Source organism: Apus apus, chromosome 2, assembly GCF_020740795.1.
Source record: "Apus apus isolate bApuApu2 chromosome 2, bApuApu2.pri.cur, whole genome shotgun sequence".
Lineage (NCBI taxonomy): Eukaryota > Metazoa > Chordata > Aves > Apodiformes > Apodidae > Apus > Apus apus.
This window is the reverse complement of record NC_067283.1, coordinates 107280229-107418449: the sequence shown is the minus strand read 5'-3', so window position 1 is coordinate 107418449 and position 138221 is coordinate 107280229. Positions and strand designations below refer to the sequence as shown.

The following is a 138221-nucleotide window of genomic DNA, read 5'->3' as shown; positions in this document are numbered from 1 at the left end:
CCCCCCCCCCTCCCCCCCCACCCCGGGGCTTTGCGCACGCGCGGGGGCGGCCGTTGGGGCGGCCGTTGGGGCGCTGCGGGAGGCGGGAAGGAGGAGCCGCCGCCTTTGCCGCCCCCATCCCGTGTGTCCCCAGCGGGGCTGCCGGAGCGGCCGTGGCTTTAAAGGGTTACGGCGCGGGAGGAGCGGCGGGGGTGTTTGCTGCTTCTCGCGTCCGCCGCCGCCGCCGAGGGAGAGAGGTCTGCTCGCGTCTGCGAAGTGTCGCCGAGGGAGGAGCCGTGAGGGATTTTTGTAGCGTCGGTAAAATCGCCTCGGCTCTAGCAGCTCGCAAGCTGAGCAGCATCACCCTGCGGGTGCCTCCTCGCAGTCACTTTTAATGGGGTTTTAATAGCTGTTTCACTGCTAAATGTCTGAAATAGCCCTGCGGAAAGAAGCAGATGTTTATTGGGAAATGCGTCTTTTTTGCGCAGCCCAGCTGCTGTTCAGGCCGCGGACTCAGCTTGCCCAGATAGCGGCAGTTCCCAGGCTTCTGTTCACAGCCATTGCCAAGCTAGGGATGGCTTGTCTTCCGTTTCCATGTCCAAGCTTCCAGCTGCCAGCTGGGAAACCTTGCTGCGTGGTGTCCAACCACAACACCCTCCCAAATACATTTCTTACTCCAACCACAACACCCTCCGAAATACATTTCTTACTCGTTTTCTTCTAAGGCCCCCAAGGGCAGGCACCTCAAAAGAGATTGGAGGTAGTGTTTTCTCCCAGCACCTCCCGATCCTGTTTTCTCTCTTGTTGTCAAAGACCTTTAACTTGCCTTCCTTTCCTGCTGTGAAAAAAAACAAAACAAAACAAAAAACCAACAAACACAAAGCAAGCAAAAATACTACCCCGCCTTTTCTCTTAGCAGCGCTGAAGAGTCCTTAAGCAAACTCCTTGGCTGCGCCTGCCAGCTTACCCTGATGATATATGGCTCTCAAGATGTGTGACTAGCACTAAATAAACTAGTTTAAATCTGGCTAGACTGTCACCATGTTCCTGGGTGTGTGGCTGCCCTTAAGTTAAATTCTGCAACACAGTGAATCTGTGTTGCCACATCCAGTGAGTTTATTTGACCCCTGGAAGACAAAAAGCAATGTTCTAAGATGAAGGTAGGCATCTTCCCCTTGTATGTAGAGACGTGCTGGTCTCAACGTGCTGGGTGGGGAGCACCCATCTGCCAGAAACCCTGGGGGTTCTGCGAGGAGATGATCACTCAACGCACGTGGTATTTTTTTTCAGAACCCTTGGCCTGCCCGTTTCTAGTGACTTCAGGTTGTGATTCCCCAAGCAGCTGACCCCACTGGTTTCTTGCCACCAAAAGGAAAAGTGCCCTTATACTGCAGTCCACTGGAGATGACTCTTAAGGACAGAGAATCCAATCCTGTGGGAATTGTTGTGGGGCCCCACTGTGATCCGATAATATTTCTACCTGAAGATGTTACTGTAGCTCTTGCCAAAAATACGTAATTGCTGTAAGAAAAATGGAACAATATGAAAAGTGCAGTTTTGCTGGAAATACTTCTGTATTGCTTTTTTTTTTAAATTTAGAAAATCAAGTACAATTTTATGACGGATTTAAATCTGAAAAGTTCTGTTATCATTCTGGGTTTGGCTTTGTATTTTTGGTGGGTTTTTTGGTGGTTTTGTTTGGGTTTAGTTTTTGTGCTTCTGTTTGGGTTCTTTGGTTGGTTGGTTTTTGTTGGCTTTGTGGTGGTTTTTTTTTTTAACCTTTCTGCTTCTTGCCCTTCTATTCCACTCCTTTTTTCCCCACAAAACTTCAATAATTTTAAATAAGGAAAGCATTGTATCATTTATTTGGAATTTATTTGGAAACTCCCCTCTACTCCCTCCTTCCAGTATACAATTGAGCAAAAGTTTGCCACAAATTATCCAATTTTCTTCTTGAAAATAGCTTTTAAAACCCTAGCCACTGCTACAGTTAGAAATACAGGGAGCAATTCAGGTACCTAAAGAAATGTGGCACATTAAACATCTCAGGGTACTGGAGGCATCTACACAGAGCTTACAGGTGAGAGAAGGACCTGCATCCTTCTGAAGCAGCAGCTGGAAACCAGGCAGGATGTCCTTCCACACCTGAATTAGAGACCTGAATTACATCCATGGAAAGTAAGGGTGGGATTCATTCACCTCTCTGCTCAGCCTGAACCTATCCTTTGCACTTCATGGGGAGAGTGAGGCTTAGATTCATCTCTCGGGCATGAGTTTTCTCATCTTAAAGTGTCTGGGGTAAGGCACAGGAGGAATATGACCCCGCCAAAGCATTCACCACAATGTCTGATTTAGGCAGCCAAGGTTAAGTGAGATGAATCCTACCCCAGCTTGACATCTTTTTCCCTTTTTAGATGATACCAGTGCATAAAGACAGCACAAGGTTGACACTATGCAAAACACGTAGGAAATATGCACAGAAAATTGTTGTGCCTGGATAGCATGGGGCATACTTTCATTTTCCTGTGTTCCCTCCTACTTTTGCTGCCAGGAGAGGCTGAGCCTGCCCTAATTCAAATACAAATAAGCTCATCCCATTACTTTTTCTTAGCTAAACCTCACGGTAAGCACAGTGGTCATCTGTCTTGGTCACACAGAGTCACAGAATTGTCGAATCACAGAACAGTTAAGGTTGGAAGGGACCTCAAAAGTCATCTAGTTCTAACAACACTGCATGTGTAGTAGGGACACCTCCCACTACCATTTCCTCTTGTCCTATCACTACACACCCTGGTAAAAAGTCCCTCCCCAGCTTTCCTGACTGTGATGGTCTCCTGGGAAGGCCGGAGGAGATGTTTCTTAGTTTCATGGACCTTGCCACCCTCACTAGTGCATGAACAACGTGCAGAGGCCAGAGTACCATAACCAACATATTCTCCCACCCGAGTATGGTATCATGCAGAAAAGAGTAACAACATGTTAGCCTAACAATGGTGAGGAAACTACCAGTGGAGTGGGAACATTGCTTCTGAGTTTCTGAGTTACAAATGGCCGCTTTCTGTGCAGAAACATTGTTTTCAGATAAGCTACAAACGGTGGTGTTGTTTGTATGTTTTGGTTTTGGTTTTTTTGTGGCTTTTTTGTTTTGTTTTTTAGCAAGAACATTGCTTTCAGTTAACTTACAAGTGGTCATTTTTTTGTCTCGGGAAAGAGAAATATTGGCCATTTTCAGAACTCTTTTATGTTGTTGAATTGGTCTACCCTGTGGATACCTAACCAGCCAGTTGTTATTTTCTCCTTTTAACTCTCCCTCTTTAGTAGCCATTTATCTTTTAAATCACGAGGAGAGTGCGAGGAATTCAGCTCAGCACTGGAGCCCTCTGTATTGTGGATCTTGCTCTTTTCCAGGACTGTGAGCTCAGGCTTTTGGCCAGTTATGCTGTCTTGAAGCATGGCATGTGCCTCCTGCCCATGTCTGGCTCTTTGCATGATTATTTCAGCCGTTGTCTTCTGCTGTTGTCTCTGAATCCCTGAAATCCTGAGTTAGGGCTTGCAGTGCACCCATATATGCTTTGATGTCTATTCACAGGCTGAGAGCAAAAGTTCTTTTCTGGACCTGAAATCCTTTCCTGCATCCAGCTTTGTGGACTGGAGGCTCCAGCATTTCTCCACTGTGCACCAGCAGGCTGGGACAAGCCATTTCCACCTTGCTGGCAGTGGGGATCAGACATGTGCTGTGGATTGAAGTGTCTGGGTCAGGGGGTTAGCGGGCCTACGCCTGCCCAGGGGCTGTGCAAGCTCAGCATGTCTGCAGTGCGCCCAGGATCCTTTCCAGCAGCAGAACATCCTGGGCCAAGGCAGCCAGGGGTTAAATATGCATTTTGGAGGGTAGGCGTAGGAGGAAGCCGAAAGCCCTTTAATTAACAAAGTTGCTTGCAAGTGGAGGGTCTGACGAGAACTATTGGGAGCATTAGAAAATGTCTGCCATTGCAAAGTTTTCCTTTTTTTTTCGGTTTGTTTGTGTGAGGTAAAGGACTGCCATGGCTCCAGCCTGTATTTTAATTCAGAGAACTGAGGAAAAGCCAAGCCCCAACATGGTTTCCCAGGTCTCCTAAGCATGCGGTTTGGGGCCCAGCCAAAAAGCTCAGGGACTGCCCAGCTCCTGTTGCTTCGGTATTCACCTGATTCATGTTAAAATGGAACAATGTTAGAGTCACAGGGTGAAGAATAATTCTTTGTGTATAGTATTGCAAACTTTTGTACACAGTAAAATTTTTATCTTTGCTTGCACTGCCTGTTTTTGTATTGTGTAACAAAATGTATATCTTTTGCTTGCATTGCATGTTGCTCTTGTATTGTGTATCTTTTGCTTGCATTGCACGTGGATATTGGGCAAGTTATTTTTTTTTAGCATAAACCGATTTTGTTGTTAACCACGAGGATGTTATAAAGCAGAAGTTAAAATGCCATGTAATACTCTTGGGGTCATCAAGGAGCCATATCGAGGAAGACTACTGACTTCATCCCTCGACCACCAGAGGGGAACTGGAAAGACCCCAGAAAGCGAAGAGACCATGCGCCAGAAAGAAAAACGCCTATTCTTGGAAATAATTAACATAAGCCAGCCCTTATCTCGAAATAGTAATGAATGTGTATCAGTTGAGAAGATACAAGTCAAATACTGAACGAGTTTGGCGCACGTCTTGGTGGAGCGGACCCTGCTGGCGTGCCCAGCGCTGTTTGCTTGCTTCCGTTCCCTTAATGAATTACTAGTTTGAATTAAGATCCCATTTGGGACCGAGTCATTTATCACAGGTGGGAAAAAGCTCAAAAATCCTATATCCTGTGTTGTTACCGGAAGAGGCAAATAATGATTACACTTACATTCGTTTTTATTCTTTAAAACGAATATTTAAAATAGCACAGGGAAGGACAGAGGGGAGCGTGTTTCGGTGTGGCCTGGCTGTAGTGAAGTTTCTGAACCGGGAGAGGGAAGCGTTTGCCCAGGAAAAGAAGGCGCAGGGCGGGATGCGGGACAGGGCTGGGCCTGGCTTGGGCGGCTGCTTCGCTCATGGGGAGCTTGGGGACACGCTGCCAGCCCGGAGACTGTCACTTCAGCTGCAGCGGAAACCATTGTTTGACAGTGCCTAAAAAATGCGGGGTATGTCAGAGCCAATCCATTTCAAATTCCGGGCAAAGGGGCTTCATCACATGCAAAACAGGCTCCACGTGATGGATTGTTTGGAATGAGTCACCTGCATGCATTGTGAGACGGGCTGAAGGTTACTCATTCACGCTCGGAAGAAAGTTTGCTCGTTTTTTTACAAGGCTTCTTCACTATTTCTTGTATCTTCGATAAATTAAACCATATTATAATCTGAATAAAGAGCCACTCGAAAGAAGTAATTTGACATAATTCCACCCCCCCTACCCCCCCCCCCCCCTTTCACTGTATGAAAGAAAACCAGAGAAGATCTCTCTAAATAGGGTGAAAAGAAAACTTTTAAACTTCTACAAAGATAGTATGAAGCCTATTACAAGTGTCCTAAGGAGCTACTGCCAAAGTAAATTGAGTCTTTTTACAAATGCAAATATTCCTTAAGCCAAGCCTGACATGGTAAGTGAGCAGAGAGGGCTGCCACTGCTGAAAAGCAGGATGATACAATTGTTAGTAAATGCAGCATAAAAAAAGACTTTCCTTTTCTTGGGGTGTCAGGAGATGAACAGGAAGAACAGTGTTACCGCTGTGATTTAATAGGGTTTTATAGCCATCTCTTGCTTGATACTGAATTTTTCCTCTAGTTAGAACAGTGTTTGTTACTTTTTCATAGATCTTATGCAGAGGGGTGATCAACACCGAGCTATTAGTGCTCTGGGATATCGACAAACGATTCTAGCAAGCTGGCTGCAGTGGCTGAAGATGTTAGCACCCCAGCAGTTGCTGTGCACCCCTGGAAGAGATTACTATTCCCACAGTAGTGTCAGCAGCATGTCACTTCATGTCACTTCTGCTTGCCACTTGGTGTTGCCACAGTGCAAAATATGACAGTGTTGCTTAAAGCCATCTTCAACTATCTAACAGAGATGCTGGAGTGGCAGACAAAAAAACTGCACTTTGTTCTGCAGACCAGAAACTCAGAGGACTAGTGCTGCGTATCTATAAGCCACAGATGTTCTAGATGTGAAGAGGGGTCAGTGTCCTGAATTAGCTAGCAGTATGTTAGACATGTACAGCATCAATTAGACTATGTGCTAGCTGGGAAGCTAAGGGAGGAACAAATGAGTTAGTATTACTTTCTCTAAAGCTACTGTGAGCAAAATCAGTTTTCAGCCTAAATTCAAATGCTATCACCAGGTGAAAACCCAGATAGATGAAAGCAGTTGTGTCCAGTTCTGAAGCCCCCAGCACAAGAAGAACATGGAGCTCTTGGAGTGAGTCCAGAGGAGGGCCACAAAGATGACCAGGGTGCTTTAGCACCTCTGCTATGATGACAGGCTGAGAGAGTTGGGGCTGTTCAGCCTGGAAAACAGAAGGCTCCAAGGAGGCCTCCCAGTACCTGAAGGATGCCCTACAGGAAAGCTGGGAAGGGACTTTTTACAAGGACTTGTGGTGATAGGATAAGGGGTAATGGCTTTAAACTGGAAGAGTGTTGATTCAGGTTAGTCATTAGGAAGAAATTCCTTAGTGTGAGGGTAGTGCGGCACAGCAACAGGTTGCCCAGGGAAGTTGTGGCTGCCCCCTCCCTGGAAGTGTTCAAGGCCTGGTTGGATGGGGCTTGGAGCAACCGGATGTAGTGGGAGGTGTCTCTGCCCACGCAGGGTGGTTGGATGTCCTGGTTTGAGCCCATGACATTGGAACTAGATGATCTTTGAGGTCCTTTCCAACCCAAACCATTCCCTAATTCTATGAATTAACAACAGTATCTCTCTACTCAGTGGTCGGTTGATAGAAAAGAGATTGTATTACTTTATTATAAGAGGTTGTGTTGTTTGAATAACAGAAAACTTCACCTAAAGCAGATGCTATCTTTTGGAATAAAATTCTGTTTTAAGACTAAATTAAGTTTTCATTTTAAATTCTGCTATCATTCCTACAAGGAAGGTATACTTGAAGGCTCCCATCTCTGATGGCACTAGTGTTTGGTGCTTCGTTCTCCCTCCTTCCTTGCCCTCCCTTGTGCTCAAGAGCTCTCCTATTCAACCTTGTTCCTTGCTGGACAAGGTTGCACAATGTTCAGCATAGAAGGACTGGCATGAAAGGTGGATAAATTACCTTATTAGCTTAGTTTAAGTAGCTTACCTCTTATTTCCAATCCAGTCATGGGAAGTTGCACAAGACACTTTAATCTTTTGAACAATTATGAATACAAGCTGTACTACCTTTGGCACTTAATTTTTAGGTGGCATCCAGCCAGTCACTTTAGTTTGTTACTAACTGTGAGATAAAATTAATAATGTGTGGACTGATGAAGAAGAAGCTAGATTAACACAAAAAATAACCCCTCAGGAAAATCTAAACTACAATTAAAAAAGTTTGTAACAGAGAATCTTACTACCTCATATTAGTATGTTACACTTTTCACCAGAGCATACATATAACTTTTGTTTGTTAAATCTCAGGATGATGTTCTGCTGCATTTAATACTGTCTGGGTTTCTTCTAGATTTCCTGAATAAATATGATCCCATTCTGTCATGCCAGTTACAGCAGAAATATTTCATCAATGTATTTTAGGTGGTATTTTTCAAATAGAGTCATAGAATCATTAAGGTTGGAAGAGACCTTAAAGATCATCAGGTTCCAACTCCCCTGCCAGGAGCAGGGAACCCTACCACTAGATCAGGCTGCACAACACCTCAACCACCCTGGCCTTAAAAACCTCCAGGGACGGGGCATCAGCAACCTCCCTGGGCAACTCATTCCAGTTCCTCACCACCCTTATAGTGAAGAATTTCTTCCTAATATCTAACCTAAATCTCTCCTCTCTCAGTTTAAAGCCATTACCCCTTGTCCTACCACTACACACCCTGATGAAAAGCCCCTGCCCACCTTTCCTTAGGCCCCTTTCAAGTACTGGAAGGCCACTATAAAGTCTCCCCGGAACCTTCTCTTCTCTAGGCTGAACAGCCCCAACTCTCTCAGCCTGTCTTCATAGAAGAGATGCTCCAGCCCTTTGATCATCTTGGTGGCCCTTCTCTGGACCCTCTCCAACAGGTCTTTATCTTTCTTGTGCTGAGGGCACCAGAACTGTACACAGCACTCCAGGTGGGGCCTGACCAGAGCAGAGCAGAGGGGCAGAATCACCTCCCTGGCCTTGCTGGCCACACTTCTTTTGACGTAGCCCAGGACGTGGTTGGCCTTTTGGGCTGTGAGCGCTCACTGGTGGCTCATGTTGAGCTTCTCATCTACTACCACCCCCAAATCCTTCTCCTCGGGACTGCTCTCTAGCCATTTTTCCCCCAGCCTGTATTTGTGCCTGGGGTTGTGCTGACCCAGGTGCAGGACCTTGCACTTGGCCTTGTTGAACTTCATGAGGTTGGCACTAGCCCACCTCTCCAGCCTGTCAAGATCCCTCTGGATGGTGTCCCTTCCCTCTTGGGTGCCAACTACACCACACAGCTTGGTATCATCAGCAAACTTGCTGAGGATACACTCAATCCCACTGTCCATATCTCCAACAAAGATGTTAAACAGCACTGGTCCCAATACTGACTGCTGAGGGACACCACTCGTCACCTGCCTCCGTTTGGACATTGAGTCCAAATACCAATACCTTACCAATAATTTGGTAAGGGTACCGAGAAATGGTTTATTTACCTCCGTTCACCTAGAAGACTGTTTCACATGCGTATGAGAGAATGACTGACTTTTCTACTCCTCATTTTTCATGTGGGATGTGGAACTTGCTGGCACAGTTGTCCTAGAATACCGATAGTCTGCATATAGATGGAAGTATGGTCACAAATGGCAATCGGTCTCTTCTACTAATGACTTTAATGGTCAAGACCAGGGTTTTGACCTTAGAATAGAATAACAATGGGAGTCAGTGGAAGCTGAGAGCATGAAATATGCTCTTGCAGCATGCTAAAGACACTTACGGGCTGATTCTGCCCAAACTCCATCTGCACTGAGCCAGACAAACTGTACTCTTGTAAACAAAAGAGATGATAATCAGACAACACACTGCAAAACAACAACACCTGCATTGGCCCAAAACCCAGGAGCTGAATGACTTCCTTCTTCATCAGTCGTTCTATGTGCTGATGCAGGAAAAATTACTATTTTTTTGTCCAGTACCTTAAACTTGGCACTATTTCTGTATGTTTTATTGTTGTCATCATAATTATCAACATACACAATTTTTTTTTTGTATACAAATGTTAATACTCCACAGAAATAAAAGTCCATTAAATGTTTTAAAATAGTATTATTTCCTACCTTTGAATGACTCTCTTGTATTTGGTTAATAAATCATCAAGATCTGGGTATCCTGAGTATCAGTTTGCGAAAATGGTTACCATATATATTGTTTGTTTTATCCCAGTGCAGAGAACATGTGTCATTTTTGTTGCCAAAATAATTTACTAAAATTCATATCTCTGTGCCACTACTACTACAGAAATCTGACTTTTTTCAAAAGCAAGGTGTCACACATCTGGGTGCTATTCACAATAATCATGCTATCAACAGCTCCTTCCCTCAGTCAGTAATATTTTTTGGATTATAAGCTAAAACCACTACTGTGAGTTCAGCAGAGAATGTGGATTAGTTGGACATTTTTTAGCTAGAATTTCCTTGCAACATGTCTCCCATTTTGGACATACTCTCCTATGGAACCCCTTTAATTTTATAATGAGTGCTTTATAATGCCAGGCTTAGTTCTTAAAGAATGCAGGAACACATTTTTTTGACACATACCTATGTTTCTATATCACAAGTGCCTGGCGTTTTGTCTTTAGTTTCACATCTGCCATTGACATAAATTCAAAAGTAGAGTGTTTTGTGATTATGTTGCTAAAAATGATGCAATTTTTTGCAGATTCACTTCCTGTAGATTGCACTACTGAAGCTCATTCCTTCCTCCTTGTCATCCTCTTTTTGACCATCCTTGTCAATATTCAGGTAAAAAATAGCTCTGCTCCAAAGAACTTGAAGCCTGGTTAAACATTCATGTAAAGAAAAAAATTACAGAAGCCAGTGGCAGAGGTAAGTAAATAATGCTGAGCGTAAGCTTTTGCAAATGAGCTTTTCTCTGAGGATGATTTAAAAGTGAAGAACAAAGCTTCTCAGCCCTCTAGGCTTGGGGTGGGATGCAAAGGGACAGGGAAGTGAGAATTCCAGAAACACACTGGTAAAAAGAGTGGGAGTCAGTAAGATGTAACAAGGAGGCAAATGCAGAGTCATGAAGATCTAGAGGACGAGCCTGGCCTTAGTGGAGAGGAAGAGAAAGAACCCTTGGAGAAGTAAGAAGCTACAAGCAGGGAGAACCCATCTTAGCTCAAACATTCAGCCTGCTTTGCCCTGAAATGGCATAAATCCACCATGCTGCAAATGTTTATCCTTTGGCTGCCCAATAGCTCTGGGAGGGGGGCTTGGTTAATGAGGAAATGATCCCTAACTGGTGTTCAAGCCAGTCACATGCATGGATAGGAAAGAGCAAAAGAAGGAATCAACTCTTGTAGTTCAAGCTACAGAAACAGAGTGTGGGGCTGTGTAGCAGGAATTAATAAAAAATTTTCCCAAACCAAGTCAAAGGGCAAAGTCTTTAGATCAGAAGTTGTTGCTCTGTCAGCTGCTGCTTCTCTCTTGTGATTCAGCACAGGAAATGGCATATTTTTGCTGAGGTGCTGCATCATCATTATGTGCTGTTCTCATGTGTTCGTTTCCCCCTGCAAAGAATGAAAAAAGAAAGGATGGAAAAACATTCTTTTAAAAACAGTAGTGGAATTCAGCTAGATCTGTCAAAATAGGTAAGGCCTACAGCTAACAATTTTACTAACATACACAGAAAAAATCACCATGGGGAGAAGCAGAAGGGGACTTAGCAAATTGTGTGTGTCACATCTCCTGGCTCACTTCACTAACATGCCCCTTTCTACTTTATTCATTTGTTTTGTGTTTTTTACATTGTAAAAAAAGTAAAGTCTCCATGCCCAAATGGAGCTTTGTAAGGTACCTCACACTTTGTGGACATGTGTTTCACCTCAACCTTCTGCTCTCCAAAAGTCATTCTAGATTGTCTGTATGTGGGGTTCCTGTGTCACTCTTTCATATGGATTGTGACTGGAAACTGCCAGCTAACAGCAACTGATGACATTCTTTAAGAGCCAGCTGAAGACAAAGTGGAAAATCCAGCCGTGTCCCTGTGTAAATTCTAACTAAGGCATGTGTCATTGATAAACTTTGCTATTGGGGCTCTCTGTTATACTTTATTTATATCAACTTAAAGCCTGAAAGAATGTTGCTTTGGCCGCCTTTCAAAATACGAAAGCTGAGCATCTGTGTAATCATTGAAAGGGAAATTCTTATTGCTTTAGAAAATCCAATCGCTTTAAAATCCCTGCAACATCAATATGCCTCCTCATGAAATAGATGCTCCAGAGGATTTCTTGTTTTGAACAGTCTTAATGCAACTGTCTTAATATATAAGCACAGTTCACCTACTGAAGTATGGAAAAGCATCTGGAAGTATAGCTTGTTCAATCAAAATGTCTGGACAGACTTGGAATCAGCACAGTGTTTACATTTTTGTCAGTGATCTCCAAGTGCCTGCTGCTAGTAGAAGCCGTCTTTTTCTAGGCAGCCTCACACATCACACAGTACTGAAAAAAGCTTGTGGAGAGATCCACTGTCCTTTAACACTGCAAGTAGTAGCAAACCTAAAGCTGTTTACTCTTGCTCTCACATGTACATGCATCCATACATTATGTCCTTAGCTTCACCACCGTGAGCTGTTTCTCTAGGTCAGCTGGGAGACAGCACAGGCTCAGAGGATCAAGCGTTATTGCCACAGCGCGATCCACTATGGTGAAGCAACCCCGCTCTTTTCCAAGGGCTCCTCATATTCTGTAAGATCATGACATGTGGCGATCGGGTTGCTGGGACTCTGTCAGGGGAAGTCTTCCCCAGTCTCCCAGCAGGTAAATCAGGCTAAGTGACAACTAAAGACCAAGAGAACACGAACACCCACAAATGGCAAAATGGATTTTGTCAATAGCAGAGCTCTCTCTGGCTCTGAGACTGCTCAGAAGGTCTCCCTAGTCATCACTGGGGAGAGTGGCAAGCAGGCTGTTTTCTGCTGGGGTTCGTCCTGGATAAAGAGCCTTGAAGCTAAGCTCTTGAGCATCACTCCTGCAAAAAATGTGGCAATGGCAGGTTCAGATGCATTGAAAGGAAAGAAGGAGAAAGGTGAAAGACCTACCGATTTGTATTCAGTTGTATATCTCACAGCTAGTTCTGTTGCTTCAGTAAGGCCCAGATTCCAATTGTCTGTGCAGCCTAGGTGAGGAACACTGTTCCTGAGCACCTCTTCTGATAAAACCAAGGATGATTCAGGTTTTAGGTAGGATGAGTGGTGCTGTGGTGGTGTGTTGTCCTTACAGAGAGCCCAAGGCAAGTAGGCTTCTCTCTTACACACTCAGTTAAGTACCATAAATTAGGTGGGATGGACCTGAATGGCAAAAATAACTTACTGGTCTCCCCTGTTTCTCTTGAGCTGGGTCCCTAATTGGCAAGGGGAGCAGACCAGCATACTGGCAGGACAATTTTCATTCATTGCAAACCCTCGCCACCCCCAGTTCCTTCAGGCTGTATTCTAGGAGTAATGGCTGAAGTGACTTACTCAAGATAATCTCAAATCTGCTGCTTTTCCCAATGGCTGCTTGCTTTAGATGCTTCTTACAAAACTAAAGAAAAATCTGATCAATCTACTCACTTTTTCTGAGCCTTGGTCTTCAGACATGGAGTTTCTCATGAAAACTGATAGCAAATTCCTATCCTTGATTAGCTGGTTCCCCAGACTATCAAAAGTCTGTATTCTTTGTGTATTTGCAACCATACTATTCACAGTTTCGCTTTTTCTTTAAAATCCAGGGCTGGAATATTAATTTCTGTTTCAACAGCAGCCAGAAAGGCCACCCTCATGTGGCAGCTCTGGATCAAAACAAGTTTTAAAACCTCCATGTCTCCCTCACACGAGAAAAGTGTATTTCAGGGAGAAAGGTGTTACAAGAAAGGCCATCTGAAGCAGAGAAAAGAGTATGCACAGACCTTATCCCAGCTTTTTAAGCAGGGAGTATTTAATGCAGGGAAATGCAAGAGGTGCTGGTGAGGAGATCATCCTTTCTGGAGTAGTGGTTACACTGGTTGCAGCTAGACAATCTTACCACATCTCAGTACTGCTGTGCCCCCATTTTCACATGTAGGGGCTAGTAGACCCTGCCTTATTTCAACTTTATGCAAGGCAATAACGAAAGTTCTTGGGTTTCTGCATAGATAGCATAACATTTTTGCTGCTTTTCCAAAAGGAGGGGTAAGGTCTATCTCAAAGAGTCCAATCCCATAACTTCTGTCTTCCTACTGAGGACAGGCCTTTCCTTCATTGCCTTATTTAAAAAGAAGCTGTAATTGATTTAGTCAGCTGCTGCCTGTTTGCTAAATGAGGCAAGGGGTAGTTTGAGTTACTTGATTACAAATATCTGGTGAACTAGTGGAATTTTCTGGGTGTTTATATTTTTAGTCCACCTCCCAGCCAACATTCTCAAAGTATTTTGCAGATGTTCCTGTGGGAATGCTCACAAAACCTTCTTTGGTTGGCAAATTTCATCAGCATCTGTAGTGAATAGTGAGAGAAACTGGAGTGAAGAGTCATTTAGACATTGACGATTGGAACCAGTGGTCTGCTTAAAGGCAAGCACAAATTTAATTGATTTACCACACTGGGCTTTCAAATTTTTGCCAAATGTCATCCAGAAAATTGATGGTATTACCCATAGGTCCTACAGCTCTGCCAAGCTGAAGCTTTAATTATTATAGCAAACTACTGTTTAATTTAGTAAAAAAAGAAGAGAAAAAAAATAAGAACCTGGGAAGAAAAATGAACTGGTTTTGTTATGGACTGCTGCACATGGAAATGTTGTGTGACAGTGATACAGGATGGGACTCAATCTGATTGACTCCCCCATGGAAAGGACTCTAGGGAATTGAGTGTTTGCAGAGAATCAGTGAAGCAGAGGGATGGACGTCTTCTGGGTAAATCCTCCGTTGTCAGGCTATAGAGTTGTTAAAATAAGAGGCAAATTTCATCTCATTTCCTGGAAGGTGAAAAATATTGATAGCTTCTGTTGCCTAAACAGCAATGGCATTCAGTAACTCCCTATTAGGTGTGGTACAGTCTAATTTAAAATCAATACTTTGCTTCATTAAAGTACATTATTAATGCAGGGCTTTTCTACACTAGTTTGGAAGAAAGAAAAAGATAAATGTCAATAAGCAGAACAAAAGCAGCCAATATTCTTGGCAGGTTTGGTTTCCTGTGGCAGCCAGAGCTGTCTGCCCTACAAAGTGACCATGCTGCCTTCAAGTAGCTCAATCTGAATTACCCCTAATTATGCTCTTAAATATCAAAGTGCCTTTAGCTTTTTTAATGTGATATTTGCCTGTTCAGGAAGCCCAAATCTCACTCTTAGGGTGGTTCATCAAGAAACCATGGCCTAGGAATTGGTTGGTTGGGTGTAGGTCTGGGTACCTTTCCTTCCATGTACATCCCTGTAGTTACAAAGATAACCTGGTCTCTCAATTTTTAGTGAAATTAATATAATTCTAAATCCCCTCTCTTTTCTTCTTCCCCAAAGGAATAAAGGAGCTTCTCCTGCTCACCCCGTAGGACCTTTTAAGAGTTTGGAGCATATTCTACCAGTCATTTTTCCTGTCCCACTGCATGGTGACACTCAGAGTCAGTCACAACCACAGTATGGCCACTACTAAAATCAGCTGCTCCTCCATTAAATTCAAGAGCTGAAGTTGTGTTACACTTACCACAATGCTCCTCTCTATTTAATTTTTTTTCTTCCCTTTCCTTTTGGCATGTATATGGCATAATTTGACCTTCTATATTAATTGCAGGATTAGAAACCAACCTGAAAATCCTTTAGCAGATGTTTTAATTAATATTCTTTCAGTTACACACTCTTCATGGTCTAGAATTTAATTTATGCCATTACACTCTAACTATTATACGAATCAAACTAAACCAGGCCAAGGTTGTCTCTGGTGCTGTGTGTTTGCTGAGCACTCTCTGATGTCACCTAGCCACAGGGACTGGATGCTACTGTGGGGTAGCTGAGATGTTCACACAAGGGTGGCATATATGACACAGCCTGAGACCATACCCATGGCAGTGGGAGGAGATGCCCCTGAGCACTAAGCAGCTATGAGTAAGAGCCTGGATAAATTGCTTGGTCTTTGGGTTTGTTTTCTCAGGCAGCAATCTCTTTTGAACAGAAGCAACAGGTCTGATTCTGCCCTCCCACAAGTATTACAATTTGTGATCCCTTGGATGTGTCATCTCACTTGAAGAAGAAGAGTATGATGTGTGGTCCTTTCCAGTGCCTGTACAGCCCTCATCACACAGACAATAAATAAAATAAATCATGTATTTTCCTTAAGTTCCACTTGTCACATATTTTGGTTAATGAACAGAGAATTAGCCTGTTCTAGGATTTGGGGTTTGTTTGTTTGGTTTTGGTTAGTTGTTTTTTTTTTTCAGCAGAACTTCAGATCCTTCACCTGGTTTCTTAATCTTCCTTATAATATGTTTTAAAATTAGGGCTGAACCTTGCAAGCTGCTGCATATGCATTGGGAAATAGCTGGCTCTTTCTGGGGTCCCTGGGCACCAAAACACCTCTGGCTGCAGCATCAGCCGTGGTAGGTGAGCTCCCCAAAACAGCTGAGGTGCAAGAGCCTTCTCAGCTGGCAATTAAACTGTCAACACAAGATTTGCTTGGGCTCTGGGAAGCTTGTTCTTGGCTCTCCATGTGAGTGACTCTCATCCCTTACCCATGGTGTGAGGAGCACAGAGCCCAGAATGTGGCCAGAGTGATGTGGGATTCAGCCCCAGATGGGTCTGTGCAGCCTCTTACATGGTGTTCACTCTTTTTCACTCTCTCTCTGTGCTTGGAAAGAGAGCAGTATTCCTGGCTTTTTTGCTTTGTTTCACAGCCAGATTATATTCGTACAGGGTTTTTACCCTGGCTAGTGTGATTACAAAGGAAATAGTGCAGTAGCCCCTCAAATTGAGGGAAAAGAGCAAATCAAAACACACATCAGTCTCCTTAGCCAGGGTGCCACAGGGTTGGGGAGAATGCTGTGCACATGATTTTTCTGCATGTGAAAATGAAGGCAGGGAAATGAAAACATATACCATCATGTCATTTAAAAATGTGTACCTACAGAGTTGAAGGAACCACGAGTGATGCTGTGCAGATGTTTTTTTCTCTTGCCGGGGAGAAGTGTAGTGGGGCCAGAGTCTTTTAATCTGTCATATATTTAACCTAAGATTTACAGTTGGAATCAGACTTGAAAATGTAAATGGATTTTCAATTGCAGAGTCTGGGCCATCATAATGGCTTCCATTCAGAGCTTTGTCTGGACAGAACAACAGCTGTTCTGCCTGTGTTTTTTTCTTGGTTTATTTTATTTTTAGACTTTTCTCATATGCAAAATGCAGGAGATGGACACAGACTGGGAGACCTTGTGTTGATGTCTGCTAAATAAAGAAAGTGCTTTCATTGATCCTTGAGTGAAACTTATGTTTAAAATGTTTTCTTCCTTATCTAACATTGCAAAATACACAGAAGGAGAGAGTTTATTTCAGCTAGTGAAGTACTCTGACCCAGACTTTTGACCACCTTCACATTCCTATCATGGCTAGTCTGGATAAAATGGGATGCAGAGATCTGATCTGACTTTGAAATTAGCTTTTGCTTGAAATCACTAGCTGGTTACTGTTGAGACTCACCATAAAGTTAAAAACTGGGGAAAGCCAGTGGCCACTCATTTACAAGTGACATCTTTAAAACTAACGCAAGGACTTAGGTATTTGAAATTGAACTTGTATCTGGTGTTCAAATTCAACAACTGTCTATCGTTTTTTTAAAAACTGAACTACCTCCTTTATTTCAATAATTGCTCTCTTTCAACATCTGTACATTTCTGCTGCTGTTTATTTATGATTATTAAGGATGCATGTTTGACTGTTCATAAAGTGCACCTGTTCAAACTCAGGTAACAGGAGTTTAGTATGGAAGTAGGAATTACAAGTTCAAATACCATTGTGTACCCATTTCCCACTGCAGACTTTTTTTTTTTTTGCTTGGAGACCTGCTGTATGTTCTTGCTTTAATCTTTCTTCCAAAGTTGAACTCTGTACTTCTAATAAAACTGGAAAACTGGAAAAATATTATGTGTTTCAAAACTTGTGTAGGAGGAAAAGGACATGTAGGAAAAAACAATCAGCCACCAAAACAAAGGCCTTAACCCAGCTCCCTGGAGACCTGGAGCCATTAGGAATTTTTGTTTGTGCTGGGAAAGTCATGCATTACTTCAGGCACCAACTGAATGACATGCTTCTCTTGCAAGGCAAGGATGTGTTCTTTTCACAACTGAGAATGGGAATTACAAGAACCACGATGGAGCCTTGTTATATTGTTTCTGAGAAGAGAGCTCCTCTGTGGTTGATCTTACTAGAAACCACAATGAGAACGTCAGGGTTCATTTTCCTCTTTAATCATTCTCCATCTACTTCACTTCTCCTCCCCATCCGTCCCTTTCTCTTTTTATCTGTTCCCTTTCTGTTCTCAACTCTTCTCTCTTTAGCATTTTTCTTCTCTTATCTCCCACAGTTTCTTTGGAACACGGCAGGCATGCAGGGTTGCCCTGTCCATCAGAAGATGAACCAGCAACAAGGCTGTACCTGCAGTTTAGTTTTGCTTCCACAAGCAGATAGCACTGAGCTGTCTGCTGTTCAAATATCACTTCATGCTGTTCTCACAGGCACTAATCCAGGAACGTTATTTTCCTGTTACAGTGGGATACTGCAATGCCAAGGGATATTTCGACCTCCAGGCTTTTATTTTGACATCTAAAAAAGCGGACAAAAATACATTGTTACCATTCAGAAAAATAATTCATCATCTGTTTTATATGAGTGTGGATAATAGAGCTGGAATCAAGGAAATGTCATTTTTGCAGTATGTCCAGATTTCTGAATGAGAGGGATTCCTGAAAAAACTTGTTCCAAAGTCACATTTCAGACTTGCAGCTTCCACTAGCAGGACCTCTGGCAAGATTGGCAGGAGCATGACTGGAAATGCGGGGAGTTTGGAAGCAGTTCTCAGAGCCTGGGAACACACTGATGCTGGAGCAGCAGATTTTGCCTTGGCAAGACAGATAAGACAAAGCATGACTCGTGTTAATCTCTGAATTGGAGATTGTAGATTTTATTCTCCTGAAGATTAAGGGCCTGCATCTGATCTGCACTTAAATTCTGCTCTGGTGTAAAACCAGAATAAGTGTGCTTAAGCTCAGACCTACAGACTAATTTCTCCAATGCCTTATAAAACATGGTGCTGTCTCGTAAAAAGCCAAGCACTTCTAACCTACTCCAAGTTAGCAGGAAGCTATCCTCTATACCTGTTTATTTGCCCCCTGTCCTCTAGCAGTACTAAAAGAGGAGTACAGAGACTTCCACCATTCAGCCAGAAGCCTGGCGTGTCCTCAGATAATCCCTTGTGGGGCTGGGTGGTGGGACCAGAGCCAGACTCTGTCGTCAGGGCTTCCCGGCTCATCAGAGGGATGTGTTTGTTTCCAATCATCCCTTACTTCCTCTCAAGATGAATGGCTCCACACTGACCACTACAATGACTTGATGGTCCCAGGAGAGATGCTATTTAAGCTAAAGGATGGCACTGGAATGAGCACAAATGTGTCTAAACTGGACAGAATTGCATTCATGCTGGTTATTAAAAGAAGATTCCTAATTAAGTTTTGGAAGAGCAGCCGAAATTATTAAAGGGACAAATAAACCTCTAATGATTTTTAAAGTGGAACTTGGTACATTTGTTGGAAGATTTATTGAAGTTGGGCTGCTGAGGAGTCAGTAGCCTCAACAGTCCTTTAACCTTCTTTCCTCTGATCGAGGGGTCTCTTGGTAATTTAGTGTCATTTCTTAACTCTTACCCACACAAGACATTGCTCTCTACTGGGCTGATGTTGCTCTGCTGTGATCACACTGAGCTCTACTCTCTAAAACAGCAGGAGAAATGGCCACCTCTCCTAAGCGTGCAGATGTGGGAGGGACACCCTTCTGTCCAATGTAGTGTTGAAAAGTTCATTCCCTCCACTGAGGTGTATGAAAAACAATTTGCTCTACGCCAGTGTTGGTTTAATCAGGAAAAATCACCTCTAAAATCACCTCTCCAACATACCATAACAAAATCCCCAAAACTGAGAGATAAAAATGAATCATATTCTTGAAAACCTGCTTTTTCCTCCAGTCACAAAATGGGGCTGGCAATACTGGCATGTCTCTGGAAAGCCCTTTGGATATGAAAATCCTCATGGCATGCAAGACCTTCTCTAAAAAGAGCATTATTTGCCTAATGATTTGCTTTTATTGTTCTGGTATAAAAAAAAATTAATAAATTAATTTTGGAGCGTTACAACAAGTTTATTTTGAAAAAGAAACCAAAGCATGTTTTTTTCATCTCGGAGCCAGATGGAAAGAAAAAACAAACGTATTCCACCCTAAGAAAGAAAACACATGAGAACTTCCAAAAAATTTTTAGCCAAGTTTGTGTTTTGTTTTGTTTGTGTTTTTTTTTTTTTTTTTTTTTACTTTTCACTAAACAGCATGGAAAAAATGAAGTGGAGATGGTGAATGAATAGGCTCTGGTTTTAGGAAGGCTTTGTTTCTAGGGAACAAGGGTTTTGTGTGTAAGGCACTGTGCTTTTCCACCCGTAGATACCCAGACTACCTCTGGGTGAGCTTGGGTCAGCACTGGAGCCCTAGACCTGCCTTCACCCCCAGCTCCTGCCCGGGCCCTGGGATGACCAGGGGTCCCAGCTGGGGTGTGTGCCAGGCAGGGGTGACTGTCCTGCTGCCAGTCCCTCCCCAGAGTGAACCTTGACACTGGGCAGGGCAGCGCAGGGCCTGCTCCGAAGGCAGCTGGGCATTCACGGAGGAGAAAACATCTCTGGGGTGCGCAGAGACACCTGCAAAAGTGAGGAGGGGAGCTTGAGCTGCTGTGCTTTGAACCAAAGCAGCTGCACGGGGGAAAAGCGGGTTTGTTTGCTCACACAGGAATCGACTCGGCTGCCTTTCCCCTGCTCGCAGCGGAGCAGTTTCCCCCGACAGCCAGCGGCCGCCCTCCCGCCGGCTCCTCGCCTTGCCAGTCATCAGAGCCCAGTTCCTGCTACTTGCTAGAAACAGAGGAGCTGCTTGCCAGGAACAGAAAATTGAAAGAGGAGGTCAGCCATCTGAGAGAGAAACAGCAAGATCAGATTAGCCATTATAAACAGCCCATTTAAGCTAGATGGCTAATCTAGGCACTGATCCTGCTCTCCTCTATTTCAGATTTCACTCAGGGGCCCTGTCTGAGGTGCTTTTTGTGCTAGGACACTGAACTGCAAGAGGGAGTTCTTGCTTCTTAAGACCTTCATAAGGGTCTTGTTCCACTCGGACCTTTAAGAAATGTTTCTAGCAACCAGGTACTGCAAGAACAATGCACTAAAATTGCAACTAAGGGGTAAAATAGCCACAGTCTTGCTTAGAAATAGGACAGTGCAAATGAGAAAGAAGGCTTTAATGAAAAATGTCATCTGTTTGATTTTTAATACCTTCGAATGCTTCTGGCTCCACATCTCTCTAATCTCCGCATCTCTCTTGGTTACACAAGCAGGCAGAGTAAACACTTCTATGTCTCCACTTAGTGCTTCCTTTATTGGAACATTTGCAGGTTTTATTTATAGACATCAAAGGGGATGAGAGTCTGAGATTTATATGCTCTAATCAGCTGAAGGTGTTTCCAAATATATGAATGATACGAGTCAGAAATGACATTAAGAAATCCAGCACTGGATGTAAATCACAATGACTTTGCACCCTGTCTGCCTTCCCCTCCCCTTTTTGCAACAGTCCCAGTGCATGCCAGGGTATATGAACTTGCATTTAGGTTGATGTAAACAAGAAGGATGATGGAAATGTGTACTCAGTGTGCCAAGTTACAGTATTTGTGCATAAGAAGGAAAGCCAAAACTCAAGCTGGAACTAAATAATTTCCTATCACTTAAAACTTTCCATCGAACCTGTGTTATCGCTCAAACCATACAGAAAACAGATTTAATGGGGATGTTTTCCAGACCTTGTGTGGCAGCTCTGACTTTCATGACAATTTCTTGGCCATTTCTGGTGTCCTGCTTGCATCTCTGCCAATGTCTCCTTTCTGTGACAGGTTCCTGAGCTGTCTTAACATTCTCCCCATACTCTCAGTAATTTCAATCTTTATTGCCATTTGGCATCTCCATTTCCCTCCTGCAGGAATACTGGGTCAGAAGGATGGTCTGTCTCAGCCTGCCTGACTGCTCAGGCCAGATTTTACCGATGACTGAACATGCCAGGCACAAAACTGCAGCATCCCTCTCCAGCCAGTTTTGCCTAGTGGCTACATGTTTTGCCTCAAACATGTGAACAGAGAGCTTGAGCCCAGGCATATTTCGCTTCTCAGTTAAGGTGGATGACTGGAGCATTATTATAGATAATTACAACTCAGCATTGAAATTAACTCAGAAAATGTATGTAATTCATAAACATGTTGCATCGTTAAACCATCTTCGTTCAACCTCCATACTAAAGCCACCCAACTGCCCGTTTAGCACAGCTGTTGTGGTAGTTTCCAAAGAGCTAAGCAGCTATTGCTAATAAAAAGCCATTTCTGTAACCTTATGCAGGCGTAAGTGCAGCTATAGCTGTTGATCATTGCTGCACAGAAAATCTCTTTAGAGGGAACAGGGGACACGAGATGACTCTTGGATCATGTCATCTTGATATATACCATCCCTGCTATTGCTGACAGGGGAGAAGGGTGAAATCAGGGCAAGATAACAGTACAGCTGGGGCTTACACAGAGGTTTCTCATGAACGTCTTTTGTGGAATGAAGTCTATTGCATCAGTAAAAAGAAAGATCTTCTTATAACGTGGCAGATGCTTGGAATGGGCTTATCTAAATAAGCCAACACTGAAAACATAGTTAGCAGTGCTTCTAACTCAGTGTGGCTTTGCAAAGCTGCACTCACCAGGGTTTGTAAGGCTCTCTGGGTGTGTGAAGTAATCGTTTTGCACCTCATTATACAAAATTAGCACTTCAACATTATCTTCAGAGACACTGTGTGAATGCTACAGTGTATATCTACACAGGACTCCTAGTTACAGCATGACACGGTGTATGGCAGAATCATGCTGTATTCAAAAGCTGATGAAAAAGCCAAAAGTCAAGTCTCAGGAAATTCAGACTGTCCAAAGAAAAGCCCTGTCTCCAAGATGGCAACACGGGGTTTCTGCAGCTGTAATGCACAGATGTTTCACTTTTAATTAGACATATGCAAATTTCATGTTGTTTCTCTCTCATATCTATTACGCACCCTAGGGCAGATTCCCACATACAACATTTTTTGTATTTTCTTTAAGAAAATTACAGCTAAAACTAAAAACCCAGCCTCCTCCCCCCCCGAGTGAACACTGGAGGGAGTATGGGATGTAAGAAAGCAGCAATCTTTAATTGGTTGGTCTTAGGAGCAATATTTGGAAATGTGAAGTACAAAATCTTGTCTTTTTCCAACAGAGCTGGAGTATTTCAGCGAAGTTATCTGCATTCAGCCAAGGTAAACAGCAGGTCAGGAGGCAATGGAAAAACAACTCTCCTTCCCAAAAGCCAAAACAACTTCCGTCATGGTATGGGGCGTGGCTGTGTCAAGAGTATAAGACTGGGAACAGAAACCAGGCTTTCTGCTAATTAATTTTACCTGGTTGCTAATTTTTTTAATTCCTGGTAAGCAGCACTGCTGCCTCGACAATGGCTCATTGGACTGTGGACAAAACTGGCTGGGTGATGATATAATCTCATTAGCCACACTGCTTTCTGTTTTGCAGCACATTTTATTTTCTAGTTTGTTTGGGAGAGAAGTACTGGTTCAAGAAAACAGATCGATTTACAAAGCACTCTGCAGAAGTGCAAGTTGACTAGACTCTTCTGCATATGGCATGTTCTTCTTCCCAAATTTTGAAATCTGTCTTAAAAACGAAGATATTTCAGTGTGTGTAGCTCCATTATTTCTGTTTTCATAAAATCCTTCATCTGGGCTTGACTTGCAACATGGGTCACACCTGGTGGGGTAGAATTCCTCACGAGAAGGGAGAAGGAATGACAGTATTTTAAAAAATATTCTAAAAACTCAGAAATTTAATCTGTGGCATTTTCTCATGAGTAGGAAAACAGGAAGGCAGGATGACAGGCAGGCAGGAAAGCAGCAAAGCAGGCAAGCAGAAAATAAGGAAGGTAGGCAGGAAGGCAGGTGAAGGCAGGCAAGCAGGCGGGAGGGAGGGAGGGAAGGAAGGAAGGAAGGAAGGAAGGAAGGAAGGAAGGAAGGAAGGAAGGAAGGAAGGAAGGAAGGAAGGAAGGAAGGAAGGAAGGAAGGAAGGAAGGAAGGAAGGAAGGAAGGAAGGAAGGAAGGAAGGAAGGAAGGAAGGAAGGAAGGAAGGAAGGAAGGAAGGAAGAAAGGAAAAGCTTTCATTAACGTGGTCTTTGCATAGTACCCCGATGGAACACTGGCTGTGATCAGAGCTGTAATAAGTATCTAGTCCTTTGTCAACTTGTTACACATGCAGACTAGGCTGCATATAATAAGAAAAACACTATCTAAAATCTGGTTTAAAAGTTACTTAACCAGAACAAATCATCTGGGAAAGTACAAATATTTCTAACTGGAAAAATATTTTTCTATAGCTGAGCTAGGCCTGACAGCAAACCTTAATGAATTATTAGTACCTTTATTCTTTTCTTTGGCCCCTGTGCACTATATTTGTAAAAAAAGTCAGTAAAAAAGAGAACAATTGTAAAAAGCAAATATTTTGTACAAAAATACAAAGTTTTAAAAGCTCTTAAAAGTATATTCCATATTATTGATAAGAGTTGGACTATATATATATATTTATATAAAATCTATATATTTGTGTATCTGTATAATTTTCCTACATTTGGGGGTTTAGCAAATGAAGCACACTGTTTACACAGTTGCTTTATATGTTTTTCTATATGAGTGACCAATTGTCTTACTCAGATTGACAGAATGTCTTTTCTCAGAAGACACAAGTTGCTTATGTATGTGGTTACTGGTTGGGAAGAAAATCTTTAACAGGATTAGTCCAACGGTATTTCCTGATGTTGTGGGTTGAAAGGCCTCAAATGACTGCAGGATGCTGGAAAATAGTTGCTGCTGAATTCCTTTATACATTTAGACCAGTTTTCAGTGCTTGCTTTTGTTGTTTTTTATTTCAATTTTGGTAGGCAATGTTTCTCTCTCCCAGGATTTTCTTCTTCTTTAAGTACATTTCCATAACATGTAGGTATCTGTAAAGTCACAGCCTATTACACTCCAAATACTTGCCCTAAAGTACAAGAGAAAAAAGAAAAACAGAGAGAGAAAAAAAAACACCATATAAGAAGTCTGTGAAGATGAAATGCATTTTCAAAAGGAAAACTTACAGAGATCAAGGTATGCTAAAATTTAAGTGGATTCATATTCAGCTCCTGTAAGTGCTGGAGGATAAATATTTCTAAAGCAGGAAGTTTTCCTAAAATAATGAATGTACATAGGAAAACTAGGGCATTGTTACTTACACATAGTCCTTCACCCTGGGCATTCAAACAGAGTTACACACACACAAAGCTTATTCAGCATTTTGGCTTGGTTTGGTTTAGGGGGATGTCTTTTGGGGCTGGAATGTAATTCTGGCTGTAGCTGACATGTCCTTCAGCCTTCACTGAAATTCGGCATAGATGCTTTGCAACTGGAGCAGCCAGGCACCCCTGGCAAAGCAATGTTTCCATAGGTTGTATGGAACAGAGAACACTTTGGGCAGAGCCCCACCATGAACACAAATACCACCTAGCTCTGGGATGATGGGGCTGGGCTCTGAGCAGCCATGTGAACCACCTGCCCTCTGCCATTGCAGAAATGCCTGTATAACCAGAAAGAGATGCCCTGTTGCAATCACCTGGGTGACTGCTGGGCCACATATGCAGTTTATGAGTCCTTGACACCAGCTGAAACAGATGAGTTACTTATGGCCTGTGGACACAGCTTCTCAACCTTATGGGACATCTCCTGGCAGCAGTGGGAATTTTAAGACCTCCTTAGCAGTCACCAAGTGCCTCCTGGTATACAAACTCCCCAAACTGAGTCTTTTTTTGGTTTTTTGAAGGCTGGTCCCTAAGCCATCCTAAAAGCAAGCTTTCCCTTCTGCGTAGCCATTGCATCTATAAAAACAGCTTCAAGGGTGGCCAGGGTCTGGTGCATGTGTCAAATCCTGCTTGAAATTTTAGGCACGTTTAAAGACTACAGGAGATGGTCAAGCTGCAGAGCATGGTATGTAAGCCTCCAACCAGCCTGAAGGCTGCTCTTTTCTTACAGTGAGAGAGCACAAGATTTATTGCAATAAATCCAGCATCTGCATCACACAGAGTATTAGAAAAGCCCATATTAGGCTGGATCTGAGTAGAAGTGCTCCAAGTGTTGCTCCCCCTCTTCCTCAACAAGACATTTCCATCTAGTCTTATGCCTGGATCTTCTCCCCTCTAGCTGTTGAAAATTTACTTGAATTTGGGGTAGGGTGAAATAATGAAACGAAGCACCTTTCTTACCTTTGTCCATGTCTTTTTCACAAATGAAATTGTTAACATCTTCACAGTAAAAGTCATTCCAGAGCCCAGCATAGATTAACCCAGCGCAATCTTCCCCCGGCCCATGCCCGTGGCTCCAGTTATCAGGTTGCCCAGTCTTCCAGTTTCTTGCAACCAAAAAGCAAGAGATATGATTGCACAACACAGCACACATGACAGTTTTTCACCACAAGAAATTAAGGAAAACATCATGAGATCTGTTCTGAACGGGAAACACACATTGAAATAAACAATACATGACTCTTGCTGAAAATGGAAAACAGATGTATTACACAGAAGGGAATCTATTCAGCCTTAGGCTGCCAAAAACTCAGAGACCTAAAATTAGAGTGATGAACTTTATTTTAGTTTCTTAATGTACATGCACATGCAGTGGGAGCACTCCATGCTCCATGTGCATTGCTCCAAGGCTGCAAAGCCTGCGCACAGCCTTGTTGCTGGCAGATGGGACTGAGAAGAGCCGGTTGGCTCTCGAGTGCTGCCCAGGATGCCACTGCTCACAGCCCTCTGACTGCACCCAGGTGGGCCTCTCAGGAGGCACAGCAAAGATTTATCTGTTTTATGGACCTGTGTTTGGATGGGAAGTGATTTTTTTGGACTTACAAGGAATGTACAAATTATATATACATGTATATTTTGAGATTGTTAGTTTTGATGGTGAAACTTAATGGAGCATGTAAAAAGCTTGCAGCAAGCATTTCCTCATCCTGTTTTTGTTTAACAAGTGAGAAATGCTTCCAACCTTGGGACTTCAAAGCTCCATTTTTTTCGGAAGAAACAGGTTGTTGGTGGAAGCTCATGATTGCTGGCTGATATGGTCCATGCTCAGCTAAAAAACACGCCTGTCTGACCCACAACGTCTGACCAGGCACCTAGGAGGACACTAAGCTTTCCAGAAGTAATGAAATACTTTGAAAATCAGTAACTGACAGCTCTGAGGTTAAGACAGGGCACCTAAAACCACGGTGTAGTGAAAAAGCAGTGGCTGAAGTGGGTTTTCATGGCAGTCACAGTGCTGCTATGAAGAAAAAGAAAGGTGAAAACAGGGAGGGAGAAAAGGAAAAATATTATGGCTCATTTGAAGTACATCTGACTTTTTCCATGTTTCTCATCAAAATGAACACCAATGAGATCACAGCTAATAATTTCATAACATCTGACTGTGTGTAGCCTGTTTTTCTGGAGCACAGGATGATCAGCTCCATAAACTCTGTAGTTCACTCAGTATTAAAAATTAGGGTGGTTGCAATCGATTCCATTTAGGACAAATTAGGTGTAGCCCTACGATTCCTGGAGAGCTGCCAATTCAGTTCTCAGCCATCCCAAGCTTAGAGACCCTAGTTTCATGCATTTTCCTTATGTTTAATTTTTTCCACTTGGATTTGGGCTTTATCTAAAGGTTAGTAATTTATTTTTTTTTTATCAGAATGAGCACTCTATTTATAGCCAGTTGTAATGCAAATAAGGAAAATTCAAACCAAGACAGAAAAACTGTCTGTGCTTTCCATCTCAACTTTGTAATATAAGTCAGGAGCAAATGTTTTGGCAAGAAACACTGTGCTATGTAGTTCTGTGATTCTTTCATTCAACGTTCAGTTTTCTCCCTGGCAAGGAAAGAAAGCCTTATGCATGGCGAAGGCAGAAAGAAAAAAAACCCAGTTCAACAGCACCCTCAGTAATGAATTAGTTCATTGGCATCTACAACCCTCTGGATCCATTGGATAATTTCTAGATGCTGCTTTTAGAAGTGTCAGCAAGAGTGGTAGCATCTGCAGAAAATAAAACACCATTGTTTTTTATTTACGTACGTGTAAACTGGTAAGGATCCATCCAGCCATTTCCATTCATTTTCCTTTTCTGAATCTGTTAGTCCAATCCAGAAGCTGCCTTTCCCAATAATCTGCCTTTTTATCCATTGCTGTAGAAAAAAGATCTTAGTCAGTAACATACAAACACAATGGTCTTTGGAGCCAATAAGCTACTCTGGTTTCATAAGCATCTTTGTTACCAGAATAGGAAGGGACAGAGAAATTTTTCTAAGCTAAAGACATGTTTCAGGAGTTGGCCTTGAGACCCCTTGCCCACACTAGAATCCATAGCAGTGTTTGCATGTCAGGTGAAGACAGCTAGTCATGAAAATTAGGTTGACATGAGCCAGTCAACATCTTATTGATACAAATTGAAAAAAACAAACACCTAAGAGTAAGCAGTAGTATCTCAATGTCCCCACTGCTATCTAGCCACCAAATAATTATGTTGAGCAGCAGTAAAAGTATAGCTAGATTTATAGTTAGATTAAAATATTTTTTGAGTCATAGTAGTCTTAGGCTGCATGTATTAAACCAGACAATTTAAAGTTACATTATTTTTACCACTGCAAAAAATACACTTTGGATAATATGCAAGGCATAATGGACTCCAACTTTAAAGGTTAAAAACTCCTGCAATTCTCGCCAACCGTCCTGTCTGCTGTGTGCCCACCACCTTCAGGGTCAGCACCAGCTCTGCTCACTCTGTCCTTCTGCACATGGAGAAGCTGCTGAGCAGACAGAGGGTGGACAAAATGCTAACCAATCACTGTGTCTGCTTCACTATATGAATTCACAATGCTCCCAGCTTCCCAGTTGCCTCGTGGCTTCCACATGTTAAATAACCTTAAGCTCTCTCCTTGAAAAACAGAAGAAAAGGTAATTACCTGCTCCTCTTTGTTGTTTATGATAACCAAGCGCGATGCTTTGTCTTCACAGAATAACTTTGCGTCTTCAAAAATTTCTCTTTCTATTGAAAAGTAGTAGCACTTTTCCGTATAGTTCTTCCAATGAGGAGAACAACCTGCCATGTCAAATTTTTTGTGTTAAACCAGTCACTGACAAATCTACAAGCCATTGGCAACTTTCTGCATTGGGTCAGTAACAAGTGGAAGATTCCTCACCCATCTGCAGCATGCTGCCACCCAAAACACAAGGGTTTACTGACTAGTGTCCTGATTCTGTGAAATCAAGACTGAACTGTGTGGTCAAGGGGTTTACTTATTACTCACAGTACTACTGCCCTTTCTGTAGCTGTAAACATTAACTTAAATCACTTTCAGGTCATCAGAAGGAAGACCAACAGGTATGGCTTCAGTTAATAGGGCTCTTTGTGGTAAATCCCAGAGATTAAGTTTAAGGCAGCAGAGGTTATTTGAACCAGTAACAACATGGTGAGCACCCTTCCCTAGGTATATTTGTGTCGCAGTAAAAGATGCATGAGGCATGTTGATAGCTTACCATTAGCCTCAGGCACTGACGTAGGTTCGCTCTGTAGTGCCATTGGCATCCCTGGACCTGGTGGCCCTGGTGGGCCAGGTGGGCCCTTTGGACCAGGCAGCCCAGGCACTCCAGGTAGCCCAGGTGGTCCTCGAGGTCCTGGTACTCCTGGCTCTCCCACAGTTCCTTGCAGACCTTGAAATCCTGGTGGCCCTTGTGGCCCAGGTGGACCATCTTTGCCTTGTGGACCTGGTGGTCCTGGGTCTCCGCTTGGTCCAGGCAAACCTGTCTTGCCAGGAGAACCTCTCTGACCTTTGGAGCCAGGTGATCCTCTTGAACCTTTCCCTCCTTTTTCTCCTGGTGGTCCAGTTGGTCCAGGTGGACCCTTCTCACCTGCAGGTCCTGGTGGTCCAGGCTCTCCTTTTTCACCTTTTTGTCCTTTTAGACCAGCAGGGCCAACAGGACCTTGAGGGCCTCTGTCACCTTTAGGTCCCCTTGGACCAGGAGGGCCTGAAACAATGTAAGAATTAGAAGTGGAGATATGGTGACAAAACAAAACAAAAAGCCCATGTGGGGTCCTTGGTTAATATATCTTAGACCAGGAAAACTGGATATTCAGCACTGTGGAGAGAGGGCTAACATCTGCTTCAGGTGGTGCTTGTAAAAGTACATCTGCTTCTCAGACCATTGTTCTTTCCTGAGCCTCCATGGAATACAGGGTACAGAAGAAAATAATTTGATGCACCTTAGAAAATAATCTGATGCACCTTATCCTGTGAACTGGACAATGTGACCAGGCACCAGTCCCTGCAAGACACATTCCGTGCTGTTGATGCACGTGGTCCTGTGTGCTGATGCTCCCGTTCTCTCATTCTCTCACTCTGCTACACTCCCTTTTCCTTCTAGCCCCATCTCTCTGCTCTTAGACTACAGGACTTTTTTTCCTGAAATGACCCTGTTTCCTGCTTTGTCAATTCAAGGTTGTCAAAAAGAATGAATAGTGAGCAACTGGCCAACTGTAGGAAAGACCAGAAGTACTATTTGCTAACTGGCTGACTATAACAGGAAAGAGAACAATGTATATGGTAAAAAATGGCAATATTGTGACAGCAATAAACAACAAAATAATTTTGGATTCTGATAATGGATAAGCAAATGGCTCAAATGGGGACAATATCCTCCCCGTCCTGCCAATCTACATCACTTAAACTCCTCCAGAGATAAATTCTTAAACAGAGTAATCTAGGCCTGGTTGAAATGAGAAAGGTTATGGTTTCTGACATGTAATCTTGGCTCTAATTCAGCCTTAGTTTATGGGGATCAATGGTTTTCTATTTGTGAGATTTAGGCCTGACTGGTTCACATCATGTGTGAAATATGAGTGTTCTTTTAATCTGGGATAATACTTGGCTGCAAGAAAACTCCTAAATTTGATGCTATTTATTTCTGGAGAAAATAAAATATCTCAGGATTAAAAACTAAGCAAAGTAGGATGTTTTCTGGCAGACTAATAACTGGCTTAAAGTGAAATAGCAACTTGTTTTTCAGTGAGGGTGGACCTTTCTGGGAACAGTCCAACGTATATTTTTTAGCCATTTCCTCCTTAGCAGGGATTGGTTTTTTGAGGCTCCGCACCTTCACTAGCTTATTTTAGAAACTAAATCAAAAGCAGATCCAGTCAGTCAGAATGAAATTTTGCTAAGTCAGAACCTTTTTTCATAATGCCCCTATTCTAGGTATGTAAAGAAGGCATAGGAAAATTAGCAAAGAAAATGCAAGCTACATTTTCATTTCCAAAGTTCAGGATTAGATAATGGAAAACCCCAGGACTCTGTACCTGCATGCACTACCTTCCACAGAACTAAAGAAGTAATGTAAGCAGGAGTCTGGCATAGAAGAGTAGAAGCATCATTAGGGAAGCTTCATACCTTGTAGGATGGTGAAGTTCTTGATGAGCTGGCCATGTTTGGAATCTACCAACTTCATTTCTTCCATGATTACTGACAAATTGGCAACTTCAACATCTAACCTTGACCTCATCAAATCCTGTTGTGTCTTGAGAGATGCAGAGTCTAAGCGAATATTGGCTAGTGTACTGTTCATAAAAATCAGCTCATCTGAATGTTTACTTAAGGTGTCTGTACAAGTTGTCCTGACGTCATTGAGATTGCTAGTCAGTGTCCGTAGATGATGAGCAGTGTAGCTGATGTTGCTAATGATATTGACTATATCGGTTTCAAAGACCTGGAACCTCTCTTCTAGCTGGTTGAATTTGGCAGAAGTTCTGTTTTCATATTCTTTATGCTGTTCCTGGAGTTCCTTTAGATTTTGTTCATTGGATTGGGCAATTGTGGTGATGTTCTCCATTTGCCCACTGAAGGAGCTGAGCTGATTGTTCATGTCTTCAAGTGTATCATTGTTAGCTTTTGCCAATGCTGAGTTGTTGGCAGCCAAAATTTGTAAATTTTGTACTTTCTCCTTAAGCCAGTCTGTGTCCTTCCGAGCTTGAAGGACAACCTGCTGCAGATTTTGAAAGTCATTCTTGATTCTTAGAATAGCCAAGTTTGTATCTTCCATTGACTTCTGCAGGACACTGATAAGATTTCTTTGCTGTATTTGTGTCAGGTTTAAGTTGTTCAGGTTCATGATGACCACATTATGAGAATGCACTTGGTTTTGCAAGTTTGTTTGGATATCACTTGTGTCTTGTTGAAGATTGTTGATATAGCCAGTATATGCCTGAAGAGTCTTATTGACACTGATGATCATGAAGGAGTTACTATCTAAGGCACTTCTCATTTGGCTCTGTCTATCATCTAACACATTTCCAGACTCCTGCAGCTTCTCCAGTGTATCTTTGTTTCTGGTAGTTTTCTCTGCAATGTCATGAAGCTGCTGACGAAGAGCCAGAATGTCAGATCTGAAGCTAGACAGTTCAGTGTTAGTATTCATGGCTTTTTGTCCAGCTTGGTCATCTGTTGCACACGAAAAAAACATTAAAGCCTTTAGGATGAGTTTTTTTAAAAGCACAGTATAAAAGTTGTATTTTAAGTAGAGTCAGGTTGTCAAAATATTTTGTCAACAGACTTTCTATGCTATCTTTTCCAGAAAAGAGAAACTGCTAAGCAGAGTTCTGCCCCTAGACAGGGAAAAAATCAGAGGAATCAAGGAATCAACCTTGCTGAGTTTCCATTAGAAACTGATGAGTACACGTGGTCAAGGAGTAGTGTATTCTGAGTGAAAACTGAATGGTAAACAGAATTCAAAATATCAGTAAGTGTATATTTGGAAGTTACAACTGGATTTGGCTGAAAACTCAGCAGTAAATTTTAGCTGTTTATATTTTCTTCCTCCTTTTCCTGGCAGGTAGAATATCTTCATTGATATATGCATGAGGAACACAATATAATGTGTTCTATAAACAAGAGGAAAACATAGAATCAGAAATGAGAAGATCCAGGAGTGAAACAAGTGGGACATGACACATATGTATGCATGCACGTACAGTTCAATTTCTTAAAATCTTGAGTTTAGTTTCAAGAAAGTTCTAATACCTATGTTAAAACAATCTGGGTTAGAGAAAAAAGCGTTGCCAGAGGCTACTCCAGATATCACAGCATATGATGTATTTCTGATTTTCTCTCTCACATATTACTATTACTTTGAGTGACATTTATTTTGTTGCTATTGTTTCCTCAAGTTCTGAGTTTTGAGGAAGGCAAAACCTTTAATCTTTGAGGAACATCTCTGCTCTTGCTTACACTGCCTTATAGAATACTTCTGGAACCTTGTCTTACTTAGTATGATCAAGCTTTTGAGGCTGCACAGCCCATCAACCAGACATAGAAAGCAAGGAAATAAGCAGGTCACCACTCACTTTTAGGGAAGATTTCCTTTCTCAGCCTCAATCACTTCCCTCTCCTACATGCTGTCCATATATTTTTGTCCTCATCTAAGTGTAACTATATTTATGAATTACGCAGTATGAAGTCTGTCACGGCAGATGACTCCAAGAGAGAGAAGGATGTTTTTCATAAACTACAGTGAATACAGGTGTGTATGGAGCTTTCCTCTGGTGTGTTTGAGTGAGCCATGATGGCAAACATCGGATGGCAACTTTTGAGACTTCAGTCTAAAGTGTTTATGGAGTCTTTCATGGATGGACATCTTCCCACGCACAGTTCCTCTCCCTGCCACTTGTCTCACTCCAGGATCTTCTCAGCTCTGACTCTATGTTTACCTCTTGGTTATAGCTCAAATTATACGGTGTTCCTCACACAGCTCTGACAACTGCCAGGTCCACGTTCAGCTAATCCCTGAAGGCCTTTCTTTATTCACCACACGTTATTCCACTGGCCCTACAGCAGTTCTCTTACCTTCATACCTCCCACACACATTGCCCCAGAACTTTTTTAACTTCCTTCATGGCAAGTCCACTTAAATGGGAACTGATGGTCCTGAGGATCTCACTGGCCATCCATCCAGCAGCATGTAAAAATGTATGGGTGTGAATGAATCAAAGGTGCTCCAAGTTGTAAAAATTTAATCAACATAATATAATAACCCAAATAACACCCAAAAGGTTGCATGTGCTTTAAAGTCTAACATTTACTTCTGTATACATATCAGCAAAAGTACATGCCCCTGAATTATCTCATGCCTTTGAACAAAATGCGTTGTGCAAATATTCTACAATGCAGCTACTTTTTGAGGGGAAAAACTTGTAAAAAATAATGATCAAGCTGCAAGCAAATAAGTTTTCCTAGAAGTATGTCTTGATATTTGGTTTATGATGCTAAACAGAATTTATTGCATGTATGTGTATATTAATATTTATATAAAAACTAATTATATAGATTGTAAGTCTATGTATATATAAATTGATAATAAATGGCTCTGCTTCCTTTCCAGACAAAGAAGAAGGGTAGAAATATACACAGTGAGTAGAATCCTTATCCATGATCTTTTTCCATCTTCCTGCAAACTGAGAACTGTGATAGCACCTGGGAGGCCCAAACTCATAACAGCCTTGTCCTGTATTGCCTGAGATGATTAAGAAACATTTTATAGAAGTAATCAACTTGCCTCAGACATAAGAGTTTTGAACAGCTGATTATTTTTGCAATCCTTAAAATGGCCTTCAGTTTTCAATCTTGATTGCTAAAACGGCATCAAGATGACTGGGTGACAGATTTTTATTTTATGTAGAATATCTTGCTCTGTGGAACAGCTTCTGCTGTTTTACATCTCTGCCTCAGAGAAGACTCTCTCCTGAGGACAACCTTTAAGTGTCTGTTTACTGTAATATAAATTATTCCAGAGTGACTTCAGTGGGAACTGTAAATATTAAAGTGTGCTTAAAAATGCTGTCCTAAGTAGAGTTGATCTTAACTATTTCAAAGTGCTTTCCCAAGTACTTGAGAAACTGGAATAGAAGTGCTGTGTCCTGCCATAGCCAGAGATTTTTCAGACAAATTTCCTGCCACTATCTGCCAGAAGAACACCCCACACCATAACACAAAGGGCCTTTGCTTGTGTGTAGATTACCTAATTTCTTCAGATCACTCTCCACCTCTGTGAGCTTTTCTGTATATCTTCTGTGGGACGTTTCCAGGCCACCTGTCACATTGTCCATTTTTTCTACAACTAGGGGAAAGAGAACAGCATGTTATGAAAAGAAGAAAAGTAAAATTATGAAAAAAGTCTCATAAACAATAAAGCAAACAAAACCCCCACCATTACCATTAAACAGAAAAGAAACCACCTTAAAATTGCCTTGCTTGCCACTACATTCTGTTGTTGCTCTGACATGCTGAAAGGATGAGCTCCTATCTGCTGGTGGGACCAACCATTCTTCCAGTTCTTCAGTCTGCAACAGTCCCCAGACATTTCTTTGCTCATGAGCATTCTCCTTCCTAAATGAGGAAATCCATCTTTGTGGGTTTTCCTCATGAACCAAGTCCTTTTGCTTTTAACAGTATTCCCATACTCCAAGCACAGCAGAGTGTGGCAAAGGCAGACAGATTGCTAAAGGGTTAGAAGACTTCCTTTTGTTTTGCTATGAGCCATTTCTCATTGAAAAGATAACTTTTTTTTTTCTTTTTTTTTTCTTTTTTTTTCTTCCCCCCCTGTGTCTTTTCATCTTTAAAAATTGCCACCTGGCTCACAAACATTGATCTGAGAGAGCAGTTTGAAGATGCAGTTACTAAATGTTTTGGGGATCAACTTCTCAACATCTCGACAATGGTACAGATCACTCAAAATGGTCTTGAAAGCCTTCTGCCTCGTTAAGATTGAAAGGATAGTCATTCAGCAAGTGCAGATTTATGGATTATGTGCTCTTTATTTTGTAATGTCTTGAGTAATTTCCTTGTCATTCAGACAATCTGATTATTTGATGGAATTGATATGGAAAAAGAAAAAGCAGAACAACAAAAAAAAGAGCCCAGAGTGGCTGTCAATGACAAAAATGTGAAATGCTTGCAAGGCTAGAGGCAGCCTCCAGCTTCCATGACAAACAAACTAATGCACTTTTGCATTCAAACAACAAATGGGGTAGAAATTCCTTCTCATCAGCTGATTATTTAGCCTTACACTGGGAGTGGAATGGATCTGCACCAACCCTGGGTGAGGCTACACAAGTTATTGTGCCAGCCCCCTCATTCAAAGAGAAATAAGGTGTTTCCCATGTTCCGAGATAGTGAGGCCAATTCTATAAACCTGTGTGGGGTAGGGGCTACGTTTAATTCTTTGTGTCCATGAGATTACCTACAGCTATGAAACAGCCTCATAGAAGTTGTTGCTATGTAAAGGTTTGTTTTTTTACTAGAAGTGGAAATTTGGAGGCATCTGCTGCTCCTCATGAGAAACCACAAGAATCTCAGAGCTTCAAAGTGGAGTCCACCAAGGACTCCTTCTTTGTTAACTTTTGCCCTTGTTTTTCTGACTGTGGGTACCACAGTTACATAGCAGGCTTTCCTTGCTTTCATTGCCATTTTTTCCTGGGCAAAGCCAGAGCTGATTCTCTGTTTGTCCTGCCCAGCTGTCTTCCAGGCTGGAGCCCAGATCAGCAAAGGTCTTTCAGTTACTTCTCACACTGATGCGTGTATACACCTATGCATCACATGCAGTGAGAGTGGGGACCATTCTTGGTTTTTCCTTTGGGCTAGCTGTAGGCAGGTCTTTGTTCAGTCTCTGGTGTTCTGCTTTGTTTCTGGACAGTCACAGTGAAGACATGGCTCACTCTGGGCACTCAGACAGGACCTCATGAAAGTATCTGGATTTTAAAAACAGGCCTACTCAAAGTGTTTCTGCTGGACTTGTGCCTTGACTAGCAATGTCACATCACCTATGGGTCTCATTTATTCAGTTTTAGTGTTCACTTGTTTTCTCCAGTTATGCAATACACTTGAGTTAGCAAATGAATATATATTATCAATAATTAAAGGAAATGTAGTTTCTTCCTTTGGCTGTTCAAGGGAATGCCAGTTTGCACTTCAGATCTGAAGTTTGTAAAACAGATTTTAGGTTGTTCCATAGCAACAGGAATGTTTTACTGGTTGAATGAAATCTAACACTGGAAACTTGAGTTAAAATATTCCCCTGAAGAGCCCAAAGCAAATGAAAATTGCAGAAATCCTATCAATATGTAGTAGCCTGTACTGGCTGTTAGATGAGATTGGATGGAATTAAAGATCCAGGAGTGTATAGTGTTTTCATTGCCAGAAGTAAAAAAAGTGAAAAAAAAAAATCCCCACCCCACACTAAAAGCACTGAAGCTGGTCCATAGCTATGGTCATTCTTTGGGGCAATGGTTTGAAGCTTAGAGGGGAAATTCAGGTTGGACATTAGGAAAAAGTTCTTCCCTGTGTAGGTGGTGAGATGCTGGAACAGGTTGCCCAGGGAGGTTGTGGATGTTCTCTCCCTGGAGGTGTTCAAGGCCAGGTTGGATGGGGCCTTGAGTAATCTGATCTAGCAGGAGGTGTCCCTGCCCATGCAGGGGGGGTGGAACTAGATGATCTTGAAGGTCCCTTCCAACCCAAACCATTCTATGATTCTATGATGACAATTTTGCATGGAACACCTCCAAAATTTGTTGAAGCAGGACTTTAATCAGAAGCCTTACTGGTATTATTGACAATTGTCCATGATATGTGGGGAAGAATGTGCCTGGACTGTGTCTGAAAGATTACTAATGAGCGTTTCTAAAAGGTCTTTCAGTCCCAAACAGCTTGTCTAGCATGTAACTGGATGCCAGACAGCCCTGGATCAGGAAGGCTGACATGACACTTATCTGGAGGATGCTGGTTTAGAGAGGCTGGAAGGAGAAGGCTGCCTTCAAATACAGCAGATATTGATTTTTTTTCTGTTTGACACCAAGCTGGCGACGACTTAGCCAGATTAACTGATGTAAAGTGCAGAATTAGCTATATCAGGCAAACAATTTCCTTTATTTTAATTGTTTCCCCTCAGAAGGCAAGTCAGTCCTGTCACGTGAAGAGTAGAGGAGGGAGACCAGAGCCAAGTTCACACCACTCAGCTCCAGCAGCAGAAACACTAGGGGTGAACTGCAGGGTTAGCTCAAGGACTTTTAGTGATGCAGGCTAAGCTGAATTTTGCCTTAGACAAACCAATGCATGTCTTTGTTTGTAAAGGAGCAGGATCTTAGCCTCCATAGTCAAACAAATCAGGGCCCTGGGAGACTTGAGCTCCTGCCCAGACTCCTTCCACAAGCAAGTTGTAGCTTATTTACTTTCTTGTTACTTCCCTGCAAGGGAAAAAGATTAACTCTGGGGAGAACTAATAGAGAGCCATGGCCAAAGCAGGTTTTGTTGATCTTGCTCTCAAAAGGGATCATATGGATCTATGTCCTATTATTGGGAATGCCTTTCCTTCCCTGGCAGTAACTCCCACAACTATCTCTGGATGAAGCCTTCAGTAGTAGGTGAGCAGGCTTTTCCCATGAGCCCCAGATTCATATAACCCCAGAAGTAGTCAAGATAGGTGAGGACATAGTAGATGAGGATTGGGTTAGGGATCAGTTGCATAATCTGGACATCCATAAATCGATGGGTCCGGATGAAATGCATCCAAGGGTGCTGAGGGAGCTGGCGGAGGTCATTGCTAGTCCACTCTCCATCATCTTCGGTAAGTCATGGGTAACTGGAGAGGTGCCTGAGGACTGGAGGATAGCAAACGTCACTCCAGTCTACAAGAAGGGCAAGAAGGAGGACCCGGGTAACTATAGACCGGTCAGCCTCACCTCCATCCCTGGAAAGGTAATGGAACAACTTGTCCTTGGCACTATCTCCAGGCATATCAAGGAGATGGGGGTCATCAAGAGCAGTCAACATGGTTTTACCAAGGGTAAGTCATGTTTGACTAACCTCATAGCCTTCTATGAGGAAATTACTAGGTGGATAGATGATGGTAGAGCGGTAGATGTGGTCTATCTTGATTTCAGTAAAGCATTTGACACCGTCTCCCACAGCATCCTTGTAGATAAGTTGATCAAGTATGGGTTTGATGATCAGGCAGTGAGGTGGATCAAGAACTGGTTGAAAGGAAGAAGTCAGAGAGTTGTAGTCAATGGGGCAGAATCTAGTTGGAGGCCTGTGACTAGTGGAGTCCCTCAGGGGTCGGTACTGGGACCGGTACTGTTCAATATCTTCATCAACGACCTGGATGAGGGCACAGAATGTACCCTCAGCAAGTTTGCTGATGACACCAAGCTGGGAGGAGTGGCTGACACACCAGAAGGCTGTGCTGCCATTCAGAGAGACTTAGACAGGCTGGAGACTTGGGCGGGGAAAAACCTGATGAAGTTTAACAAGAGCAAGTGTAGAGTTTTGCATTTGGGGAAGAAAAACGCCATGCACCAGTACAGGTTGGGGGCTGACCTGCTGGAGAGCAGTGTAGGTGAAAGGGACCTGGGGGTCATGGTAGACAGGAGGATGACCATGAGTCAGCAGTGTGCCCTTGTGGCTAAGAAGGCCAATGGCATCCTGGGGTGTATTAGAAAGGGTGTGGTTAGTAGGTCAAGAGAGGTTCTCCTCCCCCTCTATTCTGCATTGGTGAGGCCACATCTGGAATATTGTGTCCAGTTCTGGGCCCCTCAGTTCAAGAAGGACAGGGAACTGCTTGAAAGAGTCCAGCGCAGAGCCACAAGGATGATTAAGGGAGTGGAACATCTCCCTTATGAGGAAAGGCTGAGGGAGCTGGGTCTCTTTAGTTTGGAGAAAAGGAGACTGAGGGGGGACCTCATCAATGTTTACAAATATGTAAAGGGTGAGTGTCAAGACGATGGAGTTAAGCTTTTTTCAGTGAAGACCAGTGATAGGACAAGGGGTAATGGATACAAGTTGGAGCATAGGAGGTTTAAGATGAATATCAGGAAAAATTTTTTTACTGTAAGAGTGACAGAGCACTGGAACAGGCTGCCCAGAGAGGTTGTGGAGTCTTCTTCGCTGGAGACATTCAAAACCCGCCTGGATGCCTTCCTGTGTGATGTACTCTAGGTGACCCTGCTCTGGCAGGGGGGTTGGACTAGATGATCTTTCGAGGTCCCTTCCAACCCCTAGGATTCTATGATTCTATGATTCTATGATTCTATGTGGAGCTCTCTCAGGAGTGGAAGTCAAACTCTGGGGGAGTGCCCCAGACTTGATCAAGCACTTCTCATCTTCTTCAGAAAAAAGCTAAGGCAAAACAGGCAGACCAGCCATAATATCCATTATGAAGGCCAATCTGCTGCTCCCAACAGTCTGCTGCTCTTAAAAATGCAAAGTCTGTCTATGCCTTCATCTTGCTTTTGGATAGCTTCACCTTCTCCACTTGGTCAGATCTCTCTACATTGTCATCTCACTTTCTCATAATGTCACTGGGGAAATTTGGCAAAGACCCTCCAAAAGAAGCCAAAATTTCAAGTAGTTTCTGACCAGAACAGTGAGGATTGTCTGCATCTGAGCCACTATTTCAAAAGCAGGGACAAAACGTGCCATCTCACCAGGGTGTTTGCCCTAGGTAAAGGCAGGCAAACTCTGTCTGGGAGACAGATAAAAGAAGTAGATGAACATCACAGTGGCAACTAGTCAAGAAACTTAAACACAAGGACTGACCAAAGAATGAGAACTACCAGAAATACCAGCTAGGAGCACGCTAGCTTTCCTCAGTGAAGTGAGTCACAGGAAGATCATTCACCTTCAGTAGGCTAATAGGACACTGGCTGGGGCCAGAAGAATTATAACTTTGTATTTTGCATTTAATTTAAGAAAGTATACATTAAAAATTACATGATTACTTTATTAATGTTTTAAACAATAATTTAATATGTCTTCTCAAAGCAAACTAATAGTAAACTGAGCTTGTTATTCCTTCATGACCTTGATGTTTAATTCATGTTTTGGTTTCAGGTTTCTTCAACCTATTATGTAATTTTTACCACCAGTTTGGAGGTTTGTTTTATGTTGACTTTGCCTCCCATTGAGTTATTTTTCTGCCTGCCATATTTAATCCACTGATTAGTAGTTTTAACGTTTGAAATCACAAAGGATATTTAAATACTGCGTAGGAAATGAAAGTTTTAAAAGTAGTTTTGGGTTTTATAAACAGAAGTGTGGGAGGCAAATTTAATGGAAATTTAGCTAAGGGACTGAAAGAATCCCTGATGCCAGCAGAATTCCTTCTTTCAGTGTAATATTCCAATAAAAAAGACAAGCCAAACTCTGATGCAGGGAGGAGAGTTCAAGAGCTCTATAAAATTTTATTTTGAGTTTTGTTCTTCCTTTAAGCCCTAATTCTTTCCCAGTGGTCAAAAATACTGCAGTAATTCCTTTGATTATGCACCGTCAGCTGAGGTTTTGTCTAACTCAAGTTTTCCCTGCAGATTAGCCCTTAGGCACTGCGGAGACGAAGCTCTTATGCTGCAGGTACAAAGGGCAAAATTAATGCCTGATGTGTGACCATTTGTTGCTTGGTGTTACAGAAGGGATAACTTGGACTAAACAGGACTTTTCTCCAGTGTACGCCTTTTTTCCCTTGGCATTCTGATGGAGCAGTCACCATGTCAGTGAGCAGTAAGGCAGTGGTCACTAAAATGTCTGAAGGTCTGTGATGAAGATGTGCCTTGGTACTGCTATAACAGAAAGTCTAGACCCCAGTCACGGACCCTACACATTACAAGAAGGAGGTTTAGAAATTAATGTAGCAAAGATGGGGCCTCAAGATGAGAGCAAAGCCCAGGGAAGACAATACTAAAGGTCCCCATGGAGAAAGAAGCTTGAAAACTGTGGATGGAAATGAAGAAGAGAAACTCCCTCTCCCAAAGAGATCTTTTGGAGCATTTCCTTATTGCTATTGCTTCCTTCACATACATGAACAAATGTTTGCCAAAGATACAGAGCACTGGTCCCTCCAACTTGACATGTTGTTTCTGATTCCAAGTGAGGTCTGAGTCTTCTGGTGAGCTCCAGAACTGATGGCCTTGTATAAAACTCTCTTGAGGAAAATTCTGCTAAATTCCAGGCATATAGTGGCTGGGTTATAGCCCAGAAAGATTCCATCCTCATCTGCTGTAAACAGAGCTCTGCATATTTATGGCTGCAAAAGGCCTAAGTTTGTCCTCCCCTAGTCCATATAACCAAATGATCTTATCTTTATATATCAATAACAAGGTTTTGAATCCTGCAAAGTTGTTTTTTTCCCCTCAGAATCTGACTTTCAGAGATCAGTGATACATTCTTCAGGAGAATGTCTGACCAATTATATATGTACAGCATTTCTTTACATTTGATTTCAATTTGACACACTGTCTGCTTTATCATGAAAAAGTAATACCCATGCGAGTCTGTATGTCTTTCATATCCCTTCATCACCCTGCCTAAATCTTCCATCTAAACGAAGCAGTTTTAATTTTCTTCCCACTCAAAACTGTACCAAATCCTCTTAAATAAGTATTTATCCTTTTCTATTTCTACAGTTTCCTTTTCTTTCACTGGCAAAGGACCAGAGGTGATGTCAGCTCTGCTACAAGCACAGCTGTTGGTGGCACAGGACGCACTGCATGCTAATCACAGGAATATTTACCCAGCCTCTTGGAGTGGTTTTGAAGCTACTCTTAGAGCCATACTCAAGCAGCTAGCTTGGTTTTCTTCACAACATGCTGCAATGTTTTGTTATAATACTCACAATGATGTTACTCACTTCCATTTTCTTACCAGAACCTCATATCTTATTTATTTAACTTATTATAGCTGTGACTGCACAACAAGCAGCCAGTTACGTCAATCCATTTGTAAGTGGCTACAGGCAATCAGTGCCAAGGATGTATGGGAATTTTAAGCTGTGCTTCCCAGTGTGCTCTACCAATGACTTGCACAAATGAAACTTCCTCCTTTTCTGGGTTGTTCAACAACTAGAATCTTTGAAATTACTATCAAAACATCTAAGTGTCTTTATTAATAAAAATAATTGTAGGTAACTGAATAGATTGGCACCTCCTGGTTCAATCTTTCTTCCAGTAATGTTGATCCTACACTTTGTTACTGTGATGAAGGAATAGATAAGACTATTCCCGGCTCTCCCATTAAGGCCATTTATTCTGGAAAGGTGCAATGTACATAAAAGAGCTCAGTGAAATCAATGTATAGCACATGTTACAGAGCTTTGAGTCTTCCAGTTAGTACTCCTTTGTAGTGGAAGAATGACCATGTGTGCACAACAAGCAACAAGATATTGATATTTAAGGTGAAAATGTGATAAATTGCCCAGCTATCTAAAAAGTGAAAATACACTTGGGTGCTTGGCTGAAAGTGAAATGTTGTGCTTGATTCATACATACCTTTGTATCCCAGAATGGCTACTGTAATTGTTAACAGGGCACATAAAATATATAATAAGATGATGGAAAACTTCAGTGCCCAGTTATTTTTACATTTGGTACATTGTGTCCCCTCTTGAATACCTGCAAAAGAAGATTTTAAGAATTTTAAAACAATGGCAAAGAACACATTGCTGGTTTTATCTCCTCATTTCCTCTCCTCTATTTCTAAGGAACAAATAATTTATGTTAGCAGATGATACATGGGTGCCTATCTGCCTATTCTTCTAACCTTCACGGTGGTTAAAGCATCAGCTTCATGATACAACCACTTTGGGATTTTAGTGTGTGGAAGAGAAGTAGATTCTGATTCTCTGGAAAACCTGTGACTTCCCTGAGAGACAGGACTATTTTCCAACGGTGCTAACAAGACTATGGTGAGCTTTGGAAATCAAATGTTTATTTGTTAATGTTGGGCATCACATAGCAGCAGCTCTTGGCATTCCGTCACCCTACAGGGGCAACAGAAGACAGAAAATGCTCCAGCAGAAGAAAAATACAGACATAAAATAACACTGTGAAAACCTGGTAAGAGTGTTGGTCCTGCCTTGTAACCATTACCACAAATGGTTACTGTCTGAACACTTCCTTTCAACAAGGAGAGAGACTTTTTCTTATTTTTGGGGGGTTTGGAGAGTTCTATTTCCACAGAGAAGAAGGGGAGATATATGGCTAAAGGTAGTGGTACATCTACAGCAACAGAAAAATGCTGATGAATTTTCCCTTGTGGACAAGTTTAAGAAAAAGGGCCTCAAGTTGATGAGAGAAGAAAGGCCTTTACTATTTTATATTTGAGCTTTCTGCATGGTTTGATATCTTTCAGTCTATTAGGGAAGCAGTGTTCCTCTCTTCTTTACATGCTCCTCAGGAACAATTCAAGAGAGTTGGAAGTGTTGATTATGTTACCAAGAAATTAATCACAAACACAAACATGTAAAATCATGAAAACCTGAACACTGCTGAAACCAATGGGCTGGATTTATCCCTCCTTCTGATGGACATTAAGCAGGTCAGGATTAATGTAGCTTTCTGTGTCTGTCAGAAAATGTACTTCTTTGATATTTTACACTATTTGTGCACTATTAGGGGAGTCCCACAGGAAAGCTTTAAGCTCTAATAAATTCTATGTACCAGATTACTCAACTAATCAAAGCTTGCTCCGCAGCTTTTTATGAGTAACTTATATTTCTCCTGAGGCCTAACCCACAGCTGATTTTACTTTTCCCAACTCATGACCTTCTGCAGAGTGTTTTTTTATTTTTCATTTTTTAAGAGAAAAGCACAGGCCACTTCCCCTGGGTTCATGGAGGATGGGTGACTGACATATCAAGTTAAGTCAACTGTACTTGCCCCACAAAGAACATCATTTTCCAGATACTTCCTTAAGCCCAGGGTACTTGAAGGAGGGATTACCATATTGGAGCAACACAGGAAGAGGATTTATACAATGTTTATGTGCATTTTTTTCAATTCCTTCTGCACATATATTACACGTGGCTAAGGCAGAAATGCATCTTTCACAGGTTAGCACAATTTGGAGAGGGAGAATGCTCTTTTCTAAGGGTCTGCAATTGGTATTCAGAGACAGAAACTATTTCACAGCGGGAACTTGTGGTGTCTGGAGCACCATTTTGCTGTCATTAGCTGGTGTGAATGGGCTAATTGAGCTCCGGTGCACTGAATGCAAGGTTCCTCCTCCAAAGGGCTTAAAATTCAGATTCCAATCCTCCAAGTCTGTAAACATGTCACATATCAAAAACCACAAGAAGTGTGGGGCACAAAGCACATCACATTCACCTCCTAAATACAAAGAGAACAAAAAACTTGATCCTCCCTGTTTTAATGTTAATGGAAGCAGGACCACATCCATAACTGGGAAGACTGATAGACTGCAGAGGTACAGAGCACAGAGAGAGGCAGAAATAAAAGCAAAACCTTTGACAGCAACTGCACATAGAAAAGTTACACTTGATTACAGTCTCACATTAAGATTACTCATTTTATGACACGACCTGCTCTCTGTCACCACACTCCAGCTTCCTGCGTAGTGTAATGAGCTGAAACTTCCCTGATGTCCCCGGGTCTATTGCAGTTCAGCATCTAGCATCATGTATGTTCCAGAGCTTCATAAGGATCTTGTTTCACTTGTTTCAGTCCTCTCTATCCCTGGTTCAATAAAACAGCACTTTGGCTTTTTGGAACTTTCAGCATTTTTCAAACTGACATCAGAACAGCACCCCAACAAAAGCCAGACCTTCCCATCCTTTAACAGTCCAGCGCTGTCGGCATCAGTAACATAAACACAGAGTACTAAAGTGATCCTACAGGCAGGAGAGACTCCATTAACTAAGGTGGGTTGGAACTGTGCATTGCATTGCCTGCTGGAGCTTTCTGCCTGTCAGCTTAAAGCCACATGTGACTGCCACCAGACCCCTGATGTTTTCATCTCATGTGCCCCAGGTCCAGAGCCGGAGTAAAGAGCCAAGGAACTTTAACAGGCTCCTTAATTTTTCTCTGCCTAGATCTGGACACAGGCCAGTCTTTCAGAGCTATTACATTTATTCTTTAGTGCAAATACCTAGCTCTTAACTCTGCTGCTAGTAACAGCTGACCTAGTTTACTAAACGTAGAAAAAATTTACTAAAGATAGAGGTACCTTGAAGAAAACTTTTGGAAGACTCAATCTGATGTCTTTCTGTGCAGTTAAATAATCCAGGCTATAACCAAAGGTAAAAGCCAGGAATGCAACCCTCTCTCTATAGGGTTACAGTGTAATCAGGGCTTCACAACCTCCCCAAGCACAGAGCCAGGTTTCAGCTTGTCTTATTGCTCTTCCCCAGTGCCCTGTTTAAGGACCATGCCCAAATAAGCTTCTTCTGATGATACAGGAGAGGCATTTAGTCCATGCCGTGAAGACAATTATTTTTATTGAAAGATTGCTCTGAAGAGATGTGATAGCCAAAACATTAAGCAACAACAGATGGGCAATGATTTTAAATGCTCATTGTGATTGCACAACCCCCTGCAGGCTGGCATAAAATTACACACTTTTGTCACAAAAGGTAAGAGTCAAGGCTTGAAGGAACCCATGCTTAGGCTTTAATTTGACAAACTTTCCTACTTTTACCCACTCATCTGCTTGCTTTTGTGGGTTACATAAAATGCAGTGTTCTTCCAGAAGATATGTAACCTCTCTAGAAGCTATAGAGTAAATGCACGGCGAAAGAATATACACACATTCTGTCAATAGAACATACGTCAAACCTGCAAAAAGGGTTCTTGGCTGAAATCAGCTCTTCGCCATTTGTTATTGTTGCTCCTAGTACAGCACACTCCTCTCTGTGTCCTGTACCTGTACACCTGTTTCAGTGCTGGTCTGCTCCCAGTCATCCGTCACTAACTTCCAAACCCAGGGAGCCAGGGTCACTTCCGCATGATGTGCATTTCTCACTGCTCATTTGATCAACGCTTAATAAATATCAGATGGGACACAATGTGCCTCGTTTTGCTGGACACATGCTTTCTTCCATTCTTTTCCCTGACTTATTTTAATAAGAGCTCTGCTTTTTCTGTCTCACTGTTGGGAAGACATCTGGCCAAACAGACAAGGACCTAGTACAAAGGGATCCTGCTGGCTCACATGCTTTGGGGACCCCCTTCTCTGCAAACCAAGATGGTCACAAAAAAATATGCAAGTGAGACATCCCCCTGTTACCGGGCTTTGTAGTATTTGTTTTTATAGCATTGCATTCCAGTGACTGAAGACTTTGTTCTCATGCAGGGGGTATACATCTGCAGATTCCTTTTGGGCTCCAGATAAGCAGAGGTTTTGATGGGGGAGGAGCTGGGGTTTTTTGGTAGTTTTTTTGTTGTTGTTGTTTCAAGTCTTTTAATGGGAGACTAAATATCTTTGCTCTTTGACATGGAGTAACCACCTTGCAAAATGCCTCGTGCCTCAACTGTATAAGGCTTCAGAAGCACATCTTTGAACACTCAAATATGATATGCACACATACTTTTTTTCTAACTAATTCTTTCAGAAGTATTTGCCTGTTTCCTTTTCTTGGCTACTGCTGCGGGATCTTAGGTGGCCTCATGATATTTCTGGTAGCGGATCAGTTTGGACAAAGATGCAAGATTCCTTTTGTAACCCTGACCAAAAAAAATGTACCGATAAGATAACTGAAGAAATATAGCACAGGAAATGAAAATACATACATTAGTTAGCAGGGGTTTTCCTCAGGGTGATTTATTGAAAAGTGATAACATCCCTTTAATTTCGGAAGGAAGACTGCAAGCCTAATTTGCAGCCTTTGAATGATACATTTCTCAAAATTAATGTTTTCAAAACTCAGTAGATGAAACAGTTCTATTAAAAGGGGTCTGAGCAAAATATGTACATATAGTTCCAAACCCCCTGTCATGGGAAGGTGTTCCTGCCCATGACAGAGGGGTTTGAACTAGTTGATTGTTAAGGTCCCTTCCAACACAAACCATTCTGTGATTCTATGATTCAACATGTAGGTAGGAATCAAATGCTGAGAGCTTCTTAATCATACAGAGTTGCAGCAAATTCCTAGTGGGTGCCTATCTCACTAGCAAAAGTGGACAATCCCATGAGGAATCCATCTTCAGGTTTAAAAAACTAAATGCCTTGAAAAACCTGGCTGTAAGTGACTAAATTCAGGCACCCAAATATGAAATGGTAGTTTTTTACTGATATGCATGACTAGCCTTTAGGAAAACAAGTCTCTTAGGACAGAGAAGATTTTAAAATTCAGGCATGTAAGTGTGTGCATATATACATACATACAGACACGTATTTATGTTCAAATATATAGAAAACCAGATGTGTGTATATGTTTTTTACAGAGAAGCTCTTGTGCTGACACAAAACCAGCACATTACATTAGCATGCTCAAATCGAAAGCAGATGCACCTTTGGCAACAACAAAAAAATCGTATAGATTTGAGATTACTGAATTTATTCAGCCATAAAATTCAAAGTGAGATTTTTGTCTTCTCTTCTGAGTGGTGCTACAGATTACTAACCTACCCTTCACAAAAACAATTCATGTGAATCTCCATGGGTGGGTTTGTTGTAGTCAGCAAAACTGATGATTCTATGGCTCCATATGAGGAAACTACCTTAGAAAGTAATCATTGTTTATAAAGGCTATCAATGGCAAAACCTGAGAGTAGTTAATGATTTTTTAATTATTATTTTGAGGTCAATCTCCTTCCTTCAGTTTAGAGTGTATTTACACACTACAAAGTCTATAACTTCAGCTAGGTGTAAACAGACACCCTACATTTTTCCTAGCTAATACATAAGGGTCCTTGCTCACCCCCTAGATACTGGATGGGCATTTATCATAAGGCTGCTGCCATAGGAAGTGTAGCATATACTGGGGCTTCTCTGAGCAGCTGCCCCTCTACCTGCTGCGTAGTGCCCTGGTCCCTCTCTCTGGCTCTGCAACCTAAATCCTGCTGGACAACCCCTCTAGGCTAAGTGTGGCCAAAAGAGCAAACACTGTGGTTATTGCCCAACTGGTGTGCAGGGGAATGCTGAGCCCTGAGGTTGCAGCTGTGAAGTGTCTGGTTTGGGAGAGCCATGCTGCTGCCTTCACTCATACTGAACCACTTCTCATGCCTCAGCTCCCTCATGCGTCCACATTCATCCTCAGGGATTTGTGGGGAAGAGCTCTTGACCAGGCAAAGCAAGACTCTTTATTTTACATTATAAAGCAGGCATGATGCTACCGAATTGTGTCCACTGCCACGTCCTTCTTCACTCCTCTGTCTCCTGCCATGTTTTCCTTCTGCTCAGCCCTGGGGGGCACGTGGATGCCAGCCTTCCCCTCACATCCACAGTCTTCACAAGCCCTGTCTCCACAAGGGCAACATTCCTGCCTGCCAGGTGGCGCAGTGTTGGCTTGTGGGCAGACGGATTGCAACAGTCTGCTTAACTTCTTTGTCAGATTTTTACAATGCCAGCCAAAAAAAAAATAGTAATAAAAAAAATTAATAAATTAGTACAAAACCACTATCAGATTTTTCAGAATTTACTAGTTTTGCTTCTGTTTTGCAATGAAATAGGGATAAACTCAAGCTGCGCTTATTTTGAAAAGGTTTCTGGTTATTTACGAGGAAGCAGTTAAAGCAGCAGAACTTGAAAACTAAGCAGTGGTTTTGTACTCACCTAAGTTGTGCCAGTTTTCCTATGCCAGGTGGAAAATCATGAAACATGGCAGCAAGACAGTGGCAGTAACAGCCACTCTGTATTTCAAGTAAATGCTGCAAGACACAGTGCCTCTTTCTTCATAAATTAATAAATAAATGGACCAACCCCCAAACCCTCCCTCCTCACAGGTTTCTACAGTGTCCTGCCTAACCCTATCATCCTGTATGAATAATCTCTGGAGAGGAAAAAACACCTCAAAAGCCTGTTCTGAGAATTTATGTCTCAAAAGAGCTGCACAACTCCTGCTGGGGCCAGTGGTGCCAATGCCTGTGATTTTATCCTGAGCTTCACCTCATGGGATTTCTTTTGCAACCTGCTTCTCCTTTCCAGCATCTATATCATTATGAGAGACTTTCAAGTTGCATTACAGAGGAACAGCATATTCTTAGACTGTTAAAAAAACAAAAAAGAGTAGTCGGAAGGAGATGTTCCTTGAGGCTGAAGGTCAGAAGATGATAGACCAATTCACCATTTACAGCATTTTTCATAATCCTCCCCCTAGAGAACCACCCTCACTGCCCTGATGGGCAGTGCTGGGGTTGGGGACAGCAGGGCTCATCGTGTCCCTCATGCCCTGAAGCTGGAGGCAGATGTGAGGTGGGCACTTTGTCCTAAGAGCCTAGGATATTTCAGTGGAACTTGGTGGTTTCCTTCTCTGGGACACCTTGAAAAAACCCCACCTTGATGATCTGCAGGTTGCAGCCTGAAGCTCTGCACATGGGAGGGACCAGGCAAATCTCCTTCCACGAGACTGAGTCTGTTGGAGGCAGCGGCTGCTTCCCATAAATCCAAATCCCACATCTGACATAATAAAGAGCCTCAGAGAGCCAACACTATTATCTCTGGAAAGCTTTCAGGATAAGAAATACTTTATTCTACGTAATGTACACAAACCCTTTCATTAAAGGAAGGGAGCACCCTCATTTTCAGCCTGACCATCATCTCTCACTTATTTATATAACCCAGCCAGCATTTTCTCTCTGACTTTGTTCTTCACAGTAGACCAGAGATGCACAATGAATTGTCAGAAATCCTAATTATACACTTCACCAACCATCACCATTTAATTATATAGTATTACCAAACAATGTCCTACTGTGATTAAACACTAAATATCTTAATTGAAAGGATACAAAAAGCCCAACCACAGCACAGGCAACGCAAAGACTGCTAAGTATCTGAACTGTATGTTAGACATATATTATGAGCAGAACTTAAGGACTAGCATGGTAAATTTTAAGAAAAATCGTGGATTTACAATAGTTTAAGGTCCAGCCATAGTGGTGTGGTAAAAACATCAAATCACCAGAGGGTCCAACAACCCATAGACTAGTAGATTTAAAGACACATTTAGAGTTTAATTCGATGCAGAACAAAAAACAGTCAGTGCTGGTGCTTTTAAGCAACTGTCTGGAAGAAGAGAGATGTGTCTCTCCTCAGTTACTGAAAATCAAGCAAAGGATCACTCACTGTACGTCTCTGGAACTAAATTCAAAGATCTAATTAGGCTGTTCAGAAGATTAGAGAAAAACTAGAACAGTTAAAAGAAGATAAATATCGTGTATGAGTTAAGAGACCTGTTCAACGACAGGCAAGACAGCCATGACACATGACAGGAAAGAGCCTCTCTCAAACTGTATCCCAACAGAGAAGAACTGAGACTGACTGGCAAGAAGATACTTAGCCAGCTCTATAGGGAGATCAAAGCCAGATCTTTGGTTTGTGCAACAGCCTCCTAAGACAACCTGAGGATATTCCATCCAATAAGCTAATTAAAACTGGAGTGAACAAAGCATTAGCAATATCACAGAAAGGATCCATCCTTCAGTTATGGCATTTAGCCAGATGGCAGAGTAATGCCATTTCTGTCTGGGTCCTCTGTTCTTCCACAAACAAGCTTCCTAATGAAACATAGCTCCTAATTAAGATGGTATAACTTGATTAACAATGTACATGATTTTTAGTCTTAGTTTAAACTATATTTGACTGAAAGGAGGGAAAAAAGTTAACACATTAAAGGTGTACATTTCCCCTAGCATTCTTTACTTTCACAACACACATTTATGTGTTAGTGACCCTAATAATGGCATTACATTAACTAGTAGGTAGAAAAAATAGCAATTCTGTGCTTTGTGGATTTCAAGATATATGTCTTTAAGAGGGCAACATGATCTTGTCTGGGGCTGTGAGTGTGGTAAGGTGCCAGTACCACTGGCAGTGACAGCAGTGACACCAGTCATCCAGGGCATAGGTGGAAAAGCCATTCTCTTCATGGGAAGTTTTCACCCTCAGTTCTACTGACTTCTTCTGCAGCTTTTAACATTATGCCAAGGACAGTGCTAAAAACATTGGGCCACTGTTTGACAGACCAAAGAAAAGCTGCTCTTGCCGAATGAAGACTATGGCCACACCCAACAAAGCAACATTTCTGTATTCATCCATGCTGCCACAAATCCTATTCCAGCTATCCACAGAAATCAAACTTTTTTAGGTGCCTGCATAAGTCCAACAGGAATACTCAGAGACCATCTGTTCCATGGACATTTCTGTGCAGTTACATGCGTGCACACGTGCACCTCTATCATGGTTGAGGAAGGTTGTTCATTTAAGGGGATTATCAAGTCCCATGTGTCTCTGCACAGTGTGCTTTTAAACTCTTGTAACCATATGAATCTAAACCAATTTTTACTCGGTAGTCAGAAACACACTGGATGGCTTTCTTATTTTATTTTATTTTATTTTATTTTATTTTATTTTATTTTATTTTATTTTATTTTATTTTATTTTATTTTATTTATTTTATTTTATTTTATTTATTTTAATTTTTTTTTTCTTTCCTCTCCTACCTGCTGCAGTAGCACAAAATCAAGTTTCAACCATGTTTGATTGCATAAAACTTCTATTTCTCCTCTCCCATCAGGGAAAAATACAAAGATGCTTTTAATGAGGCTTTCAGCAGACAAAAATAATTGCCTGCAGCCTGTGAACAAGTACACCCAACAAAATGCAGAAAAGCAGAAGTTTGAAAGAGTTACAAAGACTGTTATTGGTTAGCATTAAAATGCAGATATATCTGTATCTACAAGCTCTGTTACATGTTCCAGCTGGAATGCTGCAATGAAAAGCTGATATTAACTGAACTGAAAAAAGTCAATCAAGATTTGATGCCTAAAATTAATATACAGACCTTTATCCACCCTTTGTTAGACTTAGTGGTAAGGCTTCCGTTGCCTTTATTAAGAAGCATTCTAATAAAAAAATGCCGATTTTTCTACTGAAAAGCCTATCAGAGGAAATTATTTGGAATTTAAAAGATTTATGTGCACAGAAAAGAAGAAGCTGTTTCTATTAGTGCTGGATACTTAAGCCCAGGCACCTTATTTGGAACATGACCATAGGGCTAGACTTACACCCCCAAAATGAAAAGGGCCATGAGGAAGAAGACAGTAGGACCCCACAGAAGAAAGTGAATGCAGAAAACACCGTAAGTCTACAGAAGCCTGCTCATTTATTCAATTACAGCTGTGAGTGCAAATTGTCATTTCTGACTAGTGTTTTTCATGATGATTTTAAGACTGTGCAGCTCAGATACCATCACTGAACAGAGAAGAAAGGCTCCCTTGCAGGCACTGCACCAAATGTAGCTCATGGTCACAAATCCACTGGCTGTAAATTCACTTAGAATCTCCTGAGGCTCCATATTCAACTACAGGAGAGAAATTAAGTCCAGGTATAAACACTGTTCCTCTTCCAGAGTGCTGCCTTATTCCCCTCGGTCAAACTGAGACACAGCATTAAATCACCTCCAAAGGAGAGGGGCTGGCAGGGCTAGGATTTATTTTTCACCTCACTGCCCTTCTAAAACCACTTTATAAAGGTAAGGCTTTTTCTTCAGAAATATTGCAGGCCTGATGGCAGAGACAGTAAATCCTGTTTCTATCCTCCAACCCAGCCAACCTCCCCCAACCCACCTCTGTCTCTGCCTCCTTTTCCTGACTCTTATCTTCTCAAAATAGATGTTTTCCTCTGTGAAGCTGGATATCTAGGCTGACAGGAAGGACTGTGACACAAACACAGCTACCATATTTTGGTTTTCTCATTTTATTCTCCCCTTTTCCCTCTGTCCTGTCTTCTTGGTGTTCTGCAGTATTTGTCTCCAGAGCTCTCCCTACATCCTGGCTCATACACACCTCACTAGCATCCCATTTCCTGGAGAAAAAGCACATTTAGAATGAATTCTTCAGGCAATCTGAACAATTTTCACACAGTTGTGCCAACGTGCAGTGGCAATACAATGTAAGGAGCAAACAGCACTGTTAAACGGATTTTTCCCATTTAATACCATCCAAATTTCTGTGATATTTCCCTACTTAATATTCACCTGTATATATAGAGAAAAATTTTATCCCGTAAATGACTACAGAAAGTTTTCTGTACAGGGTGGAAGTGTGACTGATGAGCACAATTCATGTTCTTCCTCCTAATGAAGCAGTATGCAAATTTACACCCTCTTGACAAACACTGGAAACTGCTGAGTTACAAGTGAGGAAAAGCTGCTGCAGAAGGCAACTCCAGAGCACTGTAGACACAGACAAGATAAGCTACTAGACAGAGGTACAACAAACATGTTACCTACCTACATAGCACCTACCCACTGCCTTCGTAATGTCAGTGCAATCACAGTGTTAAGTAGGTGAAAACTCTTCTGCAATCATGGAAATACAGAAGTTGACAAATCCATTAAAAGCTTTAACCTACTAAATCCATAAGGTGTACATATGCATTGTAACTATTGGCCATGCTTTTTGTATCTGAGGATATTTATTAGACCACCTCCTAACAAAGCAATAAACATATTGCTACAGTAACAATAACAGTAAAAAAAATACCTCAAATAATAAAAATAATCTTCCTGAAACATATACCCCTTGCTGATTTCACTAAAAAGAGTATCTATAACTCTTTGCTTGATAGCTTATGCAATCATGGGAAAATAAATATTTGCAAAATATTTTTTCATGGAGTGAGGAAGTTTTTGGGTATCTGACTGCAGACCAGCAGGTGGGGGAGGGGGCTGCCATGAGGCAGATTTCACATCTGCAGACAGAGGACTCCAGACTTACCAGGCTTTTTGGGCTCATTGCTACAAGTCTTACCAGGGGAACTAATTTTTTTTTTTTTTTTTTTTTTTTTTAACCCAGAAGACTAAATTAAAATTGGAAGTCTTCACTATAAGCTTTATGTGCTTTAATGGAGAGAAAATCCCAGGTACCAAAGGACATTTTATAAAAGGGGCAAAAGGCGTAACATGAATCTGCAGCTACAAGTGGGAATTTGAAAAAAAAAAAAAATTATATTAGAAGTTATAAGACAGACCTCTGGTTTGTTTTTTTTTCCTTAATCGATGAGTAAATATATTATTAAAAGTTCTTGAAAAAGGTTTAATCCTATATAATAAAAAATGCAATAAAGCCCCTCCAAAACAAATCTTTAGCTTGTATTTCAGTGAAAGGCAACTGAAAATTATGTTTACTTCTTTGGAGGGCAACAGTTCAGGAAAAAAGGAAGAAGGAAACAGAATGAGCACAGACAGGCAAGATGTGTAGATTTTTTTTTTTTAATTTTTGAAAAACAATTCTTCCTGAAGCTAATGCCAAAGCCTTTCATTTTGCAAACCTAAGTAGCTGCCTTATAATATTTTCATTGGTTTCCTATGTTCTTCTAGACTTGCAACTTTATCATCTCTTTAACTACTCGAAGAATATTGAAGTCCACAAATAATGGCTGTAACAATAAGGCTTTGATATGATATTTTGATATATCACTGAAAATACAAGGAAAAATGGTGCTTATGGTAAAAAGTGGCAAACCGTTAGAAAGGTAATAGAATTGCACACATTTGTGTCAAGCCCGGTTTTGTTTTTCAGCTCTTGTTTTTTTGCGAAATACCAAGACTGGCCCTTGAAGCAAAAAAATGTCTGAAGCAAATCTTGGGTCAATATTTAACTTCAGGGTCAATACATCTTGCTTTTTCACTCCCAAAGAAGTCAATATCGGCTGTTATTTACGGCACACTCCGCAGCTGCTCTTTTGAACTCCAACAGAGAAATACATCACACCCCTGACCCACAGTCTTTCAACCTAAGTGGGGAGACACTGTAATTTATTTGCTCAATGCAAGTGTCAAATGTTTTTAGCACTAAACTGCACTAAACACTCTTGCTTCTTATCACAGTTTCAGTTACACAAGTGTAACCTCTCTGGCTTCCACAGAGTTACATGCAATTTATAGCAGTGCAGGTGTATCCTTCAGCAAGGGAGCTGGAAAATGTCTTTTCCTCCACGTCAAGCTAAAAGCATAGAATAGAAGAGCTGGTGAGGCAGCCAAACTGGCAGCTCAGAGGAGACTCTGGGTTAAAAAAAATAAATTAACACAGAGCACTACAACTTACTTAATAAAAATCCAATAAACTTCAAAATTACTCTTCTTTGTGTCTTCAGAGTCCACAAGCACTGAGTCCTGGTATTACTTTAAGTATAATAGGCTGACAAATTATTTTTATGTATTAAGAGTAAAAATACTTTCTAAAGATGTCTGTTTCTCAGCAGTATTATTTTACTTAGAACATTTATTTCTTGGCTGTTTCCTTGTATGGCAAATTTCAGCCCAGTATGAATTTTTCCATAGTTGAACTATATACTCCTGGAAAGCAGAGTTGGAAATGCTGAAAACCGTAAACTACAGCTAAAGGCACACCTCACAAAGAGGACCATGAAAAGCAGAGCTTTTAGAGGGAGCAGAACATCTTTAATGAAAGACATATTTTGTTTGCTAAGCATACTTCATGCGTCACCATATGACTGAATCTTAAGCATCCACTAAGAAGAAATGTCTGACACATAAAGTGTAGCTTTTTCACATAAGAGAATAATGGTTTTCACTACTTTGCATGCTCCTTTTGTTCTGCACCTCTGACCTGATCCACAAGAAAAGTGACGTCCTGTTTGCTTGTCTGAATGATGCATTACCCTAAATAGCTTAGGTAAGAATTTCTTAAATGCTGTGAAAACAAAAGCTTTCAAAAATGTTTTTAAGGTGAATGAATGGATTCAGCTCCCTCATATCCTACTACATGAATACTATTTTTTATTGGCAAGATCAATGTCTGTACAATTTTAGAAGATGCTGTTGCGCAGCTGTGCATATGATACCAATGCAACCCTAAAATAGGTTAAACTGCTTCTGAAGTGTCCCAGTAGCTCAATAGCAAAAGATGAGAGAGCATGTGCCCAGTGAAAAGTGTCACACTCCTGTAGAGTGTAAGGGCAGTATAATTTGTTTTGCAGGTTCTTTTCTCTTCCACTCCTTGTTTTAGTGAAAGCTTTGCTAAAGAAAAGTTAAAAGCAGTTATGAAAATTTCCTGTAAGTGTTCTGCCAAGGTGCATGAGCAAATTCAGGTCAAAATTTTGCTGTACATGGACAGAAGCCAGAGGACAGAAGACCACTTCATTTTTAATCATTATTTCATTAGTTACTAAACTGCATAGCTGCTCCATAATATTTTGTACTGTCTGAAAATGGCATCCAGCTTTGTGGGAGAACCTTCCTTGGCCTCTCTCAGCCATGGACACAAATTTTGTAAGGATTCCAAAGGAACACAAAACTTAATGCATAACTAATGATGAGTACAGGGCAGCTATTCAAGCAAGCTGAATCACAGGTTAAGCTGGGACCACTTACAGTAAGTGAATGTCAATGTAGCTAAGAATATGGTGGGAACAAAAAATTTAAACCGTGTGTGCTGTGCTTGGAGAGCAGCAGCTCCAAAAAGGCTAACAGGGGTGAGAGACAAGAAAGCTATCAAAGAGTAGATGTTAGGGCAAAAAGGGCAGCTCCAGCTTCTCATCTTGTTGCAATGAGCTGTCAGTTGGACAGGTCTTCAGCATCGCAGTGTTGATGGACACCCACCCAGCTTGACACAGGGACCCCACCGCTGTGGCTCTCCAGCCTTCTCATGCTGGAGACTGCACCTAAAACCTGGACAAGCTCAGTGGCTCAGGGCCAGACTGGTCATGCAAAGGCCTAGAGAAAAAGTCTTCTGGGACTGGTGACCAAGGGCAGCTCCTGTTGGGCGGGGAGCAGTGTCAGAAGCTTTGAGGACCACTGGCTGCAAGGTAGCACATTTGGAAGGGAGCTGCTATTGAGCTCCTGATGTCCAGACAGGGGAGGCTGCAAGTCTTATCCAGGTGTTGACCCCACTGAGTTTACAGTGAGAGGCTTAATGTGTACTAAACACTTTTCTTCCTCAGAAGAAAACATTAAAAAGACAGAAAAAAAAAAAAAAAAAAAAAGGAGAAGAAGAAAAAAAAGAAATCCAGAAGACTTGGCTGCAGCCCCCAGGTGCTTTAATGGAGCACTGGCACTAAAGGGCACTTTTATTAAGAGGCAGAAGAAGTAACATATGCCCCTGGCTACGAGTTGGAGGTAGAAAGATGCCTCTTGGAAATGAAGCAAAAATCTGAGCAGTGGGGGTAATTACAACTGGAACAAATTACCATCACAGGGGATTCCCTGTGTTTTAATGTCTTTAAATCAAGCCTGACTCCTCATTTAAAAGATATGCTTTAGCCAAAAACAAAGTCGTTGGACTTTGGACAGGAGTAACTGGATAGAATTGTATGGCCTATCATACAAAAGAGGTCAGAGTAGTGAAGCGTTTTGGCTCTAATCCCTACAAATGGAAATAGGTGTGTCTCTGCTCTGGTCTGCTGCACAGAAAATATAGGTCTTTAGGGGAAATTAACAGTGATGACAAGACATCTTACTGCCCTGAGGGGGACATGCCTTTTGGACCTAGCTGAGCTCAGAATTAAAACAGGGGGGGAGCAGATAATCCTCCCAGATGTTTCATGGCACTGGATGGAGACAGCAGATGAAAAGGATCAGCAGAGCTCTTCATGCTGGAACACCAGAGATTTTTTTATTATTTTTTTTCCTTATAAAGCATGTGGTAAGCCTGTTTGTTCAAGAAACAAAACTGAGTGAATCAAAAGGAATAAAGGCTGGAGGGTAATTAAAAGCTTGTTTCTATTACTACAATGGGAGAAACTGCTCAGGGACAAGTCCATTATGTTGAATCATGGCCCTGTAATACTGCCAGAAAAATGCTAAGAGCTTTGGTGACTTATCTCCAGTCCTGTTTGTTAAACACTTCCACTGGGAAATCACTCGGTTGCTTTCCCTGAGAATGGGCACCACCTCCAGTGTGTAACTTGGCTGTCCTCAACCAGAGTCTCCTGTCATTTGGGTATCCACCTGGAGAGACAACAACCAAGGCAAGTATGTGTCTCTTACCTAAGAATGAAAGGACACATTTCTTATCTTGGTCCTTCTTTATTTTCCTTAAATAAAAGTACTGAATCAAAGTCCAAAGAAGGTCTGCAGGACTTTCTTCAGAGCTGCTCAGCAAATTCTGCAGCTAAGCTCTTTTTGTCAAAATGCAACTTTTTCCTTGAAGCATAGACAAAGCGTATGGAAAAGTATGAGGGAAGAACAACATTTCAGTCAATGAAATCAGATTAGGAAGTGACAATAGTACTAAACCTCACATATCACAACTACACAAATCAATGAACCACACTAGTGACTACTATAAAGCACAGTATCAAAAATAGATTTAGGACTAGGTTATGAAACAGGAGCATTCTCTAGGACACTGGAAAGTGCTAGCTTTGACAGGCTTGTAGGAAGCTATTTACCAAAGTCCCTTTTAAGATGCAGCTCACTTGATCTTCACAGAAAACTACTGAGATCCAACCAGTCCCTACAGTTCCTATTCAGAGCATATTTTCTGTTGTATTTGCAACCCTTACTTATGACAATAAAATGAAATCTTGCATTTCAGGATTATTTGGTTATAACCAATAAAGCGTAATGAATGAATGATATGCAGACTGCACAAAGTTCAACAAGGCCAAGTGCAAGGTCTTGCACATGAACTGGGGCAATCCCAAGCCCCATTACAGGTTGGGCAGAGAATGAATCAAAACCAGCCCTGAGGAGAAGGATTTGGGGGTGTTGGTTGATGAAAAGCTCATAATGAGCCAGCCATATTCATTTGTAGCCCAGAAAGTCAACCGTGTCCTGGGCTGCATCAAAAGAAGCATGGCCAGCAGGTCAAAGGAGGTGATTCTCCCACTCTACATCATTCTTGTGAGATCCCATCTGGAGTACTGCATCCAGTTCTGGAGCCCCCAACATAAGAAAGACATGGAGCTTCTGGGGCAAGTCCAGAGAAGGGCCACAAATACTATCAGAGGGCTAAAGCACCTCTGTTATGGAGACAGGCTGAGAGTTGGGGTTTTTCAGCATGGAGGAGGTTCTGGGGAGACCTTATAGTGGCCTACCAGTACCTAAGAGGCCTACAGGAAAGCTGGGGAGGGTTTTTTTACAAGGGTATGTAGTTGTGGGGTAATGGGGAATGGCTTCAAGCTGAAAAAGAGGAGATTCAGGTTATACATTAGGAAGAAAGACTTTAGTGTGAGGGTGGTGAGACACTGGCACAGGTTGCCCAGGGAAGCTGTGGATGTCCCCTCCCTGGAAGAGTTCAAGGCCAGATTAGATGGGACTTCGAGCAACCTGGTCTAGAGGGAGGTGTCCCTGACCATGGCAGGGAGGTTGAGTCTAGATGATCATTAAGGTCCTTTCCTACCTAAACCATTCTGCCATTCTATGATTCTATATAACAAATCCAATATTGGAGGTTTGCTAGAAGTACTGGACAACAGTGTATGAAGGCATTACAGCTTGTTTTCTTGCAAGCTTTCCTTTCTCTGCATCTGTTGAGCTGGCTCCTGCAACTTGCAAGAGAAGAGAGACAATTTTTTTTTTTTTTTTTCCCCAGCTTTTCTCAGCATAACGGGTACAACACATCAGTCTTTTACAGCCAAGAAACATGCTCCCCTGGGAGCTGCAACTTGAATCATTCCCCACGTTAGTCACAGCTGGGGGCGGCTGTGCTTTGCTTCCAGCCATGACTCTGCTGCACCAGGAGAAGGAGTAAAGGCACTTCTGGGAATCTGCAGCATGGCAGAGACTCCATCATCCAAGGGGAAGAGTCACTGCAGAGAGCGTGTGGCCACCTCTGCCTCAGAATGACATGCTCGAGGGATGTTCACATTCATGATGGGGTTTTCTGCAGCCTGTAGGTCCATTACTGTTTTTTCCCCATTTTTTTTCATCTAAAAGACAGCAAGCTGTGGAAGGCTGAGTGCTCAGACATATTATATTAACCAGTCTGACACCGATTAACAATAAAATGCCACTGTAGTACTGAGGGTACCTCTTACATTAACAGTGTTGCATTTCAATGAGGATGCTTAATGTGTTGCAAAAAGAAAGACTGAGGGCCTGTGTCTTCTTAACTCATCTGAATAATACCTGGCAATCTTACAAAGTGGAAAACGTTGCCTTGAATTTTCAGCAAGGCTCAGTTTGGATTCAGTGCCAGTTCCCATTGGCTCATTCCATCTTCAAGATAAGTCACAGATGAATCTATTTTACTTTCTTACAGTAGCAAGGCTAAACTATCTTTGTACCTGCTCCAGTGGAGCGTCGCAGAGTTAATGTCATCACACAGAAAAACTTTGGACCAAAATTCGGTGTGCTGATTGCTGCCCACTCTCTGTTTTTCAGCTCTTTTTCAAATACATGAGGACAGCCCATCCTTCATTTCTGTAGGACAACTACCGAAGGCAAAGCTTCTAAAAGCTGTATTTTTTATTTTGCCTGATTAAGACTGTCTTTGGTGAAAGTATGTTTATTTAAACAGATTGAATTTGCCTATCAGCTACTGCAGACTGAAACTCAGCTCTAAAAGATTATTACCTTGATTTAAGATTATTTTCTGTGGTGTAAATCACCTCATAAATCAAGTTGGGTATTCACACGGCCGTGCAGATGCACCAACTCACTTGCAGCTGTAGTCACTTGGAAATCAGCAGACCTTGTCCCTAAATCTGCAATTGTTTGATGACACAATTAATGTATTGTGACTTTCAAGTGAACAGATTATTTAAAGATGTTTTGTAACATCTGCCCTCACTGCAGTTTTAAAAAATATCTTCTTCTGACACCCTGGTCAGAAGAGCAAGCATTTATTCAGTATTGACACAATGTTTGACTCCACATGGAATATGATGAAGAGATGCTCTTGCCCCACAAGAATGTAAAGCACTTCCAGGTCCAGGGGAGTTACTAAATAAACAGACTACATTTCAACATTACCTGGCAACTCCTATTGATATTGGGACCATTCATCAAAGAAACAGTTTAACATTGAATACATGAGTAGGAGGTTAACTGAAGTTGCTGGTGGTTCAGCTCTTGTGAAATTTTGTCTGTTATTAATATTTAGCAAATGCCTTCGTAGCCAAAGCCTCTGTTTTGAAGACTCCAGACTAATCCCACTTCCTTACTTATTTTTGTCAATCAAAAAGTGACTGGAGTTCCTGATTTTGGTGGAGGAGGCAAAAGCTCTAGGAAAAGAAACCTACTTTGGGGACACACAATGAATTAATGAGAAAAAAAAAAAAAGTGATTCAGTAACCACAGAACAGAAAACAGAAGAATTTTTTTTTTCTATAATGTTGACATTTTTCCAACAGAAAATGCTTTATTTTAGTCACAAAATATTTTGCCTCAAATTTTGATTTTTGGCATAACCCAATTTTCAACCCTAAAATATGCCACATGCACTGGATCTACAGTATTCTGTTACATTTTTTGAGAAATGTTGACTATTCTTTTCTGTATTTACACATTTGTCCTTTAAATACAGACTGCCAGTCATGCTGTCCAACTTAAATAGCACAGGAACAAAAAATGAGTCCCAGCAGGCAGTAGTAATAGCTGGTCCCTCTACTGATGAGATGCACTGAGCGAAGTTGTAATTGTAGGTTTTCCATGGAATTTGCCACCTTCCTGGGAAATTTTTTTCTTCTGAACCAAATTTTCAACTCTTACATCAATGTAAAAACAGGACAACTCCAGGGTCAATCTAAATTGGTATAAGTGAAAACAGCACCTGAAGCATTTAAGATATCACTTGTTGAAATAAACTCTACAAACCATGCCCAAGAGCTCTGGCTTTGCTGTGGGATATCTAAAAGGACTTCAAAAGAGGGGTCATCAATTCAGAACAAAAATTATGCTCAAAATCGACTTTTATCTGCCCAGGACCAAATCTTTATGTAGTCCTCTCTGGTTCCCTGTCCAGGTAGTGCTTCTAGGAACACTCTTGGGGACTCTGAAAACATGAAATATAAAGTCTGGGCTGTAGGGAATAATGTTGTTAAGATAAATTAATGCAAAGTAGAGTCTCCCTGCAAGATCACCATGCACAGCTGTAATGCCTCCTGTAGCTAAACTGTCTTCGTCCTTTATGCACCTTGTATGTGAGAAAAATCTAAAGGCTCACTTAGCAGCCTCAGCAACTGATCTGCACTCAGAATGCCTTGTCATTAACAGTACATCATTTAGCCAAGTGAGTACTTATGAAAGTGAGAGGTTGAAGAAAAATGTAATCCCAGCTTACATGCCTCCATCCTGACCCAGCTTCCCTGCTACTCCAGCCCCAGGCCTCTCTTCTGTTTTAGCTAGACAATTTGGTAGATACCAGAGACATGCTGGAATACATCAGCCCTCAGAAACCAGACTCTGAGTTACCAGGTGAGGTAAATCTGACAGACTTACATGTGTCACAATAACACACTATTCAGTTATCTTCAGTCTTCTTCACACTTTCCTATCTCTCTCCTCATAAACATCCTGAGACCTCTGCAGGTCTGACAGTACCTATCACACAGCTGATTGCCCCTGTATGAACATCTACACAACTAGGTATTACACACCACTTCTGCTGGTATCCCTGCTTGCCTGTGCAAGAAGTTTCTCACCTGCACAGCAATTCCAGCTCTCCCTGTGATAGCTAAAGCTTTGTGCAACATGTGAATAAACCCACCAGAAATCTTTCCTATAGGTTTTTACAACAACATGTTAATCTCCTATGTTGTCTGAAAAGAGAGCATGTCAGTGGTTCACTCCTTGCTGGTTTATAAATCTCAGATTTTTAACTCAGGCTGAAGCTGCCATTAAATCTTACAGGTTCTTTCTTTAGAAATTTCTACAATGAGCTTTCCCCACATTCTTTCTGCTAGAATTCTGGACCCTAGGTTGACCACTTCTCAACTCAATGATTAAAATCCCCTTGTAACCAGAGTCCTTGCATTTCTTTCTGACCTCCTACAGAAAAGCTCTGAGGTGGCTGCTACGTTCCTTTCCCTTATTCATCGTATTTCCTGCATCCCTCTGCTACATCCTACTTCTCCATCCCCGCAACACACACATGGGCCTGCTGGTCCAGAGGTCTGTTCTTCACCTTCCTCCCACTCTTAACGTCTCTATTCTCACACCCTGGACTTTCCCTCCCCCCCTTTCACTTGTAAAACTTCCAACAAACAGCAGGAAGTTGGGTCACCCCATCATCTCCTTGTGAGTAGAGTGTCATCTAGTCCTTGTGCACAGAGCCCCAGCCCTGCTACATCTCCTTCTCTGTCCTCCCCACTCCTCTGCATATGTCCTTGATGCGCTCGAGATCCAGTGGTTGCATTGCACAGGCCTCTGCTGCCTGGCTGCCTTCTGGATTTGCGAATGTAGTGTACCTTCCTGTCCTTAACCTTAAATTGGAACCTATTCTGGACAGGGAATAACTGAATATGTTACAGTTTGAACAGTGCAACCTAAAATTTATTATAAATGCCTTGGTGAATATAGTATTATAGCTACTCCTCCAGGAGTTTTGACAAGAAAGGCTTTTGAAACACTACAGAACACAATTTGTTAAAAATAACTCCCAAATCCCTTAACACCACCCCCCACACCCCCAGGCCCCAAAAGAGCAGAAGACAAAGACTTCCCACTTCCATGGCAATACCACTTCAACAAAGGCTCAGAAGAATATCTCCTTTCCCCCAATCACATCATGTCATCTAAAGAGGCTGCGACAGAAACGGATGTTGATGGTCTATCCAGAGACAGTTGTCACTGTGCTGATAAACCCGTTATCTGAAGGCTGCGCTGGTCAGAAGGGCTTTCTACTGTCCCCAAGCCCACCTGGCTGTTGAAAGAGGACACATCAAAGAGGCGCCGAGTCAGAAGCAGCCTGATGTGAAACCTGTATGTGGCACCACAGCCCTTTAAATGGCAACATAATCCCCAGCAAGATGTGTGAGGATATGGAGAATATGTCTGTACAGCATCAAACATCAGCTGTGGTGGATACTTCGCAGGGTTCCCCACAGTCCGTGGGTCATGGCTGAAAACCTCACTAGAGGATGCAAACTTTGGAAATGCTGATCAGTCAGATCTACAAAGCAACTGGACTGTGGGGCCATTGACTTCACTTGACCAGCAGTATTATTTTGTTTCAAATATTGCCAACTAAATATAGAAACCAAGAGCCCACGTAGCTCGGATAGGTGACTGGGTTTCAGCAAGAGGGTGAAGGTAGCGTGGGTAACCACCAGAGCCTGACAGTAGGAAACCCTGTGAGAGTGAATGCAATGGCTGGGTGTGTAAGCAGGATTAGAGATGGGGTATAATTGTGCCTGCTGACACTGCTGGAATAATGTTTGTCATTTTTGCACCCACTCATTGAAAAACTGAAATGCAGCAAGGACAAACAAAAAGTTGATAAAAACCTGTGTTAAAATGAGGGGCTAAAGAACCTAATTTTACTGAGTTTATCCATGACAAAGCTAAGCTGACTTCTTCATATTTTGTTCATAAATGAACTCTTCTGATAATACAGGGCTTTCTAGTGAACAAAGTAATGATAAGAGCCAATGGAGTTAAGACTGAAGTTAAACATATTTCTAGAAGACATGAGCTGATGATTTTTATCAGAGAAGATGATTAACAATGGGAAGCAGTGAAAAAACCACAACATTTAATGGGTTCTCTCTGTCACATGAAGTTTTAAAATTAAGACTGGATGTCTTTGTAAAAGATATGCTTTAGATCCAGAAAATAAAAAATTATTGGCATAATTTGGTGATTACTCTGTCCTGTATTATGCAAAAGGTCAGGTTGCATGATCATAATGGTCTCCTCTAGCTGTAAAGCTATGAGCCTATGCATTTTTAAGTACTTTAAGCTCTTTAAACAGTAAATTGCACCAAACTATATTATAAAAATGAGTCACTGTCTAGAAGAAGAGGCTAAAGAGGTATCTCGCAACAGCTAGTAACCAGCTGCTATGCTTATAGCACACAGACTAAACTGCAAAAGCAAACATATAGATACCACATGGATGTCTGTGCAAAGGACTCCCTGAGGGCACAGAGGCTGCTTGAGCCACTTTGGGTTCTTCTTTGGGTTGAAGGATATCAGAAAGGAAAATATTAATAATATGTTATGCTTGTTCCCTTTGTGCATCTGAGGAGATTTCAATCTGAATGATTTTTTCCTGTTGCTCCAGCAGTCATCCTGGCTACCTCTCCCTCACATTTAGTAGCTGCCCTGGAGTTGGGACTCATATTTGCAAAGCCAGGTGGGTCAGGCTGGTCACATTCAAACTGGCTGGGCACACAGGTCTCAAGTGTTGCCAGAGCCCTGCTGTGCTGGAGCCTTCCAGCCTGGAGACCTAGCTGACTCCTTCCACCCTCACACCAGGGGGGACCTCCCGCATTGGCAGGGTCTTTCACCAGGGTGCTTAGAGGTTCAGATTTCAAATAGGGAGCTACCATCACTGGTACAGACTGGCAAGCATTGCTCAGGAGGAATCAGTGCATTTCTGGTGGAAAATCTGGGATGGAGCAGAAACTGAAGGGGCACTAGAAACATACGGCAACTGATGAGCCCCAATATGGTTTGGTGAGGTCTTTTAATTTCTCTCCCTCTCTGGCCTCTCAATAAAGGGCAGAGAAAAACTTTTCCTCTTCCTTTGCTGGTTTAGGAGAAGGATTTTTTGAAGTATTATGAGGCATCAAGAGTAACCCATTTAAAAGGAAACTCCTAAACAATATGTAGAAAAATTGTAGATTCTTTTTTTTTAAAAAAACATCCCCACAACTATTCCAGCATGTTTCAGAAGAGTCACTCTGGGTAAGTGATGTGTGCAGTCACATTTCTCACTAAATGGTCCACTCTCTTCTTGAATACCCTTCAGCTCACCTTTCAGTTAGTTGGGAACTCTTGTAATTGAGAAAAATACAGACATATTCTTAAGCATTTAAAATAGTTTATTTTATTCCACTTGTATAGCATTAGCAAAACTCCAAACCTCCCTGAGAATGGGTGGCCTGTTGGTAAGAATCTTTGACTCAGGAGACTAACAGATTTCCTTTGAAACCTCAAAAATGCATTATCCTACAGGACTGCTTTTCTAGCTGTCCTGCTAACACGAAACACAGTGCTGAGAGCCCTGAGCTGACACTGACCCCATTCTTGAGCTCACAACACCTCAGCGTTGCTGCAGCTGTACTACTGAGCAGAACTGCTACAGCAGTACGGACACATGAGCTCAGCACCTTTGTTTTGCACCCTGCTGTCTGGTGTAATGAAACATCCTTCAACACTTGGACATCATTGAAATAAAAAAGGTCTCACCCACATGCAGGCTTTGAGAAACCTTTTGGAAAGATACTGGCATAACGCAAACCGGATTTTGAGATGATACAATATCCCTAACCTTGCAAAAAAATGTTCTACTTCTGTCTTCAGGTTCAAATTCACAGGAAGCTTTGCCTACGGTATCTCCCCAGCCCTCACAAAAACTGGTTTAAAACAGCATTACCTTCATCGGATGCAACTTAGTTTCTCCCCTGCAAAAAAGCCAAAGTTTTAATGATTTTCAAGTATCAGGCTTTCTGAGAGGACCATAAGCCAAAATCTACTTGACTTCCGCCCCCCCCGCCCCTCAGCCTCCCTGTCTTGAAGAGCAAACTTCACATCTGCTTGTTATCAGTAGTTATCTCACAGCACGCCTCTGAATCATTTAGAAAACTCAAAGCACATGTTTATCCCTGCTGAGGAACCAGTCATTATGATGCTATTTACAGGCCCTTGGTGACCCAAGCTCACTACATGGTGTAGAAAACTGCCAAAGATTTTGTCTCAGGGGTTCTTGCTGCTGCTAGGTTTAATTACTTACCACCAGCTTTCCAGCCATAAGGCTGCACTCCCTCCTTTCAAGCTGCACTAAGGCATGCCTGTGTGAGGACATGTGGGAAAGCTAAGATAAATCAATTAGACATATGAGCACGTTGCATGTGAATTAAAGCAACTTAAGTCCTCATGTGGTTACTCTTATTGAGGGGAATAAAGAGGCTTTCACTTTCCTGTGTAGACAGCTTCAAAGCTGCACCATTTTACAATTGCAATGTGTCTTGAAAAGGAATGAGGGGCCAGTAAGAGATGCCAGTTGTCTTGGGCAAATGTCTTCACAGCTAAAAACATAAAATGCTGAATGATTAGTAATGTGGACAGATGATATGTCCTCCTGAGACCAAAGCCTATTTCTATGAAAACACTGAACACAAAGTCCTCTAGGGCCTTTCTGCTTAGATGACCAGAGGAGCCTTGTATTGCTCTTAGTACATGGATAAATAACTCCATCACTACAGGATGCTCAGAGTATGTCTGCTTTTTGTGGAGCATGAAGTTTGGTTCAGGATTAAACTTCCACTGATGTTCAGAGCCTCGGATCCAGCTCAGGCCATGTGATAACCATGCTGAGACAGCAGCTATGCTCAGTAAGACATGGGCTGATGATTTTTATCAGAGAAGATCATTAGCAGTTGAAAACAGTGAAACAAAAAAACATTTAATGGATTCTCTCTGTTACATGAAGTTTTAAAATTATGACTGGATGTCATTGTAAAAGATATGCCTTAGATCCAGAAAATAAAATATTATTGGCATAATTTGGCAATTACTCTGTCTTGTATTATGCAAAAGGTCAGGTTGCATGATCATAATGGTCCCCTCTAGTTGTAAAGCTATGAACCTATGCATTTTTTAAGCACTTTAAACTCTTGAAAACAGTAAATTGCACCAATATGTGATTATAAAAGCTTCCACTGATGTTCAGAGCCTAAAATCCATCTCAAGCCATGTGATAACCATGCTGAGACAGCAGCTATGCTCAGTAATTTCAATGTTCAGGAAAGTGTTCAGGCTGGATACAGCCAGTATCCAGCTTCCAACTGCTCCTTATTATACCAAAGAGAAAATTCCCAGCATCAAATTGAGACTCTTGCAATTCTGGAGCAAAAGGCTAAGGCTATTGGTTTCTCCTTATGCGAAGAAAGTAATCTCTTAATATTATTCTTAACCCTCTTGAAAATCTGTGCAGGGCTAGCCCTACATGTAATTTTTCATTATTTTGAGACAAAACAGAGCCCTACGTTTTATTCTTTCCAGTGAATACTTTCACCAGTGATCCATCTCTAGTTTGTTGTTTTTTTTTTCTTTTTACCTAACAGTGTTTCAACAAGTTAAAAAGCTAAGTTTCTGCGAGACTTCAAGAAACATCGAGAATCCAAAGACTGCTTCTTTGCCTCATTTTACTAAAGAATATTTTGAAAAGGTACCAGCATCCCATAGGGGTGTTGCAGCTCCCACTGCATTCAGAGAATGTCTCTGTGAGGGGACATTCAGAGAAGGGACCTACAATGCCAGACTACAAGTCTTACAGCGTGCATGTGAAAACTCATCTGAAGCTGCTTACTGTAGCATATCTGTGTGATGTACCAATTACAGACAGAAATATCTACTATAAATTCCATAGAGAAGTTATAAGGTGTCTGTCATCTTTTTAATTTACCCATAACCCCAAAAGAATTAAAAAAAACCCAACTCCAACAAACCAGAATACTTCAGCAGATTGAAAACAGCTGAATGTCACTGAGATTTCCATTTCTTCATGTGGTGAAGTATCTGTAGCTGACAGCTTCAACCACACGTTCTGCACGCTGCCTCGTTTCACACTGTGGGGGGGATGTTTATATAGCCACTCACAAGCATTATGTTCTTTAATAACATCATATAGAGAACTGGCAAAGCTTAAAGAGAAAGCCCTTGGGTACAGATAGGTCAAAACTAAAGCTAACTTAACTCTGCCTCAATTCTCATGTTCCTATTACCAAACTAGTATGAAATTTAACTACAGTTAACATTTCTGGCTTTATCTTGAGAAAACTATGGAAATTTGGGGTTGAATTAAAAAATGCTTCAACTGCATTGCAATATGACACTGGAATAAATGTCTAGAGGCAATAAGTATATACAAAATATCTGTTCTGCATGTAAACAGCTATTAAAAGTTTAGTTAACACTTCACAGTGGTTTGACAGAACAGACTTTGAATACATCAAATTAAAAATTAAAAATGTGCATGCAATTTATTTTGCACACCCTGGTGCCACTGGTGCAGTTCAGTAAGTGCTATGGGGCTGCCACATCACTCAGAGGCAAAATGTGTATTTAAATCTGCCTTCATTAAAGCAGTGCAGTACAGTTTCCTTTACTTCTCCAGTTTCTGGCTCACTTGGATTGGACTGATTCTTCTTGCTGAAGCCTGCCCTGCAATAGAACACTGGCATTGTACATCACTGACATACAGAAGGGAAAGATGGATTGGAAGGGGTTCTTTTAACTGCTGTTTAAAGACTGGCCATTCACTTTTTCACACAGGAAGCTCATGACTTAGAGGTGGCATCACCCTCCAGGTTAGGTCCCCACACAGTTTTTGCTTCACTGAAGGCTTTGATTAATTTAACAACCTTTGCTTCAGACTCTGTCATAGTTAACTGAAGCTTTCTACTTCCGTTTAATAGTTTCTTCAAGATGTAATCACTGCAATGCACTCAAGTTTGGAGCTATCCCTGAAGATCACTCAGAGGCCACAGCTGCCACACACTGTGGCTTCCCACTTGCTAGGAATTGCTCACCACAGGCGACATGTCACAACAACTTTCAACACACTGTACAGATTCACGTCTCTCATGTTCAAAGTTGCATTGCTCTAGACTAGCTGAGACACAGAGAAGCTGGCATCCTTGTGCCAGCTTGCTGAGTTTGGAAAACCAAGGGCTTGATATTACCCCATGAAGCTTAGGCAGCATCTCACTTTAGGTACAATGATTTCCCAAGCCTTTTAGAGGTGGACCTCACTGCTTCTGCCCTCTCCTGTGCTGCTGCTTTATTGCAGGATCATCCTGATGCCTCCTTCTGCACAGACCTCATCGTAAGGCTCCTCTGGTGCCCCTCTGCCTTCCCACCATCCCTCCTCGCTGGGGCCCTGCCACACAAGGATGAAATGCAAGCTAATGTCCCTGCAGAGCTGGCTACTGGTGCTGTGCTCTGCTTGCTGCTGTGCCTTGTGTGGATGTTGCTCACCTTGGGAAATCAGGTTACACCTTGGGGGAGACACTTGGCTGAGCAGGGATGCAGAGTTGACTGTATGAAGTTACCACCTTAAAAGGTGGAAGGTCTGTACCAGTCGGTGGTTATCTGGGAGGTGTCACAGAATCATAGAATTGTTTTGGTCGGAAAAGACCTGTCAGATCATCAAGTCCAACCATTAACGTAGAACTACTAAGTCCACCACTAAACCATGTCTCTCAGTACGTGCCAGACATCAGAGAGCAAACTTGAGGCACAGCTTCTCTGCGCTGTACTCTAACCTCTAGATTATCCGACTGCAACTTCTAACAGTAAACACCATCATGAAAAGCCTGGCATGACTAAGCAGGAATAGGGTCTTTCAGGCTGCACCAACCTCTTTTGCATAAGAATGCAACCATAACTGAATTTTGCTAGCCCTTGTTTTGTTCCGGAGGCAGCCTGTTTATACTCTGCTTTATTGTTGTCATTCCTGTGGCTTTGTTTGTTTGTTTACAACAGTACTTGGGAGTTTGGGAAAATGTTGCAAAAGATTCAAATAGCAAGCATGGCAGCCATTCTTTGACCTAATGTTTACAGTTTATAGGAGGGCATTAACATGCATTGCAATATTGCAAAACTCCAGAATGCCTTTGCATAGTTTGTCAGTATAAATCTGGGGACAATTTATGCAGCACTGAGATACAGCTACTCCTGGTACAGCTGAGAGTTCTTGCAGTATCAGGCACACAAGATATCCAAGGATGATGGAAACAACACCAAGAGATTCAAACAAGTAAACTATTAATTAAGTTCTACCATCATGAAAGAAAACAAACAACAAACTGTATAAGAAGTTCTCAGATTGAGAAAAAAAAAAAAAGGAGGTGGCACTGCCCTCCAGTTATGTCCCCACATAGTACTTGCATCACTAAAGGATTTACAGCAGAATGACTTGTTTCCTTTTTTCCCAGACTCAAATGGGTTTTCTGAAGACGTCCTGAGCTGAGTTTGTATGCTACATTTCCCATGCTTTAGTATATCTATTAAAAAAATTGTCCGTTTTTCCAGGATTTGTCAATCTTACCAATAAAAAAAGCTAAAGAGTCTCAATCTTATCATAATCTGGTTGGAGACAGCATGGTTCACCTGAAATAGCAAAGGTCTGGCATCTTATTTAGCAAGAATTAAGGGTCAGTTCAGGAAGGAGGGTTGAAGAGCTCTGTGATAGTTAGGAGCTATAGTCCAGCAGACTTTTAAATAGCATATTTCACTTCTACATTAATTGGATACATACACATGAAATTGTTCTTTGCCTTCTAATGCAGGGCCCTAAACCCCACAGTTCTGGTACCACAAGACTGAACAAGTAATTTAAGTGAGACATAAACAGTCTTCTTTCTTTTAACAACAGTTAAGTGCTCTGGCACATCCAAAACCACAGGACCTTTCTAACTAACCTTGTGAACACTTTCAGGTGAAATGCTCTCTCTACACCCTTTGCTTCTCCTCCAGCCTAGGCCTAAATTATCAGATTGCACAGTGCAGTATAAGTTCCTATTGTGACACTGACAACATTCATTTATTGTGCATGGTGTATTTTCTAGAAGGCATGGATATTTAATTCAAGATGTCTGTTCTCTGTTGCTTGAACCTGAAATTTTTGCTCAGAACCGCCCAAGCTTTTGCTTTGCTTTCTCTTGTCCTTTATTTTGTTGAACCTCAGTGTGTTGAGATTTGCAACCTCATGTTCCCCCTCAGTATTTTGGATTACTTTGGCTTGTGGTGAAATATCCATCTTACACTTTCTTTCCTTTTGTTCACATCTGGAGCTCAGCATGATGTCATCAGTATGGTATGTCATCTGCCTCATCTCCCCTGGTAAAAATGAGGAAATTTGCTTGATGCTCAGCATTCATTCAAGAATCCTAACACAACATGAAGCTGTTTGGAGCAGCTTACCCACTCCGGCCAGTCTGATTTATCTGTTCCATCATGCAGCTCTCTGGGAGGATTTTAACAGCCATTGAATTACTTTCAGAAAAATAACTCATCTCATTCACAAATTCCCATTCCTCTCTGCCCTTCCCCTGGCCTCGAATCCCATTTCTATGCTTTTAAAGGTGAATAATTTTTTTGTTTCCCTTTCATTCCAGCAGAGAGATGGCCCCTTTTCTGTTTCAATGGGATCCGGACCTTCCTGCTGCAGCTGCTCTCTCCTGGCCAGCAGCCGACTCTCATCTGAGCTCACTCTTAATGTAGTTTATTTTTCTCTGTCTTACTTGTTTCATTCTTTGTCTTTTCTTCAGGCTGGACCTCTCTTAATCAATCTCAGTCTTAGCTCTTTTCCCTTTCAATTCAGCCTTTTCTGCTCTGCTTCGTTTTGGGGTAAGGGAAACAAGGCTTCCTTGAAATGATTTGCTTACTCTCTTTTTTTCCTATTTCCTTACTCTTCTCTTCCTCTGCCAGGGAGGTCAGGCGAGCTCTGACCTTGGGTAACAGTGCAGACTGGAACATTTGTGGTTGCAACAGAAACAATTCTTTAATTAATTCAACAATGCAGAAATTGCAGAATGAAGCCAGCAGAGCTTGCCTGCCCACTGAGACCTACTGGACTAAATCCACTCCATCTTACAGTGCCTTCCAGGCTGAAGCTTACTCTCAGGGAATAAAGGCATGACTCTGATACCTTCCCTCCTTGTCAGTCAGGAGAAATACAAGTCAGACATTTATTTATGCATATTTATTTTTACCTTTAATTTATTTTTATTTTTAAATTAGCCCTCAAAATTCAAGTTGTATTATTAACCCTTATTTTTCTTCCTGTGGCTTTTGTTTATATAACTGAAGAGTCACAAAGTTGACAGACTTGAAATACCTGAATGAATCTATAAGAAATGATGTCATGAAACCTTTATTGGAAAGAAGTAGTGCTTATGTTTGCTTCTGTGGGTGCAGGTAGGCACATACCATTGAGTCCCATCAAGACAGAATGCAGCCCTATGTTTTCCATCTGAAATGCTTTAAAATAATATTAGCCTGAATGGGGTCTGAGAATTTGTCCTTTTTTGGAAGAAAAAGAAATACTCTTTAGGAGAGTTCTTCATCTGCTTAACACGTGTTCAGAGAGACTGAGCCCTGCTATCCAAGAGAGTCATGGTTACTCAAATACTCAGTAAATTATTTAGAAAAAAGACAGGGCACCATTTGCTTCCATAGTGGAGGGTTATCTCACCAGCTCATAAGCATCTAAGCTAACTGTTTTAGAAATGCCACCTGGCATAAAATCTAGGACTGACCATTCTGATATAAAACCATGATGACTGGGAATCATGAATAATCCATGTAGAAACTGTCCTTAATTCACAGTCATGTTTCTTTACCCCCCAAGTTTGCCATATAATGTTCAGTGGTCTCCTTTTATGAGTAGGCATGCTTTACCATGCCATCTGCAAAAGAAAATAACTGCATCTAACAGAAGACTTTCTTTATTTAGACCTGCAGGGGGAACTAATTAAAGGTAACTGAAACCACATCTGCTAAAATAATTATATGGCATCTAAACTATTTTGGAAATCTCTCATTGTTTCTCAGTGGGACATAGGCAGAATATGACTGGAAACCTACCATCACCTTAAACAACATAGCTGTGGGAAACGATGGACCTAGAACTCTGTAGGATGCTACTTATCATAGGTATGTGTAACACGCATGTATGTTTTACGTGTATGTACAAACACACAGACATCATATTCATCAACTTTTTTAGTACTCTTACTAGCCGCATTTAGTCTTCAAGACTTATGAGAGAGAAAGATGTATTGGCATTATAAAGTAATGAGGAGATGCCCACTTCTTTGCAAGGCAGAGCATTTTCTAATCACACATGGAACTGATTGTTTGGAATTAAATACATTAAACATGACTCAACCAGTCTTCAGTTAAGAAAAACTTTCTTTCAATCATTTTAATGTAACAAAAAGGCTTGCACTTCATATATATACAAAGAATGGCAGTACTGAAGCTTGGAAAAAGAGTTTCAGATGAGGTTTGAATTATTCCAAACTCAGGGCTCAGTGGGGAGCTCAGATTTTACATTTGCAGAGGGATGCAGCTGTCAAAAAGAGGTAAAATCAATTGACAAAAAGCACCAGAAAACTAATCTGATTTTGTCATTTGGATTTTATTCAAAATAAGTTCTTTAAAATGAAGAAGAGGAAGGATGTGCATTTGAACTCCCTATTGCTTTAACTGTTTCTGCCCAAGTGGTGTTCATCATCATGACATTTCAGTCTCTTTTTAAATTGATTAATACAATCAGGTCTGCAGAAGGCAGGCATTGTCACAGACTGATCCAGAGTTGGATCTGGCTTTAATTTTATAAGCACATTCTTCTCCTCACATCCCATCCAAAGTTGGTTATTAATTGTACTAAATGTTTTGGGGTAACAGAGTTTCCTCAATAAAGCCATGACAAACTTGTGCAGGTCACTCCTGCGAGGCTGCAACTCTCTCTAGCCTTCCCAAGCCCAGCACCACGGGACTATCCAGAGCAATATCCCCATATCCACTTCTATCAGTTGACTTGAACTTTGTGCTTGGGGAAAAATAAATGTGGAGGTCTAGAATAGAGTTATCATAAAGTTTATCAGCAGTAAGCTTGGTTTTGCTGATAATCCTGCTCTTCTAAGTGACATCCCAGCCAACATGCAAATATCTAAGTTGCATTCAGCATCACAAAATCAAAATATTAATAGTTTTTATTAAAAAAAAATCTAATGAGAACCTTGCCATCTCAGTACAAATATTACTTGGAAATAAGAATGAATAGCAGAAATTTAATAATTTTCATACCTTGGGGACAACATACTGTCCTCCTAGAGAAAGAGAAAAGGAGATGAGGCCACAAATTGGCAAGACAATAGCTGCATTTGCCACTTTAAACAATATATGGTCAGCAAAGATTTACTGCTAAAAGACCAAAGTACAAACCTTCAACTCAGATATTTTGACATCATTTGTGGATGTGAAAGATGAAAATCTATCAAAAAGATAGAGAGAGTCTTAATGCTTTTGAAAAGAAACACTTCAGAAAAATACTAGGCACTAAATGGACTTCAGGGATAACATATACCCTATCATAGAACGTAAGATATACCAGAGCAGCCAACAGATCTTTGTGTCTAAAGTGAACCAGAAAAAAACTCTAATGAACAACAAGAGGCAAATGGTGAGGAATATGTAAAGAATGAAGCTGATTTGTTTACCATAACAGGCATTGAATACAGCAGTGCATAAACTGCTGGATAAAACCCTCAAAAGGCTTGACTATAAGAATTCCCTCTTCCAAGCCTGCTGGGAGGAGGAGAGAGATAGCACTTAACACGATGTTCAGCATGAAAGCAGGAGGTCCAGTTAGTCAGGGATTGCAATGCCTCTTAAGTGCCCTAAGAAATGCCAGGTGGCTTAAGGGAGGATTGAGACCCAGATGTGACAATTTTTCCAGAAGCATTAATTTATTATTATTTTAAAAATAGTATAATTTTCTCCATTGTCCTCTTGTACCTCACATATTTTCCTTGATATAGACAAGGACAGCCAGCCAGGGAATCAGGATGTTCACTTGGAATGGACAGTGTCCTTCCACAGGCTTCTGCTGGGGCTCAGAGCAAGTCACTCAGGCACAGCCTTGAAAAAGCATTGTATCACCTAAAAATGCAGATGCAAACCTTCTGTGAAGTGCCTTAACAACTAAATCCTGCTGAAATTGGAGAAGTATTAAAAGACAAGCAAAATCATCACCTTGCAAGACTGCAACTGAGCATGAATTAAAAATGCAAAATTTATTCAGGATTATTTACTCAAATAGTCTGTCAATGCAAAATACATTCTGTACAGTTTGGGTTTGTTTTGTTTTGTGTTGTTTTTTTTTTCCCCCCAAATGCGTGTCTTATTGCTGTTCTGATGGACCCTGGTAGGAAACCAGGAAGCAAACAGGACTAAGAGGAGTATATGGAAGCTACAGATAGACTGTATGAGGCCTGCTCTCAATTACAGCAGAGCTGGATGGAGTGCAAATGAAAACCAGACTGACAGTCTGGGTATTTTATGTCTCAATGAGACCTGCAAAATTAGGTTGCTTCAAGAATATCACATATGAGGGCTGATCAATAAAAGGCTCAGAGACCGAATGGTCTCAACTTGTAGTTGCCTTCATTTTGATTTGATTGAAAACATCATTCCCCCTCTCGGCTGGTATGTGGATCATTATCACTGGAAGATGAAGTTCACCCTATTGATACCCTTTCAGATCAAATGTGTTAAGAATGACCCTGACATACCAGAAGAGCTGACTGACATTCTCTTTCCCTCAGATGCTGGTGAGGTTATGCAAATCACAGTGTTTATGAGCTGCTACACAAGACCCAAGCCAAGTCTGGTGGAAACCATCCCTCTGTTTCACTGGCTCATGAGCCCACCCAGAGGAGCTGGAAACCTCAGACAGTGTTCCTTTCTTATGGAATGAGAAAATGCTAGGCTGAATTTGAGAAACTAAAACATAGATTGAGTTGGACTTCTATGCCAAGGTATTTATGCTTCAATTGCCTTTTTAAAGTAAAAGCAGATAGTAGTTTCCATTTTCCTTGAAGCCATTTTCAAACAGGAGAAAGGGTCTGAAGAGTGAGTTACAGCCTATGCCAGCAGAAAGGATTGAGGTTGTCAAGTTACTGTGATAAATATTACAGTACTTTCACATAAGGTTTTGGGATTGAAAGTATTGAAAGAGGGCCCTTACAGAGAAACTTGGAGGCTGTCCTCATTTTCCCTGCCACACAGTGCTCCTAGCTGCTCCCCCTTAATACTACAGTAATAATTAGAGTAGAGAAGTTGTTGATTTTTGTTTGGAAATCAGCATTAAGGCAAGCAATTATTGATAAAATACCCATATATAGATGAACACATTCTCCAAGTTCCTAAATGTGGAAAATATTCCAAGACAGTGATATCACTGAAATGAATGCATGCCCTCTTCTGCAGAGGTAGGAATGAGCACTGCTCAGAAAATGGCTGGCAGAGGACACATCTGTTGTACCAAACAAAGCCACATCTCATCACTCAGCTCTGCATTCTCTCCATCTCATCATCTCGTCTCATCTTTCATTTCAGCTGCAGCCATACCAGTGCTGATCAGTGTGAAGCCTTACTTCAAGTGACAGCAAACAGCCCTGTTTATATATCCCCATGAGATACTGAGGTGGTGGTTCACTACAACCCTGTGGAAATGTCTGGGCATCCTCCATGCTACATCAGCCATGCACACAGGCAAAGATCAATCTCTCCTTTGGGCTCAGGGCACCATGCTATGAAGAGCAATGTTCTTGTTCTGGAAGCTCTGACCCATGAACATTCATACACCCGCCAACATGTTAAATATTCAAACACATAACCACAAAGAGGAGGTAAGAGGAAGACAAACCACACTTAGGTTACACAAGGTTGCATCTTTACAGCAAAGACAAATGGGTATGAATAAGGCAGGCTGCACTGGCCCTGACATGGGCAGTCTGTGGTTTGCTTGTAGGCTCTAAATGAAGAGTGTGTTGGAGTGTGTTGGCCAGCATCCAGCTGGCTCCACAAACTGCAACATGTTCCATCTTCAACCAAGCTCAAACCCAATGAATTACTGTAGGCAAGGATGATGCTCCAAAACTTTCACCTACATGAAAAAACCAACATCCTAAGTCTTCATAAAATAATCTGCAAACAAAAGAACATTCTTCTTCTTTTCAATGTCAAACTGTGAAGCTGGGATCAGTCATACAGCTGGTTGAGTAACAAATGTCTTTGCAGACAAATGTTTCTGAATAAAGAGTAAAAATATTGCCAATATTTCTAAGTAAAGAATTTCTAACTTGACCTGCAAATTAATTCCATTTAAAAAGTTATTTGGACAAGGTTGGAAGTCAAAGTAAGTGAAAGAAGCATACAAAAGTTTGGCATTTAAATAGACTCATAAATAGAAGACATGTGGCCGTAGATGGACAAAAAATACTTTAACATTCTGATTTTCCAAAGAGAAAATAGCTGCAGATATTCTGAATATTTTCCAGACAGGCTGCTATGGTTAGGGTCTTCATATTTTCAAAGTAAAAGAAAAGCAAGACATTGTCTAAAAACACAGCATTACCCAGATAGAGAAGAATTCAGAAGGGAAATTCCTCTTACTGTTGAAATTACTAGTGACTTGTGCACAAAAGAGAACACAGTCTGGAAAAGAGTAACCTCCCTGCACTGCACAAAGTGTGTAACAGCTGGCAGGATGTGCCAGAGCAGGATGTAAGAGTGAGGACTTGCCCATCCAGAGGAGCAGCAGAGTTAGAAAGGGGCTCTTGAAAACCTGGTCCTTCCCAGCTTCAATAAGGTAATACAGAACGTAACAGATAGGATAATAACTAAAACATATTCAGATGGTGACAAATGGAAAGGGATGTAGAAGGTTAGAGAAGAAGCATAATTGTAGGCAGTAGCTGAGCTTCCGCTTCTTACAAAAACAAGAGAGACACTATGAAGGATGCCATATTGCACTTGGCTCCTGTCCTAAAATAATTCCACATTATAAATATTTGACACAGCACTTAAGACTATTGCCTCCACAGGACTTAATGTAGTATAATGTAATACATCTGTTTGCTACTCACATGGTATGAAGAGACTGAATATGGGTAAGATATGAACATAAAATGCAAAACCATATTGTTTACTGTTACTTTTATGTTGATCATGCTGCACTTATTACCTGTTGAATTAAGATGATGTGAAATATTTCATAATACCTGAACAACTACCTCATTAACTGTTATTTGATCTGCAAGACTATACCAACTCTGTTCATATCTTGATTTTCTGTACTCATGAAAAGTACCATAAGAAGCTGTGACTTGAATGGGCACTGCAGTTAATGTGAGAAGTTGGAGCTCGTGTATGAAAATGCAGCAGCATAAGACAGGTGTGGTCAGGTAACATAAGGAAATATGCCTGCTTTTTATGTCTTCAATTTAAGCGCTAAAAATTTGTTGTCCCAGCTTACACTACCTGAAAACTTGTTTATTGAAGACACATGTGTTAACAAAGTTAATAAACCTTTCCATTAACCACATTTTAGCTATGTGACACTTCCTTACTCTACTTTGAGGAGTTGCAGGGTTGCCTTTCTTGGGCAGTTATCTCCTGTGGGAGTTCCCCTGCTCAGCATCCTTCCTGCTTACACGGGAGTCTTTCTTAAAGGTCTCTTTCTCAGGATACTCTCTCAGTGTGTTTTCTTAAATCAGAAGAGCTATAATCAAAGAGAAATGGTAAAAACCACAAATCTATTAACAAGTAAATAAACTGATGTGCAGACAACACACAGGGGGATGACACACACTTTCATCACTGCAGGTCTATCAGTCTCCTGATAACAAACTCCATGCTAGCTTTTTGTTCTTCTGATGGCAGCTTGGAGTGGTTGAAAAGAAAGCTACACTGAGAAGGTAATTATAGCACAAACTTTTGGTTTCCACATGGTGCCACGATCACAGTGTGCCAATCTGTAGTGCTCCCAGGCTTGACAAAGTTAAAGAAAGGAAAGCTAAAGAAAGGGAAGTTAAGGAAAGTTAAGGAAAATTGGGGAAGGGGAAGGGGAAGGGGAGGGAGGGAGGGAAGGAGGGAGGAAGGGAAGGAAGGAAGGAAGGAAGGAAGGAAGGAAGGAAGGAAGGAAGGAAGGAAGGAAGGAAGGAAGGAAGGAAGGAAGGAAGGAAGGAAGGAAGGAAGGAAGGAAGGAAGGAAGGAAGGAAGGAAGGAAGGAAGGAAGGAAGGAAGGAAGGAAGGAAGGAAGGAAGGAAGGAAGGAAGGAAGGAAGGAAGGAAATAGATCCTTACTGTGGGACAAAGTAAATATTTTCCAGCCCCCGAAGATGGAATCTCTCTTCATTCATGTTTTACTTTCAGCAAAGCATTTTTGTGTGGTGGTACACCCAAGCAGGATTTTCTAAGGTGCAAACCAGTTTAGATATCCTTTGACCCTTTGGAAATGTCAGTGCTGAGCTCCAGAGAGACCACACATGAACTGGGAAGTAGAACAGCTCTATGCACTTCCACTCCAGTGTGGGGGAGCCAGAAACCAGGAGGTGGCCAGGAGACATGGTTCATTCATGAGCTGTAGCTGTGCCAGGCTCCCAGGTCCCACCAACCCTGGCTGACCTGCTACTGAGTAGTTCATTACAATGGATGCACTTTGGCTACTCTGTGTCAATCTTTTCCTGTAATCTTTTCCACAACATTTTGTTTTCTCTGAAAGCTGCCAATGAAGCAAACACTAAGTTTTTTTTGGGAAATTGCTTTGGCATCTCTCAGAATATCAAAATGGGTAAATAATTTTGCAGAGAAAAAGAGATTCAGGCACAGTTTGGCATGCCATTATCTTGACTCCTTTATGATAGAACCTTTCCTAACTGTGTCTCATCTGGGAAGAGACACAAATTAGTCATTTGGGGGAAGCTAAATAATTAGTCACTCTAAATAACAACTTACAAACTAAAGCAAAAAACTAACCAGACTGGTAAACAGGAATTGCAAGACTGTGATTTTTGTTTCTTTATCCAGAGTTTCACACAGATTAAATAAATGCTTAATTCAGCCCTTCTCTAGCAGTGGTTCTCAAACCAGGGGTGGTTCATGAAACCACATCGCTTACTCACAGAGCCATATTAAATCATAACATTTCTCAGTTCTGTTTCCCTGCACTGATCATCCTCCCTCAGATTTGGTATTTACTGTTTCACCACAGCTTAGAGATCTACAGGTTTCAGGCAGGTCAACCTAATGACTAGAAGTGTAGCCAGTTGTTCATAAACAATTTTCCACTCAAATGCAGAAAAGCCTGATTTGTCAGCCCCTTAAGCCAACAGTACTCCTCCTGCAAGAGCCAAGAAACCAAGGGAACAGCATCTTGAATAAAGTATTATTTTTTTTTTTATCCTGGACAACGTTTACATTTTTTCTTAGTAAATAGCCCATCCATACATACTTGGTTATGGCTGAATTTCTGATTTCACACACACACTTTGGGCAAACACTGTGGTCAAAAGTTGCTATGTGTATAGCTGCTAGTCATCATCTTCTCCTGTCTTTGTAGAGGACTTAATTATGAGTATATAATTCACCTCTTTTGTTTGCATTATGGATGGACCTGGCTGAGAGCAGCGGGAATGAACTTGAAACCTGGGTCATGAATGTGTATGACTACAAGAAGGATCTCAGCTAGTCTGTTTGATCTCTTGAGCTTGGAGGACAATTAGAACAAAACTGAACAGCTTAAGCTCCAGTCTGCAGTGTATGGGGGTTCAGAACTTACATAACCTTTTCTTTTTCCACCAATATTACTATTTCCATTGAAAAATATTTAGTTTTTAGAAAGGAGGGAAATGTGATAGTCATTTATTGCCCCCACACTGCTAAGAAATTCCATGCTTTTATGCGCAGGAAGCATTGTGTTGATTTTGGCTTCCCCATGAGTTAAAAATCTTGTTTAAATGTTGCAGAATCTAAACACTCTTTGAGGTTTTTCTGTGTTGTTTTATGGAAAGGCTTCTGCCTGATTATTTACAGATGCTGTCTCTGAGAAAGCCAAAAATAGTCCTTTACTAATTCGAAATTTAAACTCGCATTCTTATTATTTTATTGTGTAACCAAGAAATTCTGCTCTGGGGTCCTCTGTTCAAAGAGGAAAGCAGAGCCCTTCGGCTGGCTGTCGGCACCACAGGCAGCGATATTCCCCTTCAGCTAACAGCAGCACCAAGCCTTGGCAGACCATAGGGTCCTCTCCAGCAGAAGTGCAGCCTCCAAAGCATCTTGCAGCACAAACTCCCCAGGTTACACGACCACAAAGGACTTGCATTGTTTCAAAAGTTACTTCTCCCACAGTAGCACAGGGTGTTTAAGACAATTGTAGGAATTACGACAGCCCTTCAAGCCATGCTGCTTTCCCATGGCCACCTTGGCTGAGTGTCAGTAAGGGATTTTTTTCAACAGCTCATGAAGTGCTAAGAGCTTGAGCTCAACAAGCAAGAAATGTTGCTCAGCCAGCTCAGCAAGCAAGTATTTCATTGGATGAAGAACCCCTCCCACAGTTTCTCTTTGCTTTTCCAAGGTTAAGGAGAGTCACGAACATGGGGACCACCTTTGTCTCATCCTTGCCAGTCTAAAGACACATTTCAGTCTTTGTTCTCTCAGCCACCAGCAGCAGAGGAGTTGCACTTCCCTTGCTGCCTCAATGCTTTTCTATCCTAGGACCTGCATATAAACTGGTCAGGGGCTTGTTCCACTGATCTGGAGACACTCATTAGAATACTCCCATCCTACAGATACGGCAGCTTCAGTGATCTCAGGAAGGGGTGGGGAAGAGCACAAACCAATGATCTGAAAGGTGGGTTACCAGATACTATTTCTGCCTCACCAATAGCTACAGTAGGTGCACGTTTCAAAGCCTTCCTGACAACAGTGAAGACATCAGCCTCCCCAAATCCTGGTATCGAGCAATGGCTAGGAGAGGGAATGATGTCACAAAAACTCAGCATTGCAGTGAACAAGTAGATCAGAATCACAGAATCACAGAATTTTAGGGGTTGGAAGGGACCTTGAAAGATCACCTAGTCCAACCCCCCTGCCAGAGCAGGATCACCCAGAGAACATCACACAGGAACTTGTCCAGGTGGGTTTTGAATGTCTCCAGAGAAGGAGACTCAACAGCCTCTCTGGGCAGCCTGTTCCAGGGCTCTGTCACTCTCACAGAAAAGAAGATACATTACTGTCATCACTACAAAAAGTTCTGCTTACAATATTGTTGATAAAATATTTGTGAATGTAATTTTCTGCCTGTCAGCAGATACCAGCACTAGCTGAAAGCTGTTCCTAACTCAGTCTGCACAACACTTGCCCACTACTTCATGGCTTGGAAACAAAACAGGAGCTTTTCATGGACCACCAGTTGTGTCCACCAACAAGCGAAGTAACACACAGGTACAGGACAAAGTCTGTGGACCTACATGGTAAGGTCTAGACAGTAGAGCAAATTTGGTCTAATTTGGTCTACCTGATAGACTTCTAACCGATTGGCCTATAGTCTGGATGATATTTTTCAAACATAGGACTTGGGAGGTTTATTTCCTACAGCCAACTTCTTATCTGAAAACAGCATTACAGATTTTCTGAAAACAGCAACAAAACCCTGTCAGCTGATTTTGTCACAGACATTTTTAGTTCTTATTTGAATGCAACAAAATATTATCACCCACATTGAATTGCCCTCCACCAGCCTTGCTTTTTCTCCAGGTTTCTCATTTTCTCCTGAGCTCTGGGGTCTTCAGTTCTCAGAGCTGGAGAACCACACAAATGCTGTGAAGTGTGTTTTCTCCTACTTACCTTTTAAGAGGGACATTAAATTAATTTCCCAACATGACACAGGCATTCCCACCAGAGCTAGAAGACTACCAGGATGTCCCAACTCTCTTCCTGCCCCATATCAGAGCTCAATGTAATTTCTAATTGCTCTATGGGTTGCTCAGGAACACTGACCTGCTGTGACTGCAAACAAATTCCTTGCCTCTGCTTCAATTTCTCCTCCTGTACCAAAAAGATGATGACACATACTTCCTTTGTTGAAAAGATCAATGACCACTACAAAACGACCAGTGAATTCTTGCTGCAGTTGAGGAAAAAAAAATAATAAAAACTCTTCATCTCTCCTCACCTTGTTGATGAATATGCAGTTTATCAATGACATGACACATGAGAAACTGAAAGATTTGTCCTGGAGATGGAGTGATTTCTCTTCTTTATAATAAAAAGATGAGTGGCTATCAAAAAATCTACTTTGGCTTCAGATGTCTTTAATAGGTAAAATGGATGTGCAAGATGTAACTGAGCATTTTCCTCCCAAAGTACATGCTGTAAGAATGGCATTTTCTGGAATAAGACTGAGTAAAGAAAATCCCTTAATCAATTTTGAAATCTGGTTCTGAAAGAAAAATTGTAGAATAATGGCCTCTGATGAAACAATAATAACAATAACAATAATAATAATAATGATATTTCCTTAATTCTACCAGTATTATTTTCATCATCACTGTGTGCAGCACTTGGGACTCTTGGCCCTAACTCCTACGTTGTTTCACTGTGTTGGAACACACAAGGTATAAACTAAACTCCACAGCTATTTTGTTTCTTGCTTATTAAAAAAAACAGGAAGCTTCTTTTAACAACCATAACTACAAGGAAAGCTTGCACAAGTGATGGAAAATTGTATCCTTTTAATAATTTTTATGGTGGAATAAAACAGCTACTTTTTGGCCAACAGCATTGCACGGATATCAAGAACATGAAGTACTTTGCTTTTGAGGGATTTTCTCCTCTAACCTTTCAACTTCAACATTTATAGGTCTCCAAGTGTTCAGAGGAAATCTGTCCCAACATGAAGCATTTGAGCCCAGTTACACTGGCAATACTCACATCTAGCCAGAACTTAAAACTAATCCCTTATAAGAGCACCCTAGTGGTCTGAATGAATTAGCAATCTGAACCTGGGTGCAAACTGCACATTGGATGCAAGTCAGTCAGAAAACAGCCTCGGTGCTTGGTAGAGTTTGGGGTTAAGCAGCCTGCCTTGGACACTACTGCAGGAACAGAGCAGCACTAGCCCAAACACTGCTGGCACTAATTAACCTGTGTTTGCATGTCCCTGCATTGCACTGCAGTTACATAAGCAGACTTTTCAGTGTAGTGCAAGTCACCCACATGGTGCACAGCCCCTCTTGGGCTCTGCTGATAGCAGGCTGGCTGGATCTTACTGTTTCTGACACAGGGCCAGAGGATTCCCCAGGACCTTCACCTCCACTCCTGAGGCAAAGGAAAGGCACCTGCCTGAAATATTTTCTGTCTTCTCATATTTTGGGCATGTGCTTAGAACAGACTGTGTAAGTCTGCTCTACTTTGCTAGGCCAGGTTTTGGTTGTCATTAGTCAACACCTCCTGTGTAATCACAGTGTTCCTTTCTCATACCTGGAGAGAATGCTAAGCCAAAACTAATGACCCATGGCTGACACGCATCGTGGCCAGTATGTCATCAGGACTGTACCTCCCCAAGCAGCAGTCTCTGCCAAGCACCAGTCCTTGTCTTCCTGACTGCCATTCTCCTCTGTGTTAGCTTACTAACTCAGATTACATGTAACATCTTTTGTTGTTTAGCACTAATAGGATCCAGTTGAACTATGCATAATTACACCCAGGTCTCCTTCAACAAATGGTTTGTTCCCTCTGTCAATGATCTAATAAGTAAAGAGACATACCATAAAATGGAGAATGAGTAATGCACACTGAGGTGATTATTATGCTGTGGTGCTCATGCTAACAGCTGGAAGAGATCATGGATTACTGAAGCTACATGGGCTTTGGGATGGCCCCTGCAAAGTATTTTCAAGAATCCAAAGTTTCTTTCAGTGCCCAGGTTAACATATCTTTCCAAGCTGCTTTATCCTTCTTCCAAATTGTTATTTCCTCCACTCCGTTTCCCACATCCTGAGGAAGGTTATTTAATCTTATCATGGAGACATCCTTGTGAAAACTGGGGAAAAGTGGAAAAAGCCTGCAGCTCACAGTCATCCTTAAATAACAGTTAATGGAGGATCCAGGAGACCAAATTCTCTCTTATCAACACCTCCTTAGTTCAGTTGGCCACGACAAAATTCATAAATAGACATAAGACCCTGACACCGGACAAATTAGTTTGGTGAGAAGGATGAAGTAAAAATTCCCCAGTTTGACAGGGTTAGGGGTCAAAGGCAGGGGCAGATCCACAAGTGCAGCTCCAGGACCCCTGCTGCCGACCGCTGGCGTGTGGAGGGGATGAGCTGAAGGTGGCTAATCTGCCACCCACCCTGTCTGCACATTGTCTGGAGCTGGGGACAGCAGACTGAAGAAGAGGTCCATGCACTGAACGCTGCCTGGGGTGCAGAACTGCTATGACCACCCCAAGAGTGCTCTGTATAGCAAAAGAAATGGTGCATGCCAAACCGTTACCCCACCCCATGGGGAGGCAACAAGGGTTTAATTTACATGGAATTGGCCCATTGGCTTAATAACTTGGTATTATCCCTCCAAAAAAAGAGGCAGCCATCACAGGAACAGGGTTACCTGAAGGGCCCTCTGCCAGCCACAGAGGCCAGAAACTGAGCTTCCATGAAAAAGTTCTTTGCGGCTTAGGGAGGAGCTGGAAGGGAGTGAGAGGAGCAAGCCTCGAGGCCAGAGTGAGCTGTGAGGGGTCACGCTGGGTACAGAGGTTACTTAGGTGCTGGCACAAGCCCAGAGCATGTTTATTAGCAGAAAGCAGGGTGAAAAGGCTCGAGCAGCCTGGTCCCCCCATAGAAGCTCTTGTTCTCTGAAGAGCCATCCCCGAGTTATCCAAGGGTGAAGCAGCCCCTCCTTTACTACCACATGCTTAGCCAAGGACTTGAAGCTATAAGCTGCACTTCATTAGGCCTTAGCAGTGAGCACATCCTTAACTGACTCTAAAAGTCTTCCTCACAATTTAATCCCTGATCCCCCTGGCCATTCCCTAGCTCCTCTAAGTTGTCCAAAAGCTTTTGGAGAGGAACATAACAGGGGAGCCAGACTTCCAGAAAAAGCAAAAAGCTCATTCTATTCACATTAGCCATTTTGGGAGTTGGGGCACACAACACCTTAGCCATAACGCTGCAGCTCACCAAAGATTTGTAGCCAGTCCCTGGATCAGTCCATAACACACCTTGGGAGCCCTTGATGTTGACACCCCTCTACTGAAACTCTCACAGTAGCCTCTCCAAGAAATCCAATGCAGTCAGCATCCACCTGCAAACATTTAGCAAGATGGGCTGCAAGGCTCAGAAAAACTGTTGAGTATCAGTACAATAAACTAGGCATCATACAGAGGCATGATCTGTCCTACTTGCTTTACTATACCCTGGCTATAACGCGTTAAACCCAATTTAGACGAAAAAGCAGAGCTGATGAACTCAGCTGCCTAAATAATCCAAGGGAAGACTTTCATCAGGTTCAGTGGGCACCTTGCCTGCCTCCACAGTGATAGAACAAAGATCTAATTGAATATCACGAATTTCTGTTAGGAAGAACTGCCTGAGGGTCAGATCTCACTTGTTGCTCTCTTCATTCATCATAAAATTCAGTTTGTTTATTTCTGCAGAAAATGGACTACCCACATGAAACTTACTTTTTAGACGTGAACACATATACAGTAATAAAAAGTGGCCCATGCCATCATTTCAGATGATGAACAGAATAAGTTAAATATCAGAAATGCAGAAATTTAACAGTTGTTTTTTCATCAGAGTAAAAATGTGTTTTCAGCAGGTTCTATCTTCTCTGTTTTTAGAGCCTTACAGGAAAAACACTGTCCTTCTGATCTGGACAGGTCACACTCGTGCTTTGCCACAGCTGTGAGCACTGGTACCACCCCTGGAATTTATACAACCTGAACTGGTTTGTTTTTGTTTGCTCAAAAAGAGCAGAGTTAGCTCCCACAAATGCTGATGTGGAAGCACAGTGATACCACAGAAGCCTCAAACTTGCCTAACCCCTGCCAGAGACACTCTGAACTAGCTGTAATACCTTCCATGATGCTGCTGCAGCAAGGAGTCTGTCAACAAGTTCTCCTGCAGCACAGAACGCTTGGGGCAAATACAGCCCTGAGCTGTGTGGGATGCTGAACAGCTTTGTAGCCACAACCACATCACTTGATGTTAAAATTTTGCAGGACTGATTAGAAGAAATGGGAATGCTACGTCCCTTCCCATCCTCCATCTCTGTGCCTTGCTCCTCAAGTTTCAGAGATTTTTTTTATTCTCCAAGGCATATTTTAGATGTGTCTAGAAACCATAATTTGATCTCTACTGCATATTCTCTTGGTGATTTTTTTTTGGACTGCATATGATAAACTCACACTGTATTCTGATACTCAAACTGGAAAAAAAAAGTAACTGGAAAACTCTTAGTAAAATGCCCCTGTGATGGTTCCAGATGATGAAGTTTAAATGAGATGAAGGTGATCCACACATAAAGACCTTCTTTGGCCCATACCAACAGGCCTAGATGGAACAACCCACACAGGTAAAAGACGCTTTTATGAATTTGCTTGGATAATACTTCAACCTCCTGTTTACAAGCTGTTTAGAAACAGGTCTAGAAGCAATCACTCGCTCACAATAATTTTTTTTGTGGAAAGCAATATAGATAAAAATATGTTTTTATATATATGAGAGCTAGCAGAAGGACTGATTTCTTTATTGCTCATAAAGGCTCAAGGACTCAGCCATTCAGTGGGGAGGCTCTCCTGGCATTCTGGATGCTCCCAAAATGCTGTCTCAACACCCGCTGAACTCTGCTGCCCTTTATTTCTACTCTGTTCACATCTCCAGCTTAGAAGCCAGCAGACTGGATGTGCTGATTGCTGCTACCACATTCCTTTGGCCTGCTGGTCATTACCCACTTTTTGCTTATCTCAGCTCCTGAAACCACAAGCTCTTTCGTACCTGCCGGATTCTTAGCATGAATTTTGGTTAGCAGCTCGTCATCCAGCTGCTGGAAAGGGAACAGCTGTTCACTGCAAGAATGAAACCATTTACTCACTTTTCAGATTTTTCTGCACGTATGAAATGTATAGTTTCTATAAATGGAGGGACAAACTGTAATATTTTTTTGGAGAAAGGCACTGCTGATTAAACCATAGTGAAGAATGTGACACTTTTTCTGGGGAAAATCAAACCCAATACATGTTTTCACTAGAATATTTTGTCTATGGAATAAGGCAGTTCCATTTGAAAGATTTAATTTTACAGGCATTTGCAGATTTTTCTTTAAGGAAGGTTAAACTAAGCTGTGGATACTGTTTAGATTCTGAACAAAGTATTTACAACGAACAAGCACCAAAACATTCTGTAAAACTGCAAAATTACATTATGCAATTGCTATATGTTTATTTTGAGGTAACAAAAGAGGAAACAACTGGACAGTATTTCTAAATCAATCACTGTGATACCCCATGCACTTCCAGGTAGGGAGCCCAGCCCTTAGGTGAAAACTGAGACAATTTATCTAATGTTTTTCCCATGAGACAAAATTTAAAATAAAATCAGAATAAAGTGGAATAACTCAGTTGCTCAGGAATTCTGAAACTGCACATCAACTGAAGACCTGAAAATAAAGCAGTCTAGCTTTTTCCAAGATGATCCTTTCTACAGCTGCCTCTTGTTGTTGGGGAAAGCGGGAGGCAAATCATATGCAGTCTTTATCCAGGGCAACAAAACAGAAAGTTTAAATACCAGAGTTTTCTCTGGGAAAAAACAGTCAAAAGTTTTTAAAATCTAATATTAGAGCAATATGTCAGCATTGCATTCTCTTTGAACAGAGGTATTTCCATATAAAAACAAAATAACATACTTGGAATTTAAGATGAAATTTGGCCCTGTGCAATGCAGCCATATTTGCAGTATGTAATCTCCAAGATGAGATCTAAATGATATAATTATCTGGTCCTTAAAACTTCCATATCTCAAATCATGGTGAAAATTGAAAAATACCTTTTTCCACCCAGTCTTGCACCAAGTTCCAAAAATTCATTGTTAATAGTCTACAGGTGAAGTACCTACTTGTAACAACCAAGGTAAAACTCTGGTTCTTCCTCCTTTTGCTTTGAGGCCAATATCTAAGTCACAGCAGACCAGAGAAGAGACAAGTTATTTCATGTTTTGCCAATGCAAAGCATCTCACATCTTATAGCACCCGGTCATTCATTGAAAGGATGTTGTCCTAGATGGGAAGGCTTGTGTCTGCTTTGGCAGCTTTTGCACTGAGCTAGACAAGGGGAACAGGACCCACAGAGTGAAGCCCATGTGTCAGCACTTTGTGCACTGACATGAAAGAAGTGTAGAAGAAAATGTGTCTTCCCCAGGTAAATAAGACAGAAGAACTAGTGACAACATACATGGAGAAATTATTTTGCCTCAGCTTTCTATGGTAATTATTATTCCCACAACTCTCAAGTCCTTGAACATCAAGGAAGGGACTGGGGGAATGAAGTCTGTCCCATTGTAAAAGAAGATCAAGTCTGAGAACACCTGAGGAACCTGAACATACACAAGTCCATGGGACCTGAGGAGATACATCCCAAGGTTCTGAGGGAATTGTCTGGCATAGTCCCCTAAGGCATATTTGAAAAGTCAGGCAGTCAGGTGAAGCCCCCTGTGACTGGAAAAAGGGAATCAGAATCATAAGTGTTGGAAGGGACCTCTAGAGATCATCAAGTCCACCTTCCTTCCCTCCCCACCTCCACCCTCCTGCTAAAGCAGGATCCCCTAGAGCACATCACTCAGGAATGCATCCCGGCAGGTCTTTAATGTCTCCAGAGAAGAGGACTCCACAACCTCTCTGGGCAGCCTGTTCCAGTGCTCTGTCACCCTCACTGTAAAATTTTTTTCCTCATTAATATTGCACCCATTTTTAAAAAGGGTGATAAGGAGGACTCTGGGAACTACAAACCAGTCATCATCACCCCCATGCCTGGTAAGATCATGGAACTTTCCTGGAAGTTATGTTGAAACATATGGAAGACAGGGAGGTGATTAGAGACAACAAACATGTCTTGACCAAGGGAATATCATGCCTGACTAAATTAGTGGCATTCTATGATGGAGTCACTGGACCAGTGGGCAAGGGAAGAGGTACTGATGTCATCTGCCTGGACTTCTCTAAGGCCTTTGATACAGTCCCCCATAACACTCTTGGTGCTAAACTGGAGAGAGAAGGGTTTAATGGATGAACTGTTAGATAGATAGGAACTGACTGGGTGGCCATGTTCAAAGAATTACAGTCAACTGCTTAATGTTCAAGTGTAAACCAGCAATGAGTGGTGTCCTTTAAAGGTCTGTACTGGGACCAATTCTATTTAACATCTTAATCAATGACATAGTGGGATTGGGTGCACCCTCAGCAAATTTGCAGATGACATCAAGCTGTGTGGTGCAGTTGATATATTTGAGGGAAGGGAGGCCATCCAGAAGGACCTTCATAGGCTTAAGAAGTGGGCCTATGTGAACTATCTGAAGTTCAGCAAGGCCAAGTCCTGCACCTGGGTCAGAGAATCATAGAACCATTAAGGTTGGAAAAGACCTTCAAGATCATCAAGTCCAACCATCCAACTGGGTCAGGGCAATTCCCGGTATCAGTACATGCTGGGGGATGAATGGATTGAGAGCAGGCCTGTGGATAAGGACTTGAGGACACTTTTTCAGGATGAAAAATTGGACATGAGTCAGCAGTGTCCAATTGCAGCCCAGAAATCCAACCATATCTGAAGCTGCGTACAAACAAGCATGGCCAGTATGTCAAGGGAAGCGATTCTCTCTGTCCACTGTGCTCTTGTGAGAGTCCACCTGGAATACTACATCTAATTCTGGATGTCCATTCAGTCTTTACAGTACAAAAAAGACATGGACATGTTAGGGTAGGTCCAGAGGAGAGCCATGAAAATGGTCAGGAGTCTGGAATGCCTCTTCTATGAGAAAAGGCTGAGAGGGTTGGGGTTGTTCAGCCCAGAGAGGAGAAGGCTGTGGGGAGACCTTATTGCAGCCTTTCAGTAATTAAAAGAGGGCTTATGAGAAAGATGGGGAGAGACTTTTTACCAGGGTCTGTAGTGACAGTACAAGGGGCAACAGTTTTAAACTGAAAGAGGGTAGATTTTGATTGGATGTAAGGATGAAATTTTTTATGATGAGGCTGCTGAGAAATTGGAACAGGTTGCCCTGAGAAGTTATGGATGCTCCCTCCCTGGAAGTGTTCAGGTTGGATGGGACTTTGAGTAACCTGATCTACTGAAAGATGCCCCAGCTCATGGCAGAGGGGTTGGACTAGATGATCTCTGAGGGTCCATTCTGACCTAAACAATTTTGTGATTTTGTGTTTCTTCATAAAGGTACCCAACCACCAGGACAGTGGGATCCAGTAGGGTTCCCATTACTGCAATGTTCTGTGGCATCATGGTTACAGGTTTAGCTTTTGGGCACAGAATTGCTTTAAACCATCAATTACTGTTCAGTTAAAGCTTTCCTCATGCATTTCGTATGCTCCCCAAGGAGAATCTCTGATTTTTCCCATTCTACAGGGAACCACAGGGCTGGTTTAATAAGACTTTGAAAAATCAAACTCAGAAAATTTAATGAATGTGCACAAAGATGAAGGTTACTGCATGGATGATAGGAATAATGCACATCAACATCTGGGTGAGGCAGGTGGTACAAGAGAAGGAAGAACATGACAGTTTATTATTTAAACATGAGAAATGCATTTTGAGAAAGTATTTTCAAAGTAGTAGCTAATAATATTCTATTTGCTTTCTTCAGGAGATGAGATAAATATATATGTATTTTGTTTACAGATAGACCAAGTGTATATGGACCCTCCAAATCAATATGAGTTGCCTGATGAGTGTCTGATGAAGTTATCAGCCTATAAGGTTTTATTTTTGAAGCCTTGATATCAAGAAAGTGAAAAATGCAAATCTTCTAGGTAAAACTGTGGTAAACTAGAAGAATTTGTCAGCAGCTGCCTCCTCCTTTTATCTGAAAAGGTTATGCATTGACTAGTACAATTTTCCCAAAAATCTTCCCCACAATTTTCCTCTTTATTACAGTACTTTCTACCACAGCTCATCAGTGATCCTAAGTTATGCTAGAATGGCTCTATTTTTAAAAAAGAGGAGAACTTGGTACAGGATTCACTATTTCAGTTCTACTTTATGAAGAGAGGCTGTTGATGACCCCAATTTGTAGGTATGCACGAATATGAAGATCTTCCCACAGATACGGTGTGACCAGCGGGCATGAGCTCCATGCTGCATAGGCAGCAGGACAAGCAGTTGACATGAATCCTCTTTGCTCTCTCTCATCCACCGTTTACAAACCTTGCTTTGGGGTCTTGAATTTAGGCCAAAATAAATTGGGACAAAAAAAAAATTTACGTTTTGGGACATGGGGATAAGAGGCAAATATTTCTCTGGACATTTTTTCCTTTTCATTGGCAGACACTGGACACTGCTCACAGGTTTGGTATGTCAGACATGGTCCCAGGGGAGGCTGCCCAGCACACAGGCTGCAGGTGAGGCAGCTGCTCAGCCAGGGCTGCCACCACCACAAACATGTTTCACCTTAGCAACCTTTTTCATCTTTATTTGTCCTCATTATGCCAGATACATTATAAAACAAACAGCCCCCCGATATTATGAATATGTTTTCCAAAGCCAGTGATTCATTGGGACCAGAATTTTGTGACAGGGATCCTGTTTGGTCAGTCCTGCCTTTGCAGTTCCTTTAATTGCTCTACCCTGAGAAGAAAGTACATCACCCTTCCTATTATCTTGACTTCTTACATAATAGAGGAAAACAAGCTTGGGCTCAAAATAACCCAAGAACCTCATACCAACACACACAAAAAAACAACCCACAACAAAAAAACCCTGAAAAATTAACATTCCACATGTTTAAAGAATGTAGACAAAAATGTCATCACACAGACAGGCAGAAAACTGGTGTTACTGAAACCAAACGCTGCGAACTCTCCATCTAATGAGTTGTTGAATCCCAAGACAATCAGAAACAGCTCATGAGAGCTTAGTGAACAACAGCATTTGTTTTTCCTTCTGATTTCTCTTTATTAAAAGCTACAGGGAAATCACTGAGCTAGAAAGACTAGCTCAATTACTCTTAATTGCTGTCGGTTCTGATTAGCCCGCACCACGGTGATCCTGCAACAAGCAGCACAGGGGACAAAGCAGGTGCTCCAGTCTCTTCACAGCAATGGAAATGCCATCTAGGGAATGGGGATGAGCTCACGATTCACAGAAGCGGATGATACTCATGACCACATTTCGTGCTAAAGGCAAGGCTTAGCCTTTCTGTTTTGCTCAACTCTCCAGAATTTTTGCCTCCGTATTTTGGGCAGTGCTCCAAGTAATCTTAGGAGAGCAAGCCCAGTCCACTGGAAGCCCCCTGCCTTGCAGAGCAAGAGGGGTGCTACTGCTCCAACGGGAGCAGGAACACGGCTGCAGCAGCTCATCTACCGAGCAGGGGCACCTGGATGGCCCAGCAGGCTGGTTACTTAAAGCAGCAACAAGCATTTTTCTAACATCATGATGAGGGCAGAGGATTGCGTCAAGGGAGCTGAGTGAGTATTGATGATTTTTTGAGCAAAACAGAGGAAGCAAGTTAAGCTTGGTCCTTGCTGTTTCTCCTTTGGTATGTATTTCCAAGTCAGTTGGGGCACAACAAGAAGTAACTATCATAGTTCCTCAATACACAGCAAGAAATAAAGATAGCTGGAGAGCAGAGCTGGAAGGTGGCCAACTCTGAGTTACCTGGCTGGTTTCTTACAACCTTTTCCCCAATACAAGACAGGAAAATGTCAGAAACATACAGAGTAGGATAGTATATATTATCAAATATAGATGGAGATGGATATAGTTTTGAAACATAAAATATTATATGACCAAGTTTAACTATTAGCCCTTTTATCACCCCGTCAGCCAAGACCACATTCAACATCTCTTTTTTCATTAAAAACAAATAACATAACAATGAGAATGTAGAAATCTCAAGTCAGCCTGCAGTAAATACCAGCTGACTAGGTAAATAAAGGGGAACAGATTCTCAATGCTATTGTTCATTGAGAAGATCCAGTACTGAACAAAAACATTACTTCTTTTTATTAATCCCATACTAACCCTATGCAAAACTCCACGATAGGATTAACTTTATTATTACAAAACTTTAAAACATTCACAATGCAATAATACTTCAAAGCTATTCAGGTTTTAACAAAATCTTGCTTATACATTTATATCAAGTTCTTGAACTAGAGAGTGGGGAGAGAGCACCCTATGTGACATTACATTAGATATAATATCATGACAATGCAAACTAACATGCTATGTTAATGGACAGCATGGTGTGTGCAATCACAGAAGAAACCTGTTCACTGACAGCTGGGCTCTAACTCACTAAATGCAATGAAAATACATGATTAATTTTACTGCGATTTAAAGCAATGTACCTATTTAGACCTTTCAGCTGGTTGCACAAGTGTCATTTAACCTGCCTTCCAACAGTGGGATGACACAAATCTAGTCAAGTCATTTCAGACTTCAACACTGGCAGGAGCAAGGCCACTTTAATCAGTGGTGTTGTACCTATTTACAGCAGATTTGTCTGTGACCTAGGAATGTAATTTCTGAGAAATAGACAGAAAATTCTTCACTGTTCTCATATTTCTAAAAGCCATTTAAAATTATTACGAGGAAATTACGTTATAGACAGCTTCCATAAATTTCAAAAAAAGCCTGAAGGAAGAAATCCCAGAAAAAAAATAAATTTATTTGCCTAATGTACTACAGCTGAAATGAGTTGATCAGTAATTTACGTCCTGGGAAATCGTTACAAAAAATCCCAAATCCTTTTAACAAACCGTAATCTAAAGAGAATGATGGTCTGCTGTGGGTATCTCATCTGCACCAGGCAGAACTGCAGATAAATTACAGATTGTCCTCCCCTCTGCTTCATTGTTCATCGAAACCTTCCCCACGCCACCGTTGAAATATTTCAAAGAAGTCGCTTTGACTTAAATGTCTAGTTTACTGGAAATTTGCTGGCAATGTCCTTATGAGTTGGTTGAAAAACAAGCAGTGTAATCTGCAAAGCTTTAAACCAGCGCATTTTTAAACGGGGAAGTTTGCTGTTTTTTCTCTCCCTTAGTAGTGGTCAGCTCTGGCAGGGAAATGCTTTAAAACACACACAGGCCGTGCTAGAAAAAGATCAAAAGTGGATCCGATGGCAGGGCCAGCTCACAGCGGTTTCACAGGAGGAGAAAACAAAACGAGTAGATGAGTTTTTCTTGCTGTGCATCACCCCGCACTGCCCATCTGCACACAGGAGCTCCCAGGCACAATGCAGTGTCTCTGCCACAGGGCTTGGATCCAGAGATTGAGGAGAATCACTCTGTCCCTCTTTGCCCTGTCCCTCTTCCCAAATCAATTCATCCGCCTTTATTCTGGCAGCAGCCAGGCTTTTCCTCACACTGCTCCTCCTCGCTGGGCTGCTGCTCCTGGGGAAGGGAGGCAAGCCTGGGTGCTGGCTTACCTCGACTATCGATCAGTGACAGGGTTCAGGGTGACAGTGACCCTTTCTGGAAGCAGGTAACTCATGTGCACACAGGGCCTGGCGGGCTCCCAGGATGGGGAGCCCCACGGAGCTGTGCCAAGTGACAGCAGTGGCTGGCCATGGCACGGCTCTCCCTGCCCACCCTTGCTGCACCACATGCCATTTTATTCTTTCATCTGTGCTCGTCTGCACAGCCTGTGCTGTGCTAAAAATGTGTGAAAGCATGAGGGGAATGCTCTTTTTTCTTTTAGGAACTTGAAGCCTTTTAAAAACCCTTGGAGGTGAATGTGGAAAAAAGAGGCCCCACCCAGAGCCTTAAAACACCACACTCATTTTCTATGGGATTTTCCTAAGGGGCCATGTGGGGACGCATATAAAAAGCAACGAGTTAAGTTTATAGCCCCGTATATCCCTCCTAGATAGGCACACAACTGCAGCAGTCCCCTCACACCGTCCAAGCAGGCAGGAGAAGGCAGCGAGCGCTCCCCGGTTTCAGGGCAGAGCTGGCGCAGCATAACCCGCAAGCGACCGCGCTTCTTGGCGGGGTTCCGGACGCCAGGCTGTGCCCAGCGGTCGGTGCCCTGCTGACACAGCTGGGGCAGGCTCAGGCCGGCTGCTGGCAGCGAGGTTGGGTTACAGGGCAGAAATCATAACAAAGGCAGGAAACAGATCAGCACTCCCTGGGTTTAACACCCTCTCTGGGGACCCTGCTGGTTTCCAGACTGCAGATGGTTTAACCCTGTCCTGAAATGCGCCTGCGTCGCATGCTCTGCTCTGACCAAGTTGAGTCGGGGCCATAAAATAAAAGTAATTCAAGGCAGCACAGGAATGGCCCCAACAGACGCTGGTCAGAAGGGTTTTACATCGCTTTCTATGAATGGGCTTGGAAATATGAACCCTGCTGAACAGTGTCCAACTAATAGTAGCCAAACTCTTGTGATGGAGTCCCTGGGCTGAGCTTTGGGATGACCCTCTCCCCATCATTCCCTGCCAGCTCTGTGTGGTTTTGCCAGGCTACCGCTGGGGTCCAAGCCTCCTCGCATCTGCAGAGCATCTCTGTCACCTTGCAGGCTGGGCCTCCATTTTTTGCTGCTTTCAGCACTGTGCTTCCGGCACATGGCAGAAGGAAACCCCTGGCCAATCTCATCCGCTTTATTGACTCCAGTGCCAAAAACCAGTTGTGCCCTCAACTGCTTAGTTTTGGCAGCTGAGTTAATGCTATGTATCCACCCGACAGTGAACAGGTAGTCTTTCATAAAACAGACCAGCTCTGCAGGACTGGGAGTACACTGTTAAACATAGCTCTAGGGAAGTCATGCAAACACATTACCAGTTCCCCCAAGCACTGATTTGCCTCTAGGTGTTGGTTTTTCACTTTGCAGCAGGATGCTTTAGGACCAAATCCCACCTGTGACATGGTGTTGCTCAGTGTGGGGGAGAAGGGAAGCAAGCTATGCAATCTCAAAACTGAAGGTGTTTGGGAAAAGAGGAATTCCGCATTAGACTGTAAAGAGCACAGCACTATCCTTGGTTGTTGCTGGGAGCCCTGACATTCTGGAAAAAGCAGTCTCAAAAGGTGTCACTTAGAGGTTATGAATCCATTTCATATACAAATCTGGCAGCAAAAAGGGAAGACAAATTCCTGCCAAAAAGTCCTTGCTCTGAACTTGCCCAAGTGAAGCTTGCAAGACTAGAGAGGGATCATGGCTTCCTTGCAGAACTGTCCTAAGGGCACATCTGCAAAGGTGGTGATAGTCCTATAACACATCACCCTGCAAAGCTCCCATAACTGGTGGAATTTGGAGTTTCTTAATTCAGCAGCTACTGTATTAAAAGCACATGAAAACTATTAAAAACAAACCAAACCAAAACAAAAACATAGGAGTAACATATTAGAAAACCCAAACAAACCTCTAAACAAACCCACCCTGGAAATGTCTCCCATTCACAGCTTCACTGAGTATTTTCTTTTAACTCACCACAAGTCTTCCCAGAAGAACAACTGAAAAGACATTAGAGATTGATTATTTTTCTTTCTAAAACGCTGCTTTAAAATTGCTACACTGCCATATAAGCACAATCAGCAAGATCAAAATGAAGAAGACTACAGTGACATAAGTACACCTTTGACGTAAAATGCCCTTTAATTTCACAGTCAGCTCTTCTGCTTCCTTTTACAAAGACACTTCCACTTAACCTCTTTTAGGTCACCCTGAACACCCATTGGACATACACATATTATTGGCAGCTCTTTTGGTTATTTTGTGTGGGGTTTTTTTGTAACCTGGTTTCATGCATGTGAAATTTCATTCTCTGTAGTAAATGAAAGACTTTCACAAGTCGTCTTCTTTCCATTAGAGACATGACTGGAGGTTCCACTGCTATTCAAAAGAAGCGTAATAAAAAGGGGCTTGTTGTGGAGAATACAGCTCCATTTCTCTGTATTAAAGCCCAAAACTACTCACAGTAACCTCTTGCATAGAAGACTGAGAATAAAAACAGCCCCACTATGCCATATTTCACAAAGCAGATTGCCAAGAACACGAGTTTCTCAGGGGTCGGGACGCAGAGCTGCAGCAGAGGAGCAGATGTGGCTATTCCTGCGAAGGTGGCCTCCAGCTAACACCCTCTCATCCCGTGTGTCACAGTGAGAACACACTGGGCAAAGGGGTTAAAATTCATGCTCTCTCTTGATCTGCTTCTGGCTCAGAGTCAAGGTTTGCTGAAGCAAGAGGCGAGCTATGAAGTCTATGAGGTTTCTAGGCTGTCGATTGCCCTCTGACAATGGCAGGCATTTCCTGCAGCTACCAAATTTCCCTGCTGTGTCCTCTTGTTGGGCTCAGTACTGAGCCTGAGGCTGAGGTATGCTTTTTACTTTCTACTGGACTATGCCCAGCCTAACCTGTACGGGCAGAGAGAACTGGGGGAATAAGGGACAAACTTCTATCTAACCAGAAAAAGAACAGGAGCCACATCTACTGTGCTCCTCCTCCTACTCAAAAAGAAAAAGAAGAACATAGGGTTCCTTTATGGCACCACAGACTGCCATCTCTACACTGCATGTTGTTTTCTGCACCTTGATGGACTAAAACTTGGACTGTGAATGCTACAGAAAGCAGAGCAATCTTTCATAGTTGTCGCTTCATGCACTGTTTTGGACCCTGAAGAAAGGACGTGTCTGATCTGTGACCAGCAGGGACAGAGCACAGAGGGCTGAATTACAGATCTCTGCCAGTCTTTACTTTGGTTCTGTCTGATGACTCAAGAGAAAGACAACGAAGACATGTAATCCTCCTCCTCCTCCAGCAGTACTTCAATTGGTTCAGCTCCTCACACACCCCAAACTCATTACTTTGACACCTTAAAGTTTTCTTCTACTTTTAGCTAACCTTGAGTAACTATTAGAAAAGGCACCAGTTTTAAAGTTTTCAAAACCTGGGAAAGCTTTTTCAGCTCCTCTGCAATGAGCAGAAGAACCAGATGTTGGTTTGTTTGCTTCCCCTTAGAACTGAGTCACGCTATGTATTCTCCACTCCCCATGTCTGCTGCTTTCTGCAAGGCACTTAGGAAAGAAATTTTGCCTGACACTGAAAAATGCATACAGTCATTTTTACAAATTTGTAGAAGAGGTTACAGTCATTAATCAAGCAGAGACCTGTTTTCCTAAGGGGACAAATAAGTCATGGAACAATGATTGGTTGGCCTGTTTTAGGAAAGTGTCACTGTTTAGGGTACCGAGAGGACTTGTGACTGGGGACTTGAAGCAAAGTGAGGACAAAAAAACCCCACATCTCAAAATTTTGGTTTTCCAGGCCTGGGGAGTAATATGCCCAGGAACACATTAGAAACACAAATTTCTAGATGGAACCTACATGCAATCTAAATGTCCAGGGGTCTGTTTTTTGTATATTTGAAGTCGTGCCATTAGGTATTCCAACACAATGACTCAAATCCAATTTGGATGTATTTGTATGAAACCGAGCACACAGGTTTAAATATAAACATCTGTGCACACAAGCAGTGACATGCAGTAACTTCTGGGGTCTAGTGAATTTAGCTGTGCTCAGATACTATGTTGAAATGTTAACAGTGTGTGTCTGGATTATTCTGGCTTCTGAGTGTTGGAAATGTTAATTAGGGACAAGAGCTCTCCCACTCCAAACTTCAGTCTTACAGGTCAGATTTAAAATGAAATAATCAGTTATATTAGGCATTATATGCAGTATTTCCACCTGAAGCAATTAACTTCTAGGGAGAAGGGTGGAAGAAAGAAAATATCCCTTGGCTCTGGGTACTGCTCTTTTTTTTTTTTTTTTTGTAACCAGTTTTCCCTCCTTTATATGATAAAGCATAAATGTATGGAAGGAATCTTTCAGTAACCAGTTGTTGCTACATAGAAGATAGTCCAGAATCACACCTTAACCTCTAAGAAAAATACAAGAGGTTGTGCTCAATGGTACGACCAAATGTAGGGTATGGTGACCCTAACAAGCCTGGCAAGCAAAAGCATTCATGCCCATTTCTGGTAGAATTTTCCATGTTCCTTGTCAAGACCTTGGAAGCAAGCAAACAGAAATGTGCCACTTGAAGCAAATCAATAAGTATCTTCCAAACGTTTAAAATTTCAGGTTTTGAAAGATCTGCAGTGAAACCCTGTTAAGCAGATCCTAGTGCCCTGATACCCTTAAAAGAGAACCTAGCATAGCCTGGGCTGCATCAAAAGTTGCATGGCCACCAGGTTAAGGCAAGTGATTCTCCCCCCTCTACTCCACTCTCCTGAGGCTCCACCTGGAGTACTGTATCCAGTTCTGGAGCACACAGAAAGACATGGAGCTATTGGAACAAGTCCAGAGGAGGGCCATGAAGATGATGGGAGGGCTGGAGTACCTCTCCTATGAAGAGATGCTGAGAGAGTTGGGGTTGTTCAGCCTGAAGAAAAGAAGGCTTCAAGGAGACCCTATAGAGTCCATCCAGTACCTGAAGGGGGCCCTACAGGAAAGCTAGGGAGGGGCTTTTCACCAGGGCATGTAGGAATAGGACATGGGATAATGGTTTTAAACTATAGGAGGATAGATTTAGGTTAGACATTAGGAAGGAATTATTTAGTGTGGGGGTGGTGAAACACTGGCACAGGTCACCCAGAGAGGTGGTAGAAACCCCAACCACGGAAACATTCAAGGTCAGGTTGCACAGATCTCTAAGCAACCTGATCTGGTTGAAGACATCCCTGCTGACTGCAGGACGGTTGGACTAGATGACTTATAAAGGTCCCTTCCAGCTCAAACCATTCTATGATTCTATCATTCTATCTGCCTCACAACTTTGTAACATTATGAAATACGTGTCAGAAAAGTCCTGTTAGGCTAGGCCTGAGTGTTTGCACAAGATTCTAACACAAAAATATCCTTATGAGCCTTAGCCAGGTCAAAGAGAAGCAGATCCCTGTGTCTTGCACTGTTGTCTCCTACAAAACCTCCAACTGTCTCCACTAAGAGTCACAAGCTAAAACACAAAAAAGCACATTCATGTTTTATTTATTCAAGGCATCAGTCTCACTCTCTGGCTGAGTTGATTTTCCAGATGCATTCCTGACTGAACTGAAGAGTATCTGCAGGACACAAACCTCTCCATGCACCCGTTGCGCAACACTTGTCCGTGCCGGCTCCAGGCACCGAGCAAGGCTCTTTCCTGCTGCTGCCTCCCCCTCAGCCCTGCTCTGCTTTCCAGAATCTCAACCCACTCCCTTAACCCAGGCTGAAACAGGACAAACAGAAACTTCTCGGCTCTCGAGCTGCTTTGCTTAGGTTTACCCACATGAGTAGGTTAATCGAGAGTGGATAACATTTTATTCCAGCTTTTCTTTGATTAATTGGTGATACTGCAGTGGAGTTTGAATTGGCTTTGACTTAGCAAAACAACCTAATTCTCCTTGTTAGTGTCTGAAACAGGCAAAACCAGTGTAAAATACTTATAGATTCTTTATCTGTGCTATCTCTGTTACTGTTGTCTCTCACAGGCTTTTTAAATTACTTATATGCTTTCCCCAGCATTTATATAGGACATAATACACAGATCTGGAGTAGATCTCTATGTAGTACCTTAAAATGACCTTGAGGAAAGCCCTCACTCAGCATGGAAGTGACTTCACACAGCATTAGTCTCTCCTTGCTCCTGCTATTTTTAAGGATGGGTGTCTTTAAAAGAGGTAAATGTCTAGACTCCCTTAAAAGTAGGTTAAATGACTCCCACGCTGAGCCCTATATCTAGATTTCACATGGAAGTCAATCTTCAGATGTAAAATTTTCTCAGCGAAAATCACCAAGAAATTTGCTGAGTACATGATGTACCACATTCATGGTGTCACCTGTCCCAGGCCACTGGCAAGGCTTGGGGCTGCTGGGTGTGATGGTGGGGGACAGCAGAGACCACTGGGTCCGGGTCTAGGTGTGGGTTTGGATCCAGGCATTTCACACTTCCCTTGCAGCAGGTGCCCTGTGAGTGTGGGAAACCAGGCACCAGCCATGTAGAGGCCAGGAAGCCTGATTGTAATATTAAATGACATCGTATGTCAAAACATTGTGGCACTTTTGTTCTAATGCTTGTGAGAGTCCAGTTGACAACATATTGTACTAACAATTTCATCTGATATTTCCTCTTCCCTGGGATGCTGCAGCAGACATGACTGCTCCCTTAACTGTAGCAAGCAGGAATGGCTACAGGGGCTTTTGGGCATAAGTGGCCAAAGGAGGAGAGACTTCAAAATCTGACAGCTGGAGGCTTATTGTACGAGGCAGTGCGTTTGTTTATCAACAGCTCTGTCAAGCTAACTTGTACCAACTATTTGCCTTGGTTGCTGCTAATTAAAATGCACAGCTCTTTGCTGGTAGCATACTTGTTGTTTAGAAATCATTGACAAAGCAATGGCAGCAGCATGGCTTCATACTGACTGCATGTTCAGGGGTTTGGCTCAATGGGAGCAGGGTTTGCAAAGGGCTCAGTGCCCCGCAGAATCAGGTGTGGGAATGTCACCTCTACCATGTCACTTAACATTGGTGTTAGAGCTCCAGAATGTTTTGAGGAAATCCCAAAGAAATAAAAGGAATCTAGGATTTCAATATAAGCAGCACCTGACAGGTACGTGGCTTTTTAAATGTGCTTTTAGATACATCTAACAACATTCTCTCAAGGGAAGACAGCACTTCCTTTCTCACGAGACACCAATGTGTCTCCTTCACCAGCACTTAACACAGCATGGCAACTTTCTGATGGGAAGTGACTCTGAAGTAGGTACAGAAAATCCAGAGATAGATTAGACACATTTGGGTACTTGCAACCTTATAGTTAATAGCATGCAGTAAAGGGCAGAGTGTAAGAGCAGCTGGCTACAGATGCTGGCTTGTATTTTGAATAAAGCATAAGAGGAGCACAGGAGTAATACTGGTTCATGCTACAATCCCACAGCAGTGCTGGGAGGTCCACCAGCAGGTATTTCCAACTATTTTATCTTCCCCTTCCTTCTTCTGATGGTTTCTTAGCTGAAATGTTAATCTCTCCCACAGTTTTTCTGTGTTACTTCTTTGCATGTAGATATAATGGTACCAAGTGCTGAAAATATAATTTTTCGTTTCCTTCCAAGGCATTAATATCACAGGTGATTTTGTTCTGAACAGCCCATAATGCAGCCTAGGTGTTTTGGCAGCAACTTGATGTTACCAAACATCGTTATTTGTCCAGTTAGTTTATAGGGAAATAAATACAAAATCCCCAGGTGTTGCTTATACTATGGCAAATATTTTTCCTCCCATTTGTAAACACTCTGTTTAGCCCACACACTTATTTTACAGCTCTAATGAAAAACAGAGAGCAAAATTCACATATAATGCTGACGATGCCACCTTTCAATGCACCTCTGTAAAAGACAGAGTATTGGTCAAACAGGTATCAATCCAAGCATGCAAATGCAATAGATGAAGAAACATGTCAAGAATTTTAATTGTACTAGATAGAAAAAACCCGTAACTAAGAGAAAATAGATTGCCTACATGAGAGAATGCAGCTGGAATGACTTCAGTCACTACAGCATGGCTAAGAGGCCTCTTTATGGGTTTGGATTAGAATGAGAACTGCTTTGAGCCAGATATAGCACAACAGGTTGGAGAGGGGCAGCTCCAAACCCATAGACCTGGACGGCTCTTACAGCTCCTAAGTAAGTTAGCACGGGACACACACATCCAATAACTTTTTGGATCTCGCTACTACTGCCTGACACTGATGGATTTATGAGGGTGCATTACCTATTTTCCATCTTTAGGAAGACAAGCAGTTTTAAATTAATGATTTGGATATATCAGCAATAATCTTATTTATCACTTATGTCTTTTACATTGCCAGAGGCAGAAGCTACTGACAGAGGAGGGACACAGCCAGAGGCATGCAGGCACCTTGACAGTTCACGAGTACCTTGACATTCCTCTGCAATGGCAATATGGAACACACTCAGTGTTTATTTATTTATTGAGACTTGAATTCCCTGCCAACTGCCACAGTACTCTGAATATATAATGGAAAAGAGAAGACAATGAGCCCCTTACACAGGGAGTCCCTCCGCATGCAGCCCTTGATGCACACGACTGAACCCCAATGTAAACCCAGGACCCCTGGAGGTGCTGGGCTTTCCACCACCCAGGGCTCACCCCAGGAGAGGGCAGTCTCAGCCCCCCTCCACTTTACTGGTCATTAAAAGGGTCACTCCAAATGAAATTTCTTGGCCTAAAATGAACAGCCGCATGGGCGCCGCCATTCAGTGAGGATTTAATTACCCCAGGATGCAGGCAGACAAAATCCTCATTTGATAAATACAGCCAGACCAGTGAACTGGAAGCAACATGCCTGACTTTTCTTTGGCTTTGTGAGTATGGGTGACCCCATGACTTTTTATTAAGCCGTATGATTACACGCTGCAGGCATACATGTGAAAGAATGCCTAGGGAGGGATGTGGCTTGTGGCACCTGAAATCCCTCACTGGTCATTTACAAACCATAAAGAAAAGTTGACAAATTCCTAAAGGTTAGAATTTCTTTATTTTTTTTGTTAGGGGCTTAAGGTTTGTGTGGATATAGCACACGCCCAGACTGATGCCAGACATTATTTGTGTGCATGTTATTATAGATGCAAACAATGGCCTGAATTTAACCAGAGATAAAGACTAAAATTATTCTGTCTGTGCAGTGTTAACGAATAAATGCTGTTCCTGAACTAGAACAGAATTCCAAGCCATGGGTTCTACTCATCATCAAACAAATCACATTTGAACTGTTATTTATAGGAAGATAAAAACTGTGTATTTTAATTTCTGAAATATTTTCTATATCAAAGTTTTCATTTTTCACTGTAAAACATTCGTAAGGCTTTTATCAATTGTTACACTCCTAAAACTCTCCCGTTGTATCCTATCAAAGGTGGAGAAATAAAATATAGTTTCTCACTGTATAAAAAACTATAAACACTATATAGTGAGAAAACGGTTATTAAATAGATCTAGTTTAGCTGCTCCCAAGCCACTCATCAGGGAAAAAATACGTTCCAAATACGTTTTTAAACCAGGTTAATTTTTTTCCCTCACTTCTTTTATTACAGCAGAATTCATTACTGTGTGGCAGTATCACTCATCCGTTTGTGGTCCAGAAACTCCCAGATTTAACTCTTATACCTGGAATGGTGCTCAGGAGCTAGATTGTCATAAAGCTCACAGGGGGACATCCCAACTCAGTCATCTCTTGCATACCCCATGGAAGGTACAAGGTACCTAAAGAACTACCTACTTCACTGGAGGTAAACTAATTTTTATCCCTGCTTTCCTGTCAGCTGCTGACCTACAGAGTTTGAGGAAGGTGGGAGGACTGCAGCTTTAGGGTGCACTGGAGATACCCCAGCACATGAAGGCCTGTCCTCTGCTGTGGCAGGTGAAGGTGAGGAGGATTCTGATTAGTGATCTAGAACATTGGGGATGACCAAGATGGGTCCTACTATGGAGGCTTGCAGCCTCCAATTCTGGCTGTGTTTGCTAAGGGCAAAGGGTAATTATCTTACACAAGCTGTTTAGTCTTCTACTTATCTATAGTGTACTGGCCCTATCTTTTGCTTCCTTGGGAGCACTTTCAGCGCAGTTCTTCGAAGCCTGTTTTCTAAACCATTAAAAATGTGCTTCACAACAGTTCAAAGACCATCCCCTCTGACAATTCAAAGACCATCCAGTTTGCTTTCAGCTGTTTCATATTGTGCTTTAGCTTCAAACTATGCAATGAATAACTTCACAGTGAAATTTCTACATTAAGTACTCTATTCAGGAAAGTGCAGGGTTTAAGTTAAACATTAAAATAAAGAAACAAAATTCACAATGATCTCTGTATCTATTACCTTGGAATGCCATGAGTTAGGAAGTTGAGATCTGCTACCTCAAAGTTCATTAATTCCTTTCAATTCCTTTGCCTATGACTATGCCTGGAGCCCAAATCTCAGTGAAAAGAGTCAAAATCTTGCTGTAAAGACAAACACCGAGAGACTAGTCTATTATCTCAAGCCTGAGATTTAGCATCCCAAGAGGGTTTAATATTGAAAAGTAAGTTTTCTCAGTCATTCTTTCCCAAAGCAGGGTGGTGTGTGTGTGGGGGGGTGTGTGCAAAGCAATGACACTGATTGACGAAAGAGTTAACGTTGGTGGCAATCTGATGGAGAAAAACCAGTGGAGAGGCATAGCTTGTTATCTGGAGCAGATAACTTCAAAGTAGCCTGAGCAGTGACTGATGATGAAGTAAGGCTGATAAGAAACATACTTCCTCACGTGCTTTCTCACTGCAGCAATCTGGAAGCACTGCAGCTGAGCATCACGCTTCTGGCAGTGTCCCTGCACATCTGTAGCAACCATTGAGAAGAAGTAAACAGCACCAGTCAGCTGGAATGAGTGCTTTCCTCAGCCTCCCTGACTCCCTGTAGCAAATTTATCCCAAGCTCAAAAGACAAAAAATGCTGGTATTTTCCTAGCATCTGTATTCATTGTTATTTAATATGTTAATGTGTTACACTTAGTATGTTTGGCTAATGTTCTGCTGACTGAAAAATAAAGTAGCATGTTAAATTATCTGAAATTAACTTATCTGAGGAGGAGGGACAGAAAGATTCAGAAAAAGGGGAAGTGGTGCAGGACAGCATGCATTCAGTCCTCTTTTCAAAAGCTTCTTCCCCAAAATGAGAACTGTTTGAGGATGACTCCCTCCCTCCACAGATCTCTTCCTTCCTTGAACCAAACTACAGGCTCCAGCAACAAGGCAGCTAATAATAAACTCTTTAGCTGAACTCTAGGAAAGCAGTTTGGCTAAGGCTTTGCCTGCCAAGTGCTGACCAACACATGTTCCCAGCTGCCAGCAGTGACTCACCACAAGCCATGTTTTTTTACAAACCAGTGGTGCTTTAGCCATCTCCCCCTTGGAGCCTGTTTTGTTCCAAACAAGGCCTTCCACTTCCAAATGATGGAGTCAAAGGCACTTGAGTAATGGTCCTCTTACGATGTCTCATGTCGATAGGTCATACAGAGACTATTGTGGTCACAATATATTAACATAACTGCTCTTATACCATGGCTCCTGAAACCATAAAGCCACTCCAGCAGGCTCTAGACAAACAGCCCTGGGATTTCCACAGTACCAGCCAGCAGACAGGATGGAACACCTTTCAAAATTACCTTTTATCAAGGGTTTATAAAAAAAAACACTTGGTCCTTGCCTTGGGCTTAGAAAATCATAGAATCATAAACGTTGGAAGGGACCTTAAAGATCATCAAGTTCCAATCCCCCTGCCACGAGCAGGGAACCTTACCACTAGACCAGGTTGCACAAAACCTCATCCAACCTGGTCTTAAAAGCCTCCAGGGATGGGGCATCAACAACCTCCCTGGGCAACTCATTCCAGTTCCTCACCACCCTTATAGTGACGAATCTCTTCCTAATATCTCTCAGTTTAAAACCATTACCCCTTGTCCTACCACTACACACCCTGATGAAAAGCCCCTCCCCAGCTTTCCTGTAGATCCTTTCAAGTACTGGAAGGCCGCTCTAAGGTCTCCTCAGAGCCTTCTCTTCTCTAGGCTGAACAGCCCTAATTCTCTTCCATGTTGTGTTCTCTTACCAGTGAGGACACAGGACTGAGAAAGAACACCAGTTGGGACAGTAGGCAGAGCATTTTCTACTGGTCAGACAGGAGCTTGAACTACTCAGTTGGATTTTGGCCCCAAGACCAACTTCTGATACTGCACTGGAAATGTCAAACCAGCTGGCCAGTGGATTTGGAGTTTTTAAAAGAGGTGCATGTCACCCCCCTGAACAGAGAAGCCTGGTGCTAGGGGAAGCAGCCAGTGCTGCTGAAGACATGTGGCCCCCACTCCCTCCAGAGGTTGCTCAGAAGCTGCCTGGAAATGCAAGAGAGACTGCAGAAATGGGAAAACACCAAGTCAGGTGTTCCTCTCCTTTCTGAAGGAGAGGAAATAACCCCTTTAGGGTTCATAAAAGCATGAGCATTTGCAGGCAGACAGCATGAATGCTGGTTCAGGGACATACGGAAACCAGGTCAGCACAGCTCCTCCCTGTGCTGCCCCACAATTATGGGAAAGATGAGAAAGGGGGTATGGGAGGAAGTTTGGGCTCAAAATAGTGCAGACAAAGAAGGCTTCTTGGATCAGGACACTGCTGAATTAAAGAACTCTCACCAGTGCCAATGCTATGCCTTACTGACCCCATTTCTCCTTTAGTCAAGGCTCTTCTTTTGTACTGCAGACATCTGGGACAACCTCCCCCCCCGACCACAGCAATGTTGTTTTCATGAAGAAGAGGGTTATGGTTGTTTCCTAAGAGTGGAACTGTGCTGTCTCCTCCTCTTGTGGTGAAATCTCCTCCTCTTGCCACCGCCAGACTGATGGCACTCTCCTCCCTCCCTGCTGCTCCACCAAGTGGAACAGCACAAGCATTTCTGGAAATGCTCAGATAAACCTTGCATTTCTAGGGGGAGAAATAGCACCACATTACCCAGAAGAAATAAATAAACTAAAGAAAGTTAACACACAAAAATCCAATCTTGTCCAACAATGCACTTACTCCTGGGATAGTAATGATAGCAGGGTGCGCTGCTAAAACCTTTTGCAGTTGACTGCAACAGTATGCTCACCCGGGATAGCCAGGGAGTGGGCAGCACAGAGGAATGCTATTTTTATGTGTTCTTGAATACTAATTTCTTAACAGTTCTTCCCATTTTGAAAGAAAAGAGAGACAGAGAGAGAAAAAGAGAGAGAGGAAGAGAGGAAGAGAGGAAGAGAGGAAGGAAGAGAGGAAGGAAGAGAGGAAGGAAGGAAGAGAGGAAGAGAGGAAGAGAGGAAGAGAGGAAGAGAGGAAGAGAGGAAGAGAGGAAGAGAGGAAGAGAGGAAGGAAGGAAGGAAGGAAGGAAGGAAGGAAGGAAGGAAGGAAGGAAGGAAGGAAGGAAGGAAGGAAGGAAGGAAGGAAGGAAGGAAGGAAGGAAGGAAGGAAGGAAGGAAGGAAGGAAGGAAGGAAGGAAGGAAGGAAGGAAGGAAGGAAGGAAGGAAGGAAGGAAGGAAGAAAGAAAGAAAGAAAGAAAGAGAAAAGGAAAAGGAAAAGAAAAAGAAAAATCCTGTGTGCAGCCTTAAAGCAGAACTTTGCAAGCCACAGATGCTGGCTCTGTGGTTGGCTGACCTATCCAAAATAAAGCTCAACAGCAGGGAGCAGTGGAGTAGTAGCAGAGGGGGTGGAAGAGGTCATGTGAATGTGATCCCCACCTCTCAAATACCACATCTCCTTATGCTGCCTCCCCCTGCTCCTTTTGGGATGGAGGGAATTGTTGACTTGTTTTTTATTTTCAGCCTGCCTCTCCTATCCATTTGCCACGTGGGGTTGTTGAAAGTGACTCTTGTTGCAGTCACTTTCCCAGGAGAGAAAAATTAAGGTGAACTTTTATCCCAATGGCTTACAGTTCAAAAGGCAGCAGCTTGGATAATGAGCCCCTCTGGCTGATCCACCACCAACTGGTGCTGTGGGAGCTCAAAGCACACCATGTCCCCTCCGCATGTCCAGAGGAGTCTGCCTACCCTGGATGAAGCTGTTGGCTGCAGAGGCTGAAATGTTTCCTTGAGGGAAAGAGAGCATAGAAGCCTTGAAAAGAGGACTTGAAGGCTGTTGCCCCTTGGGCAGAGATGCATGGCACCACCTTCCCCATGCAAGAAGGCCATTTCAGTAAACAAACACGGAAAAATGGAAAGGAAGTGGAAAAAAGGAATAGAAGTTACCAAGCATTTTAATATTCTTTTACATCAGAATACATTCATATCATATACTTTTTTTGGGGAGGAGTGCACAGCATATGTGCTGGTTTAGCTGGCAGCACATTTTCATAATGCTAATGATCAAACATTGAAACCAAAGCGTTACGTTTGCTAAGAAAATACACTGTCTAAAAATCACACCTTCCTCTGGGCAGATATTAGAGTGAAGTGGATAACAGGACTGTACCTACAAGCTTTACGCTGCCAGCAAGGGAGGTTTTCATAGCAAGTGTTTGACTTGCCCTAAGCAGTATGCAACAGTGAGCTGAAAGACCTGCTGGCACTTACCAAACCTCTTGTAGCCAAAGGACTGCACCTCCTCCTCCTCCGCAAAATCGTCTGGAGAAAGAAAGACACAGCAACAATTTATTACTACTACCCCTGGGAAAAGATGGGAAGAAGTTTTTACAGGTGCACGTTTATAAACTAATGTACTTGGAGGTTTAATGGGTTTGCAAAGCCTGTTACTGATCATCCCCTTCTGTTGTCCATATCCCACCTCTGTCCCTGGGCAGAAAAGGCAGTTTGGAGCCTTTCCTCCAAACCAGTATCATCAGCAGGAACACAGGCTACAAATGGTTTATCACCTGGCAGCTAGCCTGAAGCCTGCTCAGCCACCTAAGAATAGGGCAGAGCAGACATGCCCCTCATCATGGTGATGGCCACAATTGTCACCAGAATGACACCCTGACCGTGGCACTTGCTTCAGCCTCTGCCTGCTGTGGGGCTCAGGTTTACACATATGCACCAGCTGGGCTGTTTGCACAAAGTGCAACATGTAGCTATGCTGAGCAATCAAAGAGAAGTCAGAGGGGACAGCTGTCCATCCATCCATCCACCACCTCCCATGGGCACTAGCTTGGCCTGCAGAAGTAAGATCTGATAAAAAATGGAAAACAGAACTGACAAACTCAAACAGATGAGAAAAACAAAAAACATTTATGCCCTTTCATTCTTAACTTCTAGCAAGTGCTAAAACAATAACTATCACTTAAAAAAAAAATTATTTTGTCAAAAGCTTAATTTCTCTTCACTTCCTTCCAGCAGCAAAGGAAAGGGCTAGCATCAGCAGAAGAAATACACCCACAAGTTCTTAAAAAAAACTGATATGTTTGCATTCCTGTGTTCAGCCTCCTTCTACCAACACAACCCCTTTTTCTGTTGAGTCAGGAAGGCGAGAGCCCTGCCTTATCAGCAGCACCAGCTGACCCACTGCCAGGGAGGGAGGGCAGCATGGCCCAGGCTGCTCATCTCCTACTTTCCTGTTTCCCAGGAGGAGCAGTGTAATCCCATTTCCCCTTCCACAAGCACCATTTCATGTGGTGGGGAAGCCTCCACAGGCCTCTCTTTAAAGAGGGCTGAGGACATGGCTTCCCAAGAAGCAGCCAGTGGTTTGCAGCCCAGCACAGTGCTGAGGAACCATGTCATCTTTACTGGGTTTCTGAGCAAATATGCCTCCATGCTGCAAAAAAAAATTGTTGGGGACTGACAGCAAACCCCTGCTCTTCAAAACCTGGGTACTCCTGGGCTTTCCTTTGCCTCACAGCAGCAGGGAGGCAGACTCAGCACCCCAGAGAGCTTCTCAGGGTGGCTGCTTGCCACTTGAGCCAGCTTTCCAGTCTGGAATGCTGAGGAAGCTCACTCACTTGCAACCTCTCCATCCAGACCTTTCCCTGGCATGGGGGAAGAAGGAAACAGAAGCTCAAAGGCTGGTCAAGGGCCTCACCAGAAGGGGAACATTTAATGAGCAGTGATGGAGAAGCAGGCTCAAAGAAGATACGCAGACCTGATGAGAGGTCTGTGCTTGGCTAGACCTTTGGTGTCCACAGACTTACTGCACAGGAACAGGCTGCTGTGAATCATGCAACTGGGATAGCTGGTGCTGCAGCTAACTCAGGCCACAACAGAGCTTCGGGGGGACAAATTCAAAGGTGAAGGAAAGATATAGTCCTGATCTGGGCTCAACAGAGCCCAAATCATGTGAGTGTACATGACCTGTGCCTCCTTCCAACCTGCAAGGTGCCATGTGCTTAAGTCTGAGGGAGATATTGCCTGAAGCAGCAAAGGAGTCTGTGAAATGCACGATTTCGTGGAGCGTCATCATTTACTCAGGTAGAGTTTTTGATAAAACAGCTCAAAACTCGTATTATTAATCAGGTAACACATATTTTGCTCACTGCCAGAGGCACCCCTGTCCACATCTTAAGCTAGACCCCCAATTCAGAGGTGCATTTAAGAAACAGAGGAACCAGCAGACACTCCTTAGGCAAAAAAACCCCAACACATCCTGGTTTTGAAGGCAGAAAAAAAGCCTTTAGAAAAACAAACTCCACAAGCCCTCACAATTGCACGAAACATCATCTGAAGATAAGGTCACCTGACAAAACATGACACATAGTAATAAACCATAAAGAGGTGACAACCAAGTTTCTCATCCCAGCAGTGAACTACTGAGGAAAAAAATCTTCCCCTCTTGCTCAGAAGATAAAATGCTGCACAAAAAAGTATATCAGCTCCAGAACCCTTAGCTTCCTGCCCTCCCCTGCTATCAGGGACATAACACCATCGCCCCCTTTGTTTCTCAGAAGCCTAATCTGGCTTATCTGATGTGTTTAAATCCAGTGGCTTCATCCTACAACATATCTCCAACATCTTCCTGCTGGACTGCCGGCCTCTTCCCTAGTTGTTTGGTCTTTCATATCTAGCCCAATGGCATTGCCCTCTGGCCACACATTTATAATAATATTTTTGTGTTTCTGGACTTTCTTATATTGGCAATATATATATGTGTTTTATGTACATATATTGTATATAATATATATATATTTATCTACACATGTATGTACTTTTAAAATATATATATATACTTTTTAATACTTGCAACACTGCATGGTGTGTTTGCTAGGGTTGAATAATCTTTTTTTAGCTCTTAATACCTTATAATTATTCATTATTCTCCTAATTTTGAAGAACGCTGTGGCATCTGAAACAAAGTAGAGATGTGCAAGCACAGTTTTGTCAACAGATGACCTGGCTTCCTGCTCACTAAAATATCAGATAAAACCTTTTTTAATCCCTGTGAGTTGATCTAGCAACAGGCAGCAATGTATTTTAGGGGAAATGCACTTTGCTGAAATTGTGTGCAAATATAATATTTTTACAATATTAACTGTAGTGTAACAAGTTTAAGGAGAATAAAGATGGGAAGAAGAAATGAATAAAACAAGGTTAGATTAGATGTTCAGAAATCAACAGCACCGCATTCTTTGGAAAAAGAGACTAGAGTGAGTTGAAAGTCCTACTTAGAAAGAAATCTGGATTTGTAATATTAAAAATTAAGTTGACAAACAAGCCTATAAATTTAAGCAGTAAGGCAAAGCCCCGTGCCCCAGCCTGCTCCCCTGGTGCCTTTCAGACAGTGTTGAGTTAACTGGAGGTACCAGAAACTTGGCCCTCAGCTTCTTGTTCTAGTGCTGAAAATATTAATGTTTTGTCACAAGTTTCACAAAAATCTCAAAGCTTTGTGATGATACATTTGAATCAGGGAAAGAGGAGAGAACTTCAGTTTTCATTTAAAAGGGAACAGCTTTTCTAGAAAAAACTATGAAAATGTGATCTGTGATGAATTATAGAAGTTAAGAAAATACACACCAAGCAGGAAAGCAAATAGTAAGAAAACCCGCAGAATGTTTTTGTGCCTTACACTTTTAAAGGCAGAATCAAGAGACCAGAGTGGAATAAATTGAGGAGTTTTGAGCACTGGCAGCTGATATTACAAAAGGAGATCTTGCATTTTTGCATGAGTGGTGTCCATACACTTGAGTGGGGCTGCAACTGGTGCAAGAGCATCTTGTTTGACATTGTGAAAGCCATAAGTTAGAAATATTTTACTTTAGTTTAAATCCAACCCTTCTTGTTTTACAAAGAGGACTGGAATAAATGCAATATTTCCATTACATGCATATACATTTATAGGTAGGCAAGGCTTATTTTCCTGGGTGAAAAATATGAAGGGCAGCCTTCTCCTTGAAGCAGATAATAAAGCAGAATCTGTTATTATGTCCCAGCTGGAATAATTAACTCTTTAGTCCTTGAAAGACCAGTTATAATTTAGTTATAAACTGAACAAGCAAGCTCTCAGCTCTGAACTGAACAACTGGGAATCCAGAATAAGAAACAAGAAAAGCTGGTTAAAACGTGATTTCTTATTCCATTGGCTTATACCAAGCTCTGGCAGAAGGAAGGTCCATAAAAAGAGGTGAACTTTGGACAGAACGGAAATGCATGTGAGCTACCAATTGCATTTAACCGTGTAAGGGAAGGACCACCAGAGAGCTCCTGTTTCATCAGATTTACAAGAGTCTCCTTGGAGGCTATAACAGATTGTCATGTGAAGCTTACAACAAGCCCTGAAAGAAGTGTGGCTCACTGGAGGTTAGAAGCAGTACATCAAATATTTTAGGGAGTCAGTACAAAGCAAGAACTCTGGTTAGAAAAAAAAAAAAAAAAAAAAAAAAAGCTTTGAGATATTTTGGCAATATCCTCAGCTCACTGAATACCAATTCAAAATTCTGCCTGCCCTCCAGTTATAAATTATTACTGCAACACCTCTAATAAATATAGTTTTAGAGTTAAATAAGTTACAGTACAATGCTTCAAGGGAGTGGAAATCATAAAAAGGCAGTTCAGCTGGGGATTAACACAGCGAACAGAGGGAATTCATTTAATCTAAAACAAATTAGACTCTTATTTGATTAATTTGCTAGAGGCAAAGTAAAAATCTGCGGAGTAGAACTGTGTAATTTCTAGTTCTTGTTCTTAAATCTTAAATAAATTAATCACGGACCACTTACGAGTCACTCTGAGGTCAAGTAAGAAAGAGCTGGCCTGGAGCCAAAGAGGATGCCAGTTCTGCCCCGGGACTATATAGGGCCTATAACCACTGCATTGCTTGGTCCCTTTGCTGCTGGAACAGCACCAGCTCTGAGGAGCCTTTGGTGCAAGGTGATTTTAGGGAAATTGCTCCCATGTTATCCCTTTCCTCTTCTGGGTGTCATTTTGCTGGCATATGGAAGGTGTTACACAAAGCTGCTAATGTACATGTCCAGCTGTCACCTTTTAACAGTACGTCCTGATCAGCCATTTAAACATAATTAACTAATGAAGCAAACTAGACCTCAGAACTATTAGAGCTTTTGGGTCACATGGTCGCTGCAGAGACAAGGTATCCGATCATTTCTCAAACTTTTGTGTGCAGTAAACATGGTTTAAAGTCTTCGTTTAAAGACATTGTTTAAATACTTGAATTAAGAAAAGACACCAATATTCGATACTGTATTTCAAAATCTGGTTAAATCTACTTCAGCAAAGAATGAGGCATCTGGGCTGAAAACTGTCATGCTGAGTTTCAACTCAGATTTCAGAAGCTATTTTATAATCCCCCTGCAAACTGTATTTACAGTATCATAGAATCATAGAATCACAGAATCCTAGGGGTTGGAAGGGACCTTGAAAGATCATCCAGTCCAACCCCCCTGCCAGAGCAGGGTCACCCAGAGTACGTCACACAGGAAGGCGTCCAGGCGGGTTTTGAATGTCTCCAGAGAAGGAGACTCCACAACCTCTCTGGGCAGCCTGTTCCAGTGCTCTGTACTCTCACAGTACATGAGAACTTACCCCTAAGTACCACACTGGAAACTCAGGACTTTAAGACTAATGTGTAGTAACAATGACATCCGGTGTAAGAATTGCCTTTAAACGAAATCTCTCTCCCAAAGAGCCTTAATAGTTAGGACCCTGCCTTTGCCAGTGATTTGATGGGAACTACACAGTTATAGCCAAGTGCAACTCTGTAAAATTCACCTTAATATTATGAATAACAGATTGCTTTTGTATCACGTGGAAAGGTGCTCTGCCTATTAGTTGAAAATTATGATATTCCTCTCTTCAACCTATAAACCAGCATGGATGCAGAACTCTGCTCAGAACCATGTAACAAGTGCATCTCCACCAAGAGGGACTACTTGCAGTGGCAAAAAGCTACTTCTGCCTGCTCTCTCCATTTCAGCCCTCTCCTGGAAAGGCAAAACATGTCCACTTGTGAAGTTTCTGTAATATTAACAACTGTTCAGACAGATGAGAACAGTGAACACTGATTTCTTTCTCGTATCACATTTCAAAAGCGTTTTCAGCTGCCATCAGATTTATATGCGTTTCTGGTCACTATTAACTGGGTCTACATGCAAAGTGCTGACCTAGAGGTGAAACTGAGCCAGCAGAAGCACAGCAAGCAGCTGTAGCCTTCAGATGTTGATGACTTCATCAGTTTAATGGAAACCTAGTTTCCACTGGGTTTCAGAACTTTTATTCTGGACAGTCTCCTGCTTGAGCCAACAGGCTGCACATAACCCTCTCTCTTCACAGATGCTTCATTTCACTTGTCCTCTTCTTCTGCCCTTCTCCACTTGTTTTTCCTTACAGCCCTTTTTCATACTCAAGTCTTTCTCTATTTTGACAAGCCCTCCCTCATAAGCACCTACCCCACATTTAAAATCTTCCCCTATTTACAAGGTCCCAAACTGACACATCATGCACACTATGTCACACTATGTCATGCCCATCTTTCCCACCTGGTACTTTGTCCAAGTTGTCACACAGTAAGCTCCTTCAGATGGGAATTACATGGATTCTGTGTTTGCATAACACCAGGTCTTTAGGGCAGCTGTGGCAGAGGCTCAGTCCTAAGGTTCAGAGACCACATCCCTGCATCTCAAAGAATCTTCTGGGATATTGCTTGAGCCTGGATTCTGGCAATAAGATTCAGGTTTTTCCCCACCTCTGTCCTTCAGGCTGCTGATCTGGGAATTTATCTGATTTCAGTATCACAAGAAAGCAAGAGGAAAGGTCCCAGACCAAAGATCCTCTCCTCACACTTAGAACCTAGGGCTCAGATTGTGTCTCTCATCACCTAACACAAACAAAACAAAACAAAATTGACAAATGGGTGCATTTTAATATTCCGGTTTTGTTGTACTCCCTCACTGCTATGCCTGAAAAATATAAGAGCCCACATTAACAAGTCAGTTTTGCTTTTTAGGCACAAAATGAAGACAGTAAATAGGGATGTTTCTTGAAGTAAACTTGTTAGCCTGTAAGCACCGCAGAGCACTGCTACAGTACTGGGGTTAGGACCAGCTGCATGGTGCAGAGGGTCAACCTGAGATGTTAAAAGTTTAAATCATATCGTATTTCAGTGTAATGATTTAAGAGCAAACAGAGCTGTTCTCATTAGTGCACTGAAAAATTGTGCCTCCCTGTCTGTATGTTAGAGGAGGCAATTAACAACAGCATTAAAACGGCATACACATTCCTGAACAACACACATCTCTATTACCTCCCATAACTCATCCACTTTGTTCCCCAGTGACATCCCAGTCTTCACCTCAAATTTATGCACCGAAAGGGACTGCAGTTTTAGGTGGAAGCAGTCAAGCTCTGAAGACAATTCATCTTACTTGTACAGACCACACTCAGATTATTAGGAGGATCGGGTTCAATTTCAGTGCCTGGTAAAAGGAGTCTTTAGTTTGCTTTCCAAGGGGGAGGGCTGGAAGGGGGGAATCTCTGTTCTGACACACAGAACCTCAGGATAAGGAACGTTTTGTGAAGCTGAAGATAACTGGGCACACATCCTTCACAGCACTGAACTGCTTTCATCCTTGACATTTCTTCCAGCTCTTTTTATTTATTTTCCTTTGGTTTTGCTCTGCAAGGCCTCATCAGGTCCACCTCTCTGCAAGATTACCTTTCACTTCTTCTCTTAGCAAGCAAAGGTGTTCGAACTTTAGGCACAATAGTCTTTGAATGTGGATCTAAACAAACCATTCAGTGGTTGTGACAAAAAAGGGCTCTGTTCAGCTGTGGCAAATCAGTCTAGAATAAACTGATATTATTCAAAGCAGTAGAAGAAAGAGCCACAGATTTTAAACAACTCTCTTCTTCACAGGGATAGGCTCACCAAAGCTATTCTTAGTCCTACATGGCTGGGAAAAGTAGAATATTGAAAGCTAAGATGAACAATTACAAATTCTTATTAAAAATACTTCTGTCATAAATAGCTTGTATACTAATTCTGCTCAATATCCATTGCAGTTGTACAGTAATATTTCTAGCTGTGCAATGAGAGATTTCTCCTGTAATTTCACAGCTTCTAACACTCTTCTTTCCTTTATGTTGTTAATAAGAATATCCTTTGACACATGCTTGCATGACCACCTTTCTCATCCATATGTTTAAAATCCTGTGTGTTACCAACCAGTTCAGGATACACACTGACTGTATAGTAGCATCGCTTGGGATTTGTTCTGCCTTGTATCACATATTTAGTATAACTGCTTATGCCTTTGAACTTCTGTGGTAGGGTCCTGTGACATGTCCAACACACACCACTCAGAGCTCCTGCATATGTTTCATGTTTATGTCAGCATATTCATACAAGCTCTGTTATTACCAGACTGAGTAAAGGTTACTGGATCTCTCCACTTCTAATCCAGGGTTTTGAAATGAGTTCTGGCTTCTGCAGAACAGTCCGGACTGGATTTCTAAAAAAATTTGCAGCTTAAAGTTTCTCTCCAGGAAAGATCTATTTGCAGATAACTATTACTTAGATTTTAAGCACACAAAGATTGGAGAGAAAGATAAGTTTTCTCCAGTGTTAGAAAATTAGGATGTTTACTCCTTTATTCTTTAAAAATAGTGGTGGCATCAAAACAGTTAGAGAGAAAGAAAAACTCTGTCAAGAAGGTAGACATCACATAATTAGATTATTTATTTAAGACTTTTCAAGGCAGCCAAGAAAAAGCACACAGCTCTTGTAAATGGAGGTGTTGCCAGCAGATTACATCCAGAATCCAAGTTAAAACACAGAAGAGATGATTTTAGCAATACAGGCTGATAGATCATTAATTTTATTCTAAAGTGTGCACTGTATAAAGAAAACTGGACGCAAGTTGAACTGGCATATCCTGTGAAAGCTCAATGTACTCTATATACTGACAACTCTGTGCACAAAATATATGGAGCTGCCTTGGAGGCAAAATGATCGAGGCTACAAAAGCTGGACGTGCAGACTAGACCATTCCCGAGGCACTGCTGGCTTCACTGATTTCAGTGGAGCATAACCAAGGATGAACCGGTCCTGTCATTTCACTCCATGCAACCTTTTCTTAAAAAATGAGAGGAAGCTCACAGGACAGAGCATTTAATCACATTCCAGTTCTGAAGCAGAAGACTCTAGACGTTTTGCCCTCCAGCACCTTCGTGGTACAAGCGGTACAACAGGTACATAGCAAGGTCCCTGCAAAGGCAGAAAGGAAGGAGGAGGAGGAGGAGCAGGGGAAAGAAGCAGCTGAGCTGCCTTGGGTTTGGTGATGCAGAGCTCCTCTGTCAACCTGAAGCAACAGTCTCAAAGCTTGACTTTGCCATAGCCCAATTTGGGCATTAGCTTTCAGTCGTTATCCAAACAATATCCTCATTACGGGCAAAAATACTTTTAACCAGAACCACCACGACAGTAATGATTACAGAGAGAGTTTAAAGTCATAATTACAAAATACATCACAGATATATAGAATGAAGTTCTCAGTTTTAACAGTGCTTGTCCTTGTCTTAAACTAGGGCCAATGTTTTTGAACATGTGGTGGTGTTTGACTATGAGGAAGCTGTTTTCATTTGTTTCCTAGGCAACAAGTACTCCTTCATACCCCAATAAATAGCTACAATTTAGTAGTATAATTTGATAAAGATACATCTGACCCTAAAGCAGTCAAGTCCCTTTATAAATCATATGAATTATTACCAAAAAGTATCACAAAGTTTGTGAGCTCAGTGTAATTTGCTAGAAATAAAACTGCCAGCATATTAAACATAAACTTCAATTTGTTTTACTGATTTAAAACATAACCCATTACGAATACCAGCAATGGAAAATATAATTTATTCCTTACAGATATTTAGTGATGTAACTATTTAGATATTCCTCCGTTCTCCAGAGAGGGCAGATACAGAGACAGCTGCAATCAACAGATCGTTCTGCTGTTATTGAGAAAAATGTGTAACTACACTGAGTTCTGAAGTCCTACAATTATCACCACCTTCAAGTTTAAAGAGAAAACACTAAAAAGAAGACTGCACCCAGAAAAGGAAATCACGGAGTCGAAATTTGGTTTGGCTCACTGACTTCCTCAACACTGGCAATGGAACTCAATGTGATGACTTGTTTGAAGTTTCTCATTTCTCTTGCTATTAGCACAGTCTTTTAAGTGTTCTCCTTTGCATGTTTAATTACGGATTTCTGCAACTCTGCGGGGAAAAGAAATAAGATGGCTGTGATCACCTTAGGGAAACTGAATGGCAAGGACCAGCAACCAGAGTGAAGCATGTCCCTCTTGCTAGAGTGTGGTGCACCAAGATGTGCTCCCAGCAGAAGTAAAATCTTCCCTCCAAATGCCACTTCTCCACTTTGCAAAGAGCGGTGGAGGCAGAATGGAAGGAGACACGAGTGGCCTAATATGTCATTGCCACCCTCAGTCCTCTGCATTTTGCCTCCCCTCAAAAATGGCCCAGCCTCAGCCCCAACCAAAATAGAGCGTAAGGCTTTCAGTGATAACAGGCATGGGTTTATATTACTGGATCCCTATTGTTTTGGTTTGTTCCTGCCATTACACTTCTGCTGATAATAACAAGCTGATGACAAAACTTTTGGCACAACTACTCTATAAATAAATAATTTTGTAAATACTTTAAAGACGGAGACACCATGCCACCGTGCCAGACGTAACTTAAATAGTGTGTGTGGGCTTGCAAAAATAAACCCCCCAAAATGCTTCTCCTCCCTTTAGGCAGCTACTCTGGCAAGTGAATAAATAATCACATCATTTGGTGTCCGGGACTCTGGAAACTAAGTGTAACTACCGTGATGTTTACTGGTCTCCTGGCATCTGGAATCAAGCTCTGCAATCCAACCACAGGCACACTGGTGCCCAAAAGTAATTTTCTTATATATATGTTTTTTTCCTTCCACCCTTCAAGTCGATTTTTGCCTCCGAAGAAAAACTAGATTCAACTCTCAGAAACTTCCAACTACTTCCTAAACTTTCCATAATGTCCTTTGATGTTTTCACTGTAAGTATTCCTCAGCGTGTAAAGTCTCTGCCTTTCGCTGTAAGGCTATCAGCTTTCACAAACAGAAGGCTTCCTTGCAACCCCCCAAATACATCTTCACTAGGTTACAGTGTAGCAATGTGGCAATCTGCTGCTTTATCCGATTTTAAAAGTGTATTACCTAACACCTCTCAGCTACAACTCTGTAAGACAGGGTCAACCAGGAGAAGTGGCACGTTTCGCCCACTTAAAACAAAAGAGAGGGAGCGGGGGGGGGGGGGGGGGGGCGGGAAGAGAGAGAAAGGAAAAGAAACTAAGTTTCAGTTTTAACAGATGCAAAGCAAAGACCAAATATTTTCCAGTCGGTGGATGTTGAGAAGAAATATGCCAAATACATTTCACAAGCCAGTTAAGCCTCTGCTGGCACCTAATCACTGCCAGATGTTTAGAAGCAACACCAAGAAGATCGCAAAAAGCTGGCAAAAAAAATAAACAAATAAAGTAGGGAGAAATAAAAGCCGCCTTCTCGGGACGCCGGGGAGGGGGCAGATAAAAGGTGGTGCCGAGAAGAAACGTGCTGGGGAGAGCCCTCAGGACGGGGGGTGGATACAGGGACACCCCGCTCCCCGGCCCAGGGCTGAGCAGCACGACCCACGCCGCAGCGGGGGCGCAGACCCGCGGGCTCTCCCGCAGCCGCGGCTGCCCCGTGCGCAGCCCGGGGGCGCGGCGAGACCCGCGCTCTGCCTCTCCCGGCACCGCCTGCCCCTGCCCTGCCCGTGCTCTGCCCGCAGCCGGCTTGCCCTGCTTGCAACCTGCCTGCACGGCGCCCTGCCAGCACCCTGCCCGCAGCCGGCTTGCCCTGCTTGCACACGACCCGCACGCTGCCCTTCCCGCACCCTCTCCAAAATACCCCAGCGTCCCAGCCTGTCCGTGTGGTGCCCTGCCTGCCCCCTTCCCGCACCCGACCGAGCCTGCCTGCTCCCTTCCCGCACACGCATCCCGCACCCTGTCCGCACGGTGCCTGCCCGCCCTTTGCCCATCCTGCCGGCCCCTCTAGCACCCAGCTCTGCCCGTCCCAAGCCCTGCCGGTGCGCGGTGCCCGGTGCCCGGTGCCCGGTGCCCGGTGCCCGGTGCGCGGTGCCCGGTGCGCGGTGCCGGCGGCGCACGTGTGCGGGCGGCGGCGCGGTGGCCCCGCTGCTGTCCCTACCTTTCATCTTGTCGCCGGGGCGGGTCTCATAGGACGGACAGGGCGCAGCGGGGACTGCCCCGGGAGCGGCGGCAGGAGGGCGGGCAGCGCTCCCTGCCTACTGCCGGGCCATGCCGGGGGTCGAGCGCAGCCCCGACGCCGACCCTGCTGCGCAGCCCCGGCCGCTGCCGCTGCCCCGGCCCCTGCTGCTGCAGCCTCAACTCGCCGTCGTTCCTCGGCCGCCGGCGGCACCGCGCTCTCGCCGCCAGCCCCGCCGCGGCCCGGCCCGGCCCCGCGGAGCCGCGGCCCGGCCCCGCCTCCCTCCCTCCGCCCCGGGGAAGGGGCCGCGGCCGGGGCTGGGCGGTGGGGGCGGGCTCGGGGCCCCGCCGGCGGCGGGGGTGGGCGGTGTTGCACCCCGCAGGGCCGTGGGGTTTCCCGGGGTTGCGGGGCCGTGGGCAGCAGGGTTTTCCCCTGGGGAGAAGCCCGGGACGGGACTGCCAGGGCACCCACGGGGAAGCTTGGCTGGGATGTGGTGTTGCGGGGAGGGAGAGCGGTCCTCTCCTGCCCTCCCCCCCGCACGTGGCGGGCACCCGGGGGTTGCCTAAAGCTAAAGCTAAAGCTAAAGCTGTCTTGGTGAGTGTCACACCGGCCAGGCTGGCCACGCCAGCCCGCCCCGCGCCGCGGCACGCCGGACAGGAGATGCCGGAGCTGTGGGAGCACATCCCTCGGCTGGGAAGAGGCTGCAGGATGCGCGGAGTTCTCTCTGGCGCTGGAGGAGGTGCCGCGAATAGTCCTGGTGGATTCCGTGGGACTGCGCCCACTGCACGTGCTGAAGGATGTGTGCAAATGTTTGTGGGATTGGGGATATACAGGTCAGTCATCTTTTATTGCTCTAGTTCTGGATGTTGGCAGGAGTAATGAATCATTTCCAGGCTCCCATTTTCATGAAAAAATTCTTTTCACTGTGATTTTCTGTGAACTTACCTATTTTTCGACCACTGAAGATGTCGATAACTTCAAGATGGTTTTTGATCCAACTTTGATTAACTGTTACCATCAGTGCTGATGAAGCAGAGCTAGTGCAACATGCACCGTGTTGTCCTGGGGGCCAAGTAGTGGGGACATCAGAGGGTCTTTACCATCACAGAGAGGAAATGCACATGATTTTTCTATCACAATTATTTGTGTCACAGTCTGTTGAATGTGAGGATGCCCCCCCCCCCAAATTATTATGCTTCATGGTCTTCTCAGCTGGCCTACAGCTCCAATAAGGACCATAGCAGATCAGAAAGGTCATGGTGCAGCAGCATCACAGCATTAGTTTAAGACCAGCTCAAAAAACACTGGAAACCTATCAGATGTGATCTTACCTGAGCAATGAATGGAGGATTAAATCCACAAAAAGTAACCATTGTAGAGCAACGTTTAACAGATTTAGAAGTCTGAATTGCTTCTGTTGCTCTGATTCCTTGAGCAGACACCTACTTGAGTGCATTTCACTGACTCAGAGACAGTACCTTTAGGTTGGGATTGCTGAAAATACTTGAATACCAACTGCAGTAGCCTCTTGCTGCTTTGAAGCAGGGCTCAGATATCAAAGTAACTTGACTCAGCTTTTATTTTACACTCTGGTAGTTGACTAGATCTATTTTTGGTACAAAAACCTGAAATTTTAGAACAGTCATCAGGTAATTATGGATGCCCTCCAGTATTGTGTTGGGTTAGGGCAACAGCTCTTTCAGTGTTTATAAGATCGATTAGTGCTTGCTCAGTTGTATGATTTATTTTGGATCCCAAGTAAACCCACAATTATTGTTTGGAAGAATCAGTTTATCAAGCTAAAAATTATCTAGACTCTGATCCAAAGTCCATGAGTATGTTTCCAAGAAGAAACCTATCCATTAATTCTTATAGACTGGTTGAAACCAATAGTGAAGCTCCATTTCTCCAAAGAAAAAGTACTTCTCGTTGAAAGCATAGCTCAGTAGGAATGGTTTTTTTAAAAAAATTAAAAATTAAAGAAGTACACAACTTTAAACCTATGTCGTCAGGGAGTATGCACAGAGCAGGACTGTGTAGGAATTCAGAAAATTCCTCAAAAGCAGTGACTGATAACACTTTTCTAATTCTTCAGACAGTAACCTTAGTGAACTGAAGGACAGCAACCAAAAATTGCAGAGACTGATGAGTGAACTGCTGTGTCTGAGGAAAACATGTTCCTTACTAACTGAAAGAATTAATGAATATTTTGAATTCTTACAGAGTTTATGATTGATTCATTATGCCTGAGATCTACCTCCCTTCTTGTGACTTTAAAATATTTATTAATGTGTGGATGTAGTGGGACACTTCATATCTCTCAAGTAAGCTTCTATATTCTCTTTTAGTTCTGTAAGTTGTATTCCGTATTGGATTTCTTACAAATACATTGTGTGTTTAAATTGCTAAAGAGCTTCTACTAATACTACTTTAAAAATCTAGCCTTAGTAAAGAAATTCAGGAAACTCACAAGCTGTTTCATGTGTCAGGTATTTCCTCTAAACCCAAGCATTTTATGTTTTGGTTTCTAAAGTAATTGTTCTTTTTTTCTTCCCACTGACCCGTCTCCATCCACCAGTGGAATGTATAGCCATTAGACACTGTCATCACCACCTGTCAGCCTTGGCATTAACAAAGGGGAAGGCAGATGATTGATGGTTCATGGAGATGGGGTAGTTGAGCAAGCATACTTAATGAGCTGAATATCAGCAGATTATTGATATTATGGAGCATATACTATATTCATCAAAACCAGTTTGATTAAACAGAGCATTCTAGATCCCAAAATCCCCCACCCCAACCACTGAGTGGAGTAGCTTAGAAATACTGGCTTTAAAAATCAGTGAAAGCATGTCACTTTCCATCTGTAAATGCATCCAGCTCTCCAGTCTCCCCTCCACTGCCTCTGCTTCTGTTGCCTGTATGAGCAGCGTGGTGACCAACCTCCTTTCCCCCTCTTAGCAGCCCTCCCTGGACCAGAGAGTGTGCATAAACAGGATGAGGGATGCCTTCTGGCCTGGAGACCATAAGAACATGCAAGTGAACATGGCTAACATGAAAAACCGCAACGGTACTTACCGCAGAGGGTGTTTAAATGGAAATCTAGAGCTCTCAGTCAGTCTGTGGTTTGTGGTTTGATTTTGATCACAACTGCAAGTAACTCCACGTAGGTAAAGCAACGTCTCTCTATAAAAGCTGCCCTTAGAGGAGGGCCAGTCAAGGATCTCACTAGTGCAGTGACATCCTCCAGTCCAGGGTGCTTGACTTAGGGCACTGCTAGTTGCCTTAATTGCAATCGAGTTATCTATATAATCTTTGTTACTATTAAGCTTTTGTATACTTTTATCTAAGAATATCCAAATAGAGTTAGAGAAGTTAGACCTAACATAACAACTATTAGCGAATATTTACATGCTTAAGAAATTCATTGTACATCCATGGGTAACCTCAATGTTTGACTGGTTTAGTTCACTTCCTACAGGAGCCCAGGGGGTGCTTTTCTTTTCTCTCCTACTTTCAAATGTTGTTTTGTGGACATTAGTCTGGTATTGTACATATACCTAGGTTAAATAGTTGGGTGGAAGCAGGTCATTCAAATCGGGGTACTGCACAGGAGCATCAGAGAATAATCCCGGCTTGGCAGCCTGAACAAAACTGGTTGTGGTGGCCAAGTCTGGATATTGAAATGATGTTATCATCATTTCATCAGAAGATAGCCCAGCCCCGAGAGCCTGAACCTTACCAATGCATAGCCCCTCAAAGTAATTGGGTTATGACAAGCAGCTCCCCAGATTTTCAGTTCTTGTTCGAGGAGCATTCTGAAAATGATGGTCTGAGCCAGTATGTCCAGAGGAGACTGCCTTACATCTAGCCTGGGTTCCAACAACCCATCCTACCTGCAGGAGGTGGGTTGTGGGGCACAGCCTTTTTTAGGGCTGGTGGTGTCCCTCAAGCAGGCTACGGTGAAGGTATAGGGGGATGGAAGTGCAGTGGGCAATACTGACAGAGAACTTCCAGCTAACCTGCTGGCAATATTTTTTTGGTATTGGCAACACAGGCCCCAAGGTTTGAACAATTTATTGTTCTGGGTTAAACCAGATCACTTTACCTGGGCTGCTGAGAGCTAGATGGTGGGATCATCTTGTGGTTTGAGCATCTCTCCCTTTCTCTGTCAATGCCTTGTGAGTAAGTAACTAGCATGGTCCAGTCCTGGACCTTCACAAGCATGAACTTTTTATACACTCTCTTATATTTTTCAAGTTTCCTTTCAAGCTATGGTGAAATTTGCCAAACACAATTACACTGCTTCTCTGGTTAAAACCACTGATTTTTCTCAGAAAAAGTTTCAAGCATATTTTCCTACTAATTTATTTTTAGGAAACTTTAGACTATGTTCAAGGGAAATCTAATTTCACAGAAATACTTCATTTTGGGAGATTTTTTTGTTACTCCAGAATATAAATTATGAGGCCTGATTTTCATATAATAATAATAATATAACAACAGCTTACTACCACAATGGTCTGCCTGTCACAGGTGATCCCAAGTTGCAGCCAAATTCAGGCTCTGAGAAGGTCTAGAGGACCTAAACAAATCATCCTTGTTTAGAAGTGTTTGCATATTGGCATAAGATGGCTTGTTTGCTTGTTTATATGGAACTATTACAATTTGATCATCAAATGCTGAAAGAGGAACTCAAGTGAATGCTTTGCAGTTGCTGTGCCATAGTGTGCTTTTAAGCTCTTACCAACTATGTGTGTGTAGTTGATTTTTTTTTTTTCCTTGCAACATTTTTCACTTGAATATCAAGGAAGTTCATTTATAATGGTTTACTCTCACTTTTGCTCTGCAAAATGTGTTAAAACTTGACAGTCATCCAAAGGAAAAAGAGTAAAATTAATCTCCCTGTGTGCACTTCAGAATAAATGTGCAGACTTTGCTGAAGTGATCTAAAACCAGAGGTAACGTGCACAGTTCCTGTTCACTTTACACTTCACCGTGGACCATTACCCTCACCTGGCTCTTTCCCACAGCTTGAACTACAAATTTTGGTGAGCATCATTTCTCTCTTCTCAACCACAAATTTGGCTACTTGGTGAGTCTTAGAATGATGCTGGAGGAAGCCTTGGTCCATGCCCAAGGGAGCAGGTATGTGTGTATGCCGTTCTCTTTTGATTGCTTTATTGCCTGAGCCCAGACAAAATGAGAAGGGCAATAATTAAATTTTAAAAATGTGAAAAAAAGTACTGGATGCATCATTTAGGAGAACTGCATGTGACACGGGAACCATATGTTGAAGATCATTTGTCTGAAGTAAGTACCATTTGGGTTCAATACAAAATGTGTATTTGAAAAGTAGGAGTTGAGTATTATAACATATTTTAATGATAAATCTTTTTCTCCATAACAATTTCATATTGTTGTTAATGACCATTTTGGACCTGTGCCTGGAGTGAAGACGTTATCCTTGGATCTGGGTAATGAGTTTGTAAATGATCCTGAACAAATGGTGAAGTTATTTACTAATAATTTTGTTAAATCCATAGATGAGCCTTTTCTTAATCTCAGTAATTAGTATCATAATTTGAAAGTATTTTGTTATCTAGACTTGTCTCTGACAAGTGAAGCTGATGTTTGTTTTTCCTTTCCTAGTTTTTGATTAACTAGGAAACTGAAGGAGATCCTGAAAGCAAAAATACCACCTGGCTATTTTTTCAGGATGCCAGAGTTACTCAGAGATACAGATGTGTTCTAGATATGGTTTGGATGTTGATCATGCAAAGGTCTATGCATCCATTCTTCATTCAATTGCTGTGACCTTTTTCTTCTAGCAACTGCATTTCTTGGAAGGAAAACACAAGAAAGCTCTAGAATATGCTGGACAGTCACATGGCCCTACATTTAAAGAAAAGCAAGATGCTGGAATGCAATTAAAAGTACAGCTATTATAATTACCTGCAGATGATATTTAGGGACCACCATCTCATATTTTTGATAGTTTATGAAACACATAATTATGGGGTTTGTTCATACTTTGAATAAAGAGTGGTTATTTCCTGTTCAGAAAGTTAGGGAAGTTTTATTCTGGCAATTTATAGGCCAATTTCCTTGCACAGTATTTTGTCAAAATCGCCTAAAACAATTGTAGCTGTTATGTCTGCTGAATATTTAAACCAATGAAGTATTTTACTTTGGTGCTCCAAAATTTCACATGATGAAAAGTAATTCCGTTACTGCTAGAGTGCTTAAATGTTGAAGACAGCAAAACCAAGAGCAAATAATTAGAGCCAAATTCTATTAGGATGTTTGCAGAAGCAGATTTTTATACATTAGTGATAACATTTTGTTTGTTCAGTGTGTGTTGCTTTCAACACACACAGTAAAACAATACTGATTTCCTCAGAAATTGTTTCCTGTTGCCTGAGGTCTGACTGTGTCAGCTCTTCAGCTGGAGCATATCGAAGTGATACTGGATGGGGTTTGGTTCATGTTGATGGAAGGAAGTGAAGATCTTGCCATGTTTTGAGACTCTCCAAATGCCAATGATGTTCAGCTTCCAGTTATGTTCAGTGGAAGCCAGCAAGCAGGAACCCAGAACTGGGCTCAATCAGCCCAGAGGAACATCCTGCAACTGTCGTTACATGCCACACATTTCATCTCCAGTTCAGGGACAGCTGGGCATGTTCTGCATGCTCCTGTCTGTCCGTGTGACTTCTCCCAGATGTGAGGTGATGCACAGAGGTGTCTCCATAAGGCCACCTGGCACCAGAGGGAGTGGAAGCTGGTGTAATCTACTTAAAGACAAGGACAGGTCTTGGTTCAGGTGTGTCTACTCCCCAGATTTGCTGGTTATGGCAATATAGATCCACATGGCAAGTCCAGATGCATCATATATGGTCTTCCTGACTTTTTGCCTTGCAGTGCAGACCTAAGAGTCAGAGACAAAGTGAATATGGCTTATATGCTGCTTGGCCACAGGAGAGGCGCACAGCAAGAAAAGCAAATAAAAAGGCAGCGAATCCTCCCTGCATTAAGTTAACATTATTGCAGTGTATTTTGGCTCTTCAGCCTGAGAGTTACACCCATGAGGACTCCCTGATGCTTCAACAAGTGGGTGTAAGTAGGTCCAGGGGGATATTAAACTGCAACTCTTCAGCTAGGAATTTGGCCCAAGAAGAACAGAAAAAAACCCCACTTTGAAAATCAAGGAACATAATTATTACAATTGTAAAGTATTTTGCTCCCTATGCAGAACACATCTGTAATTTATGTTAATTACTGTTTATGGAGAATGTTGAACCTTTGAAGTTTTACTTATTGGAGCATAATGACAATAAAAGATAGCCACTCTAATAAATCTTTTTAGTCGTATTTACCAGGTTTACACTGGTTTGATTTTTAGAGTAAACAAACTTCAAAAGGAACAAATGAATCAAAAGATAGGTACTAATAAATAGTACCTTGTATATTGCTTCTGAGATTGTATTAGTTGTTTTTGATGCAGCATTTCAGTCTCCTTTCAGGTAGATTACAGGGCATTAGATATTCACTGAAAATAGTAATGAAAGATTTGGAGAGAGACCATGTCATCTTCATTTTGTCAGACTTCATAAATACCACACAGGAATAATTGTTGTTGAAGAACATTACTGAGGTGGTGAAATTGAGCACTCCTAAGCTAGGAAATGGCAGGAGAAACATTTCCCATGGGATCTTAATTTACCAGGATATGTTTGCATTTATTTACAAGGCATATTTATTCCTACTGATAAAAAAGTATTGATATTGATGTTAGTTTATAATAGTGTATTTTTTTTTTCTCCAGTAGCTCCATTTATTCAGTTCAGAGATAGACTGAACTAATTTAATGAGCACCCATTCAATGTTTTATCTTCTATTCATTGTTCCTCTAGGTGCCATTCACTGCAACATTCACACTCTACTCTGAAGATAAAATTATTGATTTCCTCTGTGTCTGTCCTCAGGGTAGCATTTATGTATTTAATAAATGTTAATTAAACTGTGCAAGCAATAAGGAGTATTATTGCCTCCATTTTGTAGGACTGATCCACAGTAAGATTAAATTTAAAAGTTGTCCTAAAGTGAATCACTCAAAATGCTGTGATTTTTTGGGGCAGCCAGTGTTACAGTCCATGTCTGCAATGTCCACCCAAGGGTATCTTCCACTTTCCACTTTTCAAGCCTGGCTGAAAGTCATAGCCACAGCCCCACAAGACTCAGCTACCCACGATGGCACCTCTGCCCTTCCTCTCCCTGCTCTCCATGTGTATGAAACCTGCAAAGAGCAACCCTGGCATACTCTGAGCCAAATGCTGTATGTGGATGGCTGAGAGGTCAGGACAGGAGATGTGCTGCTGAAAGCACAAACCCTGCCAATCAACTACAGTCATGCACAGTATTTCATATGCTTGAAGGCCAGATCCCATTGACTTCCATAGCGGGAGTGAGTACAAATGATACCATAGGGTTCCTGTCAGGACTGTTGAGAAAAACCATGGGTAGTGATAAACTAGGATGAGCTGGGTGTTGGTGAGTTGTTGGGGTGGGTTGAGCCCAGCCAGCAGCAGCTCAGCCCCCAGTCAGTTGCTTGCCCAGTCTGCTCCAGACAGATGGGGGAGAGAGTTTCTAGGGCAAAAGTGAGAAGAACTCATGGCTTGAGATGAAGGCAATTTAATAAACGAAGGGAAAAAAAAATCCACAACAAACAAAAAACCCCAACTGTTGCAAAGGCAATCACTCATTGCCACCCACCAGCAGACCAATGCCCAGACAGTCTCCAAGCAGCAGCTACTCTGGAAAAAAATAACCTCTGTTTTATTGCTGAGTATGATGTTATATGGTGTGAAATATCTCTCTGGTTGGCTTGGGTCAGCTGTCCCCTCCCAAGCTCTTGTCTGCTCCCAGCCTACTCACTGGAGCAGTGTAGTGAGAAGCAGAGAAGGCCTTCATGCTCAGCAAGCACTGCTCAGCAACAGCAAAAGCATTGGTGTGTTATCAACACTGTTTTGGTCACAGTTCTAAAATACAGCACCGTACAGGCTGCTGTGAAGAGGACGAACTCCACCTCAACCAGACCCAGCACAGCTGCTCACATTGCATAGGCACTGCCTGGAAGAGTCAGTCTCATTCTCTAGCACTGAAGCCACCAGCTTTGAAAACAAGTATTTCTGTTTTTCCCTGTCTCTTCTCTGACCTTTACAATAAGTGAGGCAGAATTCTGAAAGACTTAAAAGTTTTCTTTACTGTACAAATCTGTGGTTGACATCTTGCTTTTAGGCTCTGCAGATTTCCACTGGGAAAGAGAAAAGGCTATTCCAGGCACAGAGATCATCTATCCACTAAATTTCAGGACTATGCTCCAAAGCCTGGGAAATGAGAGTTTTTAAAAGAAGCTGTCTAGAAGATTTTGAGATAGACAACAATATATACATTTTCCCCTAGGTTCTTTCTTGGAAATGACTGAAAATTTTCCAAAAAAATTATCGAAAGAAGTCCAAACAAAATCAGCCAGAGGCATCCAGCCAGCAGGAAAAATTACAGTTAGAATGACTGAACTTTGGCAAAGTTATATGGTCCTTATAATGGAAAGTATTGGGTAACTTCAGTGAAAGGCCAAAACTGGTTGAGGGATGAAGAAAGAATGACCATGGTGGCCAGTGATTTTAATCTTCCATGTATCATGCAACCCTGCAAAGGGAAGATATAACTGGACATGTGTCTGGAGGTACCTAAAGAAGGAGCACAAGGGAGCATGCTGATTTGGACCTTCCTTTTGTCATTCCAAGCTGTTAGGTCTTCCAAGAACCCTACCAAGCTTTTTGCCCTGACAGAAAAGTCAGTTTTCTCAACTTGAGAAATGAGATATGTGTACCCATATCTCTCTGAGAACCACATAAAATTTCCTACAAGCCTATCTGAGCAATGAGATAGAGCCTTCTGCTGGTTCTTCCAAGCTTAACATTAGCCACTCAGACCTCCCTAGGCAGAACATAGACCATCCTTTTCCATACTTGGCAGACGACTGCACAGTGTGCAGCTGGCTTGCAGAGTCTTGTGTAAAGGATATTCAATGCATTTCAGTTTAAAGTTCAGCAAACAAGTGCTGTTAATAGCCCATTTCCATGCAGGTGCTACAGTGGAGTAGTGGGATTGAAAAAACTCCCTCGTGATCTGGCCACAACACATCTGCTGCTGCTAACAGAGAGCAGCGAGGCCGCCAGCTCTCTACCTCCCAGAGAAGCAAAAGCACAGAGACCAAGAGAAAAGCTCCGTGAGACTCCCTGGCTCTGTTGTTACTGCAGGGACAGTTGGGATGGAGAGGGAAGGATTCTGCTATGTATTTATAAAATAAAACTTTGAAGAGTAGAGCTTCCGTGCTGTCATTTGTAGTACTGTTTTCTTTGCAGAAAGAGACCAGGTATGCTTGGTGACAGCAATTTTTGCTCAAAACCTGCCAAAATCAACAGGAACTTCAGAAGTATATGAACACCTGTTCATTCAAACTCTCACTGAAACTCTTCCCTATGAACTGGATCTCTGGGGTTTCTTGGGCAATGGAGAGCCACAAGAACAGGAAGGAGTGTGAAGTGCAGAGCAGCAGTAGACACAGTGCTCAGCCTGTGTGTTATATGCAATGCAATCAAGAAACTTTTCACAGGAGAAGGAAAACAAGACAATGCACCAGAGGCACCACCTAACCACTATTCATAAGGGCTATTTATAGGTTTAAGTATGGAGGGGTTTGGTTCTTTTGTTACACTATAATTTTCTGAGATTTGGAGGTTTACTAGTTTTGCATTACATTAGACTTTAAAAAGCATACTTTAAAATTGGTAACAGGCCACTGGTCCACTCGTAATGTTCTTGTTTTCCCCTTGAGATACTTGCCTGTGTAGTAAAGTTCCATTTTTCTGTTTACTAAATGGATGTTGTCAAAGTACTTGCACAAATATCCAAATGTATGCAGACATCTTTTAATGAAGTATCTGAGAACAAAAAAAACTTGGACTGCAAAATTATAACACAGTCATATATATTGGAAAGGACCTCAGGAGGTATCTGTTCCAGCCTCCAGTTCCAAGTAGGATCAGCTGTGAGATCAGACCATGTTGCTCAGTGCTTTGCCCAGTCTCGTCTTGAAAACTTCCAATGACAGAGACTGCAGGGCCTCCATCGACAACCTGTGCCCCTGCTGGGATGTACTCAGGCTGAAAAAGTTTCTCCTTATATCCTGTCTGAACCTCTCTTGTTTCAACTCATGCTCTCATCCTCCTACCATGGACCACTGTGAAGAACCCACCTTCATCTTCTCCTAGCCTCCCCAGGGGAATCTGCTGTCACCTGCCAATTTGAAGCTCCATCCCTGGAAGTATTCAAGGCCAGGTTGGATGGGGCTCTGAGCAACCTGATCTAGTGGGAGGTGTCCCTGCCAATGCAAGAGGGTTGGATCTGGATGATCTTTAAAGGTCCCTTCCAACTCTAGCCGTTCTATGATTCTGTGAATCTGCCGGGGTGCACTGCTGGCCCTGTCCCTCTCACTGTCCTCCACAGCTGCTGTGGCCTTTCCTGCAGAGCTGTTTCCCAGGCATCCAGTCCCCAGACTGTCCCTTTGCAGCTGGCTAGTCTATCCCAAGGGTGGAAAATTGTACTTGTTCTTGAGTTTCAAACATTTCTGTTGGTCCATTCTCCCAGCACTGCTCCTAAACACAGTGACTACACTCCCCAGTTTGGTTTCATTTGCAGACATAGTGAAAGTGCACCCCATCACCTCCTTCAGGTCAGTAATAAAGGTATAAAATAAGATAGATCACACTTGTAACCAGCCTGCAGACAAGGCAGAGTGGGGTAGGAACCATTAACTACTACCCTTTCTGCCTGATGATCCAGCCAGTTCTTCTTCCAGGATGCTGAGCCATCTCATATAAACTATGGTAGTACCTAGAAAGGTTGGACCAGATAATCCTTGAGGTCCCTTCCAATCTGGCATTCAATGATTCTATGATTCTTCTATCTAGTACTCCACCTGTCTTGACCATCTTGAATACAAATATACCATGGGAGTCTCCATCAAAAACATCCTTAAAATTGAGGTAAGTGACATCCACCACTGCTCCCACATCCTCAGGTCCAGTCATTTCATCACAAGGCACTGAGGTTGGTCAGTCATGATTTGCCGTTGATTCTTAGTCAACACATTCTCCTTCATCTGCCCAGAAGTCACTAACACTTGCTCAAGAATTTTCCTGGGGACTGAAATGAGGCTTACTCGCCTACAGTTTTCCAAACTGTCCTTCTTTCCCTTTTTGAAGACTGGTGCAACAGTTGTCTCTCTCCAGCCATTGGCAAACTCACCCTAAGTCCATTACCTTTCAGAAATCATAAAGATGATCTGCACTGAGATATTACAATTACATAAACTAGATCTTTTGGGACCACCCTCGGACAAACCCTATCTAGTTCCATGGACTTGTATATAACCAAGTTTCCCGATAAAACACTGACTCAATTCTTTGACCTTTATTTGAGTTTCTCTTTTCCCTGACCACTGCTGCTAAGCACAAAGGCCTGAAAGACCTTGTTGGTGAAAACCAAGGCAAAGAAATCATTGCTCAGCCCTGCATCTGCTGACATTCAGCAGTGGGTCCAGCTTGGAGACTACAAAGGCCGACCAATAGTGGTCTTCTCTCCCTTGACCTTGCCAGACAGGTCCTAAGAAGAACCTGCTGAGGACATCCCCAGGTTAATGTACATTAGGGGTGAGGGGTTTGTGGCAATACAGCAAGGATGCTTCAAGGCAGTTTGCTTTGGCCATCTCATGGAAGCAATAGTACATTAGTAGTAAAAGCAGGACATCTGAGTGAATCTGCTACAGAGCCACACACTTTTTGTTTGCCCTTACAAGCCTCCCTCAACCCAGGTGGTGAACTTAACTTCATATTATTGTATCTTATTTTACATATTGATGGTATTTGTGTTTGCAGCTAAAGAAAGCTGAAACTTGTAGCCTTTTTCATTATTTTTTGGTCCCAGATGCTACTTCTTTCACAGAACTGAAACACAGAATGAAAAACTTTGCTGGTGTTGAATGTAGCCCCTTGCTCCCACAGGAAAAGGGAGGGAAAAGTTCTGAGTCATTCAGCAATAACCACAGGGAAATATAGCCCCATCCACATTCATTTCCAGGGAGGAATTTGAGGTTTGGATGGTGTAGAAGAGGAATTACTGAGGGGGAAGGATTTCCCAGGCCCTGCTGGTAGAAGGACCTTCCAAAGTGCAAACGGATTTTATCATTTCTGTAATACTTCTAATTCTATCTTTCAAACTTTATGAGTGTGAGCTGTCTGCTCTTCTCTGCCCCTTCCCGTTGGGCTCATTTGTCTTTGTGTAACCCTGATCCAGCAGCAGCTTGGTGCCTCCTGAGATGAGGGTGAGAACTGGCTGTATTTGCAGGGACAAACATTACCTTGCCTGAGAGGAACTGAGCAGCTGCCAGCAAATAGTCATCTAATGGAGCCTTGGCCCTAACTGCAGCCACCTCTCATTTCCTCCTCCTGCAGGGAGTGAGTTCCTTCTGACTAAGAGTACTTTCTGGTTATATTTCATGATGCCTCAGACCTTTTTGAAGCCTTGGGGTGAAGGGGGTGCTGATCTGCTTGAGGGTAGGAAGGCTCTACAGAGGGACCTGGGCAGGCTGGATCAACGGACCAATGCCAGTTCTAAGAGGTTCAATAAGGCCTAGTGCTGGATCCTGAACTTGGGTCTCAACAACCCCATGCGATGCTGCAGGGCTGGGGAAGAGCGGCTGGAAAGCTGCCCAGAGGAAAAGAACCTGGGGGTGGTGATTGACAGCTGGCTAAACATGAGCCAGCAGTGTGCCCAGGTGGCCAAGAAGGCCAACAGCGTCTTGGCTTGTATCAGAAATAATGTGACCAGCAGGACTAGGGAAGTGATTATCCCCTGTACTCGGCACTGGCGAGGCTGCACCTCGAGTACTGTGTGCAGTTCTGGGCCCCTCAGTAGAAGAGAGACATTGAGGTGCTGGAGCACATCCAGAGATGGGCAATGAAGCTGGTGAAGGGTCTGGAGAACAAGTCTTCCAAGGAGACTACTGGGGTTGTGTAGTCTGAAGAAAAGGAGGCTGAGGGGAGATCTTATTGCTCTCTACAACTACCTGAAAGGAGGTGGGGGTTAGTCTCTTCTCCCTAGCAACAAGCAATAGAACCAGAGGAAAAGGCTTCATGTTGTTCCAGGGAAGGATTAGATTGGATATTAGGAAAAAATTCTTCACCAAAGGGTAGTTAGGCCCTGGAACAGGCTGCCCAGGGAAGTGGTAGAGTCACCATCCCTG

General features: G+C 42.4%; 1 protein-coding gene across 1 annotated transcript; it reads right to left on the bottom strand.

Moving 5' to 3' along the window:
* Nucleotides 1-23170: 23170 nt before the first annotated feature.
* COLEC12 (collectin subfamily member 12) lies at nt 23171-124087 on the bottom strand. Its single transcript, XM_051610479.1, has 10 exons — nt 123836-124087; nt 111757-111807; nt 43079-43201; nt 34789-34887; nt 31170-32216; nt 29263-29751; nt 28689-28825; nt 27802-27911; nt 25955-26100; nt 23171-24699 (listed from the first exon to the last, which is right to left on the bottom strand). Exons 1-10 carry the CDS (start codon nt 123840-123842, stop codon nt 24680-24682), a joined length of 2229 nt encoding a protein of 742 aa, XP_051466439.1. The 5' UTR covers nt 123843-124087; the 3' UTR covers nt 23171-24679.
* Nucleotides 124088-138221: the final 14134 nt, after the last annotated feature.

Excerpts from the sequence above, each read along its gene's own strand:
- COLEC12 (XM_051610479.1), bottom strand. Across the intron at positions 34,888-43,078 it reads AGCCATTCTGGGATACAAAG|TTGTAGAAAAAATGGACAAT; the intron begins GTATGTATGAAT and ends TCTTTCCCCTAG. Across the intron at positions 28,826-29,262 it reads GTCAGTGCCTGAGGCTAATG|GTTGTTCTCCTCATTGGAAG; the intron begins GTAAGCTATCAA and ends TTGACATGGCAG.